This window comes from Pristiophorus japonicus, chromosome 4 (genome assembly GCF_044704955.1).
Source record: "Pristiophorus japonicus isolate sPriJap1 chromosome 4, sPriJap1.hap1, whole genome shotgun sequence".
Lineage (NCBI taxonomy): Eukaryota > Metazoa > Chordata > Chondrichthyes > Pristiophoridae > Pristiophorus > Pristiophorus japonicus.
The window spans coordinates 58,034,972-58,179,150 of record NC_091980.1 but is presented as its reverse complement, the minus strand read 5'-3'; the positions used below and the strand labels follow the sequence as shown (position 1 = coordinate 58,179,150).

Genomic DNA, 144,179 nt, shown 5'->3' with positions numbered 1-144,179 from the left:
TGCCGGTTGGAATTCACTCGGCTGCAGCAATATTCCAGAGGAATATGGAAAGTCGACTGAAGTTCATTCCCAGAACCGTCATGTAAAGTCCTTATTCAACAGCATGAAACCACACGAGGCACATTCCAGGGACAAGGCCACTCTGTGACCTTAACTCTTTATTACCGGACTCCAGAAGTGATGACCCTGCGTTGGACCTCCCTTTATATACCTGTGTGATCAGGCAAGGAGTGTCTCCCACAAGTTCACCCCCTGTGGTCAAGGTGTGCATCTGAGTTGAGTGTATACAGTAATACAGTGGTGTTACATTGTAGTTACAAACATGACATCACGTTCCCCCCCCCCTACACCAAAGTCTTACAAGGATCATAGGTTTAGTCTCTCAGGTGGTCTACGCTCCCTCATGGAGCGCCGCAGTTGGGGCTCTGGTTGTTGGACACTGATGTGAGTGTCTGTCACCTGTGGTGATTCCGGCCTGTCCGGGCTGACCTCAGGGACTATGCATTCTTCTGATTGCTCTTGTTGCACGTTCGCTGGCGGTAGTGTGTGCTCCATCTCATGGTCTTCTTCAGGTTCCTCCATGTCCATGCTGAACCTTTTTTTTACTTGGTCCAGATGCTTACGGCATATCTGGCCATTGTTGAGTTTTACCATGATGACCCTATTCCCCTCTTTGCCAATTATAGTACCCTCAAGCCATTTGGGCCCCATGCCGTGATTGAGGACGAATACAGGATCATTTATTTCTATACATCTCTCCCTTGAATTACGGTCTTGGTACTCGTTTTGTGACTTGTGCTTGCCCTCAACTATGTCAGTCAGGACTGGGTGGATGAGGGACAACCGAGTTTTGAGTGTCCGTTTCATGAGTAACTCTGCGGGCGGGACCCCCGTGAGCGAATGTGGGCGGGATCTATAGGCCAGCAGGAGGCGCGATAAGCGGCATTGTAGGGAGGGTCCTTGAATCCTGAGCATACCTTGCTGAGTGATTTGGACTGCCCGTTCCGCCTGGCCATTGGAGACCAGCTTGAACGGCGCAGTCCTGACGTGATTGATGCCATTGCCCGACATAAACTCCCAGAATTCATAGCTCGTGAAACACGGGCCATTATCACTAACCAGGATGTCTGGCAAGCCATGGGATGCAAAGATCACATGTAGGCTTTCCACGGTGGTGGATGACATGCATGAATTCAAGATGATGCACTCGATCCATTTCGAGTACGCATCTACTACAATGAGGAACATCTTCCCCATAGTCAGCGTGAATGCGTGACCATGGCTTAATGGGCCAGGGCCACAGGCTGAGCGGGGCCTCCCTGGGGGCATTACCCAGCTGGGCACAGGTCGTGCACCTGCGAACACAGTGTTCCAGGTCTGAATCAATTCCAGGCCGCCAAACGTGTGACCGGGCAATGGCCTTCATCATCACAATGCCTGGGTGCTCACTATGGAGTTCCCTGATGAATGCCTCCCTGCCCTTCTGGGGCATGACTACCTGGCTGACCCATAGTAGGCAGTCGGCTTGGATGGAGAACTCATCCATCCGCCTGTAAAACGGTCTGACCTCCTCAGGGCATGCTCCGTGTGTGGGCGCCCAATCCCCAGTTAGGACACATTTCTTAATCAAGGATAGGAGGGGATCTCCGTTTGTCCAGATTTTGATCTGGTGGACTGTGATGGGGGAGCCTGCGCTATCAAAGGCATCGACAGCCATGACCATCTCAGCGCTTTGCTCAGCTGTCCCCTCAGTGGTGGCCAGTGGGAGCCTGCTGAGCGCGTCAGCGCAGTTTTCAGTGCCGGGCCAGTGCCGGATGGAGTAGTCATAAGCAGCCAGCGTGAGAGCCCACCGCTGTATGCGAGCTGATGCGTTGGCATTGACAGCCTTGCTGTCTGACAACAGGGATGTGAGTGGATTGTGGTCCGTCTCTAATTCAAACTTCCTACCGAAGAGGTACTGATGCATTTTTTTTACACCATAGACACATGCGAGCACTTCCTTCTCGACCATCCCATATCCCCGTTCTGCTTGAGAGAGCGACCTGGAGGCATAAACCACAGGTTGTAGTTGACGCTCAACATTGCCCTGCTGCAACACGCACCCAACCCCAGAGAACGATGCATCACATGTCAGAAACAATTTTTTATAGGGGTCGTACAGGGTCAACAACTTGTTTGAACAAAGTAGGTTTCGTGCCCGATCAAAAGCCTGTTCCTGACAGTACCCCTAAAGCTAATCGCAACCCTTACGCAGGAGCACGTGTAGCGGCTCCAACAACGTGCTCAAGTTCAGCAGAAAGTTCCCGAAATAGTTCAACAGTCCCAGGAATGAACGCAGCTCCGATGTGTTGCAGGGCCTGAGTGCTCGTCGAATCGCCTCTGTTTTGGATTCGGTGGGCCGAATCCCATCTGCAGCAACCCTCCTGCCCAGAAACTCAACCTCAGGAGCTAAGAACATGCATTTAGACTTCTTGAGTCACAGGCCTACCCAGTCCAGTCGGCATAGCACCTCCTCCAGGTTGTGGAGGTGTTCCTCGGTGTCTCGACCCGTGATGAGGATGTCGTCATGGAATACGATCGTTCCCGGAATGGATTTAAGCAGGCTTTCCATGTTACGTTGAAAAATCGCGGCCGCTGATCGAATGCCAAAAGGGCACCTGTTATACGCAAACAGTCCCTTGTGCGTGGTGATAGTGGTCAGTGGTTTGGATTCGTCGGCCAGTTCCTGGGTCATATAGGCTGAAGTGAGGTCCAACTTGGTGAACAGCTTGTCGCCTGCCAGCATGGCGAAGAGGTCCTCCACTCTCGGGAGCGGGTATTGATCTTGTAGGGACACCCGATTGATGGTGACCTTGTCGTCGCCACAGATCCTGACAGAGCCATCCGCTTTTAGAACGGGAATGATGGGGCTCGCCCAGTCGCTGAATTCAACAGGCGAGATGATGCCCTCTCGTAACAGCCGGTCCAGTTCGCTCTCGATTTTCTCCCGTATTACAGATGGCACCGCTCTGGCTTTGTGGTGCACTGGCCTGGCATCCGGGGTGATGTGTATCACTACTTTAGTGCCTTTGAAAGTCCTGACGCCCGGTTGGAATAGTGACTCGAATTGTTGTAGGACTTGTGAGCACGAACTTCGCTCTACCGAAGATATTGAGTGAACATCTCCCCATTTCCAGTTCATCTCAGCGAACCAGCTCCTCCCCAACAGTGCGGGACCACTACCCGGGACAATCCAGAGTGGCAGCCGGTTCACTGACCCGTTGTGTCTGACAGCCATCATTGCACTGCCTAGCACCGGAATGATTTCTTTGGTGTAAGTCCGTAATTGTGTCTCAATACGTTCTAATTTGGGTCTACTGGCTTTGAGTGGCCATAGCTTCTCAAATTGCTGAACGCTCATGAGTGACTGGCTGGCCCCAGTGTCCAGCTCCATGCGTACTGGGATACCGTTCAACAAAACCCTCATCATCATTGGTGGCGTTTTGGTGTATGAACTGTGAATATTCGCCACATGGACCCGTTGAACCTCGGCATCCACCGATTTGCCCCAAAAGTCATCCGGCCTCACAGAGCCCCCTTCTGGTCCACCTGCCTTATATATTAGTCTGGTTGCAGGTTTTCTGCACATTCGAGCTAAATGGCCACTGAGAATGCAGTTTCTGCAGACAAACTGTTGGAATCTGCAAGATCTGGCTGAGTGTTTTCCCCCACACCTCCAGCATGAGTTAAAGTTTCCATTGTTGGGACAAAGGGACTATGGCCAGGAATTAGAACAGAAGAATTAGGAACAGGAGTGGGCCATCTAGCCCCTCGAGCCTGCTCCGCCATTCAACAAGATCATGGCTGATCTGGCCGTGGACTCAGCTCCACTTAGCCGCCCGCTCCCCGTAACCCTTAATTCCCTTATTGGTTAAAAATCTATCTATCTGTGACTTGAATACATTCAATGAGCTAGCCTCAACTGCTTCCTTGGCAGAGAATTCCACAGATTCACAACCCTCTGGGAGAAGAAATTCCTTCTCAACTCGGTTTTAAATTGGCTCCCCGTATTTTGAGGCTGTGCCCCCTAGTTCTAGTCTCCCTGACCAGTGGAAACAACCTCTCTGCCTCGATCTTGTCTATCCCTTTCATTATTTTAAATGTTTCTATAAGATCACCCCTCATCCTTCTGAACTCCAATGAGTAAAGACCCAGTCTACTCAATCTATCATCTCCAGAATCAGCCTAGTGAATCATCTCTGTACCCCCTCCAAAGCTAGTATATCCTTCCTTAAGTAAGGTGACCAAAACTGCATGCAGTACTCCAGGTACGGTCTCACCAATACCCTATACAGTTGCAGAAGGACCTCCCTGCTTTTGTATTCCATCCCTCTCGCAATGAAGGCCAACATTCCATTCTCCTTCCTGATTACCTGCTGCAACTGCAAACTAATTTTTTGGGATTCATGCACAAGGACCAAAAAGAGTTTCATGCACAAGGACCCCCAGGTCCCTCTGCACCGCAGCATGTTATAATTTCTCCACATTCAAATAATATTCCCTTTTACTGTTTTTTTTTCCAAGGTGGATGACCTCACACTTTCCCACATTGTATTCCATCTGCCAAACCTTAGCCCATTCGCTTAACCTATCTCAATCTCTTTGCAGCCTCTCTGTGTCCTCTACACAACCCGCTTTCCCACTAATCTTTGTGTCATCTGCAAATTTTGTTACACTACACTCTGTCCCCTCTTCCAGGTCATCTATGTATATTGTAAACAGTTGTGGACCCAGCACCGATCCCTGCGGCACACCACTAACCACCGATTTCCAACTCGAAAAGGACCCATTTATCCCGACTCTGCTTTCTGTTAGCCAGCCAATTCTCTATCCATGCTAATACATTTCCTCTGACTCCGCGTACCTTTATCTTCTGCAGTAACCTTTTGTGTGGCACCTTATCGAATGCCTTTTGAAAATCTAAATACACCACATCCATCGGTACACCTCTATCCACCATGCTCGTTATATCCTCAAAGAATTCCAGTAAATTAGTTAAACATGATTTTCCCTTCATGAATCCATGTTGCGTCTGCTTGATTGCACTATTCCTATCTAGATGTCCCGCTATTTCTTCCTTAATGATAGTTTCAAGCATTTTCCCCACTACAGATGTTAAACTAACCAGCCTATAGTTACCTGCCTTTTGTCTGCCCCCTTTTTAAACAGAGGCGTTGCATTAGCTGCTTTCCAATCCGCTGGTACCTCCCCAGAGTCCGGAGAATTTTGGTAGATTATAACGAATGCATCTGCTATAACTTCCGCCATCTCTTTTAATACTCTGGGATGCATTTCATCAGGACCAGGGGACTTGTCTACCTTGAGTCCCATTAGCCTGTCCAGCACTACCCCCCTAGTGATAGTGATTGTCTCAAGGTCCTCCCCTCCCACATTCCTGTGACCAGCAATTTTTGGCATGGTTTTTGTGTCTTCCACTGTGAAGACCGAAGCAAAATAATTGTTTAAGGTCTCAGCCATTTCCACATTTCCCATTATTAAATCCCCCTTCTCATCTTCTAAGGGACCAACATTTACTTTAGTCACTCTTTTCCGTTTTATATAAATGTAAAAGCTTTTACTATCCGTTTTTATGTTTTGCGCAAGTTTACCTTCGTAATCTATCTTTCCTTTCTTTATTGCTTTCTTAGTCATTCTTTCCTGTCGTTTAAAATTTTCCCAATCTTCTAGTTTCCCACTAACCTTGGCCACCTTATACGCATTGGTTTTTAATTTGATACTCTCCTTTATTTCCTTGGTTATCCACGGCTGGTTATCCCTTCTCTTACCGCCCTTTTTCACTGGAATATATTTTTGTTGAGCACTCTGAAAGAGCTCCTTAAAAGTCCTCCACTGTTCCTTAATTGTGCCACCGTTTAGTCTGTGTTTCCAGTCTACTTTAGCCAACTCTGCCCTCATTCCACTGTAGTCCCCTTTGTTTTAGCAAAGTACGCTCGTTTGAGACACTACTTCCTCACCCTCAATCTGTATTACAAATTCAACCATACTGTGATCACTCATTCCGAGAGGATCTTTTACTAGGAGATCGTTTATTATTCCTGTCTCATTACAAAGGACCAGATCTAAGATAGCTTGCTCCCTTGTAGGTTCTGTACCATACTGTTTTAAGAAACAATCCCGTATGCATTCTATGAATTCCTCCTCCAGGCTACCCCGTGCGATTTGATTTGACCAATCGATATGTAAGTTATAACCCCCATGATTACTGCCGTTCCTTTTTCACATGCCTCCATTATTCCCTTGATTATTGCCTGCCCCACCGTGAAGTTATTATTTGGGGGCCTATAAACTATGCCCACCAGTGACTTTTCCCCTTACTATCTCTAATCTCCACCCACAATGATTCAACATTTTGTTCATTCGAGCCAATATCGTCTCTCACAACTGCCCTGATATCATCCTTTATTAACAGAGCTACCCCACCTCCTTTCCCTTCTTCTCTATCTTTTCGAATCGTCAGATACCCCTGTATGTTTAATTCCCAGTCTTGGCCACCCTGCAACCACGTTTCTGTAGTGGCCACCAAATCATACCCATTTGTAATGATTTGTGCCGTCAACTCATTTACTTTATTTCGAAAGCTGCGTACGTTTAGGTAGAGTGTTTTAATACTAATTTTTAAACCATGATTTTTAGTTTTGACCCTTCCTGCAGCCCCTTTATATTCAGTGGCCCTTTTTGTTTTTTGCCTTGGGTTTCTCTGCCCTCCACTTTTACTCATCTCCTTTCTGTCTTTTGCTTTTGTCTCCTTTTTGTTTCCCTCTGTCTCTCTGCATTGGTTCCCATCCCCCTGCCATATTAGTTTAACTCCTCCCCAACAGCACTAGCAAACACTCCCCCTAGGACATTGGTTCCGGTCCTGCCTAGGTCCTTCTGCGCTGACTGTCCCTTTGACTGCTCTTAAGTATCCTATTAGTGGGTGTCAATGGCCCCATCCCGGGCCACATTGTCCACTGTGATGGCGTGAACGTCCATTCAGCCTGCCATTGTCTCTGTTGCGGTCCTGCTCTGGGGTCTATTGCTGCCTGGTAAATGTCGGACTGCCCCTGCCTGCCTGCGGGGCTCTTAGTAGCATTGATGGTGTTGACTCCCCGATCCATTGCCGCGTTAGAGGCAGAATTGTGCACGTAAATCATTCTCATCTCTTCCTCCCCTGCCATGAAAGTTTGAGCTAACAACGCTGCCACCTCCAAGGTCAAGTCCTTGGTCTCAATTAACTTGCAAAAAATTCCTGCTTGACCGATACCCTTGATAAAGAAGTCCCTAAGCATCTCCCCCCCCCTGCAGGCGTCTGTGAACTTACAGAGGCTGGCCAAACGTCGGAGGTCTGCTACAAAGTCCGGTATGCTCTGTCCTTCACGACGTTGGTGGGTGTAGAATCTGTGTTGAGCCATGTGTATGCTGCTCGCCGGTTTGAGGGGCTCCCCAATCAATCTGCTAAGCTCTTCAAAGGTTTTGTCCGATGGCATTTCGGGTGCCAGTAAGTCCTTCATGTGCGCATAAGTCTTTGGCCCGCAGCTGGTCAGGAGATGAGCCCTTCGCTTGTCGACCGCTGCATCCCCCAGCCAGTCTTTAGTAACGAAGCTTTGCTGAAGCCTCTCGACAAAATCGTCACAGTCTTCCCCAACACAGTACCGTTCCTTTGTGCTACCGGTGGCCATTCTCGTGGGTCGTGAATTCCCATTTCTCGTCGCCAATGTAAAGTCCTTCTTCTGCAGCATGAAACCATGTAAGGCACATTCCAGGGACAAGGCCACCCTGTGACCTTAACTCTTTATTACCAGACTCCAGGAGTGATGACCCTGCGTGGGACCTCCCTTTACATACCTGTGTGATCAGGTAAGGAGTGTCTCCCACAAGTTCACCCCCTGTGGTCAAGGTGTGCATCTGAGTTGAGTGTATATAGTAATACAGTGGTGTTACATTGTAGTTACAAACATTACACGTCTTGTTCCAAGATTACATCCTGATCACCGATCATGACTTGAAGGAACATCTGAACAACCTGGAAGAGGTTCTACTGCGTTTGGACAGAGTGGAACTCAGACTGAAACGCTCGAAGTGCATCTTCATGGCACCGGAGGTTGAAATCCTCGGGAGAAAAATCGCCGCTGGTGGCATCATACCTACTGACGTGAAAACCAAAGCCATCAAGAATGCACCCAAGCCGCAGAACGTGACGGAGCTGCATTCGTTCCTGGGTCTACTCAACTACTTTGCTAACTTCCTACCTTAATTGAGTACCTTACTTGAACCACTGAACATGCTATTAAGAAAAGGCAACAACTGGGTGTGGGGTGCATCGCAAGACAGAGCTTTCAAGAAAGCCACCAATCTGCTTTGCTTGAACAAGCTGCTGGTACATTATGACCCATGTAAACGTTTAGTTTTGGCCTGTGATGCATCGTCATATGGAATTGGTTGCGTGTTACAACAAGCCAATGAGTCGGGGAAACTTCATTCAGTCGCGTATGCTTCCAAAAGTTTGTCTAAAGCAGAAAGACCCTACAGTATGGTAGAAAAAGAAGCTTTAGCATGTGTACGGTGTTAAAAAGATGCATCAATACCTGTTCGGTCTGAGGTTTGAATTAGAGACCGATCACAAGCCGCTCATTTTGTTGTTTTCCGAAAGCAAAGGTATCAATACCAACGCTTCATCCCGCATCCAAAGGTGGGCGCTGACATTATCTGCCTATGATTATGTCATTCGCCACAGAGAATTGTGCCGATGCTTTGAGCCGGTTGCCGTTGCCCACACCAGAGGTGGAAACGCCACAACCGGCAGATTTAATTTTAATCATGGCTGCTTTTGAGAGTGAAGGTACCCCTGTCACGGCTCAACAAGTTAAGACCTGGACCAGTCAGGACCCAATATTATCAGTGGTAAAGGGTTGCATCCTCAAAGGGGATTCGTCTGCCATACCTAAGCAAATGTGTGAGGAGGCCAAACTGTACATTCATCGCAAGGACGAACTGTCTATTCAAGCAGATTGCATATTGTGGGGCAATCGAGTTGTAATGCCTAAGAAAGGGAGAGAGAAGTTTTTGCGTGAGCTACACAGCACATATCCTGGTATAGTGATGATGAAGGCCATCGCCAGATCCCACAAATGGTGGCCATGAATTGATTCTGAGTTGAAAGCATGCGTGCATCAGTGCAACATCTGCATGCAGCTCAGCAAAGCACCAGTGGAATCGCCACTGAGTCTGTGGTCATGGCCATCCAAACTTTGGTCCAGGATCCATGTAGATTTTGTAGGTCCCTTCCTGGACAAGATGTTTTTAGTGGTGGTGGATGCTTATTCGAAGTGGATAGAATGCATAATCACGGCAACCATAGAGAATCTCAATGCTATGTTCGCGACACATGATCTGCCCGACATAGTGGTGAGTGACAATGGGTCGTGCTTCGCCAGTTAGGAGTTCCAGGAGTTTGTAAAACACAATGGCATAAAACATGTAAGGTCAGCACCGTTCAAGCCTGCATCCAATGGGCAAGCAGAACGTGCAGTACAAATTATCAAGCAAAGCATGAGGAGAGTAACCCAAGGTCACTGCAGACCCGCTTGTCTTGCATACTGCTAAGTTACAGGACAAGATCCCACACACTCACAGGGGTCTCGCCTGCTGAACTCATGATGAAAAGAGGTCTTAAGACCAAGTTATCTCTTGTACACCCGGATTTAAGTAATCATGTTGAATACAGAAGATAGAGTCAACAAGGATACCATGATTGCGCAACTGTGTCACGCGAGATTTCTGTTAATGATCCTGTATATGTGTTGAATTATGGTCAGGATCCCAAATGAATCGCTGGTACGGTCATGGCCAAGGAGGGAAACAGAGTATTTGTTGTTAAGCTCAAAAATGGGCAAACTTGCAGGAAACACATGGATCAAACAAAGCTAAGGCACACAGACGAGCCAGAGCAGTTGGACGAAGTAACCGTCGACGACCAACCAACCTACCAGCAGCCTTCAGTGGACTCTAGGGTCATCAGTGAACCCGGAATTTCCATCACGGACTTGTTCAATAAAAATTGACTTGCAATTCCTGACATGGCCACTGCCACCCCCAACAAGTCAACCATCCAGCCACCAGCCACAACAGACTCTGCACATTCACCTAAGGCTGGAATCGAATTGAGACGGTCAACCTGGGAGCCTAAAGCACCGGACCATCTCAACCTGTGAAAGACTGTGATAAGATCTCCGAGGAGGGTATTGTCATGTATGTACATGCTGTTTGTAGCCATCAGATGGTGGCCACTGAGCAACATGCACATGGTGCTGCTCTGGTATAAAAGGCCAGCCTTTTTGAGAGTCAGGCACTTTGGCAGTAATAAAGCAGAAACAAGGTCGTACCTTGTTCAGTTAAACAGTATTCAGTTTGTACCTTTATTGCATACATAACACAAGAGCAGGTCAGAGGCTGGGTATTCTGTGGCGAGTGTCTCACTTATTCACTCCTCAAAGCCTTCCCACCATCTACAAGGCACAAGTCTTGGAATTCAGTGGTGTTCCCCAGGACTCGGTACTAGGACCACTGCTTTTCTTGATTATATAGTAATGAATTGGACTTGGGAGTACAGGGCACGCTTTCAAAATTTGCAGATGACACAAAACTTAGAAATATAGTCAACAGTGAGGAGGATAATGATAGACTTCAAGAAGACAGAGACAGACTGGCAAAATGGGCAGACACATGGCAGATGAAATTTAACGCAGAAAAGTGTGAAGTGATACATTTTGTAGGAACAATGAAGAGAGGCAATATAAACTAAGTGGTACAATCCTTAAGGGGGTTCATGAACAAAGAGACCTGGAGGTATATGTGCACAAATCGTTGAAGGTGGTTGGGTAGGTTGACAAAGCAGTTTTTAAAAAGCCTGTGGTATACTGGGCATAGAGTACAAAAGCAAGGAAGTTATGATGAACTTTATATAACCTGGTTCGGTCTGAACTGGAGTGGCCAATTCTGGGCACCGCACTTTCGGAGGATATGAAGGCCTTAGAGAAGGTGCAGAAAAAATTTACAAGAATCATTCCGGGGATGAGGGACTTCAGTTACGTGGATTGACTAGAGAAGCTGGAGTTGTTCTCCCCAGAGCAGAGAAGATTGAGAGGAAATTTGATAGAAGTATTCAAAATCATGAGGGATCTGGACAGAGTAGAAGGAGAGAAACTGTTTCTATTGGCGGAAGGGTTGGAACCAGAGGACACAGGTTTCAGGTGATTGGTGAAAAAACCGAAGCTGACATGAGATAAAACATTTTTTACACAGCGAGTGGTTAGGATCTGGAATGCACTGCCTGAAAGAGTGGTGGAGGCAGACTCGATCACTGCTTTCAAAAGGGAATTGGATAAGTATCTGATGGGGTAAAAAAATTGCAGAGCTATGGGGAAAGGTCAGAGGACTGGGACGAGCTGAAATGCTCTTGCAGAGAGCCAGTATTGGCTCGACGGGCCGAATGGCCTCCTTCTGTACTGTAAAAATGGGTTTGCAAATCGGCCCCATTGTACCTAAGAAGCACTTTATGACACCTTGCTACTTGGTAACGTGCTGCTTATGTATCATTCTTATCACTTTGCTCAGCTTAACATTTTGGTTACATACAGTCAAGTTACACAATGTTTCTTTCACTTACATTCCACGTAATTGATTACTTATAAATGGCTGTTAATCTAATGCAATTATGAGAAATCCAGTCTTATATTGCATTTTGTTTCAGTATAACTTCAAAGAAATTTGGATAATATTTCTGTGGGGCGCCTGTTTATTTGAGAGTTAATTTTCAGCTTTCCAGACAGCCTACCAGTAGAGATGTTTTGTGTTTAAGTTTGTGCCAACCAGTAGGGAAGCATGGTCAGCTTGTAGATTTTACATAGGATTAGACAGGATATACAACACAGAAATAGGCAATTCAGCCCAACCAGTCCATGCCGGTGTTTATGCTCCACTCGAGCCTCCTCCCGTCTTTCCTCATCTATTATCATATCATAGGCAGTCCCTCAAAACGAGGATGCCGAAAAGGGATGAGTTCACAGATGTTCCAGCGAAGGACCTAATATTCCAGATCCCGAACTACATCTTGAAGGGTGCAAGATGCCTGTGCGTGGATTTTTTTAACGTGTGGTAGCCGTTGCACACAAGCCACCACACGGGCTTGACAGAGCTAGGTCTTGGTCCAGTGGCAAGGATTAACCAAGACGACTGGAGACTAGCTCTGGTGCACTGTGTGGTCTGGCCCATGCTGCCCCTGGGCACTCGCCTCTCCTGGGCCCTGATCATATCCCTCTACGAACTCTTGCTGTTCCTTCGCCCCAACCTCGCCACTCCTCCTGTAACTGCCCGCACTGCAATCAGCCTTCGCCTTCCTGCAGCAGCACGCACTGCTCCCTGAAGTGGTATGCCGCCGCACGCTGCTCCCTCTAATGGCCCCGGCCTGCTGATGGTCTTGCAGGCCGGGACCGTGCTAAATCCCATCTAAATCCATTCCCTTCTCCCTCATATGCTTGTCTAGCCTCCCTTTAAATCTAGACTATTCACTTCAGCCACTCCCTGTGGTAGCGAGTTCCACATTCTCACCACTCTTCGGGTAAAGAGTTTTCTTCGGAATTCCCTATTGGATTTCTTAGTGACTATCTTATATTGATGGCCTCTAGTTATGCTCTTCCCCACAAGTGTAAACATTCTCTCTCTATCCACTCTATCTAAACCTTTCCTCATTTTAACGACTTCTATTAAGTCACTCCTCAGCCTTCTTTTTTCAAGAGAAAAGAGATCTAGCCTGTTCATCCTTTACCCTCGCATTTCTGGTGTTATCCTTGCAAACCTTCTCTGCACACTCTCTGGTGCCGCTATATCCTTTTTATAATATGGCGATCAGAACTGTACACAGTACTCTAAATGTGGTCTAACCAAGGTTCGATACAGGTTTAGCATAACTTCCCTACTTTTCAATTCTATACCTCTAGAAATAAACCTTTGTTGCTTGGTTTGCTTTTTGTATGGCTTTGCTAACCTGTGTCGCAACTTGTAGTGATTTGTAAGATCCCTTTGTTCCTCCACCCCACCCAGACTTGCACTTTCCAAGTAATAAATGACCTTCCTATTCTTCCCACCAAAATGTAATACCTCACATTTATCTGTGTTTGAACTTCATTTACCAATTTTATGCCCATTCTGCAAGTTTATCAATGTCCTCCTGTAATTTTTTGCAGTCCTCCTCTGTAGTGACAATTTAGAAATTGTGTTTTTGATTCCAAAGTATAAATCGTTAATAGGTGTGGCATGTTTCACAGTTTAAGAAATTAGCATTTGTTTTAAAGTCTATGGTTAGACAGAAAGTGAGTGTTGCTTATTATTTTATGTTTGGAGGAAAATAATGAAGTGTATGAGTCATTGTTTTACACTTTATAATCATTTATAATGTTCATTTGCATGTCTTATTTAAATAAAAGCATCTGTTATTTTCTATTCAGATTTCCTTTCAAAGAGAGAATAATCTTGTAGCAATTCATAGGCCCGAATTTGGTGAAGGCCCCTGCCCGCCCAAGTGCCGCCCAAAGGACCGCCGATGGCTGCCGAGGTACCTGACAGTACTTTGGGCGGGATTTTCATCAAAAAGGTCCTTCAAACGGCGGCAGGTGGCAAATGAGGGACTTATGCCACCAATCTGGGCGGCAGCCTGTGGGAGCTCCCAATCTTGGCGGCAAAGGCTCTTGCCACCCAAATACCGCCGAGGCTGCAAAGATAAAGCATCAAAAAACAAACATCGGAACACCTTCAGGGAACCCCATACAGGTAAGTCCCTGTAAAGAAAAAAATTCAAAAATGTTTACTCACTTTTTTTTTTAAGCTCTTCATGTCTACTGTCGGGACAGACCAGCCTCCTTGCAGCGGTCCAACCCCGTTCTAGCGCCGACTCCCGCCAACTCCCGCCTGCACCAATCTGGCATCTCGGCGAACAGGAGTCCACTTACGCCACTCAGCCGCCCGCTGACGTCAGTGAGCAGTTCCCGGCGGTTCTCCCCTCCCGCCCGCTCCAGACCAGATCGAAATTGGCACTGGGCGGAACACAAGGAGGAATGTCAGCGGCAGTGGGCGGTGAGTGCATCAATTTTGGGCCCAGTGATACTTTCCAGCATCTGGTGCACAGATTATGGGTTATCTATTGTGATCCTGGGCTCTAACTGTCATTTATCTACATCTTGGGTAGCTAAAGGCATTATCCAGATCATATGGGAAATTAACTTGATTGACGGGGATGGCTAGTACCTAGTGTAGAAACCCAACAACATGACACTGGCTTTTATTCATTTATCTTCCTGATTTTTGTGTACCTTTATGCTATGTTTTCAGAAATCCATGCTGCTGTGGGCTGTCTCAAAATATCTTAGAATCATAGTCTGTTTTAGTGCTATAACATTCTGTCATCCCATCAAGTCTATGCTGCTGTTTTTTTTCACTTGAACCAATTAATCCCACTCTCCTGCTTGATCCACCATACCCTATACTATCCAATTCCATTTTTAAATAATTTATGGACTTTGCCTCAACAAGGGATAGTGTCAGAGAAGTGCACATTATAACCACTCTCTGTGTAAAGAAATTTGTTCCAACTACCCTTTGATTTCATTTTGTGAATATGTTCAATTTGTTTCTCTCTCCAACCAGTGGAAACAATCCATTCCTATTTACCCATCAAACGGCTGGAAATTTGGTACTGCCCAGTTTGAAGCGTTATTCCTGGTGGGGCAGTAAATATGGTGCCCTCTAAAAGCTTGCGCCTTCTACTGAGAAATTTGTTTGAATCGCACCAAGAGGGAAAGGGGGCATTAAATCAGGCGTTCCACAACCCTCCTCTGGCACTGCAACTGAAAATCTCAGCGCTAAAATGGAATGCGAAATGCGCATGCTCTGAAGGCTGTGAAAGATCCTGGGCCCAGCCGACTCTTAAAAACGTGGCACGATAAGTATTCACATGTGCAGTTCCAACTGTGCACTCTGAGCAGAGCGGTAAAACGGAGGAGCAGGAAAAGTTGCCAGCGTGCACACCACTTCTCAGCCACAGGCGCTGAGACTTTGAAAGAGGCAATTGAAAGGAGGGGGCATGTCCTGCAGCTTCTAGGAGAAAGGAGGCCCGTCCCACGAGTTTTCCACAGATTTTGGAGGGAGGTGGTCCAGGACATTTCTGCAAGAAACACGGTCCCACAATCTGCGACATAATAATAACTTTTATTTATATAACGCATTTAACGTAGTAAAACAGTGTTACAAGACAAAACAGGTAAATTTGACACTGAACCACAAAAGAAGAAATTAAGGCAGATGACCAAAAGCTTGGTTAAAGAGGTAGGTTTTAAGGAGCGTCTTAAAGGAGAAAAGAGAGATAGAGAGGTGGAGAGGTTTAGGGAGGGAGTTCCAGAGCTCAAACAGCTGAAGGTATGGCCACCAATGGTTGAGCAGTTATAATGAGGAATGTTCAAGAGGCCAGAATTTGAGGAGCGCAGATATCTTGTGGGGTTGTGAGGCTGAAAAATATTACAGAGCTGGGGAGGGGCAAGACCATGGAGTGATTTATAAATAAGGATAAGAATTTTGAAATCGAGGCATTGTTTAACCGGGAGCCAATGTAGATCAGAAAGCACAGGGGTGATGGGTGATTGTAACTTGGTGTGAGTTAGTACATGGGCTGCTGAGTTTTGGATGACCTCAAGTTTACGTAGTGTGGAATGTGGGAGGCCGGCCAGGAGTGAGTTAGAGTAGTCAAATCTAGAGGTAACAAAGGCATGAATGAGGGTTTCAGCAGCAGAAGAGCTGAAGCAGGGGTGGAGGCAGGCAATGTTAGAGGTGAAAAAAGGCGGTTTTAGTTATGCTGTAGATATGTGGCTGGAAACTCCTTTCAGGGTCAAATATGAAACCTAGGTTGCGAAAAGTCTTTTTCACCCTCAGATTGATGTGAGGGAGAGGGATGGAGTCAGTGGTTAGGGAACACAGTTTGTGGCGGGGACCAAAGACAATGGCTTCGGTCTTCCCAATATTTAATTGGAGAAAATTTCTGCTCATCCAGTACTGGATGTCGGACAAATAATCTGACAATTTAGATACCAAGCAGGGGTCGGCAGAAGTGGTGGAGAGGTAGAGCTGGGTGTCATCAGCGTACATGTGGAAACTGACTCCGTGTTTTCGGATGATATCTCCAAGAGGCAGCATATAGATGAGAAATAAGAGGGGGCCAAGGACAAATCCTTAGAGGACACCAAACATAACGATGCACAAGTGGGAAGAGAAGCCGTTGCAGGAGATTTTCTGGCTATGATTAGATAAATAAGAATAGAACCAGGCAAGTGCAGTCCCACCTAGCTGGATGTTGGTGGAGAGGCGTTGGGAAGAGGATGGAGTGGTCAACTGTGCCAAAAGCTGCAGACAGGTCCAGAAGGACGAGGAGGGATAGTTTAGCTTTGTCACACTCACAAAGAATGTCATTTGTGACTTTGATGAGAGCCGTTTTGGTACTGTGGCAGGGACGGAAACCAGATTGAAGGGATTCAAACATTGAATTAATGGAAAGATGGTCTCGGAAATGTCGGAAGAAGTTCAATGACTTCACTAGGGTTGTCAGAGTGAATACCCTTTCCATTAATGCACCAATGCCATGATGTGAACCTCACTGTCCCATACAATGTAAAGTCTTTGAAGTTCCTGCCCCTTCTCTACGTGTTCCAAGCCATGATCTTGGTTGGTGAAGCCATGCCCTGCGCATGCAAGCGTCATACACCATCTTGTTCCCTACTCAGTCTCACTGCTCCTCGCACTACCTTTTCACTCTTGATATGTGTTTGCAAAATGCCAGCCTGATTCGTAATCCTAGTGGCTCTTGTCATATATGTATACTCTGTGTATATACTATGCTGGTACCACTAGAGGGTGCAACTGTGGGAGGCCCAGGCAGGAGCTGTATAAAAGGCTGGTCACCACGCGGCGAGCCCACTCTGCAGTTATAATAAAGAGACTAAGGTCACAGCAGTTCAAGCATAGCACTAGGCCTTGTGGAGTTATTCTACAGATAAGTAGAGACATATTAACTGGCGACGAGTACAGATCACCGATTTACATGTAGAGATGGCTGCCTTTGGTAGTTTAGAAAAGTTTACAGAGGGTGAAGCCTTTACTCGGATTTCGCTAGCCAGGTATCACTTCGACACACCGCTGCACCGAGGGCCAGGATTTAGCGGAATATGTCGCAGACCTACGAAGGCTTGCGAAACCATGCGAATTTGGCAACCTCCTCAACAATGTGTTGTGGGACGTTTTCGCGATGGGACGGGACATGAAGCGGACTATCACCTTAAGCCAGGCGTTCATGACCTCAACGTTGAGATTCAGAATCAAAACTCACTGGCAAGTACTGTGCAGAAAATAACTGTTGATCAAAGAATTAGTCCAACTCAGAGTCCACCAAGGAGTGTTTGTTAATGTGAATCGTTTAACATGCTGGTGATGCGGGGGTAACCATCGGGCCCATCTGTGTCGATTCAGACACTATGTGTGCAAAGGCTGCGGCCAAAAGGGCCACCCATAGCGAATGTGCAGAAGAACTGCGACTCAAAACATAACAGAGGAGTCGATAGGAGGTTTCCGATCCAGCAAGGATCACAAAGTACAAGCTAGAGAGGCGACTCAGCCTGAGGAAGCAGTGCACAAGGTGCACACCTTCACTACCAAAAGTCCCACCATGATGATGAAAGTCAAGATAAATGGCATTCCTGTTTCCATGGAGTTGGACACGGGGGCGAATCAGTCACTTTATGAGCCAGAAGGCATTTGAGAGGCTGTGGGGCAACAAAGAACAAAGACCCAAGCTGAGCCTGATTCAGACAAAGCTGCGAACTTACACCAAGGAACTGATCCCAGTTATCGGCAGTATGAACGTTAAAGTATCCTATGATGGAGAGATACACAAATTGCCACTGTGAGTTGTACCAGGCGACGGGCCACGCAGCTTGGCAGAAGCTGGACGGGGAAGATTCATTGGAACTGGGAAGACGTCAAAGCACTATCTTCAGTGGACGATGCTTCCTGTGCTCAAGTGCTGAGCAAGTTCCCATCCTTATTTGAACCAGGCATCGGCAACTTCACAGGCGCCAAAGTACAGATCCACTTGGTCCCCGAGGTACGGCCTGTTCATCACAAGGCTCGAGCGGTCCCTTACATGATGAGGAAGAAAGTGGAGATCGAATTAGACAGACTTCAACGCGAGGGAATCATATCACCAGTCAAATTCAATGAGTGGGCCAGCCCGATTGTTCTGGTACTAAAGAGCGATGGCACGGTCAGAATCTGCGGCAACTACAAGGTAACGATCAACCGAGTTTTATTACAGGACCAGTACCCGTTACCCAAAGCCAATGATCTCTTTGCAACATTAGCAGGGGGAAAGGCGTCCACCAAGCTAGATCTAACCTCCGCTTACATGACCCAGGAGCTGGCTGAGTCGTTGAAAAAATTAACGTGCATTAACACACACAAGGGACTATTTTTGTATCACAGGTGCCTGTTCAGGATCTGCTCGGCTGCAGTCACCTTCCAAAGGAACATGGAGAGTCTGTTGAAATCGGTTATATTGCAGGATGACATCCTAATCACTGGTCTCGACACCACCGAACACCTGCACAACCTGCAAGAGGTTTTAATCGACTAAACAGAGACAGACTCCGGCTGAAACGATCCAAGTGTGTCTTTCTGGCGCCAGAGGGTAGAATTCCTGGGGAGGAAGATTGCAGCAGACGGCATCAGGCCCACGGATTCGAAGACAGAGGCCATCCAGAATGCACCCAGACCATGAAATGTAACGGGGCTGCATTCATTCCTGGGACTCCTCAACTATTTCTATAATTTTCTTCCAGGGTTGAGCACCTTGCTCGAACCGTTGCACAAGTTGCTACGCAAGGGAGATGACTGGGTTTGGGGTCAAAATCAAGAGGCCAGAAACTTGCTGTGTTCGAACAAGTTGCTTGTATTGTATGACCCAGGTAAATAGCTAGTTTTAGCATGTGACGCGTCATCGTATGGTGTTGGGTGTGTTTTACAGCAAGCAAATGTAGCGGGCAAACTTCAACCAGTTGCATATGCGTCTAGAAGTCTATCCAAGGCCGAAAGAACCTACAGTATGGTTGAGAAGGAGGCTTTGGCCTGTGTCTATGGGGTAAAAAAAATGCACCACTATTTGTTCGGGTTCGAGTTAGAAACTGACCACAAGCCCCTAATCGCACTGTTTTCGGAAAGCAAAGGCATAAACACCAATGTTTAGTCGCAAATCCAAAGATGGGCACTAACACTGTCGGCCTACGATTATACGATCTGCCACAGGCCAGGCACTCAGAACTGCGCCGATGCCCTCAGCCGGCTACCGTTGCCCACCACCGGGGTGGAAATGGCGCAGCCCGCTGACTTGTGCCTAGTCATGGACGTCTTTGAAAGCGAAGGGTCACCCGTAACGGTCCGCCAGATCAGGATCTGGACCAACCAGGACCCTGTGTTATCTCTTGTATAAAGTTGCGTCCTCAATGGGGGCTGGTCAGCGGTCCCGAGAGAAATGCAAGACGAGATAAAGCCATTTCACTATCGTAAAGACGAAATGTCTATCCAATCGGATTGCCTCTTATGGGGCAACCACTTCGTCCTGCCAAAAAAAAGGCAGGGTAACCTTCATACGCGACCCACCCAGGCATAGTCATGATGAAGGCTATCGCCAGGTCCCATGTCTGGTGGCCCGGCATTGACTCAGACTTGGAGTCGTGCGTGCACCAGTGTAACACTTGCTCACAATGCCCCAGAGAGGCCCCACTCAGTCTGTGGTCCTGGCCCTCAAAACCATGGTCCAGGATCCACGTAGATTATGCGGATCCCCTTCTGGGAAAAATGTTCTGCGTTATAGTGGACGCCCACTCCAAGTGGATCGAATGAGTAATAATGGTATCCAGCACATCCACCGCCACCATTGAAAGCCTCAGGGCCATGTTAGCCACCCGTGGCTTGCCCGACATTCTGGTCAGCGACAATGGTCCATGTTTCACCAGCTCGGAATTCCATGAATTCATGACCCACAATGGCATCAGGCATGTTAGGTCTGCCCCACTCAAGCCCACAACCAATGGCCAAGCGGAACGGGCAGTCCAAACCATAAAGCAGAGTTTGAAACACGTCATGGAAGGCTCCTTACAAACCCGCCTATCCCGGGGGTGCTGATCAATTACAGGACACGACCACACTCGCTTACCGGGGTCCCCCCCTGCGGAGTTACTGATGAAACGTGCACTCAAAACCAGGCTCTCCTCAGTCCACCCTGACCTCAACGATCAGGTGGAAACCAGGCGTTATCGGCAAAACATGTATCATGATCGCGCGGCCGTATCACGCGACATCACTGTAAACGACCCGATGTTTGTGCTGAATCACGGTCATGGCTCCAAATGGGTCACTGGCACTGTTTTAGCTAAGGAGGGGAATAGAGTGTTTGTTGTCAAATTGCTTAATGGACCAACGTGTAGAAAACATTTGGACCAGACCAAATTGTGATTTACAGATAACCAGGAACTACCGTGAGAGGACCTTACCTTCAGTGATTCACTACACACACCCAATCAGCAACAGACCTAGCTGCCAACCATGAGGATGATTCTACCATCTCCAACAGTCCAGTCAGACCAACAGTGCTGCAAGACAGCAGTAGCCTGACCAACTCACCCATGCCAGCAGTGACACTCAGATGATCAACCAGGAAGCGCAGAGTTCTGGATCGCCTCAACCTGTAACTAACTCGTATCAAGGGGGAGGAATATTGTCATATATGTATACTCTGTGTATACACTATGCTGGTTCCATTTAGATGGTACAACTACAGGAGCAGTAAAAAAGGCTGGTCACCACGCGGTGAGGCCACTCTGCAGTTACAATAAAGAGACTAAGGTCACAGCAGTTCAAACACAGCACTAGACCTCGTGGAGTTATTCTACAGATAAGAAAATGTCTCACCTCATCCCACCATTCCCACATGCACTATGCACAGCCACGCAGATTCTAATGGGCATTTAAACACATCCAGATAGTAAGAGCTACTCTACTATGGACGGCACATGTACCACACGATGAGCTGCACACTCACTAACACCTTCTTTTTCTTATTGGCTCATAGTTGTCGAGAGCAGCAAGTGGGGAGCCTGATCTATAGGACCTCACTGAAGTTGAATAGCGAGTGCCGCCCTCCTGGGCACACCAGTTGACGAAGCAGAGCCCCCTGTGGATAGTGATGGTATGAGAATGGCGTTTGCGACTTATGTGAGGTCCATCACTCTTGATAGCAAATGGCCTAACCCCTTTACATAGAAATGTCCAATGCCACCTTCCTCTGACCGCCCTGCCCCCTCCCCTGCTGCTAACCACACTTCAGTTGCTTTGTGCTTACAGATGATGAGCCAGAAGCACGACAGCCTGCCCCTGATCCGTCAACATCAGCCGACGGGGGAGATGACTAGGGAGGGGACGACAGTTGGTTGACTGAGCGGGACACTCCATCAATCTCACTGAGTGGGGAAACCACATTGGTTGAAGGCCCTGAATTCTTGGAGTTTACAGAGTCTGAGGCTCCAGTGGCCTACAGCAAAGCAGCATGTAAGGGGAAGCTCGGAGGCCAGCACCGCGGAGGGTGAGTCGGCCCACAAGTCCTGCTGAGAGACAGGCAGACGTGGACCTGGACTTGGAGGCTATGTCCTGTGAGTCCATGCAAATGCACGGCGAGTTCATGGGTACATTGGAGAAGGTCCCACAGAGCATGGAGGAGGCCGCCTCAAACATTGCCTGTGCCTCTCAGGTGTCCACCAAGCCCATCCTTGCCTGCTTACAGAGGGAGATGGACTCAACGAGCAACAGTGGATTCCTGGGGGGGATAAATCATGCTATGGTTGACGTGGCAGCAGCTATTGCATCACAGACACTGATGTGATGCTATCAGTGATTGCTGACAAGAACTCGCAGACTGCTGCGTTTCAGGCTAAATGTGCTCTGAGTCAATCACAGAGTGATCCCATGCACACACTGACTGCTGCCATCCTCTCTGTGTTCCCCACAGTCGAACGAGGAAGTGGTGGTGCTGAAGCAGGCCAGCAATGTGTGCTCAAACACATTACCCCGGATGCTGAGGCTCCGCCCCGGGTGAGTGGCAGTGGGCTGCTAGAAATGGAAGGTGCTGTCCTTGCTCAAGATGACAGCATTCCGGCTCCCACCATTGCCACTCCACCTTTGCACCTGCCGCGGTCTATACCCGAGCCATCCCAGACTGTTGCCACCGATGTTGAGGAGGTGGAGTCTGCAGCCGGGCCTTCCAGGGCATCCTTCAATGCTGTCTGTACTGTCTCCCCCACAAACACAGTAGCCCTCAAGCAGACTTGCTGCAGAGGAAGTCTGACTGAAGACATTGGCCACCATGGACAGATGTCCTTATCGTGTAAATAATGGTTGTAAATATTTTGTTCTATTGATTGACACATCCTATTGTTATAAGTGTGTGTGCCTACTATGCCACATGGATGCTGTTGTGGGATGACTAATGGAAGGGGCCTTTGTCCAGACATTGTTTAAGTTCATTGTGTGATGGTCTTTCAATGGGACATTGTGTTTTTGTTTTTTACTTGCTGGTGAGGGATATTGTTGTTGTTTGAGGCAACTACGTTAGTGTCGTGATTAAAGTGCTATTTTGACCATTTTGCATTGGAGTCTTGTGTATGATTGCGGACTTTCACGGAGCTGTGCCATTATTGTAGCACATAGCGTGGTCAGTATTACTGCATCCCTCAGCTTCCCCTATTTAAGAGAACCAATGCATTATGAGCCGGTGATATATGGCTCTTGCACTGGCAGCATTGCCACGCTGCTGCTGCTCCTCCTGGTGTGGCTGGCCATTCAGGGCATCGCCAGGCTCCTGTTCCTCATCCTCCTCCTCCTGAGGTGGGGCTGCAATCTCCACTGGCAATGCCTGGCCCCTCATTATGGCCAAGTTGTGCAGCATGCAGCACACCACAATGAATTCCGAGATCTGTTGAGGGGAGTATTGAAGGCTGCATCCAGAGTGATCCAGGCATCGGAAACTCTATTGTCTGTTTGATGGTGTTGCAGGTGGCCGCATGGCTCTCATGAAGCGCTGCTCCGCTTGTTGCAGAGGGGGGCCATTAGCCAGGTGGCTAGGCCATATCCTGTGTCCCCGAGCAGCCAGCCCCTCCGTTCCCGTGGCGGCTGAAACAATCGTGGCACAGTGCTCTCACGCAGGATGAACGCATCATGTGCACTTCCAGTATAGCAAGCATTCACTGTGAAGATGCACTGCGTGTGGTCACACACCAGCTGCACATTCAGGGAATGGTATCCCTTTCTGTTTCGGAAGACCTTAGCATTCTGAAATGGTGCTCGCAAGGCCACATGTGTGCACTCAATGGCTCCTTGAACCCTCGGGAAGCCCGCAATCCTGCTAAACCCACATGCCCGCTCATTCTGGTGCTCTCTGCTCATTGGGAACGTTATGAAATCCATTCTGCGGGCATAGAGAACCTTTGTGACGTGACGAATGCAGCGATGTCCACTGATGCAGAATGGAAGGAGGCTGAGGCATAGAAAGCCAGTGCCACAGTGACCTTCACTGCGATGGGCAGCACATTCCTGGTGCTGATGTGAGGCTGCAGGTCTGCCTGTAGGAGATGGCATATCTCTGTCAGCATTTCCTTTCGGAAGCGCAGCCTTATCATAACAGCCCTTTCATCTTGACGCCGCCGAACAAGAGCATGGAGTAGGCGATGCTGGTGAACTAGTAATGCACCCATTAAATTATTTCACTCAAGTTGTAAAGACCCTGTAATGGCGGATCAATCTGCCGCTTTAAAGTCAGAGATTCACGCTGCATGTTCTGTGGAAACATTGCAATTAATGTGACCTCCAATTAATACTCCTCCCTCCCTTTAAATAGGCTGCAGATAGCACCAACGGAAGGTGGTACCGCCTGGTTTGTCGGACGTGATTAGGGGTGGACGCTAAATGAGGTGGCCGCACCTAATTTTGCGTGCGGGGCGTTGCTGAAACTACACAGCGAGGAGGTAGCGTTTTGCGCCACCGCAAAATCGGCACCAGATTTCTCCGCAAGGCGCTGCAAGCTGCATGGCCAGGCATTAAGCAATTTGAGATGCATTACCACCCCTCCAGGTCACGAACAGAATCACTACACAACCAAATTTCCAGCCCAAATTCTTTAAAAACTTATGTCAAAGCACCATAACTATGTGTCAGCTGTACCTCAGTTGTGGGATCCTTGCCTCTGAGTTCGAAAGTTGTGAGTTCACGTCTCACTCGAGAGACTTGAGCTCAAAAATTCTAGGCTGACACTCCAGTGCAATACTGAGGGAAGTGCTGTCTGTTGGATGAGACAGTAGTGATTATCTGCACGAACATTTTTGTGTCCTTCTGTGCATGCACACAGTTGGCCTCACCCCTTTTTGCACATGCGCACCCGATCTCCTTCTGCCCATGCGCGCTGTCACTGTGGTCCAGCCACGCATGCGCAGTACCCCACAGTTGCAGCTGCAGTGCAGCGTGGGCCATGCTGCGTTCAGATCCATGGGAAAAGATTATCCATGAGGAGAAGAGAGGATTTTATGGTGAGAGAGAGAGGGAATCGGAGAGCGAGAGGGTGTGAGGGAGCGGGGAGAGAGAGGGAATTGGAGGGAAAGAGGGTGGCAGAGAGTGGGAATCGGAGGAAGCGGGGAGATAGAAGGAATAAGAGGAATAGGGAATCGGAGGGGCAGAGAAGGGGGTAGGGAAGGACTCGGAGGGAGAGGGGAAGCGAGGCGGTAGAGTAGGATTCAGAGGGACTAGGAGGGGAAGAGAGGGCCTCGGCGAGAGAGAGCTAATCGGAGGGAGGGGGAGAGAGGAAATCAGAGGGGGGAGAGACAAGGAATCGGAGGGGGGGGAATGGGAGAGAGGGGGAATCGGAGGGAGAGAGAGAGAGAGGGAATCAGAGTGAGGAGAGAAAGGAATCGGAGGGACAGGGAATAGTGGGAACAGAGGGAATCAAAGAGATGGGGGAGAGAGGGGTAATTGGAGGGAGAGAGGGGGAGAAAGGTGGTCAGGAACTCATTTGCGGGGGTAAAGAGTATAGAGAACACAGTGGGGATGACAGAAGAACGTGATCCAGGTCCAAAGGCGCCGGTTTGAGAGCGAGCATGTGATACAGATGGTACAACGGATCACGTGTAAAATCCCTTTACTCCCTCTCCTCCCCCTACACCTGGTTGATTTCTCGGAAAGCTCGGTGCATGGGTGGCAAGTGACATGTTTGGACTGGACGAAATCCGGAAGTCATGACACTATCACTATTCACTATACCCAATAAACTTGTTCACAATCTGTGACCCATGCACAATGGCCATTCTATGAGGGGGGTTGGGGAGGTCAGGAACTTGTTGGGGGGAGAAGGTCATGAATTCGTGGGGGAGGAACATGAAGGGGGGAGAAAAATCAGGAACTCGGCACCTCGGGTAGGGGGAGAAAGTCAGGACCTTGGGTTGGGGGGGAGAGGAGAAGGACAGGAACACGGGAAGAGGGAGGTCAGGAACTTGGGCGGCGGAGAGTAGGTCAGGAACTTGGGGTGGTGGGGCAGGGTGAGTAGGTCAGGAACTTGGGGGGTGGGGCAGGGTGAGTAGGTCAGGAACTTGGGGGGGTGGGGCAGGGTGAGTAGTTCAGGGACTTCAGCGGGCAGAGGAGGTCAGGACAGTGGAAGAAGGTCAGGAACTTGGGTTGGGGGGAGGAGGTCAGAAACGTGGGTGGGGGGAGCAGGTCAGAAACTCAGGTGGGGAGTGGTCAGGAACTTGGGCGAGCTTAGAAGGTCACGGCCTCGGGAAGGGTGACTAGGTCAGGAACTTGGGCGGCGGGGGGGATTAAGTCGGGAGCTTTGGCGGGGGGTGAGTAGGTCGGGAAATTGGGAGTAGGTCGGGAAATTGGGCAGCGCGGGGGAGGTTAGGTCGGGAACTTTGGCGGGGGGAGAATGTCAGAAACTTGGCGGGGGGGAGGTCAGGAACTTGTGGGGGAAGAAAGTCAGGAACTTGAGTGGCAGGGGGAGGAATAGGTCAGAACTTGTGTGGGGTGGGGGGGGGGCAGGGTGAGTTGGTCAGGAACTTTGGCGGGGGGAGGAGGTCAGGAAGTTGGGCTTGGGGCAAAGGACAGGAACTTGGGTCGGGGGAAGGAGGTCAGAAACTCCGGCCTGAGTGGGAGGAGGGAGGTCATGCACTTGAGTGGGGGGAAAGTGCCAGAAATTTGGGGGGAGAAGGTCAGGAACATGGGAGTGGGGAGGTCATGAACCTGGGTGTGGGGGTCAGTGATTAGGTCAGGAACTTGGGCGGGTGGGGAGGACGTCAGGAGGTTGGGCAGGTGGGTGAGTAGGTCACTTGGGGGGAGCAGGGAGGGGAGGGGTTGGTAGGTCAGGAACTTGGATGGGGGAAGGAGGTCAGGAAATTGAACAGGGACAGGGAGGAGGTCAGGAACTTGAGCAGGGAAGGGGAGGAGGTCACAATCTTGGGCATGGAGGAGGAGGTCAGGAACTTGGGTGGTGTGGGAAGGAACTTGAAATAAAAACAGAATGCTGGAAATCTCAGTGGGTCAGGCAGCATCTGTGGAGAGAAAAACAAAGTTAACGTTATGGGTCGCCAACCCTTCGTCAGAACTGCTGAATATTCGAAAAGAGCTCATTCTGAAGCACTGAAAGGGGGATGGGAAGAAAGAACAAAAGGGAAGGTCTGTGATAGAGTGGAAGGCAGGAGAGATTAGAGAGACAAAAAGGATGATGGGCCGAATTGAAATGGTAATGACAGAAGTTAGAGAAAGGTTAAGCTGCCATTAGAGACAAAACATTAGAGCAGCTGCCATTAGAGACAAAGAGGAAAAAAAAGAGAAAAAAACATAAGATGGGGAGGGGGGCGAAGGGAGCAAAAGATGGCCAGAGGTTAAGCTCTGAAATTGTTGAACTCGCTGTTGTCCAGAAAGCTGTAAAGTGCCTAAATGAAAGATGAGGTGCTGCTCCTCGAGCTTGCGTTGAGCTTCATTGGAACAGTGCAGGAGTTCGAGGACGGAGATATCAGAGTGGAAGTGGAATGGAGAATTAAAGTGACAAGCGACCAGAAGCTCAGGGTCACACTTACGGACTGAACGGAAATGTTCAGCAAAGCAGTCACCCAATCTACGCTTGGTCTCCCCCAATGTAGAGGCGACCTCATCGTGAGCAGTGAATACAGTATACTAAATTGAAAGAAGTACAAATAAATTGCTGTTTCACCTGGAAGGAGTATTTGGGGCCCTGGATAGTGAGAAGGGAGGAGGTAAAAGGGCAGGTGCTTGCACAGAAAGGTGCTGTGGGAAGGGGAGGGAGTGCTGGGAGTGACTGGAATGGACCAGGGTGTCGCGGAGGGAGTGATTCCTTCGGAAGGGGCTGGAATTTGTTTGTGGTGGTGGGTGAACATCTTAACCTGTGAAGGTAAGCATTACAACAGTGACTACACTCCAAAAGTACTTCATTGGCTGTACAGCATTTTGAGACATCCGGTGGTAGTGGAAGGCGCTATGTAAATCTAAATCTTTCCTTTCCGCCTTTTCAAAATGAGCTCTGTTCTGCCTGGAGTAGGTAGTCAGAAAGGCTCAAATTATACTTTGCAAAGTAACTGATTACGTAGGAGAGAGGATCTAATTTCACATTCCAGAGAAACTGCTGGGTATGTCTTGTGTTCCAAGGGGACCAGTAACAATCAGGACTTCTCATCCAAGGGGACCTATCAGAGCTTTAGGAGTTGCAAATAAATACGTTCAACATTAAATCGAGGTCCCGTCTGCTCTCTCACGTAGGCATTAAATCCCATGGCACTATTTCAAGGAAGAGCAAAGGAGTTATCCCCGTTGACCTGCCCAATATTTATCCCTCAATCAAAACAGAGTATCTGTCATTACCACATTGCTGTGTATGGGCACATGCTGTGCACAAATTGGTTGCCGTGTTTCCTACACTTGATGACTACAGTGACTACACTTTAAAAGTACTTCATTGGCTGTAAAGCACTTTGGGATTTGCTGTATAAATGCAAGTCTTTCTTTAAATAAAGATGAAGTTTACTGATAAAAAATGTCTTGAATGTTGTGATTATGAATATTCAAAAGGAGTTTGATAAGGTGCCTAATTAGATGCTTGTTAAAATTAAGGCACATGGTTTTAAAGAGAATACGATAGCATAGATAAACAAATTGGTTGAAGGGCAGGCAATCAAAAATAGTCATTAATGAATGTTTTTTGGACTGAACGGATATGAACAGTGGTGTACTGGAAGAGGGTCAATGTTGGGATTATATATAATTATATTTATATTTTTATTTATAGATATTTATAGTTAGTCCTTTCCTGAACCTTTGCTTTCCTCTCGGTATGATTGTTCTTGATAAAATTATCCACAAATTCCTCCCCCTCCCTTATGTTTCAGAGTGTCTGTAACTCACACTCTAGCTAATGACTCTGAGCCAGGGTGACTCAAGGCAGAGACATTTCCTGCAGATGTGGGAATCCAGGAAAGTCTCGCTGTCCACGAACTCCCACAGACCGCAGTCCTGGCACATAGCCTACTATGTCTTTTTTATTTTCGTGTCTGTTGATAACCTGAATTAAAATTATGTAGACAGCTTTTGTGAAAAAAACAAATGACTTACTGTTTACTCACCCCCAGAGCAGCCCCTCCATGCTCGTCGCGATGATACTTTTTCAAATTTTCCCTTACATTAGTTTCACTGCCCGCTCTTTTAAAACTAAGCTTTATCTCTGCGCTGGTTCTGACATTACTCTGATGTCACTCATTCAGTTTCTGCTTTATTTCAGGTCTGCCTTTGTCCCTTTATCGCTCTAGCTACTTTATCCTAGAATCAACCAGGGAACAGGGACCAGGCTATTTTAGACCTTATATTGTGTAATGAGATGGAGTTAATTAGTAAAGGATCCTCGGCGAAGACTGATCATAATATGATAGAATTTTGAGAGTGAAATACTGAAATCCGAAACAAGAGTCTTAAGCTTAAATAAAGCCAATTACATAGTTATGAGGGGCGAATTGGCTAAGGTAGATTGGGAAATTAGATTTTTGGCTTGGAGATCGGACAGGCAAGTAGAGTTGAGGTCAAAGATCAGCCATGGTCATATTGAATGGCGGAGCAGGCTCGAGGGGCCATAAGGCCTACCCTTGCTCGTAATTCTTATGTCCTCTCTTACCACTTTATCCCACGTTCTGTTCTCGACATTTTATCCTAGGACCCGCTCTTGTTGCTTTATCCTAGGTCCTGCCCACGTTGCTTTATCCCAGGTCCTGCTCTTGCTGCTTTATCGCAGCTCTGCTGATATATTGTATAACATTTCTGTTTTTGTTAAAACAGCATCTGCCCAATTTTCACCCTCACTACTCGGGTGGTAAACTAGGATATAAAAATGGGAGAAGTTCTACAATGGATAGGTGGTCTGCTTGGTCAGATTATCACCCAGGTAGTGAAAGTGAAAATTTCATCGTATTATCCAATTTGTAACAGCAAAATCCATTTACATAGTTGTACACTGCAGCTCAGGAGCACACAACATTTAAAGATCATTTTGCATCTGTAACAAAGTGTGACATTTACACTGAGACACCATTTTTAACACAAGCAGATCTCCTATAGCATTGCTTATGGTAAATTAGATTATATGTATTTTATTATTACAAGCATATTACATGATGGGTTACATAAATAGATCAGATTTTTCTCTTGAATTATTCGATTTTTGTGCAGCACTGAGTGAGTAGGACAGAGACCTAAAAACCCAGAATCTGCCCTCCCCCACTCCCAACTAATTATTTCAACATCTGATTTTATGTCATCTCTTCCACCAGACAGTGTATGAAAATTTAAGTCTTTACATCATGGGCGAGAAATTTGACTTGCACTCAAAATGGGCACAAAGTTAGTGGGCTAACTGCTCCATGCGTCGGTCCATTTTGGTCCCTAGCCAAATTGGGCGTCAAGCCTCATTTAAATGCTGTGGGTGCCAAATAGACACCTAAGTGCAGCTCTCTGGTGGGGAAGGCGCGGAGATAACCAGAAGGTCAGACTATGAACTGGCAATTTGTTTTTTTTAAAGAACTTATAGTACTGAAATAAGATATAAAGTTATAAGAAACAAATTGTCAGTTTCCAGCTGAGGAGGTATAGGGGAATGAGTTGAAAAGGCACAACAGATGAGGGGAAAGGGGATGGTGTAGGGGAATGGAGGGGCTAGGGGGTTAGGAACATAAGATAGGAACAGTAGACGGCCATTTAGCCCCTCGACCCTGTTCTGCCATTCAATGAGATCATGGCTGATCTGCAACCTAACTCCATATACTCACCTTTGCGCATATCTCTTAATACCTTTGGTTAACGAAATGCTATCAATTTCAGATTTAAAATTAACAATTCACCCAGCATCATTTGTGGAAGAGAGTTTGAAACACTGGTTAGGCCACAGCTGGAGTACTGCTTGCAGTTCTGGTCACCACATTACAGGAAGGACATGGTTGCACTGGAGAGAGTACAGAAGAGATTTACGAGGATGTTGCCGGGAGTGGAGAATCTTAGCTATGTGGACAGGTTGGATAGGCTGGGTTTGTTTTCCTTGGAACAGAGGAGGCTGAGGAGAGACCGCATTGAAATGCATAAAATTGTGAGGGGCCTATATATAGTGGATAGAAAGGGCCTATTTCCCTTAGCAGAGGGGTCAACAACCAGGGGCCATTAATTTAAAGTAATTGGTAGAAGGTATGGAGGGGATTTGAGGGGAAATTTCTTCATGCAGAGGGTTGTGGGGGTCTGGAACTCATTGCCTGAAAGGGTGGTAGAGGCAGAAACCCACACCACATTTAAAAAGTGCTTGGATGTGCACTTGAAGTGCTGTGACCTGCAGGGTTTCGGACCTAGAGCTGGAAGGTGGGATTAGGCTGGATAGCCTCTTGTTGGTCGGCATGGATATGATGGGCCAAAATGGCCTCCTTCCGTGCTGTAAACGTCAATGATTCTCTGAAACATCTACCACCCTTTGCATGTAGAAGTGTTTCCTAATTTCACTCCTGAAAGGCCCGGCTCTAATTTACAGGCTATCTCTCCCTAGTCCTAGATTCCCCAACCAGCGGAAATAGTTTCTTTTTATCTACCATATCAGTTCTCCTTAATATCTTGAACACCTCAATCATACCACCTCTTAATCTTCTAAATTCCAAGGAATAAAACCCTAGTTTGTGTAATCTCTCCTCATAATTTAATCCTTGGAGTCCATTCTAGTAAATCTGTGCAGCACTTCCTCTAAGACCAATATATCTTCCTAGGTTGCGGTGCACAGAAGTGAACACAGTACTCCAGGTGTGGTCAAACCAAGGCTTTGTATAGCTGTAGCATAACTTCTAACTTGGGGTAGAGTATCAGTTTTGGAGAGGGAGCATGGGCTGAGATGAAGAGAGCAGCTGGATAAGGATAATAAAATATTGGGGAGGGGAAAGCAATGGGAGTTGAGGGCAAAGGATAGAGTGAGAAAGAGAAGAAATAGCATGGGCAAGTGAGAAGGAAGGATAGGGGTAGTTCAAAGGGGAGAGGAAGGTGTAGAGGAAGCGATGGTATAAGAGTGGTGAAAAGGTAAGGCATGATTTGGAAGAGGCAGCGGAGGCAATGGAAGCAAATGGGGAATGATGGACAAAGCAGATTACAGGGTCAAAAGGAGTGAGTAGGTGATGGGAATAGAAAGGGATAGGGAATAGGATGCGGTGTGAGGCTGCGGGACTTGATGTCAGGCAATGGGACTGGATGTTACCCATTTAATGTTGCTTTTTGTTACTACTCTGATGCCCTCGCCAGATAACTCCAACCTCAACCTACCAGCACGTGGCTTTGGCAGGGTTCCTCCTATGGCCATGCTCTACACCTTCCACTTGTAAATGTGCCCTACTGTTGTGTGTGGATCTCCACACCCACCAGTGGAGAAAATGCAGCTTGCAGTCTTTTTTTGTCTCTGTACCCTACCATAACCCGCTGTTAGAAATATGCCAGGTTAAGACTGTCTCTAGTCACGTTAATTATCAGGATTGACTGTAAACCAATCTGGTGGATATATTGTGTTTAATCAGAGTTTAAGATGGAAAATAACACATTGGTTATATAGCAAAAACATACAACCGTAACAGATAGTTAATACCCATCCCAATCGGACAAATGGCTGGCACACAAGAGCAATTCTTTGGCTTGCAGTCTCTCTGTCGAGAGCCTTCTTCAGTAAAGCATGGGATCATTCTTGAAGAGTGTTTCACCAGACCAACCTCTGGCTTTTCCCTCCACCATCTGTGCTAAACAGATCTCTAAGTGTTACTTTGATTCTCTTTTTAGGGGTGGACCTGACCCTGGATATTGATAAGACCTGTTGACCTATAGAGGTTCCCCATAGACCTCAATATCCAATAAGACTTCTAATTCTTTGCCTCGATTCTTGTTGCAAGAACCCGCCTTAAAGATGTCTTACGATTTTGGTCACATGACATAATTTATACCTTATCGAAGTCGCTTTTCTGTAGAATTCCTTTGATGTCTCTCTGTCTCTATTCTCAATGGGTACAATCACTACAAAGCCTTATCCCCCCAATCTTTGAACTTTGAAGCCAAACCAGAAAACTGCTCGATATCGCTTTTACGACAACATGTTTACGTTAACTCTTACAAACTTTTTTCAATTGTAAGCCTTTCTATACAAATTGTCTTAAAGATACATAAACAAGCTAAAGCTTTAACTTGAAAACCACAGATAATGGTTGTCATAGTGCAAAATACTATCACATCTCAGCAGAGTACCAAGACATTAGCATTTCTAAGCCTCTACTACCAGTCTCGGAGACATCTCGTCTCCCAGTTCAAAACAACGATTTAAAACACATCATACGTATCATAGAAACATAGAAAATAGGTGCAGGAGTAGGCCATTCGGCCCTTCCAGACTGCACGATCATTCAATATGATCAACTTTAGTATCCCATTCCTGTTTTCTCTCCATACCCCTTGATCCCTTTAGCCGTAAGGGCCACATCTAACTTCCTTTTAAATATATCTAACGACCTGGCCTCAACAACTTTCTGTGGTAGAGAATTTCACAGGTTCACAATTCTCTGAGTGAAGAAGTTTCTCCTCATCTCGGTCCTAAATGGCTTACCCCTTATCCTTAGACTGTGAACCCTGGTTCTGGACTTCCCCAACATCGGGAACATTCTTCCTGCATCTAACATGTCCGAACCCATCAGAATTGTATATGTTTCTATGAGATCCCCTCTCATTCTTCTAAATTCCAGTGACTATAAGACTAGTAGATCCAGTCTTTCTACATATGTCATTCCTGTCATCCCGGGAATCAGTCTGGTGAACCTCCGCTGCATTCCCTCAACAGCAAGAATGCTCTTCCTCAGATTCGGAGACCAAAACTGTACACAATATTCAAGGTGTGACCTCACCAAGGCCCTGTACAACTGCAGCAAGACCTCCCTGCTCCTATACTCAAATCCTCTCGCTATGAAGGCCAACATGCCATTTTCCTTCTTCACCGCCTGCTGTACCTGCATGCCAACTTTCAATGACTGATGTACCATGACATCCAGGTCTCGTTGCACCTCCCCTTTTCCTAATCTGTCACCATTCACTTAATATTCCGCCTTCCTGTTTTTGCCACCAAAGTGAATAACCTCACATTTATCTACATTATACTGCATCTGCCATACATTTGCCCACTCGCCTAACCTGTCCAAGTCACCCTGCAGCCTCTTAGCATCTTCCTCACAGCTCACACTGCCATCCATCTTCGTATCATCTGCAAACTTGGAGATATTACATTCAATTCCTTCGTCTAAATCATTAATGTATGTTGTAAATAGCTGGGGTCCCAGCACTGAACCTTGCGGTACCCCACTAGGCACTGCCTGCCATTTTGAAAAGGACCCGTTTATTCCTACCCTTCACTTCCTGTCTGCCAACCAGTTCTCTATCCATGTCAATACATTACCCCCAATACCATGTGGTTTAATTTTTCTCACTAATCTCTTGTGTGGGACCTTGCCAAAAGCCTTTTGAAGGTCCAAATACACCACATCCACTGGTTCTCCCATGTCTACTCTACTAGTTACATCCTCAAAAAATTCAAGAAGATTTGTCAAGCATGATTTCCCTTTCATAAATCCACGCTGACTTGGATCGATCCTGTCACTGCTTTCCAAATGCGCTGCTATTACATCTTTAAAAATTGATTCCAACATTTTCCCCACCACTGATGTGAGGCTAACCAGTCTATAATTACCTGTTTTCTCTCTCCCTCCTGTTTTAAAAAGTGGGGTTACATTAGCTACCCTCCAATCCATAGGAACTGATACAGAGTCTATAGAATGTTGGAAAATGACCACCAATGCATCCACTATTTCTAGAGCCACTTCCTTAAGTACTTTGGGATGCAGACTATCAGACCCTGGGGACTTATCGGCCCTCAATCCCATCAATTTCCCTAACACAATTTCCTGACTAATAAGGATTTCCTTCAGTTCCTCCTTCTTGCTAGACCCTCGGTCCCCTAGTATTTCTGGAAGATTATTTGTGTCTTCCTTAGTGAAGACAGAACCAAAGTATTTGTTCAAATTGATCTGCCATTGCTTTGTTCCCCATTATAAATTCACCTGAGTCTGATTGCAAGGGACCTATATTTGTCTTCACTAATCCTTTTCTCTTCACATATCTATTGAAGCTTTTGCAGTCAGTTTTTATGTTCCCTGCAAGCTTACTTTCATACTCTATTTTCCCCCTCCTAATTAAACCCTTTGTACTCCTCTGCTGAATTCTAACTTTCTTCCAGTCCTCAGGTTTGCTGCTTTTTCTGGCCAATTTATTTGCCTCGTCCTTGGATTTAACACTGTCGTTAATTTCCCTTGTTAGCCACGGTTGAGCCACCTTCCCCATTTTATTTTTACGCCAGACAGGGATGTACAATTGTTGAAGTTCATCCATGTGATTATTAAATGTCTGCCATTGCCTATCCACCATCAACCTTTTAAGTATTATTCACCAGTCTATCCTAGCCAATTCACATCTCATACCATCGAAGTTACCTTTCTTTAAGTTCAGGACCCTCTGAATTAACTGTGTCACTCTCCATCTTAATGAAGAATTCTACCATATTATGGTCACTCTTCCCCAAGGAGCCTCGCACAACAAGATTGCTAATTAATCCTCTCTCATTACACAACACCCAGTCTAGGATGGCCAGTTTTATACATTTTTACACATCCTTGATTTCTAACACCGCCACCTCCCACCCAAAAATAATGAAGAAAATGAAGAGAAGAAGCAGAAAAGATGAGGGAAGAGAGAATCAGCATTACAGAGTCATCGACCTGAAACATTAACACTTTTTTTCTCCACAGATGCTGCCTGATCTACTGAGATTTCCAGCATTTTCTATTTTTATTTCAGATTTCAGCATCTGCAGTATTTTGCTTTTGTATTGTTGTTACAGAGAGCTCGTTTGTGCTGATTTTAAAAAATTAATTCAAGGGATGCGGGCATCGCTGGTAAGGCCAGCATTTATTGCCCATCCCTAATTGCCCTTGAGAAGGTGATGGAGAGCCACCTTCTTCAACCACTGGATCTGTGTGGTGAAAGTACTCAGATAGTGCTGTTGTAGAGGGATAGCCAGGATTTTGACCCAGCGATGATGAAGGAATGGCGATAGACTTCCAAGACAGGAACGTATGTAACTTGGAGGGGAACCTGGAAGTGATGGTGTTCCCATGTGCCTGCTGCCCTTGTCCTTCCAGGTGGTAGAGGACACGGATTTGGGAGGTGCTGTCAAAGAAGCCTTGGCGAGTTGCTGCAGGGCATCTTGTAGATGGTACGCACTACGCTGGTGGTAGAGAGAGTGAATGTTTAAGGTGGTGGATGGGGTGTCAATCAAGCAGGCTATTTGTCCTGGATGGTGTCGAGCTTCTTGAGTGTTATTGGAGCTGCATCACTTCTGACTTGTGTCTTGTAGCTGGTGGAAAGGCTTTGGGGAGTCAGGAGATGAGACACTTGTGACCAATTCCATGGGAAATCCACTCGTGTTTTAAATAAACCATAAGGGTGTATGTGCATATATAAATGGCATTTTGTGATTTTTCGTTAAATTTGTGATATAACTGCACTGTATTTTAGTGTATATTTAAAAAATAATAGATGTTAGAATTAGAATGCAATAGTATCTATTTATAATAAAAACAGAAAATGCTGGAAATCTCAGCAGGTCTGGCAGCATCTGTGGAGAGGAAGCAGAGTTAACATTTCAGGTCGATGACCCTTCGTCAGAACTGGAACAAGCACTGAAGAGTGGGGTGGGGGGGGGGCGGGGGGAAAGAACGAAAGGGAAGGTCTGTGATAGGTTGGGAGAGAAGAGAGATTAGAGAGACAAAAGACAAATTCAAATGGTAATGTCAGGAGTAAGAAAAACATTCATCAAGATAGGGTGTGAATGATGGGATTATGACCAACTGCCATTAGAGACAAGGAGAAAAAAAGAAACAGGCTCTGAGGGGGCGGGGGGAAAGGGAGCCAATGATTGGCAGTGGTTACGCTCTGAAATTTTTAAACTCGATATTGAGTCCAGAAGTCTGTACAGTGCCTAAACGAAAAATGAGGTGCTGTTCCTTGAACGCGTGTGGTCAGGATCTATTGGCCAACAGGAGGCGTGATAAGCGGCTTTGTAGGGAACCCCCTTGGATTCTGAGCATCCCCTGTTTGATTATTTGCACTGCTCGTTCCGCGTGGCCGTTTGAGGCCAGCTTGAACAGTGCTGTTATGACATGGTTGATACCATTTCCTGCCATGAAGTCCTGGAACTCAATGCTTGTGAAGCACAGGCCATTGTTGCTGACCAAGATGTCCGGTAGACCATGGGCAGCGAACATTTCCCGTAGACTTTCTACCATGGCAGAGGATGTGCTTGAATTGAGAATGTCACACACGATCCATTTGGAGTAGTACTACAACCAAAAACATTTTTGCCATGAAAGGACCTGCGTAGTCCATATGGATGCGTGACCATGGCTTGGCGGGCCAGAACCAGGGCCTAAGGGGGGCTTCCCTGGGCGCATTGCCCAGCTGGGCACACGTGTTGCAATTGCGAACACAAAGTTCCAGGTCTGCATCTATCCCTGGCCACCAAACGTGTGACCTGCCAATTTCCTTCATCATGACAATGCCCGGGTGCTCATTGTGGAGTTCTCGGATGAACGCCTCTATGCCCATCTGCGGCATGACTACTCGGGAAATGAAAAATTAAAGCACATGGTATTGGGGGTAATGTATTGACTGGATAGAGAACTGGTTGACTGACAGGAAGCAGAGAGTCGGAGTCAACGGGTCCTTTTCAGAATGGCAGGCAGTGACCAGTGGGGTGTTGCAGGGTTCAGTGCTGGGACCCCACTATTTACAATATACATCAATGATTTAGATGAAGGAATTGAATGTAGTATCTCCAAGTTTGCAGATGACACTAAGCTGGGTGGCAGTGTGAGCTGTGAGGAGGATGCTAAGGGCTGCGGGGTGACTTGGACAGGTTAGGTGAGTGGGCAAATGCATGGCAGATGCAGTATAATGTGGATAAATGTGAGGTTATCCACTTTGGTGGCAAAAACAGGAAGACAGAATATTATCTGAATAGTGACAGATTAGGAAAAGGAGATACAACGAGACCTGGGTGTCATGGTATATCAGTCATTGAAGGTTGGCATGCAGGTACAGCAGGCGGTGAAGAAGGCAAATGGCATGTTGGCCTTCATAGCTAGAGGATTTGAGTATAGGAGCAGGGAGGTCTTACTACAGTTGTACAGAGCCTTGCTGAGGCCACACCTGAAATATTGTGTTCAGTTTTGTTCTCCTAATCTGAGGAAGGACTTTCTTGCTATTGAGGCAGTACAACGAAGGTTCACCAGACTGATTCCCAGGATGGCAGGACTGACATATGAGGAGAGACTGGATCAACTGGGCTTATATCCACTGGAGTTTAGAAGAATGAGGGGATCTCATAGAAACATTAAAATTCTGACGGGATTGGACAGGTTAGAGGCAGGAAGAATGTTTCCGTTGCTGGGGAGTTCCAGAATTAGGGATCACAGTCTAAGAATAAGGGGTAAGCCATTTAGGACCGAGATGAGGAGAAACTTCTTCACTCGGAGAGTGATTAACCTGTGGAATTTCCGACTGCAGAGAGTTGTTGAGGCCAGTTCTGTAAAGTCCTGTCCCCTCAGTACAGATTCACACGAGGCATGTAGTGAAGTCAAGGTCACTCTGGACCTGCACCTTTATTTCACAGCTCTGGAATGCTGCACTTGCCTGAGACCTGTCCTTATATACCAGTCTCTTGCAAGTGCACCCATGGTGGTAAGGTATGCTGGTGGTTACAGGTCATATCTTATTACAGTCATGTATAGCATGTTAGGATACAGTTATATATAATAATGTAAGATACATTACATCACCCTCCCCCAAGGTCTTATTGTCTTTTTGGTTCAGTCTCTCGGGTGGTCTACGCTCTCGCGTGGAGCGTCTGAGTTGTGGTTCAGTTGTTTTGCCTTGGTGTCTGTTTTTCTTTGGTTGTGGTTGCTGGTATCTCGCCTGGGCTGCTGTTTCGATTAGTGTGATTTTTGTTGACTCGCCTGGGCTGTCTGTTGGGATTGCCCTTTCCTCAGGTTGTTCCCTCTGTCTGTCCACCAGGTGTGGTGCAAGTTACACATTGTAGTCTGCCTCTGGTTCCGCAGTGTTGTTGGTAAATCTGCTTTTGACTTGGTCTACATGCCTCCGGCAGGTTTTGCCATTGTCCATTTGTACTACCAGTAGCCTGTTTCCTTCCTTGCCCGTTACTGTCCCTGCAAGCCATTTAGGACCCCTGCCATAGTTTAGTACAAACACTTTGTCCCCTATCTCATTCCATCTCCCCCTCGAATATTTGTCATGGTACTCAGTCAGCTTACAGCGCTTTGCCTCAACAATTTCGTTCATGTCTGGGAGGATTAATGAGAGCCTTGTTTTTAAAGTCCTTTTCATCAACAGTTGCGCGGGGGGGGATCCCATTCAATGAGTGCGTACGAGATCTGTATGCCACCAGCAGTCGCGACAAGCGACCCTGCAGCGTGGGACCTTGGATTTTAAGCATGCCTTGTTTAATGATTTGCACTGCTCTCTCCGCCTGGCCATTGGAGGCCGGCTTGAACGGTGCCGTCTTGACGTGATTTATGCCGTGGTCAATTATAAAGTCTTGGAATTCTGCGCTGGTGAAGCACGGACCATTGTCACTGACCAATATGTCAGGAATTCCGTGCATTGCAAACATCGTTGCGAGGCTCTCCACAGTGGTGGAGGTTGTGCTCGAGTTTAAAATGGTGCATTCGATCCACTTTGAAAATGCATGTACAACTACGAGGAACATTTTGCCCATGAATGGGTCGGCATAGTCTACGTGCACCTGCGACCACGGTTTGGTAGGCCAGGGCCAGGGGCTCAGTGGAGCCTCCCTGGGGGCATTGCTGAGTTGGGCACAAATGGTGCACCTTCGGAAGCAGAGCTCCAAGTCCGTGTCAATACCAGGCCACCGGACGTGGGATCTGGCTATGGCCTTCATGAGAACGATCCCCGGGTGCTCGCGGTGGAGCTCCCGGACAAATGTCTCTCTGCCTCGCAGAGGCATGACTACTCAGCTGCCCCACATCAGGCAGTCTGCTTGTAGTGATAGCTCATGCATGCGCCTGTGAAAGGGTTTGAATTCCTCGGGGCAGGCATCGCGAGCCTCTGCCCAGTCACCGGTTAGGACACATCTTTTTACTAAGGATAACGTGGGGTCGCTGGCCATCCAGGCTCTGATTTGGCGAGCCGTCATGGGCGAACTTGTGGACTCAAAGGCATTGATTGCCATGACTATCTCACAGTCCTGTTCGTCAGACCCTTCCGTGGTCGCCAGGGATAGCCTGCTGAGCGCATCGGCACAGTTGTCTGTGCCTGGTCTGTGCCTTATGGTATCGTCGTAGGACGCCAGCATGAGTGCCCACCGTTGAATTCGCGCCGAGGCGTTGCCGTTTATTGCCTTGCTCTCAGATAGGAGGGACGTGAGGGGCTTGTGGTTGATTTCTAATGCGAACTTGGCCCCGAAAAGGTATTGGTGCATCTTTTTGACACCATATACGCACGTGAGCGCCTCCTTCTCTACCATTCCGTACCCGCACTCCGCCCGCGAGGCATAAGCTATGGGTTGTAATTTGCCCACACTATTGACATGTTGCAAAACGCACCCGACCCCATACGCTGACGCATCACATGTGAGAACTAGCTTTTTACCTGAATCAAAGAAAGTCAAAACACTGTTGGAACACAGAGGTTGCGTGCCTTATTGAAGTCGCGTTCCTGGGCGTCCCCCCAAAACCAATCGCACCCCTTCCTGAGTAGCACCTGGAGAGGCTCCAGCAGCGTGCTAAAGTTCTGCATAAAGTTGCCAAAGTAATTGAGTAGCCCGAGAAAGGCGCGCAGTTCTGAGACATTCCGGGGCTTGGGTGCCAGGCGAATTGCTTCTGTTTTGGACTCTGTTGGGCAGATTCCATCAGCGGCAATCTTTCTGCCCAAAAATTCAACCTCGGGTACGAGAAACAGGCACTTGGATTTCTTGACTCGTAGGCCTACCCGATCCAACCGCTTTAGTACTTCCTCCAAATTATGGAGATGGGAGTCGGTGTCCCTGCCCGTGATAAGTATGTCGTCTTGAAATACAACCGTCCCCGGGATGGACTTGAGCAGACTCTCCATGTTGCGCTGGAATATGGCAGCTGCCAACCTGATGCCGAATGGGCATCGATTGTACATGAAAAGGCCTCGATGTGTGTTGATGGTGGTGAGTAGCTTGGTCAATTCTTGCGTCATATACGCAGATGTGAGGTCTAATTTTGGGAAAAGTTTACCTGCAGTCAATGTGGCAAATAAGTCCTCCGCTCTGGGCAGCGGGTACTGGTCCTGTCGGGAGACTCTGTTGATGGTAGATTTGTAGTCCCCACAGATTCGTACGGATCCATCAGACTTCATGACTGGGACAATGGGACTTGCCCAGTCGCTAAATTCCACAGGTGATATAATGCTTTCCCCCAGAAGCCTGTCTAGTTTGTGTTCAATCTTTTCCCTCATCACAAAGGGTACAGCTCTGGCCATGTGATGGACCGGTCTAGCATCCTGTGTGATGTAGATTTTGACTTTGGCCCCTTTGAAAGTGCCCACACCTGGCTGAAAGAGATGTTCAAATCGCTTTATAACTGTTGAGCAGGAGGTCCGTTCCTCTAATGACATGGCATGGACATCATCCCATTTCCAGTTTAGTTTTGCCAGCCAGCTTCTCCCCAGCAGTGCTGGGGGGTCTCCGGGGACAATCCACAGGGAAGTCGGTTCACTGTCCCTTTGTGTGTGACAGAGAGCATGGCGCTGCCGAGGACTGGTACGATTTCTTTGGTATAGGTCCTTAGTTTGGTGTCGACCCTTGTGAGTTTTGGTCTGTCTCTTTTATGCGGCCACAGTTATTCAAATTGTTGAGCGCCCATGAGAGATTGACTCGCTCCTGTACCAACTCCATGTTGACAGATATCCCGTTGAGTCGGACCCTCATCATTATAGGAGGCGTCCTGTTGTAGGAGCAGCGGCCATTGATCGTGTTGACCCGCTGTACATCGGTGTCCCGGGTACTGTCCCTGCCATCTTCTGGTCCGCTTTCCGACCCATCCGATTCGTATACCAGCCGAGCTGCCATATTTTTGCACATGCGGGCTAAATGCCCTGTATATTCACAATTTCTGAAAACAGCCTGCTGAAATCGACAGCCCCTTGCCGAGTGCTCACCCCCACACCTCCAACACAGACCTGTTCCATTGTTCAAAGTGTTCCCAAAGAATGAGCTGCGTCCGGCTGATCTCTCTTGAGCTTCTCTCAGTTTGTAGTTGTGGGTTGATGAGGTGTGAACGGTCGTTCCTGTGGCCCTTGATGGCTTCTGCCTGCTGTCGAGAGCCTGTTCTCCCGGTTTTGTCTGTGTGTGGGGATAGCAGCTTGTTTATTGCTGTGAACTTCTTGTTCCGATATTTCGTTAGTTGTCGTACCTGCATTGTAAATCAACCTCGTTTCTTCTTCCCCTACCAAGAATGTCTGTGCAACCAGTGTTGCTGCCTCTAAGGTCAGGTTCTTGGTCTCTATGAGCTTTCGGAATGTGCCTGCGTGGCCTATTCCTTCAATGAAAAAGTCTCTCAGCATTTCTCTCCTCAGTTCATCGGAGAACTCACATAAACTAGCCAACCTCCAAAGTTCCGCCACGCAGCGTCTGTAGATGTAGAACCTGTGTCTGGCCATGTGTAGGCTGCTCGCTGGCTTCAGGTGGTCTCTTACCAGTGTGCTCAATTCTTCAAACGACTTGCTTGCTGGTTTCTTGGGTGCCAGCAGATCCTTCATTAAAGCGTATGTTTTCGAGCCACAGCTGGTCAAGAGATGGGCTCTTCTCTTGTCTGCCTTATCGTCGCCTAACCAGTCTTTGGTTCCAAAGCTTTGCTGGAGCCTTTCTATAAAGTCCTCCCAATTGTCTCCCGCATTGTACTTTTCATCTGATCCGTTGTTCGCCATTCTGTGGATTCTGTAATCCCGTAACTCGTCGCCACTGTGAAGTCCTGTCCCCTCAGTACAGATTCACACGAGGCATGTAGTGAAGTCAAGGTCACTCTGGACCTGCACCTTTATTTCACAGCTCTGGAATGCTGCACTTGCCTGAGACCTGTCCTTATAACTCTTTTTGGAGTTCATCTGCAAAACAAAAAAACATTAAACGGTGCCACCCGACCTGGGTGACACTCCAGACATTTACAAGGCCCTTTTTTTTCCCCCTTTTTTTTTGTGTGTTTTTCTTTTTTTGGGTTTTTTTTTTGGGCACTAAAATCACAATTTTCCCCAGTGCCCCCTATAAAAGAGAAGGGGGACACTAAAAGCACCGGCAATTAAAACAAATTAAACTTAAAAACGTAAAAATCAAATTAAAATTTGGTTGCCGGGCGTGATGATGCACTCCAGTCCCTCCGGTGCCCACCTCTCGCGGAAGGCCGCGAGCGTACCGGTGGACACCGCGTGCTCCATCTCCAAGGACACCCTGGACCGGATGTAAGAGCGGAAGAGAGGCAGGCAGTCAGGTTGAACGACCCCCTCGACCGCCCGCTGCCTGGACCGGCTGATGGCACCCTTGGCCGTGCCTAGGAGCAGTCCTACGAGGAGGCCCTCGGACCTACCCGCTCCCCTCCGCACAGGGTGCCCAAAGATCAGGAGAGTGGGACTGAAGTGCAGCCAGAATTTCAGGAGCAGCCCCTTCAAATAATGGAACAGGGGCTGCAACCTTGTGCACTCAATAAAAACATGGAACACGGACTCCTCCAGACCGCAGAAATTGCAGGCGGCCTGGGAGTCCGTGAACCGGCTTAAAAATTTATTGCACGGCACTGCTCCGTGCACCACCCTCCAGGCCAAGTCCCCGATGAATAGTGGGAGGACCCCTGCGTAGAGTGCCCTCCATCGGGGACCCCCGCCTCCTCCGGACGGCAAGATGGTACGCCATGGCGTGTCCGGACGGCCGGCGAGGATGGCAAAGTTGAGGGTGTGCAGGAGCAGCCCGTACAGGAAACCCCTCCGCGCGGAACTGAAAGGCACGGAGGGGATTTCCCCGAGGCGGCTCAAGTTGTGAGGCGCCGGCCCCCGAGGGAGGTTCCGGGGTTTGGCGCCGATGAGGAATTCCGTCCGGACGGGGGTCAGTTCGGACGGGATCTCCCCACGTGCTTGAGCCTCCTCGATGCACCTAACGGAGTCAGGGCCCAGAGCTGTTTTTAGCGACTCGATGGCATCGGCCGCGTGGCGGACGTTGGCAGAATTTAGGCGCCGCGCCAGCGTGTCTGGCGCCATCCAGCCCGCTCCTCCGCCATCGAGCAGGTCCCTGACCCTGGTCACCTCACCAGCCATAGCCCTCTCTTCCGACCACCACATAAAACCTCGGCCGTGGAGGTACGGATTCCCGAGCAGCGGTTCCTGCAGGACAGCCGCCACTCCAGCCGGCGGAGAGCTGCGCTTGGTGGAGACTTTGTTCCAGACCCTGATGAGTTCCCTGTAAAAGACAGGCAGCTCCCGGAGGGCGGTCCTGGCACCCCCCAAGTTCACAAACAGGAGCTGCGTGTCATAATTGAGGTCGCGCTGCTGGCGGAAGAAATACCTCGCCAGAGCACACCACCTAGGAGGGGGCTCGACGTAAAGGTATCTCTGCAGGGTCTGAAGACGGAAAGTCGCGAGCTGGGCGCTGACGCACACCAACGACTGACCGCCCTCCTCACGCGGGAGACTCAAGACCGCAGCAGCGACCCAGTGCTTCCTGTTGTTCCAGAAGAAGTCCACCAGCTTCTTCTGTATCTTGGCGACAAACGCAGGGGGAGGGGTCAAAGTGACCAGCCGGTACCACAGCATTGCGGCCACCAGCTGGTTTATGACTAGCGCTCGACCCCTGTAGGACAGCACTCGGAGCAGTCCTGTCCAGCGCCCTAGGCGAGCGGCGACCTTGGCCTCCAGCTCCTGCCAGTTCGCCGGCCAGGCTCCCTCATCGGGGCTAAGGTAGACTCCCAGATAGAGGAGATGGGTCGTGCTCCAGGCAAAAGGCCTGAGCTCCTCCGGCAGGGAGTCCACCCGCCACTGACCCACCAGGAGTCCGGAACATTTCTCCCAGTTGATCCTGGCGGAGGACGCGGCCGAGTAAATCTCCTGGCACTCACGCATCCTCCGCAGGTCAGCGGGATCCTCTACCGCGAGGAGCACGTCATCGGCGTAAGCCGAGAGGACGACCTCCACGCCCGGCCCTTGCAGAGCCAGTCCCGTCAACCTCGTCCGCAAGAGGCGCAGGAAAGGCTCCACGCAAACGGCGTATAACTGGCCGGACATGGGGCATCCCTGGCGCACCCCTCTCCTAAAGCGAAGGGGCGCCGTCAAGGACCCGTTAACCTTAATCAGACACTCCGCGGCGGCGTACAAAAGTCGGATCCGGGCGACGAAATGCGTCCCGAACCCGAAAGCGCGCAGAGTTCCGAGCAGATAGTCGTGATCACCCTGTCGAACGCCTTCTCTTGGTCGAGGAATAGGAAGGCGACCGACAGACCAGCCTCCTGGGAACAATGGATGAGGTCCCGGACCAGATGGATGTTATCGTGGATTGTCCGGCCCGGGACCGTGTAGGACTGGTCGGGGTGGATCATGTGGTCCAGCACGGCACCAAGGCGAGCAGACATCGCCCTGGCGAAGATTTTGTAGTCCGTGCTGAGGAGGGAGACCGGGCGCCAGTTCTTAAGGAGGCGGAGATCGCCCTTCTTAGGCAGCAGGACGATGACTGCCCTGCGCCAAGAGAGGGGCATCTCCCCGGTCGCCAGACTTTCCCCCAGGACACGCGCGTAGTCGCCCCCCAGGACGTCCCCGAACGCCCTGTGGAACTCCACGGTCAGCCCGTCCAGCCCCGGGGATTTTCCCCTCGAGAGCCGGGCGAGGGCACCGGTCAGCTCCGCCAGGCTTAGCGGAGCTTCCAGATTTTCGGCGCCCTCCGGGCTGACCTTCGGCAGGTCCTCCCACAAAACTCTACGCGCTTCCTCGCTGGACGGATCCGGAGAGAACAGAGCCCCGTAATATTCACGGGCCCTGTTGTTGACGCCCTCCGGATCCGAGACGAGAGAGCCGTCATCGGCCAGCAGCGTCAAGAGCTGCTTACGGACACTCTGCCTTTTTTCCAGCGAGTAGAAGAAGGGGGAGCCGCGGTCCAGATCCCGCAGGAACCGGATCCGCGACCTCACGAACGCGCCTCGGGATCCGACGAGCTGCAGGTCCTTCAGCGCGCCTGTCCTTATATACCTGTCTCTTGCAAGTGGACCCCTGGTGGTAAGGTATGCTGGTGGTTGCAGGTCATATCTTATTACAGTCATGTATAGCATGTTAGGATACAGTTATATATAATAATGTAAGATACATGACAAGTTTGTTAGATATATTCAAAAGGGAGTTAGATATGGCCCAAGGGGTCAAGGGGTCTGGAGAGAAAGCAGGAATGGGGTACCGAGGTTGAATGATCAGCCATGATCTTATTGAATGGCGATGCAAGCTCGAAGGGCCGCATGGCCTGCTCCTGCATTTAATTTCTATGTTTCTGTGAGTCGAGCTTGGGTGCGGAGCTGTGCAGGAGGCGAGCCTGCGTGCACCACAGGCACTGGGAGGTGCAGGAGCCGAGCCTGCGTGCACCACAGGCACTGGGAGGGAGGGGGAGCGGTCCAGGGCCGCTGATTGACAGCTCGGCTGAAGCCGCGCCGCATTGTGGGCCAGCCTGACACTGCCCACTCGCAGTGGAGCTGCTGTTTCTGGAAAGGAGACATATTGTTACTGTGTCATTGTAAGTGATTGACATTGTTTCTGCACTTCATTTACTTGTAATCAACGCCAACCTGTCATCCTGATGCTGTGGTCCTGCGCGCTTTGTGCTTTAGATTGCAATGATTTGTTTTGGAATACCCGGGAGATGTACAGAGAGCTGTAATGCGAGGCCTTACGTTGTATGTTGCAGGCTGGACTGTCATCTTTAAGCAGTTAGACCCTGTTATTAGTGGCTGTTAAATATACATTTTTAATAAAATGCAAGCTTGCTTCACCTGCCGATTGCAGAGAGCTCGAGCGGCGAGCTTATGGTGTCCCCTTTGTACACGGAAATGCAGGTTAGTTTACCGACTGCTTAAGAAACGGATGTTTTTAATAGCTCTCGGTGCAAACCCGGAAATTACAAAGCAATTCCCGATTGATGCTTTAATGTTACAACCCGCGGCGCGTACATTGTGCAGCTCCTGATGCTCATGAATAAAATGCAAAGTGCAGAGTCCCTCGGACCAACACACTGCACCGCAATAAACCCATTCCAAATACTGGAATGGATCCGGCTGTAAATATTTTATTTTATCTGCAGGCATGGACCGATTGCCGCATTTACTGTAATAGACAGGAATGATCTTTTTTGGAAAGCTCGACGCGAAACTATGTTAAAAATACTGCAGCACGTTGTTGATTCGGTACAGCTTCACCTGTGTTTTAACCTGTGTATTACTCGCAATTTCAGCCTTAAATTAATTTAAAGTGATCTTTGTTTTTATGAATTGCTATTTTAGTGTCCTTGTGAATGTTATCATTTTGCTTTCCCAATTGCTGCTTTTAATTCTACAATCTGCATCGACTTTTAAGTACAAAATTGTTCCCGGAGTGGCCATGAAACCACATTCCCAGAGGCTGTTGTGTGGCCGTTACTTAGCAACAGGCGTGAAACTTGTTTCCATCTCTCAGAAAGGCTTTGAGTAAAACGCGGAAAATGGTGTAAATTTGATCCCACTCACATCCCTGCAATTACGGTGCAATCGTCATCTGTAACATGCAGAGAGCCGATTAAAACAATCCTAGCCCAGTCTCTCCTCACGTCAAACCTCGAGATGTTTTTGTTGGGTGGGTAGAGGAGAGTTTTGAACCACGAACCTGTCAAAATATGTCTAGGCGTTGTCTCCCACAGCAATCAGAAGCAACGAGTGTCGAAATCATTGGCAAATGTAAGAATATTGTACCTACAAATAATTGACAAGTCAGTGTACTGTAGTTGTATTCTGCTTTATTTAATTATCCGCCTATTGTCACTTGTCCCGTGGGATAGCTTCACTATTATCGTACCTGTCTGTCGCCGTTGATTTATGCCCTGGGCCATTTTTGTAAATTTCATATTGTTTCAGATTAATTGCACATCACGCAAGAAATAGTTGATGAGATGTCACTCTCGGTTCCCTCCCTCTTGAACCAATATGGCTCTTAAAATAAAACATTTTATTGATTGTTTTGAGGCCTATACGATTTTTTATTAAAGATACAGCATGCGTACAACATGCTAGATTGGTAGTGTGCAGCAACGCTGTTTGCCATGTTATTTGAACCCGTAGATTTTTGTTACAATATCTCCTGTTGATATAGTTGGTGGGGGTAGTTTTATTCCATTTAACTCCTCTTCCAATGTTTTGCCCTCGGGAGGAATGTGTTGGGTAGGTTGTAGCTTTATACAAGATTACAGAATGCTATGAGGATCAGGAGAACCCACTTACATGGCTTTAATTGATTTCCGCTAAACTTTCAACCGTCATGCGGTCATTGGGAACAAGCAGGAAGCTGTGGGAATTTTAGCCAGTATGTATACTGTACTTTCAAAATTTGTGTAAGGGTCGACAAAAGAATAGTGAGGCAAGGTTGCCCGCTACCACCTATTCTCTTTGATGTCTTCATTAATGATGTGCTGAGTGGCATTATAAGACTGGCCTGGACATTTTTGAAATAATTGCAATGCTCCTTTTTGCATATGAAATGATGTTGATAAACACAGTCAATGTGCTCTCCCAACCATTTTTAACATTGGGCGAATGATTGAGATAAGAGCTGGGTGCTGCCTGATATCCCCCTCCTCACTGCCCACTATTTCCTAGCTCGTGGATAATAAGCTGAATTATGGTGCTCATACTGCCACCCTGGCTGAGATCAACGAACTCAGCAGAGACCAGGCAATCCGAGTGTCAAAGCCACTGCTCTGCATTACCAAGTAGAGAAAGATGATATGACTGGCTTGTTGCTCACAGGTTTCATTCTTGTGTGAGGGAAATTTGTTATGGTGTCCATTCAAGTACAATGGATTGTTCTGCCAGTAATATTTCAACAGATTATTTTAAACAAAAGTTCAGACATAGCTTCCTCTAATGATACATTGGGATCCCTTTAAAAATGCACAAGCTATTTTTTATTTTAGGAGTGGGAGGGATTCTTCAGCACTCATGAAAATTAAATTTTGGCTAATTATTGTGAAAACTAAGCACCTGCTCCTGGATATTTTCCAGTTGTTTTTAGTTTTCTTAAATACTTGGGTTAGTGGATCTTGGTGTTATTCCTCCTTTGATTTTGACAACCAGTGCAGTGCTGAAACATGGATAGTGGAGTTAGGACACAATCAGATGGTAAACTGAGGTCCCCTTGGTTAACATCACTCTAATATATCCATTGTACTGTTAATGGATGTGCACAATGCTCAGAGAGACAGTTGTGAATGTAATCAAATGATTAAATATATAACTGTTTAATAAAACACTTCAAGTACATGTCTTTGGACAAAACTGGAGTACTGAAATGCAAGAGCCGTTTCTGCTTTAAAGAGTGGTCATTAAATTACAGATAACTGAAACCTTTTCAAATTCACAAATCTTTGAAAGAAAGAACTTGTACTTATATAGCACCTTATCACATCACGTACGATAGTCCACAGTGCTTCATGTGCCCAGGATACCCAAAGTGCTTCACATACAATGAATTACCTTGAAGTGCAGTTAATGCTGCTGTGTAAATGAAATCAACAGCTATTTTGGGCACAGCAAGGCCCCACAAACTGCAATAAGATGAATGATTGGTCAATATATTAATTGTGTTGTACCTGGGAGAAGCATTGACAAGGCTACTGGCAGATTTCACTACAGTTTGAATAGTGCTCTGTCAGAAGAGGCATCAATTTTACATTTCAAAGTGACAGAATCTCTGACAATGCAGAACTCCTTCAGTACTGCACTGTTTTTTTTAAATTACATTTTTTGATCTAGTGTTCATCAAAGTAAAGGATGTCAAAGCTGATGGAATGGCACACATTTTCACTTTGGGCAGCTAGTGTCAGCATCAAGCATGCCCAGGTCAGGAGCAACATAGATTAGATGCAGATCAAAGCTGCCCCTGTGTTGCCCCAGCAATGTGCCTTAACCCCAGACTGAAAGGAGCACCTCTTAATGCACCAATGTGACATTTCTATAATCCCAAATCAGTTATCTTTGTGGTCTCTCTGAATGAGACTTGTAGTATGGGTCTTATCGCTCTCACCTTTTTTGAACAATGGTGTAACATTTGCAGCCCTCTGACAGCACTCCATATCCAAGGACGATTGTTGCCAGAGCCTATGCTATTTCCAGCCTTACTTCGCTCAGCAGCCTAGGATGCATCCCATCGGGACTGGATGATTTTCTACTTTATGAAAATTCTACTTGAAAATTTGATGTGCCCACCAATAGACATTGCTGAAATTCTAGTGACAACTCTCAGGTCTTGTTGAGTCTCTTCCAGACTATTTCTTTAAATTTATCAGAAATGTTGGTATTAACTACAGGAAGGAGCGGTCAGTTAGAATATCAACAGATTCTACAGACCCAGTTTACATGAAGTCATTAGCTGCTTTTATATTGCTTTTGTCTATCAATATCCTCTACAATCCTATATTTCTCCATTACCAGGACCACCTACCTCCTGTCGCCCATTTCTGCTCCTGCCTCAGCTCATCTGCTGCTGGAACCCTCATCCATGCTTTTGTTACCTCCAGACTTGACTATTCCAATGCTCTCCTGGCCGGCCTCTCATCCTCCACCCTCCGTAAATGGCAGTTTATACAAAACTCTGCTGCCCATATCCTAACTTGCACCAAGTCCCATTCACCTATTACTGCTGTGCTCGCTGACCTGCATTGGCTCCAGGTTCAGCAAAGCATCGAATTTTAAATTCTCATCCTTGTGTTCAAATCTCTCAATGACCTCGCTCTTCCCTATCTCCTATCTCTAACCGCCGACAGCCCTGCAACCCTCCGTGAAATCTATGTTCCTCAAATTCTGCCCTCTGATTTCCTTCACCTCACCATTGGCGACCGTGCATTAAGCTGTTTAAGTGTTAAGCTCTGGAATTCTTCCCTAAACCACTTTGTCTCTCTACCTCTCCATCGTTAAGACGCTCTGTAAAACCTTCCTTTTTGACCAGTCCTAATATCTCCTTATGTGGCATGGTTTCAAATTGTGTTTGTTAATGCTCCTGTGAAGCACCTTGGGAAATTTTACTACTTTAAAGGCGCTATATAAATGCAATTTATTGTTGCAGCGTTAGTGCCGCTGATTCCCGATGATCAAGTTTTGTGCAGCCAGTGGCAACCCTATGTAAACCTAGAGGATATTGTAAGGCAGGTGGCCAGGAAACTGTTTCTGGGTCTTCTCAGCAGTTGGTTTAGTGAATCCTGCAAATTTATATTGTGATTGCCACCAGCTATACAAGATTTTAGCATGAGAGCAGTGGCAGTACAACACAACAAAAGCAGCTATAGTGCAGGCTGGCTTATTCTTGACTTGTTTTTCTTCTTTTGTAAGATGGATAGTCTTTATTCAGTTCTGTTGACAGAAAATGGTGGCTTGTGTTGTCATGTAAATCATGGAATTAAGTTGCTAAACTGACAGAGTTTGTTTATGCTGACATTAGTCAATGCATTTCTGGCTTCACAAATGAACCAGATGTTGGAAAATCACAGCTGAGTTCATTGTTTCTATTGATCAACAAGTTCCCTGGATGCTATCAGCTCTATATAAACAAGATAGCATAACTATGTGCCCCATTTGTGCTAAACAGCCTAAAGCTCAGTTAATAAATACACTTGACATTCTGCCGCTGAACCCTATATTCATACCTTTGTCGCCTCTATTGATCTCCTTGCTGGCCTTTCACCCTTCATCCTTCATAAATTTAGCTCATCCAATTTTGCTGCTGAATCATAATCAGATTACCCATCAACTCCATCCTTGTTTACTTTTGCTGGCTCCTGGTTCTCCAAAACCTCGGATTCAATATTCTTATCCTTGTGTTAAAGCCATTCATATTCTCACCCCTCTATATCTCTGCAACTTATCCAGCCCTACCACTCAGCCCAAACTTTGCACCCATCCCTCCCTTTCCCCACCATTATCACCTATGTTCCATTCTCTGAAATTACTTCCCTTTTTTCCCTTTTAAGGCCCTCCTGATCCTCTTTGGCGTGGTGTTCAATTTCTTCATGCCTTTCTGAGGTGCCTTGAGACATTTTTTTCTATTAAAGGTGCAACACAAATGCAACCAGTGTAGCAGTGCCCCTAGAGTCATCATCATCTCGTACTGCACTGTTGAACAACAAGTTTGTTTTGCAAGGCTTGACAAGAGCATATTTGCAGATTAAGGGCATTCCCTTGCTCTCCAGGCCTAATGAGTGAAATAGTTTATTTTTAAGAGGATTGGTTGTCATTTTAGTTTGATCTAACCAATCTGGCATTCACCCAGATTGATGCAGAAAAACTACTTGTTGCTGTTTTTGTTTTTTTCTCTTCCATTTTTCTCCCTTGCTGCTTCTAACCTTAAGTAGACAATGGGCCTGTTTTCTTGCCTAGCTTTTTAGTTCTGTAGTTTCTGTGTGGGGAAGTACCTAGAACCATGCTAAATATGTTAAACATATGTATCTGAAACAAAAACCAAATGTTCCCAAGTCTGAAAATTGAGTGTTACTGAGAAATGGCCAAAAACAAAGAAAACATAAAAATTGTTGCTATGGACTTTCCCTAACAGAGGTGACAGATCAGTGCTCCTGCTAAATTTTAAGCATGGATAGTGTAAGAATTGGTAAAAAAAAGTATCACTGAGGACAGCATCATATGGTGCAGTTGTACATAAATCTAAGTTTTGTTTTCATATCCGTTGCTAAGAAAGAAATTTACCATAGCAACCATTTATTTCATACACATTTATTGACATTTGTCAACCATATAATTAAAATAATAAAAGTAATATTACAGGTGCAGCGCCTAAAATCCAGAATCCTCAGGACCGAGGCCGTTCCGGACTTCCGATATCCAGGTTCGTGTAGTTCCATATTTCGGAACGACAGAAGCGCGTCCTGAGTCCGGAAATGCCTGGGCTCAGGTTCTGATATTTCCGGTTTTTCAACGTCATTTTGTAGTTCTTCTCTTCGCAGGCCTTGTAGTCCTCGCCTTTTCACAGTGCATGGTAAGCCTCCCTCTCTTGTTTTTGTACCTGTATGTTTTGTAAGGTAGTCTGATGCCCTGTATACCTGTACTTGAAAAGTTCTTAAAAGTTCTTCCAAACATTCCCTGTGTTAAAAGAGGCTTCTGCCCTGTTGTGTATTTTCACGATGTGAGCTTCCCAGTGCAGCGCAGCCTTGTAGTTCTCGCTTTTTCCCAACGCAGTACCTATACTTAACGTGAGCTTCCCGGCACAGCGCAGCCTTGTAGTTCTCGCTTTTTCCTAACGCAGTACCTATACTTAACGTGAGCTTCCCGGCACAGCGCAGCCTTGTAGTCCTCGCTTCTTCACAATGCATAGAAAGTATCCCTCTCTTGTTTTTGTACCTGTATGTTTTGTAAGGTAGTCTGATGCCCTGTACCTGTAGACTGTACAGTACAGTACTTGAATGCAAAGTTCGTAGGAATATCCCCTGGGTTAAAAGAGGCTTTTATTTTCACCATACTTAAATTGAGCTTCCCGGCCTGTATCTTTTGCTACCATCTTCAAATTTGAAAAGGAATGTACAGTACTCAAAGCATGAAGTATAATAAAGGTTTTTATTTGTAAAACAGTAAAGTTATGAACTATAAAACAGTAAATGAAGGCTTTTATTTGGTAAACAGAGTAAAAATAAAAAGTACAGATACAATTGGCTGGAGGTTGTGCTTGAAGTAGAGGGCTCAGCTATGATGTCTGGGACTGATGATGGGCCAGCAATAGGATTATCTAATGAGGAAATGGCTGGTGTAGTTGCACACTGTAGGTCTTGAGCCTTCTGATGCGATATCTTTTGAAAGATATTTAATATTGTTTGTTTAAATAATTTGGGCTTTTCTTTCACTAATTTTTCCCAAATTCTATAGACCTGCAGTATTTCTTCTTCACTTATGGAGCTTCGTTGCTCTAAGGCATTAATTAATTCTTGACAAAGTTTGATTGCTTTGTCAATGGGGCGCACTTTTTCAACTTGATCACAGGCATCATCATCCTCACTGCTTTCATCCTTTTCTTCTGGATGCAAAACCCTCTGCATGACTCCTTCATCTGTCACTGCATGCACAAAGGGAGCATCGTTGTCTATGTCCATGACTTCTGCCACATTGTCCTCATTCAATTCCTGTGCAGCTTCACAAGTCAGCCCACTTGCATAATCTAAAAGTTGAGCAATCATTGCTTTCTCCCAGGACACACGCAAGCCTTGAAAGTCCTGAGAGCATCATCAGCATCATCGTCAGCAAACATAGTTGATGGCCAGATGTTATGCCAAGCATTGACCGAGGTATCTGCAGTTACCAGGCTCCATGCATCCGCAGCTGCCCATATGGCATCCTTGATAGAGAAAGCTTTTGGGAATGCTTTTATTCCCATGTCCTGTGTTCACAGCATTAAGCAAACACCTCATAAACTCGTTTTGTATAGAGACACTTCATCGATTTCAAACTTCCTTGGTCCATTGGCTGTATCAGTGATATAACATTTGGAGGTAAGTAGATTCTATGGACATTATCCTTTACCAAAAGCTCAGCATCGGGATGTGCTGAGCAATTGTCTAGCAGCAAGTATATTTTGCAGTTTTCCTCAAGGCCAGCTTCCGTGCAATGAGCCTGAGGGACAAAACTCTTCTCAAACCAGTTGAAAAAGATTACCCTGGTTACCCATGCTTTCTTATTGGCATAATAATGTACGGGGAATACTCTCACGCCCTTGAAACATCTTGGATGCTGGCTTCTCCCAATGACCATAAGCTTCCACTTGTGTGTCCCAGCCACATTTGCAGCAGCAAGCACAATCAACCTATCTTTGGCATCTTTTACACCTGCTGGCTGCATTTCTTCTGCTGCTGCTAATGTCTTTCGTGCTACGTAGCACCAAAACAGTGCTGTCTCATCAGCATTGTATATTTGCTCAGGTGAAAGGTTTTATCAGCTGCCTCATGATCTGTTGAGGCTTTCTCATCACATACTTTCAGTTGTCTGATGCCATGACGCCTTTTAAATTTGGCTAGCCAACCAGAAGACTACACGCATGGAGTTTCAATCCCCAGTTGTGCATGGAATATTTTAGATTGTTGCACCCCATTGGGCCAGACAAAGGAACCTTTTCACTTCGCCTCTGTCGCCACCATTCCATCACTGCTCAATCCACATCATCACTTCTCGGCTTATGCATACTTTTTCTCTTATTCATTTCCTTATGAACATCACTTTCCGTATAAAACTTCATGAGCTGTTCTTTCTGTTTTCTGATATCATAAATGGTGGAGAGTTCCATACCATACTCCTCACTCTGAAGCACATCTATCTAATCTCTGGAGTAACTCCACTTTCTTGGCAATTGAAAGTGAACTATGTTTCCTCTTTCCTTTATCTGAACCCATTGGTGTATCTGTTGGCCTTTTTGACATGGTTGCAATGACACAACACAAATTCACAATCTTTACCTGTGCAAATCTTTAAATCGGGAAAAACACCATAGCGATTGAGTCAGGTTGGGTGGGGACTGATCATCGGTTGTAGGTGGGTCAACTGGGGTAGCCCTATAATGTTTAATGCCACTAATTTTTTTTTAAATGCTGAATTTAAAAGTGCATGTACAGTGCAGGTGCAGGTACACGTAGTATTTTTTATTACAGATACAGGTGTGCAAACTTAAAATCGCAATCTAGTCTGGTGAGGTCGGGTCAGCTCCGTTTGGAGTCATGGGGCGTAGTGATCTGATCACGCGATTGCTGCTTTGGGGAGCTGCAGTGTGTTGTGCAAAGTTTGATTGTGGCAGGGGACTTGTGTGCGGAGCTTGGTTGGTTCTGGCCGGAGACTTGCGACTGGAGCTTGGTTGGTTCTGGTAGGGACTTGTGTGCTGTGCAGAGTTGCTGCAGACCCAGGAGCAGCGGTGTGGTGACTGTGAAGACGTGGCCTGGAACAGGTAGGATTGGCGTTTTTATTTTTGCAATTTTTTCACTAGGATTTCACTTTTTGACTTTTCACTGGGCCCAGCTGGCGGCGGTAACGGTTTGGCAGATGTCTGGATTCCGGAACGTTTTGCGGATTCTGGACGACCCTGCCACGAATTGTCCCACAGTCCGGATTCCGGAACATTCCGGTTTCTGGAACTCCAGATTTTCGACGCTGCACCTGTATTGCTTTTTAAAAAAAAGATAGAAGTACCGAAGAAACAAAATAGATACGAAAAAAAGTTAGACGCTGAATAGGAATGCATATCTTTGAATCATCATCGGAATCAAGGGTATCCATTTCCTCAGTCCTCGAAGTCTTGGACAAAGGTGCAATATTCTCACAATCTACACACGAGCAGATGTTGGTTCAAGGTAGCTTGTTGAGAAGTCAAGAGCACCTTCCTTGTGCACACTGGGTCTTTGTGTATGGACATTGTGCAAGCTCCATTACACTTGCTGGTGCTAGAGGAAGTTTCATCCAGTCTGTGACAAGTACATCATCTTCAGGATCCATGCTAGTATCCATGTCTGTGTCGGTCTCACTTGTGCTTGTTTCTGAAAGCAAATCTCTGCCTCCTCAACAACTTCTTCTGTTGCAAGATCTTCTACAAAGACAAGATCACTCTCATTACTGTATGATAATCTGACACATTTTAGGAAAGGATAAGATTCCTGCATTCTATGTTTAAGATTATACGCTTTATAAGAAAAAGCATCGATACCCTCTTTCTCAAAAATGCATTTCTTAAACAGGGGACACAGTCTCAGGATAAGGGGGGAAGCCATTTAGGACTGAGATGAGGAGGAATTTCTTCACCCAGAGAGTGGTGAACCTGTGGAATTCTCTACCACAGAAAGTTGTTGAGGCCAATTCACTAAATATATTCAAAAAGGAGTTAGATGAAGTCCTTACTACTCGGGGGATCAAGGGGTATGGTGAGAAAGCAGGAATGGGGTACTGAAGTTGCATGTTCAGCCATGAACTCATTGAATGGCGGTGCAGGCTAGAAGGGCCGAATGGCCTACTCCTGCACCTATTTTCTATGTTTCTAAACTGGTCAGCTTTGTCATTCTAAGAACTTCACATTTTTTTCAATCCTGCCCTCTATCACTGTATCACAGAAGTGCCTATATCCTGTCTGGTGATAGAGGTTGCCTTCTGGAGGGTCTTCCTGCACCTTTCTGGTCAGAAATCTGGTAGCAGCTGTAATGTCTGTAAGCTTACAATGTTTGTAACGCCACACTGTGGATGTGGACGTATTGTGTACTACAACTGCACAGTTAATCATTAAACAGAACAGGCACCTTCCGGAGACTTCCGAGAGAGCTGCCTCCATGTTAGGAGCTGTGTGTGCTTGTGCTCTGTGAATATATCACAAATGGCGACTGAGATGGGATTTTTCGGATGATTTAAAAGCAAAAATTTTGTTGGTGAAGGATTCAGCCAGTCGACAAAGAGACTTTGGAATTTCTGTCTTTGAAAAAAGCTACAAAATCCGAGGTAAAATACACCACACGGTGTGAACAGCTATAGGTTAAAATGGCAGGTTTATTGGGACATTTGGGTGAATATAGACACGACCGGGAATGTTTTAAAGTGTATGTGGATCGGCTAGAAATGTATTTCACTGCAAATAACATAATCGAAGTTCCAGACAATGCAGTCCAGAATCAGGTTGTGTTGGAACGTAAGAGAGTGATCTTCTTATCGGAGGCAGGTCCGGCATTATACGAAACTCTTGTAAATCTGCTTGTGCCTGATGAGCCAAAGGACACAACGCTTAAAGAGATTTTAACGAAGCTGGAGCAGCACTATAACCCCAAACCGTTAGAAATTGCTGAAAGCTATCGTTTCGGGATTTGGAATCAAAAGGCTGATGAAAGTATCGGTGATTACATCCTAGCATTAAAAAAGCTATCGATGCACTGTAATTTTGGAAACTTTCAAAACCGAGCATTACTGGATCGTTTTGTTTGTGGGGTGAAAAATGATGCGATCAGAAGGAAGTTATTGACGACGGAAGACTTGACTTTTGAGATTGCTTGTCAGACAGCGAGGTCGATGAGCATGGCCGAACAATATTCCCGAGAATTAAATAATGATTACGGTTGTCAGTCAACCGAGGTAAATCACCTGCAGGTTCAAAGTAAAAATCGGGCATGGCTGAAAGTCTCAGAAACTGGAAATTCTACCAGAGCGTCGAAGTCATGCTATAGGTGCCTGGGACAACACATTGCTCAAAGTTGTCCATACGTGCAGGCAGAGTGTTTCTTCTGTAAAAAGACTGGGCATCTTGCGAAGGCATGCCGACTGAAGGGTAAATCAGCTTTCAAAGCTATGAGTCCAGCGTTCAAAGCTATGAGTAGAAATCCAGAGAGATTACTTAGTTTGGAAGAACAACAACAGGACGAGGAGATGTTAGAATTACACGTCATCAGGAGCACGAGGTTAACGGAAAGCGATTCAGAAAGCATCAAAATCCACATAGATGTTGAGGGATTCAAGATACCAATGGAAATTGACACGGGTGCATCCGTGAGTGTAGTACCGGAGTCACTGTACCTTGACAAATTGCGTGATTTCCAACTGGAGAAATCCAAGATAGAGCTGCGAGGCTACTCGGGAGAGAAAATTCCTGTAGTAGGTTTTATCACCGTACCGGTGAAGTATAAAGATCAATTTCAGAACTTGCCTCTAATAGTAATGAAAGGAGACAAGTCTGCCTTACCAGGAAGTAATTGGTTGAGCTCACTGAAGCTGGATTTGAGTAAGATTTTCTGTGTGGAAACGAGATTTTCATCAACGGATGAGGTTATCAAGCAGTATCCGAAGGTGTTCTGCGAAACGGGCAGTCCGATCCAAGGCTTCAAGGCAAGTGTCAGGGTACAGAAGGACGCTAGATCGGTTTACTACAAGTCACGTTCCGTACCATATGCACTCAAGGAGAAAGTTGAGCAAGAACTCAAAAGACTAGAGACTGAGAACATTATTTGTAAGATAGATCGATGTAATTGGGCTACACCCATTGTTGTGGTACCTAAGTCTGATGGTAAGGTAAGATTGTGTGGTGTTTATAAAGTAACCGTAAACCAGGTTCTAGAGGGTAATGTCCCCAATACATTGCCGAATATAGAAGATTTGTTCACAACACTGACAGGTGGTCAGATCTTCTCAAAACTGGATGTTACGAATGCCTCCTTACAGCTTGAACTAGATGAGGAGTCCAAGTCATGTTTGACTATAAATACTCATCTAGGCCTATATCAATTTAATAGGCTACCGTTTGGAGTGTCTTCTGCCCCTGCCATATTCCAAGGTAGTATGTTATTTGGATGACATACTAATTTTAGCACCAAATAGGCAAATTCATAATAACATATTGAATGAAGTCGTCAAACAGCGAGAGAAGCACAGAGTACGAGCGTCTGCTCATAAGTGTGAGTTATTTAAAAACTCAGTGGAGTACTTAGGGTACAGAGTAGACAAAGATGGTTTACATCCAACCATGGAAAAATTGGATGCAATTAGAAATGCACCCACTCCCAGGAATGTCACTGAACTTCGTTCATTCTTGGGTCTTTTGAACTATTATTGGAAGTTCCTACCAAATTTGGTTACAGTATTACATCCACCGAATGAACTTTTGAAAAAACAGGCCCATTGGAAGTGGTCAAAAGAATGCGATACAGCATTCAAGGAGTGTAAAAGCAAATTGGTAGAGAGCACCATGTTAGTTCACTATGACATATCTAAGGAAATTAAGCTCGCATGTGATGCCTCTCCGTATGGAGTTGGGGCTGTAATCTCTCATGTATTAAGTAGTGGGGAGGAGAGATCAATTGCTTTTGCTTCACGCACTCTCAGTGCCAGTGAGAGTAATTATGCGCAAATTAAAAGGGAAGCTTTGGCATTAATTTTTAGGGTCAAGAAGTTTCACAAATACTTGTATGGTCGTAAGTTTACCATCATTACGGACCATGAGCCCCTAACAGCAATCCTCCATCCAAAGTTCCCAGTTCCAACATTAGCTGCAGCCCAAATGCAGAGATGGGCTTTGATTTTGTCAGCATATACATATGATATTGAATACAGATGATCAGCTGATCACAGTAATGCTGATGCAATGTCTAGATTGCCTTCCCCATCAAAAGTTACACCCGATAGGGAAGAAGTGTTTTATTTTTCATACATGGATGAACTACCAGTCACAGCCGAAGAGATTGGTAGAGCAACCAAACGTGACCCAGTGATGTCAAAGGTGTATGAGTATATTGCAAATGGATGGCCAAACCAGGTAACAGACAAAGGTACACATCCATTCTTCATTCATAGGAATGAAATATCAGTCGATAAGGATTGTATCATGTGGGGTGCAAGAGTGGTTATATCAAATCAATTCAGGTCCAAGTTATTAGGAGACCTCTATGACCAACACCTGGGAATGTGCTTGACCAAGAGTTTTGCTCGCAGTTATTTATGGTGACCAGGTCTTGACAAAGATATAGAGTACATCGTGAGGCAGTGTACGATATGTCAATCGGTAAGCAAGCAACCACCACCAGTACCATTATAGCCATGGAAATGGCCTCCCAGGATGTGGCAAAGGCTACATATTGATTTTCTTGAGTTAGAAGGACAACAGTTGTTCATTGTGATTGATAGCCATTCGAAGTGGGTTGAGGTGTTTCCAATGTGGAAAATAACAAGAAGTAAAACATTGGACATTTTGCAAAAATTATTTTCTGTATTTGGCCTCCCTGAAGAAATTGTTTCGGATAATGAACCACAATTTCTTTCAGAAGAATTTGCACAATTCACGAGCAAAAATGGTGTGAAGCATACCAAGGTTCCACCATACCATCCTGCTTCGAATGGTGCAGCAGAGCGCACTGTACAAATTGTAAAACGTGCCCTCATAAAACAAATGTTAGATCCTAATCCAAGGAAACGACAAGTTGTCATTGGATCACAAATTGGCTAATTTTTTGATTACATATTGAAATACTTCTCATACAACTACCAACAGAGTTGTTCCTCAAACGACAGCCACGAACCAGATTCTCGTTGTTAAAGCCAAATTTGGCACAGTCCGTAGAAGAGACACAATTAAGACAGAAAGAGAATCATGATAAAGGTAGAGTAAAAGAGAGAAGTGTGAAATTAAACCAGAAGGTGAGAGTGAAGAACCATCACCATAAATGGTTAAAGTGTTTACCAGGAAGAATGGTGAAGATATGTGGTCCTCGCACATATTTGGTAAAGATGTTTGATAATGGACAGGTTAGGTTTGTTCATATTGATCATATTTTACCTACAGACATGGAAGGAGTTGAAGGTGGGAATGATTCAATTATTTCTGACTCATCAGATAGTTTTGATATACCAGTGGAAAATCCTAAATCCAATGTACTGGAAATAAATCCAGGAGAGAATCAGAATGAAAGTCTGAGTCTGAGTCAGGAAAACAAAGAGCCTAAAGTTAGAGTGAGTTCAAATGAAAATCAAGGAAATTCCGTGGAGGAAAACATTTCTTAGAATGAACCTCGAATGAGTTTAGATTCGACACCATGTTTGGAAGGTTCTGTTCGAAAGCGAAGGTATCCTCTTCGAAAAAGAAAACAAGTGGTGAAGTTAAATTTGTAAATATGGAAGAAAAATAAGTTTATATCCTGTGTTATGTAGAAACATGAAAGTTATGTATGATGTTTGTTATGATGGCTTCTTCATTAAGGAGGGAGAAGTGTAATGTCTGTAAGTCTATAATGTTTGCAGCACCACACTGTGGATGTGGACGTATTGTGTACTGCAACTGCAGAGTAATGATTAAACAGAACAGGCAGATTCCGGAGACTTCCGAGAGAGCTGCCTCCATGTTAGGAGCTGTGTGTGCTTGTGCTCTGTGAATATATCACAGCAGCTAAGATGATACCTTGCTTCAAGGGCAACAAGATATTGTCGACGGATATGCAACAGGATTGCCTCATCTTTGTGGGTTTCTGCTGCAAGGAGCAGCTTACCTGCAGTTTTAGTCTCACATTGTACCAGCCTCTCTCTCCGTCTCTTTCGGCTGTGTCTCTCCACAATGTTCTTGTCCTTCTTGCAGACAAGGCACTGCTTTGGAAGAAGATAGGAAGCTCTCGCAGGTATAACCTTGGGGTCTGTCGTCTTTGAGCAAAGCAGTCGAACCTTGGTGGCGGCTTCACTGCTCTCGTCTTTCTGTACTGGTTCTGCAATGGCTGCGAAGGAATGATAAAAATGGATATTCTAATCAGCAGCACTGACAATGACCCTCAGTCAAAAACCCTGTTTTTTGCTGTATTTGTACGTGTTTTGGCCAGAGTGAGAAGTTTCGAGTCAATCAGTCTACACAGAAATAAGTATACAGAGCTGAAGCAAGCCCACAAAATGGAATGTGTCAAACAGCATAACCATTGAACTGAGGGACAAAAGTTGGATATAAACATTTATAGGCTGACACATTTGTAGGAAATTCTGTAAAATCACGTATACTCACGTTCATAGTTCTGATTTTCCTTTTCTTGCTGCTTCTTGGCTCTGTCGATCTTGGATTTATCTGTGAAACGCATGTAGCACTGCCGATGATATCCAATCGAATGTGGGATTGTTGTGAGCCTTTCTGTTGCAATAACCAGCTCCAGATCTAAACATTCAATGGCATTCTCTGCAATTTTAGCTTCTCTAGTTCCAGTAAATTTCCACTGCTGAACACTTGTGAAAATTTTTATCCAGCTCGAGTCCGAAAAATAAACGATGTTACCTTTGGCTTCCACAACTACATGCATGCAGCACGCCATTAATTCGGTGCATGCAATCACTGACTCTAATCGATCTAGTACAGAGATCGTGATTGCTTGATTTCGCGGTACTGTCAAATACAGTGATTGGTCATTTAAGTAACTTGCAATTACGTCGTCACTCTGGGTTTTGAAAAAATTTCTGCCTGTTTTCTAATGAAAATTTTTGCGAAATTTTGAAGATGGGAATTTTGATTTTTGTGATAAGTGGTCCCTAAACTAATATTAGTGTCAATATGAAGTACTTCCTCAGAGGAGATTATGGAAAAGCATTTTTTTGAGACTTGGCCCACGGTCTAAAGATGGTGATTTTTGGTGAAGCCAGATGGGCCTGAACAGGGAATATAAATTGGTTCTTTAATTGTGGGAGGCATCTTTATTCAGAGTATTTATTTTATACTTTTAAAATCAATCCCATAACTTCAAATATGAAAAAATAGCCTTTTAACATAATTGGAAAAAAGCACAGTGAGAGGAAGTTCCTAGGTTTGATTCTTGGTCTGTGCTGAGTTAACTGATCTCAGCTGGGGTTACAGTTGTGTATTATAATAGGCCTCCTGGCTAGCAAGGATTCCCACTCCTGTTCACTATCCAGTGACCCTTTCTGGAAAGTCCATCCATGTGAGCAGTAGATTGAGGATAGCTTTGGCTTCGCTGTGATGCATTCCCTCCCTCCCTGCTTTAACTCAGGGCATCTGGGACCTTGGTGAACAACAGGACAAAAAATGTTTCTCCTTAACCAATGAGATTTAAGGATTGAGAAATAAACAGGAAGGACTGATAAGGAAGAACTAAAGTGGTTGAATTCAATGTCAAATCAGGTACAGAAAGACAGGGAAAGAAATATTGGATTAAGATAGAGAGAAAAAAATGGACAGAAAGGAAAAGTAAGAAAAAATGTTAACCTTTTAAAATTTGACATTTTTAAAATTTCCCAACAGCAATTCATAACCTGCAGAAATAAGATTCCACACTTTTAATTGTTCACCTGTGCAAGAGAGGTTGATTGGCAGTTATACAAGGGAGCAAGCTATCTTAGATCTGGTCCTGTGTAATGAGACAGGAATAATAAACGATCTCCTGGTAAAAGATCCTCTCGGAATGAGTGATCACAGTATGGTTGAATTTGTAATACAGATTGAGGGTGAGGAAGTAGTGTCTCAAACGAGTGTGCTATGCTTAAATAAAGGGGACTACAGTGGGATGAGAGCAGAGTTGGCTAAAGTAGACTGGGAACACAGACTAAACGAGGCACAATTGAGGAACAGTGGAGGACTTTTAAGGAGCTCTTTCAGAGTGCTCAACAAAAATATATTCCAGTGAAAAAGAAGGGCGGTAAGAGAAGGGATAACCAGCTGTGGATAACCAAGGAAATAAAGGAGAGTATCAAATTAAAAACCAATGCGTATAAGGTGGCCAAGGTTAGTGGGAAACTAGAAGATTGGGAAAATTTTAAACGACAGCAAAGAATGACTAAGAAAGCAATAAAGAAAGGAAAGATAGATTACGAAAGTAAACTTGCGCAAAACATAAAAACAGATAGTAAAAGCTTTTACCAATATATAAAATGGAAAATAGTAACTAAAGTAAATGTTGGTCCCTTAGAAGATGAGAAGGGGGATTTAATAATGGGAAATGTGGAAATGGCTGAGACCTTAAACAATTATTTTGCTTCAGTCTTCACAGTGGAAGACAAAAAAACCATGCCAAAAATTGCTGGTCACGGGAATGTGGGAAAGGAGGACCTTGAGACAATCACTATCACTAGGGAGGTAGTGCTGGACAGGCTAATGGATCTCAAGGTAGACAAGTCCCCTGGTCCTGATGAAATGCATCCCAGGGTATTAAAAGAGATGGCGGAAGTTATAGCAGATGCATTCGTTATAATCTACCAAAATTCTCTGGACTCTGGGGAGGTACCATCGGATTGGAAAGCAGCTAATGTAACGCCTCTGTTTAAAAAAGGGGGCAGACAAAAGGCAGGTAACTATAGGCCGGTTAGTTTAACATCTGTAGTGGGGAAAATGCTTGAAGCTATCATTAAGGAAGAAATATCGGGACATCTAGATAGGAATAGTGCAATCAAGCAGACGCAACATGGATTCATGAAGGGGAAATCATGTTTAACTAATTTACTGGAATTCTTTGAGGATATAACGAGCATGGTGGATAGAGGTGTACCGATGGATGTTGGGTATTTAGATTTCCAAAAGGCATTCGATAAGGTGCCACACAAAAGGTTACTGCAGAAGATAGAGGTACGCGGAGTCAGAGGAAATGTATTAGCATGGATCGAGAATTGGCTGGCGAACAGAAAGCAGAGAGTCGGGATAAATGGGTCCTTTTCGGGTTGGAAATCGGTGGTTAGTGGTGTGCCGCAGGGATCGGTGCTGGGACCACAACTGTTTACAATATACATAGATGACCTGGAAAAGGGGACATAATGCAACAAAATTTGCAGATGACACAAAGATTAGTGGGAAAGCGGGTTGTGTAGAGGACACAGAGAGGCTGCAAATAGATTTAGATAGGTTAAGGTAATGGGCTAAGGTTTGGCAGATGGAATACAATGTCGGAAACTGTGAGGTCATCCACCTTGGAAAAAAAAACAGTAAAAGGGAATATTATTTGAATGGGGAGAAATTACAACATGCTGCGGTGCAGAGGGACCTCGGGGTCCTTGTGCATGAAACTCTTTTGAGTTTACCTGTGAAAACATAAAACATGTATCCGTGCCACCCGACCTGGATGACACACACAAGACATTTACAAGGCCCTTTTTTTTTTGGTTTTTTTTTTTGTGGTTTTTTTTTTTTTGGGCACTAAAATCAAATTTTTCCTTTTTTCCAGTGCCCCCTATAAAAGGAGAGGGGGATACTAAAAGCACCGGCAATTAAAACAAATTAAACTTAAAAACGTAAAATCAAATTAAAATTTGGTTGCCGGGCGTGATGATGCACTCCAGTCCCTCCGGTGCCCACCTCTCGCGGAAGGCCGCGAGCGTACCGGTGGACACCGCGTGCTCCATCTCCAAGGACACCCTGGACCGGATGTAAGAGCGGAAGAGAGGCAGACAGTCAGGTTGAACGACCCCCTCGACCGCCCGCTGCCTGGACCGGCTGATGGCACCCTTGGCCGTGCCCAGGAGCAGTCCTACGAGGAGGCCTTCGGACCTACCCGCTCCCCTCCGCACAGGGTGCCCAAAGATCAGGAGAGTGGGACTGAAGTGCAGCCAGAATTTCAGGAGCAGCCCCTTCAAATAGTGGCCCTTGTGCATGAATCCCAAAAAGTTAGTTTTCAGGTGCAGCAGGTAATCAGGAAGGCGAATGGAATGTTGGCCTTCATTGCGAGAGGGATGGAGTACAAAAGCAGGGAGGTCCCACTACAACTGTACAGGGTATTGGTGAGGCCACACCTGGAGTACTGCGTGCAGTTTTGGTCACCTTACTTAAGGAAGGATATACTGGCTTTGGAGGGGGTAGAGACGATTCACTCGACTGATTCCGAAGATGAGGGGGTTACCTTATGATGATAGATTGAGTAGACTGGGGCTTTACTCGTTGGAGTTCAGAAGGATGAGGGGTGATCTTATAGAAACATTTAAAATAATGAAAGGGATAGACAAGATAGAGGCAGAGAGGTTGTTTCCACTGGTTGGGGAGACTAGAACTAGGGAGCACAGCCTCAAAATACGGGGGAGCCAATTTAAAACCGAGTTGAGAAGGAATTTCTTCTCCCAAAGGGTTGTGACTCTGTGGAATTCTCTGCCCAGGGAAGCAGTTGAGGCTAGCTCATTGAATGTATTCAAATCACAGATAGATAGATTTTTAACCAATAAGCGAATTAAGGGTTACGGGGAGAGGGCGGGTAAGTGGAGCCGAGTCCATGGCCAGATCAGCCATGATCTTGTTGAATGGCGGAGCAGGCTCGAGGGGCTAGATGGCCTACTCCTGTTCCTAATTCTTATGTTCTTATTTTATGTTCTTATGTATCACATCGTTAAAAGGGTGCTTATGCTGTTAAATACTAGATTTAACTTTCTGTGGCGAGTTTAACGGGCAATGAATGTGCAAATGCAGCAACTTCATGAAACTCACGGGGAGGTTAAGGGCAAGGTTCTGTTTGTGTCAATATAACGGCAAATCGGCCAACAACTTGTGAGGTGTCTCAATTAATGGGGTATCTCTTCCTCACCACAAGTTGCTGGCCGATTTACACATCATTAACTACGTGCGTCATTCAGAGGCTGTTATTTTTTTCCCAGCAAAATCTGGGCTATTAATTTGTAGAGAAACAGCAGTCAATTTAGGAAGAAAGAACATCGTAATTTTTTCCCAACATATCCTCTGTGATGTGACTAGCTGAGTTTGAGCTTACAAAGATTTGGACTTTCTAACTCTACTGTTGTTTAAATGCAGAAAAAAATGGAAGGCCTGGTTGGAAGTTTTCCCTATTTCATCCAATTCCATCTGGTCACGTTGCTTAAAATGGTGAATGTGTAGTAAGAGGGATGCAATAATCCATTTTCTTATTTTTTTAAAAAGTTGGAACATCAGTTTAAAACAGGAAGGGCTTGTGGGGTTTTTTTTTGGACATGGATGTTCTTTGGTGGCTTTTCAGTTGCACAGGAAAGATTAGTTGGCTACCAAGCTTAGTTTGCTTGGCTGACAGAACTTGAAACTAAATTCTTGGGTACGTTAATTAACATTAAACAAAATGAAACCTTTATTTAACATCTGACAGCAACATGTAGATTTGGGTTACAGGTTGTTCACGTTTCATTCCACTGACTTGAATCAAATTTTGACTACAGTGTTTTGTTTTGTTTAGGTGTAGGTCTTTGTGCTCATCATGTCCAGCAGAGGTGGAAAGAAGAAATCGACCAAGATTTCACGGTCTGCAAAAGCCGGGGTTATTTTCCCTGTTGGAAGAATGTTGCGTTACATAAAGAAGGGTCACCCTAAATACAGAATTGGTGTTGGTGCTCCAGTGTACATGGCTGCAGTTCTGGAGTATCTGACTGGTGAGTCAAAAATTCTTCAAGACTTATGAAAGAACAAGTGCTAAATCAGGGTTTTATTCCAACATTTCACGGAGACCAAAAACAATGTATAACAATTTTACATATTTGGCCAAATTTCAGCATAGGCAATATGATTTATGTGCAGGTTCTGTGTGCAGAACGCCAACTTGTGTACAATGTCAAGGAATTATGTGCAGCAGTAATAATTTTTTTTTCATCTTTTCCTTTTATGGTTTGATCATTAGATTTTTGTTGTAGCATTCTCAAAGTCTTAACTATCATTTTTCTTTGTTAAGTAGTTACACTTGCTCAGCATCAGAAAACTCACTTCAACAGCATTCCTCCGATCACTTCATTGATCTGCTGCCTAGATACAAATGATCACTTTGTTAAAGCTGCTTTTAATCTGGTTATAATACTCTCATCTGGAGGGAGGAGAGCATGCCGGGAGATCCCAGAGATGCAATGATCATGACCATCTTTGAAAAAGGGAACTACAGAGGAACCTCCCTGCTATCAGCCACGGGGAAATTCGTCGCTAGAGTCTTCCTCAAACTTCTTCTTCCTGTGGCCGAGGAGCTCCTCCCGGAGTCGCAGTTGGGCACAATGGACATGATTTTTGCAGCGCAACAGCTGCAGGAAAAATGCAGGGAACAGCGCCAACCCTTATATATGGCCTTCTTCGAACTTACAAAGGCCTTTGACACTGTCAACCACAAGGGTCTATGGAGCATCCTCCTCCGTTTCTCATGCCCCCATAAGTACATCACCATCCTCCACCTGCTCCACGACGACATGCAGGCTGTGATCCTTACCAACGGATCCATCACAGACCCAATCCACGTCCGGACCGGGGTCAAGCAGGGCTGTATCATTGCCCCAACCCTCTTCTCAATCTTCCTCACTGCCATGCTCCACCTCACAGTCGACAAGCTCCCCGCTGGAGTGGAACTAAACTACAGAACCAGTGGGAATCTGTTCAGTCTTCACTGTCTCCAGGCCAGATCCAAGACCACCCCAACCTCTGTCATCGAGCTACAGTATGCGGACGACGCCTGCGTCTGCGCACACACAGAGGCTGAACTCCGGGACATATTCGACATATTTACTGAGGCGTACGAAAGCATAGGCCTTACGCTAAACATCAGTAAGACAAAGGTCCTCCACCAGCCTGTCCTCGCCGCACAGCACTGCCCCCCCCCAGTCATCAAGATCCACGGCGCGGCCCTGGATAACGTGGACCACTTCCCTTATTTCAGGAGCCTCCTATCACCAAGAGCAGGCATTGACGCCGAGATCCAACACCGCCTCCAGTGTGCCAGCGCAGCCTTCGACCGCCTGAGGAAAAGAGTGTTTGAAGACCAGGCCCTCAAAACTGTCACCAAGCTCATGGTCTATAGGGCTGTAGTAATACCCGCCATCCTGTATGGCTCAGAAATATGGACCATGTACAGCAGACACCTCAAGTCGCTGGAGAAATACCACCAACGATGTCTCTGCAAGATCCTACAAATCCCCTGGGAGGACAGACGCACCAACATTAGCGTCCTCGTCCAGGCCAACATCCCCAGCATTGAAGCACTGACCACACTTGATCAGCTCCGCTGGGCAGGCCACATAGTTCGCATGCCAGACACGAGACTCCCAAAGCAAGCGCCTCTACTCGGAATTCCTTCACGGCAAACGAGCCAAAGGTGGGCAGCGGAAATGTTACAAGGACACCCTCAAAGCCTCCCTGAAAAAGTGCAACATCCCCACTGACACCTGGGAGTCCCTGGCCAAAGACTGCCCTAAGTGGAAGAAGTGCATCCAGGAGGGCGCTGAGTTCCTCGAGTCTAGTCACTGAGAGCATGCAGAAATCAAGCACAGGCAGCAGAGTGTGCGGCAAACCAGACCCACCCACCCCTTCCCTCAACGACTATCTGTCCCACCTATGACAGAGACTGTGGTTCTCGTATTGGACTATACAGCCACCTAAGGACTCATGTTAAGAGTGGAAGCAAGTCTTCCTCGATTCCGAGGAACTGCCTATGATGATGAATGCTGCCACTGCTGCTACGGTCACTCACTGTTAAAGGAGACACGGAGCTACTGGTGTCAGCGAATCTGTCTCAGCCAAGAATATTTATCCTGTTGCTAAAATATGGTGGAACTGTATAGCCCAATCTCATTGCTGATGTTTAGAGTTTACAATCTAGTTTTTTATGGACCTTCTTTTAAACTTAAAATTGAGCACTGTTCATCCAAGGTTATTTTTAGGGTAAAAAGAACACACGAGTGCGAGACTAGGACCCCCACCAGCTCGCCCTTGAAAAGTGAGCATTTTCACTTCAAGGGTACACCTAATCTGAATGTGGCTGATAGTTTGAAATGATATGTGGTTGTTTCAGGTAGGTACTGCAGTCGGCTTCTAACTCCAGATATAGTCTAACTCTGCACCTTAAATAGTGCATGGACAGATATGTTCCTATGGGCAAATTAAGTGTAATTCATTGGGCACTATTTTTGTGAAAAAATGTTTTTGTAGGATGGGAAAGGAGCTCAAAAAGTCACACTTTTTTCTTGTCTCAACAATGTCTCATACAAGTTACACTGTGTTTCAATATGGATTAACAATGCAGTTGCATTACATGTTAAATAAAAAGGTTCATGGAGTAGATCTTGACTTAGTGCGATAGTTTAAATTGGGTGATAACGTGTTGGCAAACTTTTTTTGCATCTCTCCCTATTTTTAACTCCATTGACTTCGCCCGTTTTACACTATTGCACAAAGTCAAGATCTACCTTAATTATTTAAGATTAAAAATTTCCCAAACACTTTCTCATGAATATTAGATCCCTTCAGAACTGAGCAAACAAAACAACTCCCCTTTCTCCTCATCTCCAGCTTTTTATTTATCTCCTTTACTTTCTAAACTACCCACTGGCTATTTCCTGCAATCCTTTTAATATATTGTCACTCACACTCTCATTCTCCTTCACCATCTCTCGCTCTCTCACACACATACACACGCCACTCATTCTCACACATATTAAGGAGAGCTTTAAGCAGAAGTCACTGAGTGGATGATGACTGGGTACAACAGGCATTTAGTTGGGAGTATGTGCATTGACAAAGCAATTGATTTTGCTATATTGTAGATGATAAACAGAAGTTTGGATTCTTTATTTTATTTTTTTTTCCTTTAAGAAAGGTTACAGTTTATTTATTGCATAAATATAGATATATTTTGTAGATTCTAACACAGTCAGCATGTACACATTAATGTAAAGATAATTGAGTGTTATAATGAGCAATTCAGGTAATTACTTCTCACTAAGTGAGATGCATGCACTATATATGAGTCGTCTAGTTGCTGATGCCCATGGATGCCAGCTTTCCTTTGTTTTAGATTCTACATACAGAGCAAGCTGATTCTATTGACTATGATAACTAAAACAAACTGATTCTCTTTCAGCTGAAATTTTGGAATTGGCCGGTAATGCTGCTAGAGACAACAAGAAGGGAAGAGTTACTCCCAGGCACATCTTACTGGCTATTGCAAATGATGAAGAACTGAACCAGGTATGTCATACACTGAAGACTGTTGAGGTTTTCTATAGTTTTTCTCATCAAGTGTGAAAAAAGTTATTAAAATGAGTCTGTTTTTGGTGCATTAACTGAGGTAGCTGAGGGGACAGAGCGAAGGAGGCAAGTGAGCCCAGTTCTTGGCACTAAACAAATGATGTAGATGAGATCTACTGAACAGATGTACTCAATGGTCTGTAGGAGGTGGAAACAGAGACCTGATTGGTTGAATTTGGATTTACCAAGAAAACCTGAAATTGACATGTTAAATGTTGGAAAAGGCCCCTGCAACCTTCGAAGTGTCTTTTCTTTGTCATGGTAAGGTCTTCTGCGGCAGAGACTCTCTACTTCACTCCTTGCCTTTTAAAACCTTCTTAAAACCCAATGTATTAACCACACTTCCAGTTGCTGCTCATAACTCTCCAACTTTAGCTTGGCATCTATTCCTTTTTTATATATAATATTTCCCCTCTTTAAAATGCTTTGAAATGTTTTTAATATTTATTTTTGTTATCCTGACAGTCTGCCCTGTTTGTATCATTCCTGTGGTGTCCAGTTAGTATATCATTCATCCTTTGAATAGTTGGACACTTGGTTTGATCGGATCATTTTAATATTTCATGGAAATATGTATCAAAATGGTTTAATGTAAAAGTGGAATCATACCTCTAATTCTTAGCCTCTCCCTACAGCTGCTGAAAGGTGTCACTATTGCTAGTGGAGGTGTCTTACCTAACATTCATCCAGAACTATTGTCTAAGAAACGAGGATCCAAAGGAAAGCTCGAAGCCATCATCACCCCACCTCCAGCAAAGAAAGCAAAGTCCTCACAATCTACGAAGAAAACTGGAGGAAAAAGAGGCAAAAAGGGGGCAGGAAAAGGAGGGGCTAAGGTACAACTCATAAAACACACCTTTTTAACACTGATTTTCTGAAATTTTGTGCCATGTAAAATAACCTGTTTTCCCCCAATAATATAATCTCTTTGTTCAACTAAAACAGTGATGATTACTTGACATACAGAGGTAAACTTTGTGCTGTGACATGTAAAATTACTTGGCATTTAAAAAAAATTCATATTCTTGTACAGGATCTTATTTTAGTGTCACCTGCAAACTTCTTAATCATAACCCCAACATTTAAGTCCAATTCATTGATATATACCACAAAAAGCAAGGGACCCAGCGCTGAGCTCTGCAGAACGCCACTGGATACAGCCTTCCAGTCATAAAAACACCCATCAACTATTACCCTTTGCTTCCTGCCTCCGAGCCAATTTTGGATCCAATTTGGCACTTTGCCCTGAATCCCATGGGCTTTAGTGACTAGTCTGCTATGTGGGTCCTTATCAAAAGCTTTGCTAAAATCAATATACACTGCATCATGCGCACTGCCCTCATCAACCCTCTTGGTTACCTCCTTGAAAAATTCAATTAAGTTAGTCAGACACAACCTTTCCCTAACAAATCCATGCTGATTAATTCATGTCTTTTCAAATGAAGATTTATTCTGTCCCTCAGGATTTTATCCAATAATTTTCCCACCACCGAGGTTAGGCTGACTGACCTGTAATTACTCGGACTATCCCTTTCTCCCTTTTTAAACAAAGCTACAACATTAGTCGTCCTCCAGTCCTCTGGCACTACACCTGTAGCCAGAGAGGATTGGAAAATGATGGTCAGAGCCTCCGCTATTTCCTCTTTTGCTTCTCTTAACCCCCTGGGATACGTTTCATCCAGGGCTGTGGATTTATCCACTTTCAAAGCTGCTAAGCCCCTTTATACTGCCTCTCTCACGATGTTTATCTCGTCTAATATTTCATAGAAACATAGAAAATAGGTGCAGGAGTAGGCCATTCGGCCCTTCGAGCCTGCACCACCATTCAATAAGATCATTGCTGATCCTTCACCTCAGTACCCCATTCCTGCTTTCTCTCCATATCCCTTGATCTCTTTAGCCGTAAGGGCAAAATCTAACTCCCTCTTGAATATATCCAATGAACTGGCATCAACAACTCTCTGCGGTAGGGAATTCCACAGGTTAACAACTCTCTGAGTGAAGAAGTTTTTCCTTATCTCAGTCCTAAATGGCTTACCCCTTATCCTTAGACTGTGTTCCCTGGTTTTGGACTTCCCCAACATCGGAAACATTCTTTCTGCATCTAACCTGTCCAGTCCTGTCAGAATTTTATATGTTTCTATGAGATCCCTTCTCATCCTTCTAAACTCCAGTGAATACAGGCCAGTCGATCCAGTCTCTCCTCATGTCAGTCCAGCCATCCCGGGAATCAGTCTGTAGAACCTTCGCTGCACTCCCTCAATCGCAAGAATGTCCTTCCTCAGATTAGGAGACCAAAACTGAACACAATATTCCAGGTGAGGCCTCACCAAGGCCCTGTACAACTGCAGTAAGACTTCCCTGCTCCTATACTCAAATCCCCTAGCTATGAAGACCAACATACCATTTGCCTTCTTCACCGCCTGCTGTACCTGCATGCCAACTTTCAATGACTGATGCAGCATGACACCCAGGTCTCGTTGCACCTCCAGTTTTCCTAATCTGCCGCATTCAGGTAATATTCTGCCTTTGTGTTTTTGTCCCCAAGTGGATAACCTCACATTTATCCACATTGTACTGCATTTGCCATGCATTTGCTCACTCAACTAACCTGCCCAAGTCACCCTGCAGCCTATTAGCATCCTCCTCACAGCTCACACCGCCACCCAGTTTAGTGTCATCTGCAAATTTGGAGCTATTACACTCAATTCCTTCATCTAAATCATTAATGTATATTTTAAATAGCTGGGGTCCCAGCACTGAGCCCTGCGGCACTCCACTAGTCACTGCTTGCTATTCTGAAAAGGACCCGTTTATCCCGACTCTCTGCTTCCTGTCTGCCAACCAGTTCTCTATCCACGTCAGTACATTACCCCCAATACCATGTGCTTTAATTTTGCACACCAATCTCTTGTGTGGCACCTTGTCAAAAGCCTTTTGAAAGTCCAAATACACCACATCCACTGGTTCTCCCCTGTCCACTCTACTAGTTACATCCTCAAAAAATTCCAAAAGATTTTTCAAGCATGATTTCCCTTTCATAAATCCATGCTGACTTGGACCGATCCTGTCACTGCTTTCCAAATGCGCTGCTATTTCATCTTTATTAATTGATTCCAACATTTTCCCTGCTACTGATGTCAGGCTAACCCATCTATAATTACCTTTTTCTCTCTCCCTTTTTAAAAAAGTGCTGTTACATTAGCTACCCTCCAGTCCATAGGGACTGATCCAGAGTCGATAGACTGTTGGAAAATGATCACCAATGCATCCACTATTTCTAGGGCCACTTCCTTAAGTACTCTCGGATGCAAACTATCAGGTCCTGGGGATTTATCGGCCTTCAATCCCAACAATTTCCCTGACACAATTTCCTGCCTAATAAGGATATCCTTCAGTTCCTCCTTCTCCCTAGACCCTTGGTTCCCTAGTACTTCCGGAAGGCTATTTGTGCCTTCCTTCGTGAAGACAGAACCAAAGTATTTGTTCAACTAGTCTGCCATTTCTTTGTTCCCCATTATAAATTCACCTGAATCTGACTGCAAGGGACCGTTTGTCTTCATTAAAATTTTTCTCTTCACATAGCTATAGAAGCTTTTGCAGTTAGTTTCAATGTTCCCAGCAAGCTTCCTCTCATACTCTTTTTTTCCCCCTCCTAATTAAACACTTTGTCCTCCTCTGCTGAATTCTAAATTTTTCCCAGTCCTCAGGTTTGCTGCTTTTTCTGGCCAATTTATAAGCCTCTTCCTTGGATTTAATACTATCCTTAATTTCCCTTGTTAGCCACGGTTGAGCCACCTTCCCCATTTTAATTTTACTCCAAACAGGAATGTATAATTGTTGAAGCTCATCCATGTGATCCTTAAATGTTTGCCATTGCCTATCCAAAGTCAACCCTTTAAGTTTCATTATCTAGTCTATTCTAGCCAATTCACGTCTCATACCATCAAAGTTACCTTTCCTTAAGTTCAGGACCCTAGTCTCTGAATTAACTGTGTTACTCTCCATCTTAATAAAGAATTCTACCATATTATGGTCACTCTTCCACAAGGGGCCTCGCACAACAAGATTGCTAATTAGTCCTTTCTCATTACACATCACCCAGTGTCTAGAAAACCATCCCTAATACTCTCCAGGAAATCCTCCTCTACCGTATTGCTACCAGTTTGGTTAGTCCAATCTATATGTTGATTAAAGTCGCCCATGATAACAGTCCTCCCCCCTCATTGTAAAGTCTGCATCGCTTCTCTTGTGAAAACAAATGCAAAGTATTCGTTAAGAATCCTACCCACTTCTTCTGCCTCCACACAGAGATTTCCTTTATGGTCTCTAATAGGCCCCACTCTTTCTCTAGTTATCCTTTTGCTCTTAACGTATTTATAAAATATCTTTGGGTTTTCCCTGATTTTACTTGCCAACATTCTTCCATGCTCTCTCTTTGCTTTCCTGATATCTTTTTTAATTGCACCCTTGTACTTCTTATATTCCTCGAGAGTTTCTCTTACCTTGTATGTCCTTTAGCATCCAGGGGGCTCTAGATTTGTTAGCCCCAACCATTTTTTTGGAACATACTTGCTCTGCACCCTCAGGATCTCCTCCTTGAATGTCTCCCACTGCTCTGACACCGATTTACCATCAAGTAGCCGTTTCCAGTTCACTTTGGCCAAATCCCATCTCAGCTCAACAAAATTGGCTTTACCCCAATTGAGAACTTTTATTCCTGGTCTCCCTTTGTCCTTTTCCATAACTACCCTAAATCTTACTGAATTATGATCACTAACACCAAAATGCTCTCCCACTAATAGCTCTTCCACCTGCCCCTCTTCATTCCCCAAAACCAAGTCCAGAACCGCCCCCTCCCTTGTTGGACTTGTTACATACTGGCTAAAGAAGTTCTCCTGAATGCATTTTAGGAATTCTGCACCCTCTGTATCATTCTTACTACCCTTTTCCCAGTTAATATTAGGGTTGTTGAAATCTCCACTATTACAGATCTATAGTTTTTGCACTTTGCAGCAATTTGCCCATGCAGGGCATCAGCACCCGACTACATTGCTGCCTGGGAGGCCAGGGATGGCCTCACCATGGCTACCTTTACTTCACTTCACGCCGTACACCCCAACTGCCACATGATGTGCCAGGTTGGCAGCACCCCACACCAGCTCCATAAATCATCCCTGCAGTGCCAAAGCCATTCCTTTCACACTCATCACCATTGTGGGGGGTACCCTTATGTCTGACCATTCATCACAAAGCCACTTCCAAAGTTGCACAAAATTCTATCCAAGAACACAAAGTGTTCAAAATAAAGATTTCAATGTTTGACAACACATTAGCAAAGTCTACAGTAACATTGACGAAAACACCCAAGTGCCTACCCTTGCAAATTGTTAGTTGGTATGATTGGTCAATGATTAGGGTGAGTGTGAGGGGTGCCTAGTGAGATGGGGAAATGACAATGTAGATAGAGAGAGGGATAGGTGGAGGTGCAGGTCAGTTGGTGTGAATAAGGATGTGCAGGAGTCGGGTAGGGAATGCAGAGTGATGGAGATGTGATGAGTGGCACAGCAGGTTGAACTTGAGTGTTGCTTTGCAGTAACATTTTGTCATCTACTGAGATCATTGAAAGGCTTATGCCACTGCAGTCAGGTCCTCCTGATGACATCCCTGCTTGTACCCTCCTGTGCAATGTGTACCCAGACTGTTGGTGACCTGGAGAGGTATCCTCCATCCATTGGAATGGAAAGGAACCTGCCTGCGTGCTGTGACTACTTCCATATGGAGGGAGTCATGGGAGAGCCTGGGTGCAGCCATGCACCTTTGTGCAGTGCTTGTCAGTGTTCGCAGTAGCTCAATGCTGCAAAAGACTGAAAAAAGTTGGCCATGGTCCCTTTTAAGGAAATCGGATGATGACGCATTATCAGATGACGACATCAGACTGGCTTCCTGTTAATTGACCGGGAACCCCACCGTATGGGCTTAACAAGCCCCATCAATGGAAGATTGCTGTCAGAGGGCAACTGCAGCTGGGAGTGCGTTCCCTACACACCACCGCTGCCACCTGTACCTAACTCGCCCTTTGGGTGAAATTGCAGCCTTAGTTGCAGAATAGATGGGCTGAATTTGTGAAACAATAACATGTTCAAGGACCTTTTGAGAAAAAGGAGTGGTTAGAGATAGGGCAGTCGTTTGCAAGAATAGAAGGTTTAGGAGAGTTTTTTTGAGAGGGCGAATGATGTTCAAGTTATTTACCAGCTTTATTTTAACGCTGAGATGTGTTGTGTTCTTGAAACGCATCAACAGTATGTATTATTCTTTATATCATACAGTTGAAGGTTTTGTGGCAATTTTACACAATTGTGCCAATTTTTTCATTGTGTATGCCAATTGCTAGTGACAGTAATTTATAGTAGTTTCCCCCAATCAATGAAGTGCCTTTAAACGATGTGATGTGAATTTCAGATTTTGGATTTTATTTTGTTGCACATTTCTATATAGCAGACCTGTGGAAATATTGGAGGGCAACTGCAGACCTCTTGGATAAATTGGAGTGCAATAGCAATCCGCCCCATTGTATATTGGAAGGGAATAGGAGACTCCCCTGCATATTGGAAGAGAATAGCATACCCTTGCATATATTATCATGGAGTTTCATATCTCTCCCCATGTACATATATTGGAGTGAAAAAACAGGAAAAAGCAGGAAACTATAAACCAGTTAGCCTAACATCTGTCGTTGGGAAAATGCTGGAGTCAATCATTAAGGAAGCAGTAGTAGGACATTTGGAAAAACATAGTGCAGTCAAGCAGAGTCAGCATGGATTTATGAAAGGGAAATCATATTTAACAAATTTGCTGGAATTCTTTGAGGATGTAACAGGTAGGATGAATAAGGGGGAACCAGTGGATGTGGTATATTTGGATTTCCAGAAGGCATTCGATGAGGTGCCAGATAAAAGGTTACTGCACAAGATAAGAGCTCACGGAGTTGTGGTAATATATTAGCATGATTAGAGGATTGGCTAACGAACAGAAAACAGAGAGTCGGGATAAATGGGTCATTTTCCGGTTGGCAAATGGTAACTAGTGGGGTGCCACAGGGATTGGTGCTGGGTCCTCAACTATTTACAATCTATATTAATTATTTGAAGGGACCGAGCGTAATGTAGCCAAGTTCGCTGATAGCACAAAGATGGGTGGGAAAGCAAGTTGTGAGGAGGACACAAAGAATCTGCAAAGGAATATAGACAGGCTTAGTGAATGAGCAAACATTTGGCAGATGGAGTATAATGTAGGAAAGTGTGAGGTTATCTATCCACTTTGATGGAAAAATAAAAAAGCAGATTATTATTTAAATGGAGAGAGATTACAAAATGCTGCAGTACAGAGGGACCTGGGTGGTCCTTGTGCATGAAACACAAAAAGTTATTATGCAGGTACAGCAGATAATCAGGAAGGCAAATGGAATGTTGGCCTTTATTGCAAGGGGGATATAGAGTATAAAAGCAGGGAATTCCTGCTACAACTGTACAGGGTATTGGCGAGACCACACTTGGAGTACTGCGTACATATTTGGTCTCCTTATTTAAGGAGGGATATACTTGCATTGGACGCAGTTCAGAGAAGGTTCACTCGGTTGTTTCCTGAGATGAGGGGGTTGACTTATGAAGAAAGTTTGAGGAGGTTGGGCCTATACTCATTGGAGTTTAGAAGAATGAGAGGTGATCTTACTGAAACATATAAGATACTGAGGGGACTCGACAAGGTAAATGCAGAGAGGATGTTTCCACTTGTGGGGGAATCTAGAACTAGAGGGGATAGTTTAAGAATAAGGGGTCGCCCATTTAGAACTGAGATGAGCAGGAATTTCTTCTCTCAGAGAGTCGTACATCTGTGGAATTCTCTGCCCCAGAGAGCTGTGGAAGTTGGGTCATTGAATATATTTAAGGTGGACATAGACAGATTTTTGAATGATAAGGGAGTGAAGTGTTATGGGGAGCGGGCAGGGAAGTGGAGCTGAGCATAAGATCAGATCAGCCATGATATTAAATGGCGGAGCTGGCTCGAGGGGCCAAACGGCCTACTCCTGCTCCTATTTCTTATGTTCTTATATTCTAACAAACCTGTTTATATTAGGAGATAGGATGTCCTTTCCCCTATTTGTATTTCAAGGGAATAGTCGGCCCCATGTATATTGGAGGCAAGTAGCAGACCCTGTGTATATTGTAGGTGTGGAGCCAACACCTGCATATATTGGAGGTAAATAGCAGATCTCCGGTGCAGGCAGCGAAGGGTGACGTCAGCAAGGTCCAGGTCGGTGATTGGAGCATGGGCAGAAACAGCAGGAGCAGCGAGAGACTGCTCTGTGGAGGGAAGTGATCGGGGCTCAGGAAAGGTGTGAGTTCGGGGCCAGGAGCCCAGGGGAAGCACGGGTCAGCCCACACTGCGATATGTGTGTGCACTAGATCCATGCAGCAGAGCAGGTCTCCAGTCGTCTTGGTTAACCCTTGCCGCTGGACCAAGACCTAGCTCTATCAAGCCCGTGTGGTGGCTGGTATGCAATGGCCACCACACGTTAAAAAAATCCAAGCACAGGCATCTTTCACTCTTCACAATGTAGTTCAGGACCTGGAATATTAGGTCCTTCATTGAAACACCTGTGAACTCATCCTTTTTTGGCGTGGAAGCAAGTCATCCTCGTTCGAGGGACTGTCTATGATGATGATGCTTATATTGGGGGTGGGGGGCAGCAGGCACCCTCCCTGTATACTGAAGGGAAATAGAATATATGTATCGTGTATGTTGGAGATGGATAACAGACCTAATGATTATGTGTGTTGGAAGAGAATAACAAGTCCCTGGAAATGTATCTTATCACAGATTGTTAGTGCAGTGATAAATTTGTGTATCCATTCATACAAACAGTGAAACAAGCAGAAAACCTGACTGTCACACAGCACATAGCCAGTACTCTGAATTTTAGTGGCCAAGCTGGGATTTTTGAGATTGAAGTAATTCTCTGGGTATATAATTCTCTGGAGAGCACCAGTTCCCACTGTCACAGGACAGAGAGTGGAGAGCACCAGTTCCCACTGTCACAGGACAGAGAGTGGAGAGCACCAGTTCCCACTGTCACAGGACAGAGAGTGGAGAGCACCAGTTCCCACTGTCACAGGACAGAGAGTGGAGAGCACCAGTTCCCACTGTCACAGGACAGAGAGTGGAGAGCACCAGTTCCCACTGTCACAGGACAGAGAGTGGAGAGCACCAGTTCCCACTGTCACAGGACAGAGAGTGGAGAGCACCAGTTCCAACTGTCACAGGACAGAGGGCCCAAGTTTCCACATGATTTGCGCCTGATTTTTAGGAGCAACTGGTGGAGAACGGACTATCTTAGAAATCGCAATTCTCCACATTTTTTTTTCTGCAGTTCTAGTCAGGTAGAACAGTTCCATTTTGGAACAGAATTTTTTCTTCAAAAGGGGGTGTGTCCGGCCACTGACGCCTGATTTGAAAGTTTCCACAGTGAAAACGTATCCAAACTAACTTAGAATGGAGCAAGTGAAGATTTTTGTAGAACTGAAAAAACCTTGTCTACACATTAAAAAATCAGGCGCAGGTTACAAATTAGGCGTCCAGAACGAGGGGGGGGGGAGGGGGGGGAAGGGAAGTCATTAAATTCTATAATAAATCCTTATTTATACTTATACAAATAAATCCAACCTGAATAAAAATTTATAAGCAAAGAAAAGATTAAATAAACCATCTTCCTACCTGTGTGAAAGTGCTTCAGCCAGGGAGAATGCTGCGGGGGGGGGGAAAGGAGGCAACCGTTCGTTCCCGCGGGTGGGGGAGAGGAGGGAAACGGCTGCCTCAACTTTCTGAGGCTTCCTGCAGCCTTCTCACTGCTGCAAGAAGCCTCAGTGCTGATGGCAATGTGCTTTTATTAAAAACATTTCAAAAATTAAACAGCTACAAAGAACTACAAAAATGGCCGAGTGCCAATGTTTCCTTCACACTGCACGTGCGTGAACGCTCCAACGCGCACGCGCAGCGTTGCTGGCAGGAAAAAAACTAATTTAAATGGTACCCGCCCCCTCCCACTTACAAAATCGGCGCGAGTGTAGGCTCCGCCCCCCTGGGCGCCGCGCCAAGCAGACATGGAGCTGCAGGACGCTCCAGAATCGCGCGTTTTTTTTCCGGCGCCCTTTTCGGCGCGAAAAACGAGCGCCCAGCTCGGAGGGGCGCCCGTTTTTTATCGTGTGGAAACTTGGGCCCAGAAAGTGGAGAGCACCAGTTCCAACTGTCACAGGAGCATCCAGTCGTGCCTCGGTAACTGCCCCCAAAGGAAGTGGAGTGTGGGAAATTGCACTCCGCTTCCATTGAGGGGTGGTAAGGCCAATTCTGCGGCGGGAGCAGGACGTCCACACTGGGGGCTAAAATTCCCGGCCCCAGAAGGTTACCACCCCCAAGATGGGAGCCTGTGCGGGGAGGCAGAGGGAAGTTGAGGGGAGACGGGGGCGCGGGATGGAGGGGAGAGTGGTGGAGGTAGGGGGCGGAGAAGCCCGGGGCGGGGGACGGAAGGGGCCACATTGCAGCGGAGGTCTGGGGGGGAGCGAAGTGTGTTGGAGGGGCGAGCCTGGGGGCTCTGTGCCTCGGTGCGGGGAGTGTTCACAATGGGGTGGACGGGTTGACTGCGCAGATGGCGATTGGTGGATGTGGTGTGGTTGATGTCGCGGGGGCGTGGCTCCGGGGCTGGGGGCTCGACATCCAGGGGTGTTTGGCATTTGGGAAGGATTCTGACGGGATGGGGCGGGTTGGGTGCGGGGGGGGAGTGTTCCTGGTGTTGGGTGGGTCCGGAGCCGGGCGGGGGGGCATGCTCTTGGGATGGGGGGTGGGCTGTTTGGGGCTGGGATTGGGAGAGACTTCTTCACTCGGGGAGTTGTTGGCCTGTGGGGTTCCCTGCCGCGGAGAATTGTTGATGCCAGTTCATTGGATGTGTTCGGGAGGGAGTTGGATGTGGTCCTTGTGGCTGGGGGGATGGGGGGGGAGGTGCTGGGGTGGGTGATCAGCCATGATCTTGTTGAATGGCGGTGCAGGCGCGAAGGGCCGAATGGCCTACTCCTGCACCTATTTTCTATGTATGAAACACGCAGCTCTGATATAAAGTGTAAAGGAATATTTTCTCACTACAGAAGAAGCAAACAGAAGTCAGCAAAGCAGCGTCTGCAGACAGCACTACCGAGGGAAATCCTGGGGATACGTTTACCATTCTCTCCACCAAAAGTCTCTTTCTTGGACAAAAGGTACTGATACTCAGTAACATGAAATGGGAGTGTTCTGAGTGAACTTAGACATTCCTGTCTTCTTATTCATGTATTTAATAGGTGTTGGCATGGTGTTACAAACTAAGTTAAATGCTTAAATACCACTTCCCCTAACAACATGCTACAGTCGTGTTTGTCATGCGAATATATTGTGAAACCTCTAGTACACATTAAAACTTATGGCCAATTTAAAAATAAAGTTAAGAACATTTATCTACTTTCAGTTTCTTTTCCCATTTATTTTTTTGGCATATTTGGAATGCTGTATATCCATCCATCAATAATATTCATTGACCACTACTTGCATGGTCTGAGGAGTTATATTTGTTAAGCATCACTTATAGCCCAAGAATGATCATTGTGGAGACTTGTAGCTGAAGGAAAGTGGCTGTTGAACTGCAGCTGGTTTGAAAATGTCTGAACAGCAGTTGTACTGGTTCGCTCATTTTCACTCCCCTTCCTCTGACTGTACATGTAGTGTACAGTGTTTCAAAAGACGAGTCTTTATGTGAGAAAATAATTTAGCGAAAAAAAAATCTTCCAGGAGATATACTTCCTCTATCCCTGAAATTTTGAAAATTGCATTCTAAGAGCTTTTAATGATCTTAAGTAAGGGTGCATCTATTACTTAATCCTGTGAGGGTGCATAGGATCATAGACTGATACAGCACTGAATGAGGCCATTCAGCCCATCGTGCCTATGCAGGCTCTTTGGTATTCGTCCCACTCCCCTGTTCTTTCCCCATAGCCCTGTAAATTGTGTCCTGTCAAGTATTTATCCAAAGTTACTACTGAATCTGGTTCCACCATCCTCTTGTATCAATTAATCCTGTGAAATTGATACCAAACATTATTTAAAATTTTCTGAAACATAATTAGTAGATTATTGGTAACGGTATCACTGTTAGTTGCTATTATACCACCAGCAATCGTAATGAAGTGATCCCATCCCTTTAAACAGAAAAAAATGACCTTAGACCAGACTTCTTAAGGCCATTTGCCATATTTCTTCCTCTCCCTAAACATTCGTTGATTTTATTTTTTCACTGTCTAAATTACTGAGTGTGGGAGTGATACACAGACATCATTGCAAAATTCTGCCTCCTCAAAATATGAGGAAAACCCTTGTTAGTGTTTAGGTAAGTGAAGATGTTGACTGCATCAGTCAGACTGCAGTTTTTAATTGTAAACAAATAGCAGCAGTCTGGCCGTCTGGTCGATACTTTTTATCAGGACAGATTTGAAAGAATTTCGAAAATAAGTGTTGTTTTATTCCACTTGGGGAAATGAATTGGACTGGTTGTTGTGTTTAGCAACATTATTAGCTTGTTCTTTATGAATACATTTATATACCACTACACTTAGCAACCAGAGCAATTCTTCCCAAAGTTGCAGCATTGTTCCTATTGATGATGGCTGAGATGGTTCTGACATTTCAGAATACTTCCCTGCTCCACCTTTCCTGGCATGTGTACATGATCTATTGACTGTGGAATCTCACAGAACCACCCTGCACAGAAAAAGACAATTTTCTCTCATTGTGTTTGTGATAGCTCTTTGCTAGAGCACTTCAAAACTAGTTTCGCTATTCCGCATTCTTTCCATAGCTCTGTATCTTCCTCTTTTTAAAATATTTATTATATTTTCCCTTTGGCAAAGTATTCTTTGCTCCAACAACCTGTTGCATAGAGACATTTTTTATCGTGCCAGCACTCTTGTCTCTGAGTGAGAAAGTCATGGGTTCAAGCCCCACTCCAGAGGCTTGAGCATATAAGCTAGGCTGACACTTCAGTGCAGTACTGAGGAAGTGCTGCACTCTCATTTGAATAAGTGCTTAAACTGAGGCCCTGTCAGTACGCAGACATAAAAGATGCAACAGCAGGGGGGAGTTAGCTGGTGTTCGAGGAGAACTTCCCTGCTTTTAAAAAAATGGTGATACGGCATCTTTTACATCTACTATCCCTCACATATTCCTCAACCACCACTTAAACACATTATCTGGTCATTTATCTCATTGCTGTTTGTGTGACCTTGCCTTCTGCAAATTGACTTCCCGTTTTCCTTCAGTATAGCAGTGACTGTAATTGAAAAAATCCTTTATTGGTTGTGAAGTGCTTGGAATATCCTGAGGTTGTGAAAGGCACTATATAAATGCAAGTTCTTTCTTCTTCCTTACCTCTATCCACACTTTTATTAGTGATAGTTTTAAATTGATGGCTCCTCTCTACTAACTCTGCAACCAAAGAACACTGGGCTAGAAATTGTATAGCACCCTGTTTGGGACGATAACTCTTCAGGGAGCGCAAAGGTATCGCCGGGAGGTAAAGATTTGATTCTGCCGGGAACTTCTGCTTTAGCACTCCAAGAGGGAAGTGGAGCATCAAAACAAGTACTACCACTTCCCTTAGAGTGCTAAAGGGGATGAGAGAGGCATCTCTTTCGTGTTTACAGACTCCTTCCCTCCATTAAAGGGAAGGGCCACTGCTGTGTTGAAAGAATCTTCAAACTGTGTCTGGTGGGGGATGGCACTTGTGCTAGCAGCTCCAAGCGCTCTGAGAGTGCAGGGCTGAGAAATCGCGGAGGCAAAAGAAATCAGGAGGCACCACAATGGGGACATAAATAAATTTTGCCCTACCTTACCACCCTCCCTCTCCACTTGGCCACAAAACTGGCAGTCAGTCCATATCCCACCATTAGACTCCCAGAAATTTTAATTAGCGCTCCCCAAGTGGCCAGCCAAGGTGACAACGCCTCCTGCAGCTGCAGTTGTTGACTCCTGGCGATGCTGCAGGGGGCAGAAGTGAATATTACATCCGGGGCAGTAACTGGGCACTGCGCACTGGATGATGTTACGATCTACGGGGCGCAAGAGATCGAGGCAGTAAGTCTTAGCACCAGCGCACAACCACCACGAAAATTTGCAGGTGATGGTGATTTTGCCGCGCCCAGTCAGTAACCCCTTAGCACCCGTTACCACCCCCTGCAGGCGCTAACGAGAAATGCAAACCAGGCCAATTTCTCACCCAGTGTCGACTCTTTCAATTTTTAAAAGCATCAATTTAATCTAACCTTCTCCACTTCATTAGAAATAGTTTCAGCAATCTCAGATTCTTCCTCAGAACAAGTTTCCCATCCTCGGTGTCATCTGGTAAATTACTCATGCAGGGAACTAATAATAAAACATTCAACCACTGGCGATAGCACTGAGGGCCTGTTCTTTGATCTAGGAATAGGAATTTGAGGTTTTACTACTGATCAGTTAAGCACAGTGCAGTGAATTGAATTGGCACCATAGAAAAATTGTAATCATAGTTCGATTTTGTTAGACTCTTCAAAAGAGCTTTACTGAATTAGTAAAATGTATTAAAATACTGAGGGGATGAGTTTTTACAGGGCTTCTCCTATTCTTTCACTGTATCCATTTTTCTGGGGTTCCGAGGCTCTCCCACTAAAGTTATGATAGACGCGTGGCAGAGCCCCCATGGAAATTCACCCCCTGAATGTTTAAAATGAGCTTGTGGAATGGTCACTCTCTGAAATAATTCCTTAAATGTTTGTGATTATTTTTGTTGATTTTCTTAATAATCTTGAGTCACTGGTTAGTATAGTAATTTAATATACATTTAGGCCTCCACTGTTTTTAAAATATTGAGGTCCAGGACTGGCTACGGCTCAGCTGTCTTAAAAGCAAACGGCCTGATCACTCAGTGATTCTCTGGTAAACATTTGTAGAATTATTTTTTTGCTAATCATTTTTTGAAATGAATGTTCCTCTGTGGAGACCTTATTCCTCCACCTCAGCTATTTTCTCGCAACTTACTTCCTCTTCTCTTGAATGCTGTCGTATGGTCCAGTGAGTGCTGGCAGCCCTTTACTTTATCCAAGGAGCCACTCTCAATGCATGAGTCTAGATACTGAGTGTCAGTGGCCTGACAATGAGAAAATCACAGCCATGTCTAATCTTATCCTCATCTGATGTTCACGAACACAGATTTCCAACAGTGATTAGATGCACGAACAGTAGCTGATATCCTCTCCCTACCCTCCAGAACATTTGGGACACAGAGGCCAATTGTAGAATGTATAGGAGTACTGATGATCTGCCCCATGGATTGATGAGGTATGAGCTGACGCTCCATAATCTCCCTTATGCTGATTCTCTGAATTAGACCCTGATGACCTGGGGGAACACTAAACAAAGACCTGGTAACATCCCTTATGGAAGTATGAAAAGATATTTAGATAATTGTCCCAGGGACATGCTTCTGGGTAATGCTGTCCCCGTGAACTGGGTAAGGCCGCACACATGGCCTGCCAACTTTAACAAAAAAAAATTGATGTATTTGTTCATACAAATTGCTTTAAATGATCAAGACAAACAATAATGAAGAGTTGAGTAGAATTACATAACAATTACTTCACATAATTAGGTCTTTTGGCCCAATCAATGTGTGTCGGTGTTTATTCTCTACATGAGCAGCAGTCTTAATCCCATGTATCTAGCCTGTTCCCAAATCCATTTATTCCCCTTTTCATTCAATCACCTATTCTTAAATGTTGACTTGATTTCTATTTCAATCACTAACTCTGGTAGTGCATTCCACAGCCTCAAAACTCTCTATATAATTTTTTTTTCTCCAGTTCTCTGTTCTAAACCTCTTGCATTTAATCTTGTATCTAATCCCCTCATTCTGGACTCTCATCCACTGGAAACAATTTATTTTTAACTACTTTTCCCCATCCCTTCTCAATTTTAATCACCACATTTTAACCAGATCACCGCATAATCTCCTCTGTTCTAACAAAAACAGTCCCAATGTGTCAAGTCTTTTTTCGTGTTTGTAGCTCCTCATACCAAGCAGCATCTTAGTGAATCTGTGTGGTATGCTCTTTATTGCCTCAACATCCCTCCTATAGTGTGGAGCCTAAAACTGCACACAGTACTCCAATTATGGTCTTACTAAGGTTTTATATAGATTCACCATTACATCTTGACTTTTACAATCTATACCTTTTGCCAAAAAACCCCAGTATTCCATTAGCTTTTTCTTTGGCCTTATCTACTTGCTATTTTTAAAGTCTTGAGAACCGGAAGCCCCCAAATTCCTTTGCTCTTTCACATCACCCAAACTATTCCCATTCAAAGTGCAACCTCACACTTACTGACATTAAATTCTATCTGCCATATTTTGGTAATTCCACCATTTTATTAATATCCCCATTGCAGCTTTCTTTCATCCTCAGAATTATTTATTGTGCCTCTTATTTTAGTGTTGTCTGCAAATTTGCACACCCATTCCTCTGCTATATCCAAATCATTGATGTAACACAGTGAACAGAGGTGGTCCCAGAATAGAACCCTGTGCAATACTGTTATCTTACCACTTTGAGAAAGTGCCTTTAACTCCTAATCTCAGTTTCCTCTCTTCGAGCCAGTTTTAATCCAATTAGCTTCCCTTCCTTTAATTCCATACCCCTTAATCTTCTCCAGTAGTCTCTTATATGGTAATGGCATCCATCATTTAAAAAATTGCCTCCGCCCATGCAGTTCAACTGAAAGTAAGATACTTCTTTGGGCAGATTTATTTTTTAACAACAAACAGCAAAATATTTCAATCTTTAGCACCAAAAAGGAGAGTTAATCATATTTCAATTACAATAATTACTGCAGATGTACAGTGAAAGGTTTACTGACGTAAAAGACAACACGCTTAGGACTGAGACTTTGAAAAAGGTATTGATTTGGCAGCTGCTTATATAATGCCTGTCCCTACTCCTTTTGTAAATTACTGAGATATGCAGTTTGGTTAGCGACTGCACAATGGGCACATTAGTTCTCCTATTGACACAAGGCTAGGTTTTTCGATCGCACAAGCTGACTGTAGCCCACTTATTTTAATAAGTTACCATTGGTGCTGTGAGCTAAAAGCCTAGATGTACCAGCTTTAATTCTATAAAATGCAAAGGGAGTACTGTGCTTTAAAAAAACAAACTTTTTTTATTTGAGTGTGTGAACCTTTTTTTATTTCCAGGCCATGTATTTCATGTGGCTGAGAAATTGGGCAGGCAAACTATTTCTGGTCCCCACAAGTGCTGCTCTGCACCAGAGCTAGAAGCCTCCAATGGATGCTCTACTCACCATTCTTCTCTCATTTCCCTCCTCCTATGGTCAGAGGTTAAAGTCACCTCAGGTGATAAGTGGGGAGTATTAAAGTACCCGCCATAAATATATTAGTAGTAATACTGCTCCCATGTTCTTTTCTGTAGATTACATTTTTCCTCCAGCTTTTGTGCTTGGCTTTTCATTTATATACACCAACATTACTGCATCAAGACATCATAAATATAACAAGAAAATGGTTTCTATAATATTCCGTGTTTTAACTCATGTGCGTACACAATTTTATATTTATTACATAATCCTAGCTCAAGTTGCTTCTCCTTTCACAGTCCTTCGCTCCTTGTTGTTTTTCTTTTCCAACTCTGTTTTTCTCTATGTTTCTTTTCTCCCTCTTCTGCAGTTTGCTTCAATGCATCCCACACACTCTGCTCCCCACAATTGTTTTTATATGCAATATTCTACTTACATCTTGCATAACTCCTGTCTGATTGTTCTAGTTGCTTGCCACATATTCGCCATTCTATCCTGCCTCCATAAACAACTCTTTCTGCTGTTCTCGATATAAGGGATAGGTTTTGTATGGCAGCGGAGGCTAGGATTGCCCCACTTCCTATTGTCTTTCTCTGACTCTCCTAATGAGATCAGGACCAGCAGACACTCATGGAGGCAGATCATATGGAAGAGGATCATAGGGTTGAAAGATAGCATAAGGGCAGATTGAAGTGCAAAATCATGGGAGGGAGCCGTATTTGATGGTCTGCATAGGGATACAAAATATGATAATTGTTTCATAAAACTGCAATAATCATCCAGTGTTAGTTAATGATACACCCTTGGATGTTGTACCAGAGCAACACTGCTGAGATCAGGAATTCAGGGAAGGGGGATTATCAAATCCACATACTGCCTCTTCATAACAGCCACGAGTTGGGCGTCTTTTGCACGTTGCATACTGTGCTGTGTTGTCATGCATTCAGAAAAAGTTCCTTTTCCGCAAGACTATTCCATCGTAACCAAACTTGCCACTTTCAAAAGTAACTTAAATTTTAATGGAATTTTAAAATGTTGCTGTTTAACCAAAATTACCTGCACATTAGTATACGCCAAATAGTGAAGACTTGTAAAGGCTGAAGATGACTGGGAAGCATAGAATTAAATCCTCAAATTAGGCTATAGATTTCAATGGCACTGTGCAGACCAGAGATCCCAGGTTCAAAACAAGCTGCAGGAGGGCAAACACCTCTCATGGAACGGTACCACAGTACCGGAGCAAATGTCTTCAGGAATGGAGGATAATGGGAGAAAATTAAAAAGAGAAATTAAAATAAAAAGCTGTTTTTGTTGCATAACGAAAGTTCTGTGTTCCCACAGAGCTTGCTGTCCTTTATCCTTTGCTTCTGTGATTTGTTTTTGTTCCCTTTGTTTTTCCCTTCTACCCTGTTACTTTTGTATCAATGCTTTTCCTTGCAGTTGCACCTCATTCACAGTGAACTCAGTAACATAGCGAGCTTCGAGGTGGAGGCCATTATCAATCCTACCAGTGCTGACATTGAGCTAAAAGATGACCTAGGTAAATGAAATGTGACTTTGCAGGTAACGTTGACTGAGAGCATTATGGAATTTAAAATGCATAGCAGATTCTGGATGCTGAATGTGATGGTAATTTTTATTTAGTTCTCACTGGGAGATTTTTGAATGTTGACAGTGAGTACTTTTCCATAATTCAACCCAGTTCACCGTTACCTGTCCTTGTGGGTGGGCTGCACCATGCTTTGAAAAATCCTTCACATGGTGCAAAGCAAAGTATTTCAAAACATTAACAAAAGTCTTTTCAAAACATGAAATTAATGGAAATGTTCCTGAAAGACTGCTGCCCTACATCATTAAAGAGGCACTGGCTTCACCAAAAAGTGTTTAGCTGACCTTTTTGCTTTGGAGACATAGAACAGCCTTATGTCTTTGATATCATAATGCCATCATTGCATATTTCAATAACAATGAGTTCCAACATGAATTTTGTTGTTGTCATATCTTTGTTTGTAAAGAAATGAATGCAAAGGTTTTGCAAAGCACTTTTTCAAGAAGACAAGCCTACTTTTAAAATAATTTTCAAAATATAAGCATGACAGATTGACACAAACACAAAAAGCACACATTATTTGTAGTGGTATTTTTGCAAACCAATTTTAAGTTTGGTCACTACCCTATACAGAGCCCTATGTTTGCCTCCATTGTTTGATTGGGATGAGAGATTTTAAAAAGTAACTTTGCTTGACCTGGGGTGTAAGGATTTTTGAAAAATGGTTTCAAAGATTTAAAAATAAAACGTGAAAATGTGTTGATAATGGGTAGGAGCAGGGGAAGCAGATCCAGGCTTTGAGACCAGTGTTGGGTCTGAATTAATTTGAAGGTCATTTCAGCTGATCATCAAATTAAGTTTTCAGCCTGAAATGTCTCTGATTTGCTTGCTCTATACAGATTTAAATGGATGTTGGTTGCAGGGGTCCCCTCTGGAAGACTGCTGATGTTCCAGTCTTGTCAGTTTTCTTTCTAGCATGGTTGATGTTCTGTATGTTTGTTTGCCTGTTATAGTTACAAGTTGTGCAGGCTGACATTGCAACAATTGACAGTGATGTTGTCGTTCACCCTACGAACTCTGACCTCTACACTGGTGGGGAAGTAGGTAATGAAAACTTCTGTGCAGTGAGTGCATGTTAATCAGTGGCAAACTCCGTTCTGCTTGGCTATTTAGATCGGTAGTTCCTGTTTCCAGCAATATGTTGAGTTTAGCTAATTGAAATGTCTGGTGCAGTCCCACAATTTTTATTTCTTTAAAAGTAGATTTTATTCTCCTTTTGGCAGTGATGAGATTGTTAATGAGTGGGGAAACTGTTCTGCTGAACCTTGAGTCTGGGCTTCAATTCAGCTTAGGCTGCTGGAAGGAAAGTCTCCCCTTTCTGCTGGCTCTAAAAGCCCAGCATGACATGACTTTGGGCAATTTTAACCCATTTACTAGTGGTAATGAGCCATAATGCGAAGCTACCTAGAATTCCAGACCAATTACCTATTTTCCACTTTTAAGCAGACCATTGGTTTGCTTTATTTTGATATTGGAATGCCTCATTTAAATTAGACAAATTAATCTTATTAGGAGCAGACCTTGAGTTTCCTGTTCCACAATTGTATTGCTGGAAGGATGAAATGACCTATCAACTGAATCAAAAACTAACATTTCTTTTTAATTTTAAACTAATGCACTGGTAAAGATATTATTTGTTATTGTTTCCACTGAGGTGCTAGGCCCCAGAAGAAGCCCAGATAGCATCTTTACACTAATTGCACTGTGGATGTGGTTTATAGTCGGCAGTATAGCTAATGGTGGTGCATAGTGACCATAACAAAATTGAAAAAAAAGTGTGTCTGAAATTTAATCCTGCTGGATATACTCATTGATTTTTTTGTGCCCAAAGTGAAATGTCAGTTTGATGAGCACTAAAGGAATATTTCTACTTTTTGCACACATTGTCAGCATCAAATACTTCTAGGCCAGATATAGCATGGGCTAAATACGGAGTGTATACCCTGCTCGAACAATGTCATTTCACCTTAACCTCAGAAGAGCATCCTTTAGACACCAGCATGGCAATTCCACCAGCTGACATCTCTGAGAGTGCTAATTTACTGCCAGATTGGGGAATAAAAGTTTAATGCTATTTGCAATCCTTGGAACTTTAAAAAAAATATAGGGGGCGATGTTGACAAGGCATACATTGCGCAGTCCCAGAAAAGGTGGTGATGGTCCTTCTTGAACCACTGAAATCCTGGTGATGATGGCATTCCCACAATAATCTGGGGGGGGGGGCGGGGTGTGGTGGGGGGCAGGGAAGAACACATCCAGGACTTTGACCCAGAGGCGATGAAGGAACAGCGATATATCAGGATGGTTGTGACTTATAGGTGACGGTGTTTCCATGATGTTATTGCTATTGTCCTTCATAGTAGTAGAGGGTGCAGGGTTGGGAGGTGTGGTCAAAGTAAGCTTGGTGAGTTTCTGCAGTGCATCTTGTAGAGTATACATACTGCAGCTACATTGTGCCAGTGGTGGAGGAGGTGGATATTGAATCCAGAGCAGGGTGCCAATTAAATGGGCTGTTTTTATCCTGGATGGGGTTGAACTTCTTGAGTTTTGTTGTGGCTGCACCTATGGTGAATATTCTATCACACTCGTGACTTAGATGATTGTAGATGATAGAGTGGCTGTATGAGATCAGAAGGTGAGCCATTCGTCGCAGAGCATCCAGCCTCTGCTCTGCTCTTGTAACCACAGTATTGATATAACTGGTCAGTTGTGACCTCCAAGATGTTGACAGTGATGGCGCTATTGAAGGTCATGGAGAGGTGGTTGGGATGTTTTTGATGGAGATGGACTTTGCTTGGCACTTATGTGGCACTAATGTTTCCTGCCACTTATCATTCTGCTATAGGCTGGGATAGTCTGCTTCAATATTGAAGGAGTTATAAATGAAGTTGAATACTGAAATCATCAGCCCCATTCCTGACCTTATGATAGAGGGAAGATCATTGATGATGCAGCTGAAGATGGTTAGACCAAGGATGCAGTCCTGAGGAACTTGTGGACACATATCCTGTGACTGTGATAATTGGCCTCTGATAACCATGTCCATCTCCCTGTGTAGCGGGTATGACTCCAGCAACTGGAGAGTTTCCCTCTTCCTCTCCATTAACTGGCATTCATTTTGCTTTTCCATTAACTGGATTGAGACTGCCCAAATTTCTTTCATATAATGTTGTTAACAGCTGGCAGACATTCTGGGTTGGACTTTCTCTTGACTTTCAGAAGTGCATGGACAATATTTATTTTTCTACAATTTACTCTTTTCCACTTCTGAAGCTGCTGTTTTATGTCCACGACATAATTCCATGGTAATTGGCAGCTCCCGAGGACTTTGCCTAAGTGGCAATTCACATGTTCGTTTTCCAACATGGAGTCTTTGAATAATAATCAGGAAAGAAAATCCCATATCATTTCTCCCACCCTCTGCATCCCTCAGGAGCAGAATGGTTTTGGAATTACACAGAATTGCTATTCTGAAAGGATCCATAGAATTTTTCCACAAGTATTGATCCACCTGCCCATCAGGGATAATGTAGAGACATTCCAGTGACACTTTTGTGTGTGTGCCTGATTCATTTCCTAAAAGGCTGCTAAAGAAGGAAGCTGGAAGAATAAAACAGTGATGGTCTGTGCAAACATCAAGTGACCAGAAATTGTTGTTGTGTCTTGGAATTTTTCCTGAACCAGATAACATATCCCTTTTGCTCCTATTTTTTTCCTGTACAGACTTCATTTCAACTTGGTTTTAGTTGTGTCTTGTCTTTTTGGGTAAGATTCCTTCAGTTTTGAGATATTTTCTCCTTTTTCTTGTTCGGATTTTCTAGCTGCAGCAGAGAGAACAAGTGGGCAGATGACCCATTCCCAGTCCTGTGGAAATAGATGCTAGGAGATTCATGAGCAACTCTGAGATTTTTTTTCCCTTTGATGTATTATTTCCCTCCCTCCTTCTATGGATGTGCCTGGTGTCTGTTTTGATATTTCCCCACAACTACAAGGAAAAGATCAGAAATTCAGCATGTGAAGAATTCTGTACATGATCTTGAATGCTACCTTGACAGAGCAAGTTGAGACTTTAGTATATTGTGCCACATTTTTAAGTGCTTGCAATATAGAGCTTGCACTCGAAATATCTCCTAAACTCATTGGAAAATCGCAGTGTAATTTTTTTAATCCACAATTACGAAGAACTTGTTCAATTAGAATTTTTGATAGACAATCGGACAACTTTCAGAGAACTCTGCAGGCACAAATTGTCAGAGGAGGAGGATGCTGAAATCATCCCTCTTGTCTTCCCGCTAACATTGCAGAACCACAAATGTTTTTAAAATAAGATCCTGTACATATAAGCAGAATGTCATTTGGTGATACATCTCATTAAAAGGTGATAGATCTCATTAAAAGGTGATAGATCTCATTAAAAGGAAATTCCTATTTCATTTGACAAATATATTAATTAAATGTGGTCACACTGCAAAACTGTTTGTAATTTGCTTTCTCCGTTTCAACAAACAAGCAAATAATATAAACTTCTGAGCACCTCAAACATATTCCTAATAACTGCACAGGGCTCATGGTAACGCATCTTTTAATACTATTTGTTTCTTTCCTAGTGAAACATAATTTAAATCTTTCTTTCTGTTAAAATGTGCAGCTTTTTTAAAGTTTCAATTATTCCAAATATAAACATTAGTTTTGACTTAATGGAAGATAACACTGTTACTTCTTTGCCTCTTGACTCAACAGTATGAGGTGCTCAGAGGGTTACTGTCAGCACTTAGTAAAGATGAGCTAGTGGCTGTGCTTTGTTATTTGAGATGCTGCATATTATAGTTAAAATAAATCCCAATGAATGTAGAAACTTTGAATTACAATAGCAAGTGGGTTCCTTATTAAAACTCCGTGAAAGGTTCTGAATCTGCTACTGATGTTGCATCATCCTCACCATAGCAATCTCCTCACTGGATGATGTCACAAGCTGAATGTGTGGAACACAAGCAAGAACCAGCCCATGAAATCATCAGTCCATTTGGATGAAAGGGATCATAAATGCAATAAAATTAAAAATATATTCCATATTTGCAAATTTGCGAAGGGGGGTTTGTTACTAGTTTAAATTGTAAAAGTTTCCCACCATTAGGTTAGAGAGCAACGCCGTTTGAATTTGTTTTGGCTGCTACTTTTGGAATAAACTCCATTGAATATTGAGATTTGTTGTGATGAAAGAGTGTGGAACTTGAATGGTGGTTATATTTTTATTTTACACAGGGTTGTCATGACTTGCTTACAGCATTAAACTGGATTTTGAAGAATTCTGATGTTTTCCCAGTCCCCCATATTCAATCTGCTGGTTTTGTGTAGTAGCCCACTGCAGTAAGTCATATTCTACTGAGGTGAAATTAATTTTATGTTGTACCCCATTCCCATAATTCTCATATTTCCATGTCCCAGAGACAGGATGCACATCTGCCTGCCTTACTGCTAAACACAAGGCGGATGTGAATCATCTTGGCTTGTGCTGATTTGCAGCATATTCGCATTTCAGCTGCTGTATGATCAGAGTACGCTACAATCCCTCTTGATGCAGCAATGCTAAAAATTAACTGAAGTACCCAGCAGATAAGTACAGGGTTGATGGTACATGTGTTTCAATCATAGTCCAGTTCACAGTCTGATCTGTCAGCAGTCACCCACTGATGCAGGTCTTGTTCGTCAAAAAGGTACTTCAAGCCACTTTCGAGCCACCATTATATCCAGATAGCATGCATCTACTTATTGTACAATTATCGCAGAGGCCACGTTACTATTGAGGCCAGAGTTAGTTGTTCTTGACATTAAAAATAGGACTAAATTGTAATCTACCAGTAAGGTTAATAACTGCATTAATTCAGTAAGCCAAATGCACTTATCACTCGGAGCTAATCCACAGCACCATTTCAATTTTTTTTTTTTTGGAGTGCTGTTTTGAGGGTTAGTTTTAATATTAGCATGTAGGGAGGGGCATATTGCAAACTCTGTTTGCTGCAAATGATTCCAGCTGGCAGCAAAGATAATAAAAGTTAGCATAATAGCACAAGATGTTTGTGGTTGCAGTTGTGATCAATTCTCCAAAATAGGTCTCCAGGCTTATCATGGAAAGCAAAGATAACCTCCGGCTCCTTTTCTCCACTACCAACTATCTCCTTAAACCCATCTTTCCTACCCCCTCCAGAAGTGCAAGGAACTTGTAGACTTCTTTGTCACTATGTTTGAGACCAGTTGTTCAGCTGCCTCTGCTGCATTCCCCCCTTTCCCACCAAGCTAAACCTTTCCCATGAATCCTGCTGCCCGAGATCAAAGCCATCATCTTTGGCAACCCACCATAATCTCCACGCCTTTGCCACTGATTCCATCACCCTCCCTGGCCACTGTCTCAGTTTGAACCAGACTGTTCGTAACTATATAGCCGAGAACTGAGCTTCCGATCCCATATCCTCTCCACCACATAGATCATCTACTTCCATCTCCGTAACATGGCCTGTCTCCACCCTTGCCTCAGTCTATTTGCTGCCAAAACCCTCATACATTCCTTTGGCACATCCAGACTACTCTCATGCTCTCCTGGCTGGCCTCCCATTTCTAACCTCCATAAGCATCAGCTTATCTAAACTGTTGGACTGTATCCTATCCCGCACCAAGTTCCATTCACACATCACCCTTGTGCTTGCTGACCTAGATTGGTCCTCCAGTATCACAAATTTAAATTGTTGTTCTTATTTTCAAATCCTCTCGTGGCCTTGCCCCTCCCTATCTCTGTAACCTTCTCCAGCCGTACAACCATCTGATTACTCTGCGCTCCTCCAACTCTATTCCCTTGTGCGTCCCGCACTCCTTTTACATAGAAACATAAAAAATATGTGCAGGAGCAGGCCATTCGGCCCTTCGAGCCTGCACCGCCATTCAATATGATCATGGCTGATCATGCAATCTCAGTACCCCTGCCTTCTCTCCATACCCCCTGATCCCTTTAGTCGTAAGGGCCACATCTAACTTCCTTTTGAATATGTTCAACGAACTGGACTCAACAACTTTCTGTGGCAGAGAATTCCACAGGTTCATAACTCTCTGAGTGAAAAAGTTTCTCCTCATCTCGGTCCTATATGGCTTACCCTTTATCTTTAGACTGTGACCTCAGGTTCTGGACTTCCCCAACATCGGGAACATTCTTCCTGCATCTAACCTGTCCAGTCCCATCAGAACTTTATAAGTTTCTATGAGATCCCCTTTCATTCTTCTAAATTCCAGTGACTATAAGCCCAGCCGATCCAGTCTTTCCTCAAATGTCAGTCCTGCCATCCCAGGAATCAGTCTGGTGAACCTTCGCTGCACTCCCTCAATAGCAAGCATGTCTGTTAGATCTCTTAATTTCCAATGAAATACGAACTCCGATTGTAGTTTTAATGTCACTTTATTTTGGCCGCAATAACAAGCTCTTGGCTTTAAGCCAGGTCTTTGTCCTTCTGAGACCACATGTTCAAAATGGCTGTATTTATACCGGGTTCAATTTACAGAAAAGAACTCGTCTTCTTTGACCTTATTGGCTCAATTAATAGTCTTTTAACCTTTTAATTGGCTCACTACCCAAGGTCCTAAAATGTCAAGTTGATTGATGACTTAATGCAACATGCTCCCACTCATGTAGCATCTCTGACTTGGTGTCTGTGAATTTTCACAGCCTGTCTAAATGCAGCTTGTTTGAATTCTCTATCAATGTCCTTCCTCAGATTATGAGACCAAAACTGCACACAATACTCAAGGTGTGGCCTCACCAAAGCCCTGTACAATTGCAGTAAGACCTCCCTGCTCCTATACTCAAATCCCCTCGCTATGAAGACCAGCATGCCATTTGCTTTCTTTACTGCCTGCTGTACCTGCATGCCTACCTTCAATGACTGATGTACCATGACACCCAGGTCTCGTTGCACCTCCCCTTTTATTAATCTGTCATCATTCAGATAATAATCTGCCTTCCTGTTTTTGCCACCAAAGTGGATAACGTCACATTTATCCACATTATACTGCATCTGCCATGCATTTGCCCATTCACCTAACCTGTCCAAGTTCCCCTGCAGCCTCTTAGCATCCTCCTCGCAGCTCGCACTGCCACCGAGCTTAGTGTCATCTGCAAACTTGGAGATATTACATTCAATTCCTTCGTCTAAATCCTCCTCCCAGCACTGAACCCTGCGGCACCCCACTAGTCACCGCCAGCCGGTCTGAAAAGGACCCGTTTATTCCCACTCTTTGCTTCCTGTCTGCCAACCAATTCTCTATCCATGTCAATACATTACCCCAAATACCATGTGCCTTAATTTTGCACACTATTCTTTTGTGTGGGACCTTGTCAAAAGCCTTTTGAAAGTTCAAATGCACCACATCCACTGGTTCTCCCTTATCCAGTCTACTAGTTACATCCTCAAAAAACTCTAGAAGATTTGTCAAGCATGATTTCCCTTTCATAAATCCATGCTGACTTGGACCGATCCTGTCACTGCTTTCCAAATGCGCTGCTATTACATCTTTAATAATCGATTCCAGCATTTTCCCCACTACTGATGTCAGGTTAACCGGTCTATAATTCCCTGTTTTCTCTCTCCCACCTTTGGCAGTTGTGCCGGCAGTTGTCTAGACCATAATCTCTGGCATTCCCTCCCTAAATCTCTCTGCTCCTCCACCTCCCTCTCCTCATTTAAGTCCCTCCTTAAAATCTGTCCCTTTGACCAAGCTTTCAGTCATACCATCGGAGTAATTTTTTTGTCTGATTGCACTTCTATGAAGGGCCCTGGGACAGTTTTCTATGTTAAAGGTGCTATATAAATGCAAGTTGTTGTACATTATAAGAATAATTAACAATCCAACTGAAGCTTTCCTAGTGCTGCATCCTATTAAAAAAAACATTATAATTAAATTCTATGTTTAGTTGTGGAGTTTGGAGTTACTTTAACATTAATTGAGTTTGGTATTGAGGATGATATAATAGATTGCGCTCATCTGAGTTTGGAATTCTGGCATATTGTTGGGATACTGTCGAGGAAGCTTAACACTGTATCTAACCCATGCTGTACCTGGCTTGGGAGTGCTTGATACCAGTACTAGGTAACATAGTGAATAGGTGTTTCCCAATACGGGCATGCCTGGCTTTAATAAGCACAGAATTTTCCCAATGTTATTTTGCAGAAGACAGTAAAGTTGGTGCTGTGATATAAAAGATGTGGGAGATGATTGTTAACCTACACTGAAGCGTAAAACCAATATTGCAGGTCGGGTGCCTGTTATAGAAACCACCCGATTTTCCCTTTCTTTCAAATGAAAGGAAATTCATCCAATTTCTATAAGGGGCACCTGACTCTCAATGCCTGCTTTGCGCTTCAGCGGAAAGTTTAAAAATTACCCATCTGGACATTTCAAAATTGAGTCTATTGAAGGAGCAGCACAATCCGTAACATCTGAACTGACTCAGTGTAGAGTATCCTCTGCACATCTCTCTAGTGGAAGCAACTTTCTATATAAAATGGTTGCTCACTAAAAAGTTGATCAAATGCTGCAGATTGCGGTGATTCTATCTATTGCAGCAGTTCCTGGAGAATAAATTTTTTAGAATATTTTTGTGAGGTTCCTGAAATTTGAAGTTATTTTCAGTTAAATTTAAATTCAGACAAAAGTAACTGACAAGGAATAAATTGCTCATGTAGATCAGTTTGTTTACTGATGAATTATAAATTGACATGAATTAGAATTCAAGTTAAAGGAATACCTGGGTACAAGATCCTATGCTAGGCTAATCTTCAGTACTAATCTGTAAAATACACTTTATATCATTTAAGAACTCCATTATGTACAATTTTAAAAGAAAATTGAATCTCAACTGCAAGAAATGTTTGAAGGTGAAGATTGCAAATGGATCATCACATGTTGATCGGATGGTCAGTCACCATGGAATGATTTGGTTTTTTTCCTTCCTCAATTTAAAAAAAATGTCATACTGGGGTATTTTTTTTCTACAGATGAGTAGTCAAGGATGTCAATTGACTTGGAGTCAGCCTTTAAAAACTATGATGTGACGTATTAACTTAAATATTTATTTTATATTATCCACTAGTCCCTCAGTGTAAGATACTGATGCACCACAACTTCTGATCTATGGCTTACTGTCTGATAAATTTGTATAAAATACACCCGCTCTGACATGCCCTAACCGGCTTTCCAGAAGGTTCTCATTAGCTCACAAACTAGTGCATATTGTTTTTTTTCTCAAATCATTACAACCCTTACAGTGCACAACAATACAGTGTTTGCTCTTGTGTTTTTGCTCCAATACCACAGTTGTAAATTCTAACTTCAACTTTTAGGAAATGCTTTGGAGAAGAAGGGCGGCAAGGAGTTTACAGAGGCTGTTAATGATCTGCGCAAGAAGAATGGTCCCTTGGATATAGCAGGAGGTACAATCATTCGATGCTCTTTGTAGGAGAGGCACAAAAAAAAGTACATTTTTTATTTTTAAATTTAAAAAAACACGCATAGAGTACAAATACACTATGTATAAGGAATGCACCATTGCTATCTGGTATATTCAAGGCAAAAAAAAAAGCGACTGATCTGTGATGGGTGGTGCCATTTTGTGGGGATTGCGATAACTGAATAATCTTTTACAGCATCAAAATAATGAAACTGCATGTTTCTGGGCTTAGATGGAGCTAGCATTTGTAAAGTCCATTTTCTTCTGGTTACCAACATCTTTCTAATTAACTTAAAGAAAATACTCTTGTGTGCTTAAAAGACATGAGTTGTATTCTATGAAAGCCAAAGATTTCGTGAGAGGTTGGTCAGGTGGCATACTACCAGACGTACATAAAAAATAGGAGCAGGAGTAGGCCATTTGGCCCCTCGAGCCTGTTCCGCCATTCAATAAGATCATGGTTGATCTGATCTTGGCCTCAACTCCACTTTCCTGTTCGCTCCCCATAACCTCCTCTTAACAAAGCTCATGCTAGTCCGAACTGACTGCTTGGAATGTGCAGGAGAAGCCAAGTGATAACTCCTCCAATTTTCTGACCCTACTTGGCAGGTGCACTGTAAGGAAATGTGGGGATTGAGATGTCAATGATGTGGTGAATCACAGGTGTGATCAGATATTCTGCCATCCAAATACTACATGTTTGTACTGCAGTAGGATGTACTACTTAGCCACAAAAATATTAATATCCTCTTCAATTAATTACAATTTGTTAGCAGACTTAATGGACTGGTATGTAGTTTACATCATTTTGTGCTTTATCTCTTCTTCAGTTCCAAGTATGCAACAGTCACATAAATGTGTGCCAAATCAAAATAGCAAATTATTCAAAGGTGTATTTTTGGAGGGTCAGCCTCAATTTCCCCCTTTCTTCAAGCTGCTAATACAGCACTGGCAGCCCGCTAGTATCTTGCCGAAGTGACCTTTCTTCAAATGTGAACATTGGTAGTGAATTTGGCAAGCTATTTGACTGCTAGGGCATCATGGATGAGCCAAGTCCTGCTCTTACCCAACATCCATGCATGTATACATTCTGGCATGATTACTGGACAGTGGCCAGGAGCTTCAAGCTTGGCTAACTTTTATTATATATATTAACTTTTATTACCGCCCCCCCCCCTTCTAACATAAAGGCCTTGAGGTCATTTACAATATCCCCACTGCTGCCTGACAGAAATCAGCTAACTCCAAACACATAAAGGCTTAAATCTGGAACCTTCTGGTCTCTGTTTGAGAACCATCCACTAGGGTTAGTCCCTGCAGTTTTTCTTTAATAGGTCTGGGAAAGTAAGAATTGCTTGCGTTTCTACTGACTGATAAGGATTACATAGGATATATGCTCAACCAGTCCATGCCGGCATTTATCTCCACTCGAGCCTCCTCCCATCTTTCCTCATCTAAATCTATCAGCATAACCCTCTATTGCCTTCTCCCTCATATGCTTGTCTAGCCTCCCCTTGAATGCATTTATGCCATTCACTTCAACCACTCCCTGTGGTAGTGAGTTCCACATTCTCACCACTCTTTGGGTAAAGAAGTTTCTTCTGAATTCTCCATTGGATTTCTCGGTGACTATCTTTTTTGATGGCCTCTAATTATACTCTTTCCCACAAGTGGAAACATTCGCTCTGTAACCACTCTTATCAAAACCTTCCATAATTTTAAAGACCCCTATAAGGTCATCCTTGAGCCTTTTTCAAGAGAAAAGTGACCCAACCTGTTTATCCTTTCCTGATATGTATACTCTCGCATTTCTGGTATCATTTCTGGTATTTGGCACCCTCCAAGTAATAAGTGACCTCCCTATTCTTCCTACCAAAATGTAACACCTCACATTATCTGTGTTGAACTTCATTTACCAAAGATATGCTCATTGTGCAAGTTTATTAATGTCCTCCTGTAATCTGTTGCAGTCCTCCTCAGTATTGACTATCCCCCCCCCCCCCCACCCCAATTTATCATCCGCAAATTTAGAAATTGTATTTTTGATCCCAAAGTCTAAATTGTTAATGTAAATTGTGAACAGCTGTGGTCCCAGTACTGATCCTTGTGGAACACCACTACCCACAGTTTGCCACTGTGAATAGCTACCCTTTACTCCTGGTCTCTGCTTTCTGTCTTAAAGCCAGCTAGCTATCCATTCTGCTACTTGTACCCTGATGCTGTATTCTCTGACGTTGTTTATCCGTCTATTATGGGATACCTTACCGAGGGCCTTTTGAAAATCTACATAAATTACATCTACTGCATTACCATTGTTTACTCTCTCTGTTACCTCTTCAAAAATTCAATAAGGTTGGTCAAGCAAGACTTTCCCTTTTGAAATCTATATCTGACTATTCATTATTATATTTTTGGTTTCTAGATGTTCTATTTTCTCCTTTAGCAGGGATTCCATTATTTTTTTCTACCACCGGTATTAAGCTGACTATAAGTCTATAATTCCCAGGATTTGATCTACCCTCTTCTTAAATATAGATATTAGGTTAACTATCCGCCAGTCCTCTGGCACTACACCTTTTACTAACGAATTATTAATTATGTGTAGTAATGCCTCTACTATCTCTTCCCTAGATTCTTTTAAGATGGATGCAATCCATCTGGACCAATGGTTTTCTCCTCTTTGAGTTTGCTTAGTTTATTTTTTAAATGCACTTATCTCATTACTAATCTCGTCATCCAATGTCATGTCCACCTCTTTTATCTCCCTGGTAAATACTGAAGCGAAATAATTATTTAATATTTCTGCCATCTCTCTATCGTTACCTGTGATATTATCCTGTCTATCCCTTAATAGCCCTATTCCCATCCCAACTTTCATTTTTATTGATGTGCCTGTAAAATATTTTACTATTTTGTTTTATGTTTCTTGATAATTTAATTCCATCTTTGCTTTCCTAATTGTTTTCTTTTTATTTTTCTCCTAATGTCTTCGTAGTCTGCCTTATCATGCACTCCCCAGCTGTCTATATACTTAATGTATGCCTCTTTCCTAACCCTCAATTTTATCCCTTTTTATGGTTTTAGTCATCCATGGAGGCTCATTAGTGTTTCATTTGTTCTTTCCTTTTAGTGGAATATATTTTTCCTGCACTCTGTTGAACACCGTTTTAAATGTTTCCCATTGCTGTGTTACATCGTGGTTTGCCAATATTGTTACCCATTTTATTTTCCCAAGTTCTATTCTCAGCCCCTCAAAATCAGCTTTTCTCCAATCTATTAACCCGCTTTTCATCATACTTGTGGCTTTCTCAATTATCATCGTAAAGCGTATTAATTATGGTCACTATTGCCTAGATGTTCCCCTACTTTTACTTCTCCTATCTGCTCTGGTTCATTCCCCATTACTAGATCCAATAGCGAATCCTCCCTTTTTACATATTGGTTTAGAAAGGAGTCCATTGTGGGGAGTGGGCAGGGAAGTGGTGTTGAGTCCATGATCAGATCAGCCATGATCTTATTAAATGGCGGAGTAGGCTCGAGGGGCCAGGTGGCCTACTCCTGCTCCTATTTCTTATGGAGAAACTCCATTCCCTCATCCCCTTTACCTACTCTTCTGTCCAATTAATATCGGGATAGTTGAAATCCCCCATGATTATTATTCTATTTTTTTTACTCATTTCCCTAATTTGCCTGCATATTTCTTCCTCTACTTCCCTTCCACTATTAGGTTGTCTGTTCCTCTACCTCCCTTCCACTATTAGGTGGTCTGTAGACTACACCTATTAATGTGATTGATCCTTTATTATCTTTTATCTCTAACCATATGTAGTAATATGTCTTGCTGATAGCTGCATCACCATTTTCTACTGCACTTATGTTATCCCTAATAAGTACAGTACTCCACCTCCCCCCTTTCCCTCTCTATCTTTTCTAAATATGTTATACTCTGCAATGTTTTATTCCCAGTCCTGATTTTTCTGCAGCCATGTTTCAGTAATTCCTACTATGTCTGATTCCTCGCAATACATGGTTGACTCCAGCTCCCCTGTTTTATTATGGACACTGTGCATTGCTGTACAATTTAATTAATTTTTAATTGGATTTCCTCTCATTTTATGTTTAACCATCTTTTTAGACTCCTATTCTATAATTCTATTCCCTTGCTATCAATATCCTCCCTTACTTTATTCTTTCTTATACTCTCTTTTTCTGTTTTGTTTATATTTAGGCTGGTTACGTTTCTTGTAGATTCCTCCTCCCATCTTACTAGTTTTAAGCCTTTGGCACCTCCCTGTTTACCCTTTCTGCTAGGACATGTGTGCTGTCCTGGTTTAGGTGGAGCACGTCCCATCGGTATCGTTCCTTCCTGTCCCAGAACTGGTGCTAGTTTCCCATGTAAAGGAACCCCTCTTTCCCACACCAAAGAGAATGTACTGATTTGATTAAGGGTGTAGCATCTCTGTTTAAACATATTCCATGATTCTTCTTTGCTAGCTGTGCTCAGTTCGGGCCATGGGCTGCCAGCCAAGTTTGTTATCCATTGCAATAGCCCTGGATGGGGGTCAGACAAGTGTGAGGAGCTCCTGGAGAAAACAGTGAAGAACTGTCTTGCACTGGCAGATGAGAAGAAGCTGAAATCTATTGCCTTTCCTTCAATTGGCAGTGGCAGGTATGGAACTTTACTCACACTGTGGAATGCAAAGCTGTAAAATTTTAAAAGATGAATTATTTTAAGTTGAATCAAGTTTGTAATAAGTGCTATTGATGTATCTATATATATGGGGCACGAAATTGCCCTCTGCCCAAAACGGTGGTTGAGGTGGTCTCTTGAGCAAAATTCTGCTATTTGGCTTTTTTCAGGCGGACTGGAAGTCACTCATAATGGGGGCGCAAGTGGGGCGGTGAGTACACTAGAGGGGCGGAAGTTAGGGTGATGCAGAGCGGGCGCCGCTGATGTTATCACGGCGCCGCGTCACCATGGCTCTCCCCTTCACTTACAGGGGAGAACCTGCGTGATTTCTAAAAGTTCGGTCCACTGGGCTACCAGGGAGGGTTTCAGCCACGCTAGTAGGCGGGCACCCAAGTGAGGGTGCCAGGCTGCCAGTTAGCGGCCCGGCCGATCCCGTGGGTATAATTGTCGGGTCGCCATAGCAGTCGACCGACAAAAAAAAACATGGCGGCAGCAGCAGTGCGTTCTCCCCTTTAATGGGAGCCCCACCGCTATTGCAGAAGGCCACAGCCTCACTGCACCATCGGGAAAAAGCAGGTTTCGACACCGTCCGGCAGGAGGAAGATTTTCATAGCGGAATTTTGCCATCGGTGGGGGGGGCTGGGAACATCAGTGGCGCGCACTGTGATTACGCACTCAGCACGGATTGGCAGCAGCGGAGCAGTTGGTGGGGAGTGGGTCACCGCTGGGATGCCGCAGGGGCGGAATTGTGATAATGGTGGCCATTATACGAAAAGTCGGTGGCCATCGCACTCCGCAACTTGGCCACCATTTCCGGTGTTAAGAGGCTTAAGGAAAGGGGCAATTTCAGCTCCGTGGTGTTTATATTTTTTGTAATAGGCTGTCAAGCAATGCTAAACTCTATATATCTATTTGTTATTAATATAATAAGAATGGTACACGTGCATGCATTTCCCGTCCATCATGACACAATTACAGGCTTATTTATTTGAACCAAATTTTTTTCAATGCATTGACCATGCAAATTTCTTATAGCAATCTTTTGGGTAAAAAATGTACTGAGAAACTCCCTCCAAACAGAAGTACGTTATTAACCAGAAGTCAGAATATCTGTAGCCTGTGACTTAAAAAATAATCTTCACAATCACACTGAAAAAAACAAAAAAGACAGCCAACATGCAGCCAAAAGAGCAATTAAACTCTGACTGACCTTATTCTGTTTAGTTCCTTCATTCGACAGTGATTGAATTGAGGTTCTGTTTACTTAGCAATAATAGAGCTTCAGGCTTAAAGAAACACATCAGTTTAAATACAGATTAACACAACAGCAGATTAATACATTGTGCATGGTATCATGTTCCTGTCTTCATAAAGCAGTGTACCCTCCTACATACCTTTGAATTATTCTTGATTATGGTTCCTGTACCTTCTTTGAGCAGGCCATTACACAGTGATATAATTCCCTTCAAATTAAATAGAACAGGCTTGCAGGCTCTATCCTACAGTGCAATCCTCCATGTAACTTTTCGTCTACTAACCATTTACAGTGGAAGAATTAAATCTCTTTCTCCATATCTAGTACTTTATTGTCTCACTAGGTCATGCATCTCTTGTAGCAGAGTGGCCAGGAAGTTGCCTGCTCCAAGATCTTCATTAATACTATTGTTCAGATGGCCACGAGAAGATGCACAATGGTGACCATGAACCATGACACGCCTTCTGGTTTGTCCTCCCTATAGCGAAGTAGTATGTGTTAAGGAACTCTGTGGAGCAGGAAAGTGGAAACTGTATCATTCCACTCCATGGTCCGATACATTTGTGCACCAACTACGCAAATTACCATAGCACTAAAACTTGTTTTTGAAATTGTATTTACAAGAATTGCATTTGTATTATTCTGTAAATGCACAATATCAAGGGGGTGAAATTGGACTTTGGCGGTAACACAAGACAGGCGATAGCAAATCGACAGCAATTTTCCCGCTAAGGTGCGTGGCTGCGCAGTAATCTGAAAGGTCCCGTGCAGGCTGCTCACCGGCCTTTGCATTGTAAATACTGCGCATGCGCAGAATTTTAAAACGACATGCCTATTAAAAGAAACAGGCCGCATAGAACAAAATGCAGCGAACAGGGAACAGGGAACACTTTACAGCACACTCGATTTTTATTTTCTGTTGATTTCAATGGAAAAGAAAATAGGTCAGGGTGTGAAAACGGGCTGTTGATTCGCTAGTGTCCATATTGTGCTACCGCCAAAACCAAATTTCACCCCACCTCCCCCACTTTCGTAACTCACTGAACCCTGCACTGTAAGTGGAAAACTCTACTGTGAAATTGTGCAGTCATATCTACTGACACTGGTTGACCTAACAAATTATGCCATGCACTTCTGAAGCTCATATGCTCGGTAGCTAGACAGAAAGAAGGATGAAATACTTTGATTTTGCACAGATTTTTTTTTAGATACACTGGATAGTTTTCTAGAGTTGGTTGATACTGACGGTTTATACTGACACTTAAAAAAAAAAGTAGATAAATATCCACTAGAAATCATCAAACTTCTGTTCGGGGGAGGCCATTTTCCCATTGTGTCTGTGCTGGTGCTAGCTTTTTAACTGGAGCTACACTAATCCCATTTCACTGCCCTTTCCTCATATCATTTGATACCTGTTCTTTTCAAATGCTCACACAATTCTTTTCAAACTAATGTTGAAGTCTTTGCATCACAAGCCACTTGCGGTAAAACATCTCGGGGCCGAAATTGCCCCTTTGAGAAAAACCCATTTGCGCCTCCCGGCTAACGGGCTACTGAAGAGTTTTTGCCCGGGTGCGGCGGCCAGGGCACCCTCCCCCCCCTCCCCGGAATTGCTACCGGGGGCTCGGTGGGCGAAAAGAGCTTTGCACCGCGATTAGTGGCGCAAGCAAGCACGGCACTGATGTCATCGCCATGCGCTGTGACCCCTTATGCGCCCCATGGGGGAAATTGCCTTGCTGGACGTGAGGTTGGCATGGGGCGATGCCACCAACAGCTTCGCACGGCGAGAATCTATGGTGGTTGGGGCGCCCCAGTCACCCTTCATGGGGAGGTGGTAGCACTGCCATCGCCATCTTTTCTGTGTCGGCCGACATTTTAGTCGGCCCGACAATGGCGGCCGCTGGTGTGGTCAGTCCACCAACATGCAGACCGGCACCCCCTCTTGGGTGCCAGCCCACTGGCCTGGCCAACACCCTTCCTGGTGGCCCAGTGGGTGCCACTTAAGAGGCTGCAGATTTCGCAGCGGCCCTCCCCTTTAAAAGAAGGGGAGGGATGGTGTGACACGGCACACCAGCGCCACACTGATGTGCTATGCACGCCGCTGATAGTCGCGCCCCGTTACCGCCCCACACATCTTGCTCTAAGACCCCAATCCTGCGCGATTTGGCAGCCCATCTTGCCAGGCATTAAATTTTCGTTTAATTCAAATTATGCACCCCAAACCCAACGCGGTGCAATTTCGGCCCCCCTCCCGCCCCTTTGTTTTAGTAACCCTCTGTGCGTATATAATTCTTCTAGCTGATCCTTTGTTCTTTAATGATCATCATGAGTCTGTCTTCTGTCCCCCATTCCCAAGAAATAAGTCAAAAATGTTTTTCACGAGTTACCCTTGAGTAGTCATCAAAACCTCTGTTCGATCCCTCTTAATTTCCTCTGCTTTAATGAAAAAGGCCCAATTTTTCAAGCGTTCCCTTTTCATGGTTGTTGGATGGCCAGAGCTCTACACAACACTCTGACTGTAGTCAACTAAATGTACTGTACAAATTCAACATGACTTCCTTGTTTTCTAATCTACGCTTCTATGTATAATACCCAGAATAGCACTTGCCTTTTTATGGTCTTTTCTACTTGCATCTCCACTTTTTAAAATATCTACATATCTGCACCCCTACATCTCTTGCTTCCTCCACTCTCTTAGGAATCTTACCTTTTACTGTAATCTACTTTTCATTGTTGCTTTTTCCCAAAATATACTGTTTCTGCATTGAATTGCATCTGTCACTATCTGCCCACTCCACTAACATGTCCATGACCTCCTGCAATCTTCTCTATTCTTCCTTGCAGTTTGCATATCCTCAAATTTGGTATCTTCAGCAAACTTCAATGTAATTGCTCTTGTGCCTATGCCCAAGTCATGTACATCAGTAGAAATAGGATTGACGATTTGATTCAAATATTCTGCAGAACACAATGATTTAAGCACTTCTCGATGTGCCATTCTTAAGATGAATAATGAGGTTGGGTTAACACCCTGGAATTTCACCTGATTGCACAGAGATATGAGTTTTATGCTGGAGGTTTATCCATAGTTGGTTGCCTCCTGTGGATTATGTGAAGACTATGATGAGGCAAATTGTCCATGGGTTGTGCAAGGAACTGTCTTGATGGCTTGAATACCAATCCATATTCAATGCTTTCATGTGTACCTATTCACAATTGTACAGTGCTAACCAATTGTTCATTCATCAACAGAAATGGGTTTCCCAAGCAGAGTGCTGCACAGCTGATCCTGAAGGCCATTTCCAGCTACTTTGTTTCTACAATGTCATCCTCAATCAAAACTGTCTACTTTGTTCTTTTTGATAGTGAAAGTATAGGGATTTATGTCCAGGAAATGGCAAAACTGGACACTAATTAGAGATGTCGACTCCATGTGAAGAGTTCCTTGACATTGTGACGCACACCACTTTTTTTGTAAAGTTATTAAAGCAGCAAAGGGCAGGCAATTCAAAGGAATCTTTTATTTAGCATTTGTTTCTCAATTTTACAATGGCACTGACATTCAGCTTGAAAATGGATTATGCACTGTTATCAGAAAGTCACTAGAATTCATTGTAATTTAGTATATATTTTGTAGTTTTTAGTTTGCATCAGAAAAATACAGATTGCTCGTAGTCTGATGTTGCCAATCTGGACATTTTTAAATCTTAACTGGGAGAGGGGAGAGGTACATTTTGTAACTCTGTTGTGGTACATTGATGTGCGCCAAGTAATCCTTTGAAAACACATGGTGCTATAAAACTGTATTTTGTTTACATTACATCTAATCACCACAAATGGTTGTCAAGAGTTATGATACAATGGAGTTTGCCATTTGTTTATTAAATTGTTGGACTGTGGTGGCACATCTGTCTTTTATATATGTGTGGTGGTGTCTTTTGATTTTGTTTAAAATTATTTTAAAATTTTGTGGAAAATTGCACAGATATGCCCTGTCCAAAAAAAGCAGGACAAATCCAATCCTGCCAATTACCTTCCCATCAGTCTGCTCTCAATTATGGAAGCTGTTGTCGACAGTGCTATCAAGCAACACTTACTCACCAATAACCTGCTCACCAATGCCCAGTTTGGGTTCCTCCAGGACCATTCAGCTCCAGACTGCATTACAGCCTTGGTCCAAACATGGACAAAAGAGCTGAATTCAAGAGGTGAGGTGAGGTGAGAGTGACTGCCCTTGACATCAAGGCAGCATTTGACCGAGTGTGGCATCAAGGAGCCCAAGTAAAATTGAAGCCAGTGGCAATCAAGGGAAATCTCTTCACTGGCTAGAATTATACCTCGCACAAAGGAAGATGATTGTGGTTGTTGGAGGACAATCGGCCCAGCCCAAGGACATCACTACATGAGTTACTTGGGGCAAAGTCCTAGGCCCAACCATCTTCATCTGCTTCATCAATGACCTTCCCTCCATCATAAGGGCAGAAGTGGGGATGTTTGCTGATGATTGCACAGTGTTCAGTTCCATTTGCAACTCCTCAGATAATGAAGCAGTCGGTGCCCGCATGCAGCAAGACCTGGACAACATTCAGGCTTGTGCTGATAAGTGGCAACTAACATTTGCGCCACACAAGTGGCAGGCAATGACGAACTCCAACAAGAGAAAGTCTAACCACCTCCTCTTGACATTCAGTGGCATTACCATCATCGAATTCCCTACCATCTAGCGGGGGGGGAATCACTATTAAAGAAAGAAAGACTTGCATTTATATAGTGCCTTCTGACCACCAGACATCCCAAAGTGCTTTACAGCCAATGAATTACTTTTTGAAGTGTAGTCACTGTTGTAAAGTAGGAAACGCGGTAGACAATTTGCACACAACAAGCTCCCACAAACAGCAATGTGATCATGACCAGATAATCTGCTTTTGTTATGTTGATTGAGGGATAAATATTGGCCAAGACTCCAGGGATAACTCCCCTGCTCTTCTTTGAAATAATGCTTCGAAATGGGATCTTTTGCATCCAGCTGAGATACAGACGGGCCCTCGGTTCAACATCTCATCCAAAAGACAGCACCTCTGACCGTGCAGTACTTCCACAGCACTGCACTGGAGTGTCAGCCTAGATTTTTGTGTTCAAGTCTCTGCGAGTGGCTCAGAGGCGAGAGTGCTATCCACTGAGCCACAACTGACACCACGAACCAGAAACTTAACTAGACTAGCCACATACATACTGTGGCTACAAAAGTAGGTCAGATGCTAGGTATTCTGCAGTAGGTGACTCAACTTCTGACTCCCCAAAGCCTTTCCACCATCGACAAGGCACAAGTCTGGAGTGTGATGGATTATTCTCCACTTGCCTGGATGAGTGAAGCTCCACCAACACTCCAGGAGCTCAACACCATCCAGGACAAAGCAGCCCACTTGATTGGCACCCCATCCACCTCCTTAAACATTCACTCCCTCCACCACCGGCGCACCGTGGCTGCAGTGTGTACCATCTACAAGATGCTCTGCAGCAACTCACCAAGGCTTCTTTGACTGCACCTCCCAAACCCGTGACCTCTTCCACCTAGAAGGACGGGCAGCAGGCACATGGGAACACCACCTCCTCCAAGTTCCCTCTAAGTCACACACCATCCTGACTTGGAAATATATTGCCATAGCTTCATCATCGTTGGTACAAAAGCCTGGAACTCCCTCCCTAACAGCGCTGTGGAAGTACCTTCACCACATGGACTACAGCGGTTCAAGAAGGCAGCTCACTACTATCTTCTCGATGTCAATTATGAATGGACAATAAATGCTGGCTTTGCCAGCGACGCCCACAACCCGTGGATTAATATTTTTTTTTAATTACTAGTTAATGTACAACACAAGGAGAAAGTGTATGTTTTGAAACAAGAGCATCATCATGCATAGCCATTCTTATACCTATTGAAAATGCTATTGGAAGCTCATGCCTCTCAACTTGCAAACTTGAAAATCCGGGACACTTTGGCCTTGAATTTCCTTGATGTCACTTACACCATAGTTAGGCTTTTTTTTACTGTACTTTTTTTTGCTGTACTTGTGCTGCTATACTCCAGCAGAGGGACCTACACGCAAGTTTCCTGGGGTAAGTTAATTTAAATATTCTTGGTGTAACTTGAGTGTGGAAACTGTGTGAGTTGCTGATACCCAATGTCCACCACTCCAGAACACTGTCCGACAGCAAGGTAAACAATTTCCACCAAATCACTTGACTGCATCTCTCACCCAGAGCAACAGTCCAGATTGGTACCATCATGCCCTCCTAGTTGCCAGAAGTTCCCGCAGGGCAGCAAGTAGAAGAAACATGACTGACTTCTGATGAAGGCCTCCAAGCCCTCCTCCATGGAGGTACAAGAAAAGAACCTCACTCCTGGGTCTGTCTTTCACCAAGCCAGATATCATCATCAGTTGTCCTACCTGCAGAGAACAGACACAGGTTTGGCACTAACTCCCTCACTCCCAGGACTGATCAAGTGCAGAAAGAAGTGAAAGCACTTCACGAGGGCTGGTAAGGATAGCATATCACCATATTCTCTCTTTCAACCCTGGAAACCACCACACTCTACACCCCTTAAAGCAACTCACACTACTAACCCGGCACACTCTCTGGGTAAGGTCACCTACAACTCTCCTAATGCACACAAACTGCCTTGCACAACTTCAAGACACCTTGCTCCACTCAAACATCCTCACATCTCTATATATTTCTCACTTCACCTCTCCTATCACAATTGCCACACACACCTCAACTGACATCCTGATCTTCACTCCGACAACATTCTATCCCATCATCTTGCAATAAAATAATTGTTTACTCTGATATGCACTGTGCACATATCACATGATTTTTATTTATGAACATTACAGTAAATCAGGAACTAGATCATTCAATCGGTTTGAATTTCTTTCCATAGGTAAGAATTCATGACAAGGTTCTGTTGGGCCTCAGAAATCTGCTTTGGTGTTATGCAGTAGGATGCGTAGATGAAGGCAAGACTGAGTTGCTGTCATTGCAATCAATGAAGACGTCCTACAGAATCTGCCCGCTGATGTCCCTTGCAGCAGCGAGTGAGAATATGACCTAGTTTGTATTATAGACGAGCTGGTTGACCTGGGAATGGAACCTCTTCCGATTCACTTATGTCAGTGGCTGCTTGGTTGGCATCTTCAGTGCCAAATCATGGCACCCTGCATTCTGGGAAAAGCAGCTATCCTGCAGAAGACCCTAGCTCTGTGCCTCTGCTGGTTAAGAGTGATGTCTAAGTTGGTGAACTCAGCTGTTTCATAAAAGAGGGCATCTCTCATCTGTACGATGCAAGCCCTGACAGCCCCCCAAGTTAATGTTACACTGAATCTGCCAGAACCTGGAAGGATCTGCTGCTGTAAAAGTTGAAGACTGCTGTCATTTTAATTACCATGGACTAAGGAGTTATGGAAGTGGAACGAGTCTGCAGATCTTTGTGATGAAATTGGCCGAGCTGGCCAATGGTGACCTAGGAGAGACACAGCTCCTCGCAGAGGTCCTCTTAGGACAGGTGAGGTTTGTACACGCATGGTGGGCAATACCCAGTGGGCTTCTGCCCTCTGTCATGCTGCCTGATTCTCCTGGCCTGGGCATGCTGATGCTGCACATTTACCTCCATTATGATGGTGTAAAAGAAAGAAAGACTTGGATTTATATAGCGTCTTCATGACCACCAGACATCTCAAAGTGCTTTACAGCCAATGAAGTACTTTTGGAGTGTAGTCACTGTTGTAATGTGGGAAACGTGGCAGCCGCTTTGCACACAAGCAAGCTCCCACAAATAGCAATGTGATAATGACCAGATAATCTTTTTTTAATGTTGATTGGAGGATAAATATTGGCCAGAACACCAGGGATAACTCACCCTGCTCTTTTTCAAAATAGTGCCATAAGATCTTTTACATCCACCTGAAAAGGCAGACAGGACCTCGATTTAATGTCTCATCCGAAACATGGCATCTCCGATGGGAATGTAGAAAATTCACAATAGTTTTACTAAACTAAGAGAAAATTCTATTCTTGTCATAATTTTGAGTTTGGATCAGCAGTGCTACTGAGTTCTCAATAGGAGAATGAGACTAGCCTTTTCAGAGCCTATCAGGAATATAAACCAACCACTCCTTTAAGTATCCTTATCACTGTAAAATGAAAATTAAAAGCAACTAAAACCATTTGTCTCAATGCAAATACGAGCTCAAAAATAAGATTACAATGAAATTTTACAATTGGAGGAAGACTTACTCTTGGCAGCACGTTTAATGACATGGTAAATTCAGTAAAAAAACATATTTACAATTTAGCTACACACAGTGACCACAGCAATTCTTCTCCATGTACATTATTATGTGTGATCAGTGTAAAATACTTAATGACACCATTGTGATTGGAATTCACTCTTAATAATTGTATACTATTGGTGTGGTGTGTTGAAGATTCCTTTTGGTTTTAAAAAAAATGCTCCAAAAACTGGCAACCACCTACTTTCTAAAATGTAGCATAATTGCTGCAAGATTTGGGATTTTAGGCTTTTCTGTTTTGGGGGCAAAAACTGAGGCGGGGCGGGAAAGTTGCCGGCCGGGAATAGGTTGCGCTTTAGTCAGGAATTTTTGCCATCTGGGCCCTGTGCCAGGGTGTGCAGCATGAAGGGAGGCGTTGTAAAACTTTCGAGGCGCAAAAATGGGAAGCTCGCAAACGAAAGTGCCGGGCCGTGAGCGCTCCGAGAGCGGCCTGGCGGGGTGCAGGGGAAAACCTTTAAAAAAAAACACAATAACATTCACAAAACATTGCCCACACCACCCCAACACAAAGCGCAAACAAAATTAAAAGAACAAACACTTTACAGCAATCTGGTTTCCCAGGCGGTTATTGCGAGGTATGATTCCAGGCATGCACATCGGGTTCGAGTCAAAACATGGACGGTGTCACAACGAGAGGCATTGCACATCCAGTGCAGCTCCCGACCAGAGGATCACGACTGGATGCACGAGACCTCGCCGCCCCATTTCAAGCAGCTCCTGGGCGAAACCCGGAGTGCAAAGGACTGAAAAATCCAGCCCTAGTATTAGTGCTGAATGTTAAATTTAGCAAGTAGATTTCACAACGAGTACGTCTTTCTTCTGCTTGCAACCTCACCATTTCATATACATAAGACGTCTGGAATTTAGCATTTATTTCTGCAACTTAATGGAGTATATAATTACATGTATATACCTAGGTGAGATTGCAGAGTTTATTCCCAAGGAGAAAGCCGCCATCCCTTATCCGAAGTCAATCTGAGTGTGGGTTTGGGGGTGGGGGAAGTCAGGGCTCCCAAAAGTGTTTTCCGACAAGAGTGAAAAAAATCTACAGTAAAATGAAATGCAGGTGTCCGTGAGTAAAAAAGTTACTGGAAATCTGTAATCAGTACATGAGGTTGGTTCCCTCTTCAGTTCATCAACTACTCACTTACATTTGTGTCAATTGACAGGAGGAATTTAAAGTAATTAATATCAGTAGATAAATAATACTGGAGAAATTAATGAGACTAAAAGCCGACAAGTCCCCTGGACCTGATGGCCTAGAGTTCTAAAAGAAGTGGCTGCAGAGATAGTGGATGCATTGGTTGTGATCTTCCTAGATTCTAGAATGGTCCCAGTAGATTGGAAGGTAGCAAATGTAACTCCACTATTCAAGAAAGGAAGGAGAGAGAAAATGGAACTAAAGACCAGTTAGCCTGACATCAGTCATCAGGAAAATGCTGGAATCCATTATTAAGAAAGTGGTGTAGGGCACTTAGAACATCAAAATATGATTACGTAAAGTCAACATGGTTTTAACGAAAGGAAAATCGTGTTTGAAAAATGTATTTGAAAAATGTATTAGAGTTTTTTGAAGATATAACTAGCAGGGTAGTTAAAGGGAAAACAGTGAATGTAGTATATTTGGTTTTCCAAAAGCCATTCGATAAGGTGCCAGATAAGAGCTCATGGGGTTGGGGATAATATATTAGCATACTTCGAGGATTGGTTAACAGACAGAAAACAGAGAGTAGGGATAAACAGATCATTTCCCGGTTGGCAGGCTGTAACTTGTGGGGTACCTCAAGGATCAGTGCTTGGGCCTCAGCTATTTACAATCTATATTAATGACTTAGATGAAAGGACTGAGTGCAATGTATCCAAACTTTCTGACTATACAAAGCTAGGTGGGAAAGCAAGCTGTGAGGAGGACAGAAAGAGCCTGAAAAGGGATTAAGTGAGGTTAAGTGAGTGGGCAATAAGGTGGCAGATGAAGTATAATGTGCGAATGAGAGGTTATTCACTTTGATAGGAAGAATAGAAAAAGAGAATATTTTTAAAACGTGAGAAACTATTACATGTTGGTGTTCAGAGAGATTTAGGTGTCCACTTACAGAAAACACAGGAAGTTAATGTTATATATGTGGACTTGTATTTACTCTGTACAGCCACCAGAGGGTGCATTCCCTGGAGTCCCAAGGAATCCCATAATTCCTTGGGAGCACAGGTATTTAAGAAGGCTTCACAGGTTGGAGAGGTACTCTGGAGACCTGCAATAAAAGACGAAGGTCACACTTTACGTGAGCTCACAGTGTTCAGTCTGACTCCTTCTCCATACACAACAACTGGCGACGAGATACAGATAGCGAACCCAAAGATACAGAGAACAGTGGGCATCCTGGAGAGATGATTGGGAAACTTTTGTGGAGCGACTCGACCAATACTTCATGGCCAATGAGCTAGATGTGGAAGAGAGCCCTGCCAAACGTAGAGTGATCCTCCTTACCGTCTGTGGGGCACCAACGTATGGCCTCATGAATCTGCTCACTCCAACAAAACCCACGGAGAAATCGTACAACGATTTGTGCACACTGGTTCCAGAGCATTTGAACCCGAAGGAAAGCATTCTGATGGCGAGGTACTGGTTCCACACCTACAAAAGGTTTGAAGGCCAGGAAGTGGCGAGTTATGTCGCTGAGCTGAGACGCCTTGCAGGACATTGCGAATTTGAAGGACATTTGGAGCACATGCTCAGAGACTTTTTCATACTTGGCATTGGCCACGAAACCATAGTTCGCAAGCTTTTGACTGTAGAGATCCCAACCTTGAGTAAAGCCATAGTGATAGCCCAGGCGTTCATTGCCACCATTGAAAGCCTGCGGGTCATGTTTGCCACACACGGCTTACCCGATGTCCTGGTGAGTGACAACAGGCAATGTTTTACCAATGCTGAGTTAAAAGAATTCATGACCTGTAACGGGATCAAACATGTCACATCTGCCCCGTTTAAACCAGCGTCCAATGGTCAGGCAGAGAGAGCAGTGCAAACCATCAAGCAAGGCTTGAAGAATGTAACTGATAGCTCACTGCAGACTCGCCTATCCCGAGTCCTGCTTAGCTACTGCATGAGACCATACTCACTCACTGGGATCCCACCTGCTGAACTGCTCATGAAAAGAGTACTTAAGACAAGGCTCTCATTAGTTCACCCTGATCTACATGAACATGAAGCAGGTGGCTTCAACAAAGTGCATACCATGATAGCGCAGATATGTCACGCGAGATTGAAATCAATGATCCTATATTTGTATTAAATTATGGACAAGGTCCCAAGTGGCTTCCTGGCACTGTCATGGCCAAAGAGGGGAGCAGGGTGTTTCGGGTCAAACTTTCAAATGGACTCATTCACCAGAAATACTTGGACCAAATCAAACTCAGATTCACGGACTACCCTGAGCAACCCACCTTGGACCCTACCTTTTTTGATCCCCCAACACACACACCAGTGGCAACCGACACCACGATTGACCACGAAGCAGAACCCATCATCCACAGCAGCTCTGCAGGGCCCAATACACCAGGCAGCCCAGCAAGGCCAGCTGCACAGCAGCCCAGCACGGGCCCAACAAATGATTCAACAACATCAGCTTTCACACCGAGATGATCAACCAGGGCAAGAAGGGCCCCAGATCGACCCACATTGTAAATAGTTACACTATTGACTTTGGGGGGGGAATGTTGTCATTTTTGTGGACTTGTATTTACTCTGTACAGCCACCAGAGGGCTCATTCCCTGAAGTCCCAAGGGATCCCATAATCCCTTGGGAGCACAGGTATTTAAGAAGGCTTTGCAGGTTGGAGAGGTACTCTGGAGACCTGCAATAAAAGACAAAGGTCACACTTTACTTTGAGCTCACAGTGTTCATTCTGACTCTTTCTCCATGCAGGTTCAGCAAGCAAATAGGAAGGCAAATTGCATGTTGGCCTTTATTGCAAGGTGGTTGGAGTACAATAGTAAGGAAGTCTTACGACAATTGTATTAACTGACCAGTGGTTTACAGAGGATGGAGGCTCACCTCTGCCAATGGCGACTCTGGCCAAAAGTGCAAAAGACTGTCACCTCGACATTTCACCTCAACACCCATCAAGCAAACAAAGCTTTGAAAGTCTTCTTTTGCGGCACAAAGGTAAACCATACCAAAAAACCTTTCTATTTAGGAGTCACGCTTGATCGCACCCTGTCATATAGACAACATCTCCACAACCTTGGGAAGAAAGTAAAGAGTAGGGTCAACTTGATCCACATGGGGAGCAGACACTCAAACCCTCTGTATGACAGCACTCGCCCTGGTGTACTCTGCAGCGGAGTAGTGTTCTCCGGCACGGCTATCAAGTCCGCATGTCAAATTCGTTGATGTACAACTGAATTCTACTATGAGAATTATCACTGGTACGCTTTTATCGACACCAACACCAACACCAACAATGGCTGCCCATACTGGCAAACATCACACCACCACACCTATGCTGTGACTATGCAGTCTCCAGAGAATACAACCACTACACCAGCAAAGACTTGAACAACCTACCACCAACCCATCTCAAATCTTAAGGCCGTTTTGACCCATCGACGAAGCCCTTCAGCAATCTCCACTCAGCCTTGATGATCGTGGGAAAAATGCCTGGAAGAACTGTGACATGTGGAATGGATTCTTTATAGAGGACCCCACAGTACAACCTGTCGGATCAAACCTTCCTTGCAAACAGTGGACAACCATCAATCACCTCAGAACTGGTCATGGTAGATGCTGCCACCTTCTCCATAGGTGGAAAATTAAAGCATCCCCATCATGTAACTGTGGAGCTCCTCGTCAGACCCTGGAGCACATTGTTGAGCACTACCATGGGAGGAAGTTTGCAGGCAGTCTGCAGGATATCCACGCTGTTACCTGAAGCTTTGGCCTGGATATACAACTTGGATATTGATGATTGATTTGCTTTGCTACTACCATATGAAAGTAGAAGAAGACTACAATTGTACAGGGCTTTTGGTGAGACCACACCTGGAGTACTGTGCAGTTTTGGTCTCCTCGTCTAAGAAACGACAGGCAACTCTCGACTATCCGCACACAGATGCAACGGGAAACTGTTGTAACGGCATTTAAAAATCCGTGTGTGTGACGTCACTTTGAAACTCCGATGTTCCTTTCGAATGTTGCCTGTTGAGCCTTGCTTTTAAGTGCTCTGCCTTGCCTCAGCTCCCGCTGCTGCTCGCACACAGGTCCACTGCCTCTCATAATTCATTAAAATGCCATGAACAGTTACAGGAAGTAATCAACAAGCCTAATGGTCTTTAGATCTAGAGGACTAGAATTCAAGGATTAGAAGATATGCTACAGCTATTGGTTAGAGCACCCCTGCAGTACTGTAAGCATTAACTGTAATGTCAACTCGTTCTAACAGAGAAATCGTTTACCCGGCATAGCCAATCCCCGAGGGACCCGGATAATTGAGAGTTGCCTGTACATGCCTTCGAGGCGGTACAACAAGGGTTCACTAGATTGATTCCTGGGATGAGAGTTGTTCTATATGAAGAGATTGAGTAGGTTGGGCTTTTACTCTCTGGAGCTCAAAAGAATCAGAGTGATCTCATTGAAGCATAAGATTCTGAGTGGGATTGACAGGGTAGATGCTGAGAGATTGTTTCCTCTGGCTGGAGATTCTAGAACTAGGGGGCTTAATCTGATAAGGAGTTGCCCATTTAAGACTGAGATGAGGAGGAATTTCTACACTCAGAGGGTTATGAATCTTTGGAATTCGCTACCCCAAAGGGCTGTGGATGCTGAGTCATTGAGTATATTAAAGGCTGAGATAGAATTTTGGACTCTAGGGGAATCAAGGGATATGGGGATTGGGCAGGAAAGTGGAATTGAGGTCGAAGATCAGCCAAGATCTTATTAAATGGCAGAGCAGGCTCGAAGGGTCTACTCCTGCTCCTAATTCTTATGTTCTTATCATGTAGTAGATGTAATATATTTGGATTTTCAAAAGGCATTCGATTAGGTACCACATAGTAGACACATGACTAAGGTCAGAGCATGTGGAGTCAGGGGATATTTAGCAGAATGGATAGTAAACTGGCTACAAAGCAGAAAACAGAGAGTAGGGGTTAAGGGTAGATACTTAAGTCTGACGAAAGGTGGGAAGTGGTGTTCCACAGGAACATGTAAATTGTTCCAGCTGAATGATTGGACACGGGAATTGGAAGTACGGTTTCAAAATTTGCGGACAACACCAAATTGGGAGGTATAGTTAACACAAAGGAAGGATGTGACAAAATACAATTACGTTAATAAACTTACAGAATGGCGTGTAAATGTCAAATGAATTTCAATATAGATAAGTGTGAGGTGGTGCATTTTGGTAGGAAGAATAAAGAGGTCATATATTGCTTAGAGAGGAGTAAAGGGATCTAGGGGTACAGATACACAAATCGTTAAAAAGTAGCGACACAGTTTAATAAGGCCATAAAAATAGCAAACCAAGCACTGGGGTTCATTTCTCAAGGGATAGAATTGAAAAGAGAAGTTATATTAAACTTGTATGGAACCTTAATTGGACTATACTGTGAACTGTTCTGGATTCCATATTATGAAAAGGATATAGAGGCACTTAAGAAGGTGCAAAAAGATTCACAAAGGTGATACCAGAACTGACCGAATATACTTATCTCTAGTAAAGAGAAGGCAGAGGATGATTTGATAGAGATCTTTATGATAATGAAAGGGTTTGATAGGGTAGAAGTGGAGAAAATATTTCCACTTGGGAGTCCAAAAATAGTCATGAGTAAATCCAATAAGGAATTCAGGAGAAAAGAGTGGTAAGAATGTGTAACATGCTACCACAAGGAATAGTTGAGGCAAATAGCATCGATGCATTTAAGGGGAAGCTAGATAAGCACCTGAGGAAGAAAGGAATAGAAGGACATGCTGATAGGGTTGGATGAAGAGGAGTGGGAGGAGGCTCATGTGGAGCATAAACACTGGCAGAGACCAGTTGGACCAAATGGCCTGTTTTTGTGCTGTAGACTCGATATAAGATACTACTGTTGTCAGAAATTGCTGTCAAGCCTGCACACAAGTGCCCCTTTACAAATTTATGTATAACTGCTCTCGGCCATTCTCAATTGATATGACTTTCATACTAAGTATATCATACACAGGACCACATTTGCTTAATATAGAATTTTTTGACCTGTAACATTTTTAAAGAAAGCTTCATTGTTCAATTATGTGGATGTCCTTAAGCCCCACATACAATAGGCAAAGTAAATTATGCAGAAAGAGAGATGAAATGAACACTTGATCTTTTAAGAAGTTTTTGAGATACAACTCACACTGTCTTTTATGTGTCTTTTTCAAACACCCTTAATACTGGCATAAGTTATGTGCCACTTCATGACTAGGGCTGGCATGGTTACATTTGTTATGTGAAGTCAAAGATGAATTTCACACATACAGTAATGCTATACAGATGCTCAAAGGAATTGGCAGCTGTTAGGCTTTTCAGAGCCGAGTAGCCTAGATAGCATTGGAGAATTCAGCCTCTAGAGACAATCAAACCAATTATGGGAGAAATCTTTGGCCATTACACAGGCTGGCAATAGATTTGAAGATCAGTTTTCTAGGACGCCACCTCTGGCTCAGTCTAAGTCAGTATAGACAATTCTATCATTGTTGAGCGATCTGGTGATAGTATCCAATTCCTATATGGCCAAATGTAGCTGCTCTGCAACAGCTACCAATGATTGTCTCTTTACCCAATCACCCCATCACATGTTTCAGGAATTCTAGCTAAGAGCTAATGTATTTAACGTGACATATTAAATGAGGTAACCAGTTTTCTATGAGAAGGTGCCACACCACCAGAAAACCAGGTGCATTCTGCTCTTACTGGTTTGGAGCTCCAAGAGAACTAGCGAGCATAGCTCATCCTTCTTGAACACATTTCTAAAGAGAGAGAAAATCAAGATGGTCTCCCTTAGCCCACCAGCAGCAATTTTTATTTTTTTAAATTCGTAGCCAATCGTTCCAATTCTTTGTCAAATCACAAACGCCAGAGGTCACCTTGCACATGCCAAGGATCACTCTGCGCCAATGCTCTTAGCCAAAAGGCCTAGAGCCACTGCACCGTTCCTGGAAGTACTGCAATACCAGGTTCGTGCCATGGAGGTGGATGGGTCAAGCCACCCCACACACCTCTGTGGAGGTGGATGGGTCAAGCCACCCCACCCACCTCCTGTTTCCAAAAAAGCAAGCATATACCTTCCTGACCAGGGAGAAACCACCCGAATGCTATACATTGTGCCAACAGGAAAATCCAAATCACGAACGTCAGATCAATGATATTTTCCTGGCCCAGTTATCCCTATTGTGCTGTTACATCACAGTGTGACTATATAAGACTATGTTTCTGATATTCTCTTTATAAAGATTCATCTTAGACATTGCATCTGAATTTTGAAAATAATACAATTGAATTCACCTGTGCCCCATAAGAATATTAATAACGCACAGATTTTTCAACGGAAGTATTTAGCGGAATAAATGAAGAAGCCAGGCTGGGAATGCCTCAGGCTTTTCTACACTTAGAAATAGGAATGATCAACTTGATTTTTTAAAGTAAAAATGAGAATAACAAATGATGGGAAAGGTGTATAACAGGAAAATAAATACTGCTTTTATTTGCCCTCTGTTGCCGATATTGCAGTAACAATCGGCTTTGTGCTGCTACTGGTTTGGAACTCCAAGAGACCTAGCAAGCATATCTCATCCTTCACTTTAGAAACTTGAACACATTCCTACGATTTTGTTTAAAAAAACATGGGTCGATATTCTGCCAGTGTTTGTGCTAACTGAATGCTGATCAAACTAGTTTTTGATGAAAGTTGTCAGCTGACCACACATGAGCTGCAATTAAACTCTGTCGACGGATGGACCGTACCTACGGAAGGGGTGGGAAGAGCAGAGCGACCAACTCACCCAGTAAGTAGATGAATATTCTGCAGATAATCTTTAATAATGCATTTAAAGTTGGTCTTTTTGAAAAGCTCCACTCAGCAACAGATTCTTCTGGCTGTTGCCAATTCAGATTCGTCCTGCTGTGAGCCTCTAAATGCAAGAATCTTGTAGTACATCAACATTTCACCAGGTGGCACTAAAATTCCATCGCTGCCAAAACAGCACTTTTTTGTGAGTTAACTGCAGACATTTATAAATAAATAAATTATCATCAATAACAAAAATATGCCACAGATTATACATGATGGAATTCTGGAAGGGAAGGTAGAAAAAGCTGGTTCGAAAATTTGGATTGATTGTTATATCGCATTAAAGTCTAGGGGCTGGATTTTAGGCTTTTATGTTTTCGAGGCGATAATGGCGAGGGGACGGGAAAGTTTTGTGTCTTAGTTGTTAAATTTGGGCATCTGGGCCCTGCGTCAGGGGGGCGTAGTGCTCAGGGAGGCGTTATACACCTCTCTTGGCGCTAGGATGGGAAACTCCCAAGCTAAACAGCCAGCCAGGGAGTGCTCCGAGAGAGGCCTGGTGGGGGTGGGGGAAACCTAAACAACACCACAAAAACATTCCCAGAACATTGCCCACACCACCGCAACACAAATCACAAAAAAATTAAAGAAAAAACAATCACACTTACTTTTGGAGTCCATTACTTTCCTCTCCGCTGCCGGGATCGTTGGACCGCTCTGATTTCCCAGGCGGTTATTGCGGGCGCACTTCCAGGCGGACGGGTCGGGCAAGACTCAAAAATAAGGCCGATGTCGCAACCAGTGGTGTTGCACACTGGGCACAGCTTTTCCGGGCGGTGCTGTTCAGCGCCGTCGCAAAAGTGACCGGAGGATCGCTGCAGGGCGCTGAAGACCTCACTGCCGCCTTTCACGCCGCTCCAGGGCGAAACCCGGAGCACAAAGAACCGGAAAATCCAGCCCAATAAGTGAAGTGCACATGGTATAGTTTATTCACCATCGCCTCCACAATTTTTTAGATTATAGGACTAGAATTTTGCCGACTTTGCGACCGGGTTTTCGCCGCGATTTGACCCTCCGTGGCAAAAACCCAGTTGGCAGGATCTCCGGGCACCTTTTTGCGGCGGTGTTTCCATGTACCCCCGGAGAGAGGTGTGCCGACATGAAACGACGTGCAATGCCACCACCGTTGTACTTTCGGCACTCCCCACCACACACAGAATACTGACAAGTCCAACTTGTCGGTGTAGCTCTGCCAACAGCGAAGACCTGCAGAAAAGGAAAGTTAAAGTTTTTATATTTGAATTCATTTTCAGCGATTTAGTAGATAAGGGTTCTATGAATGTTTATTGAATGTTTTTTGCAATTTTGGGGTGGTTTTTCCCCCTCCCAAGGTCTCTCTTGCAGCGCTACCAACTTCGGAATAAAGTTGCCGAAACTCGCGGTTTGCACCACGAATCCTCGTGCAACGCCAACTTTACAGAAGTAAAGGCCAAAATTTAGGCCTAAAAACGGTAGCGCAGCACAAACGGTAATTTTGGCATAAAGCTCCCGTTTTTGCCGACAAACAAAATTCTAACCCTCTGTAACTATCAAAATAATATAATGTGCTTTTATTGATCTTTTTACAAAAAAAATATTGTAATTCACAAATGCATTCTTAATGTAACTCCATATCTATATTATTAAAACTCTTCTGTTTGTAGGTCTGTAATATTCTGTGTTTTTTATGACTCTCTAATGTTGCTCAATGGTCCATGCTAACTGCAATGCACATCAGTGCTAATCAAATCCTAATATTGATTATTACTAAGCATGTTAAACTACTCAACAATCAGGTCACCAGTGCGAAAAAAATCAATGGGAATGAATTTCCAGGTGGTCTACTGCTCGTCCGTTGTAACTTTACCCGAAGAGCAATGGAAATCGCCGAAAATCAGCATAAATACAATTTTTGTGGCGTTTCGGCAGCTCTTCCGATGAAGTTACAGCAGACGAGTGGGAGAACCCTGCCTAAATTCATCCTCCAAGTGTTTTTGGCTGCCATGATATTTCTGTGTTCCCCCATCCATCAATCCTCCACCCTGAGCCTTTTACCCACTTTACCCATCCTCTGATACTCTCTATGCTAAAGCTGGAGTCAGACATGCAGAAGTGAAGTGACATCAAACAAGGGGAGAGTTATGCAAACGGAGGAAGTAAGAAAAAGATTCATAGTTTAACATAGAGATACAGAGACAACAAAAAGAAAATGTAAGTCAAATTGAAAGAGAAATGAACAGCGAGACAGAAGGAATGAATGTCAGATCAAGTAAGACAGAAAAAATTAGAGTGAGGGATAAGAAAAGAGACAGTTATAGAGAGAGGCATCATTTAAAAATTGTTTTGTCTATGAGCAACAGCATGGCAGATCAACAATTTTTTGTTGAAAACAATTAAATTGCATACCATACGAATGTTTAGGGCGTTAATAGACCATTCGGCTCGATACACAAAATTGACGAGAAAAACAAAATAGTTTAAATTTGGATCTAAATATCATCCATAATTCTGACACAGAAGCACCATAGAATGGTTATAGCACGGAAGAAGACCATTCGGCCCATGCTGGTTCTCAGCTAGTCCCACTCCCCTGCCATTTCCCTGAAGCCCTGCAATATTTATCCTTCAGATACTTATTCAATTCCCTTTTGAAAGATAAGATTGAGTCTGCCTCCACCACCCTTTCAGGAAGTGCGTTCCAGATCCCAACTATTCGCTGCGAAAAAAAGTTATTTTTCCAGTCACCTTAAATTGAATTTTTACTGGGCTCTTCATTAGAAAATATAGTAAAAGTTAACACCACTTCTGTTCTGGCCTAGCATAGCTCCCCCGTTTCCTGTAGGTGAGCGACATGGTCCCTGACGTCAGCCACCTGAGTGGGCTGATAGAAGGTTCTTAGCAGTCACTTCCCCTCTCACTGTCCTACCTGGCTATGGACAAGCAGCTGGCCTTTCCTTAACATCCCTCCACAGCAATGCAACTGTGATGGAGTAATGAGTGGAATGGGAAGGGAGGGGGGGTTGAAGGCATCACTCCATTCCATGGCATCTGAAATTTTGCCATCCTTCACTGTCAACTGGTTTCTAGTCACATTAATAGGACAAATTGCAAACCTGGAAATCGTGCTGTACTTGTAACCTAGAGCATTTTGAAATTGAGAATTTATTTTAATTGAAATTTGAGATTTTAGCTTTGTATTTTTTTTGTCTTTTGCTGAATTTTGTTCTCATCCCATTTTCTCGTTTTTGTTCCTTCTGTATCAGGTCAGGTGAGGCATGGGTTAGATATTGTCTAAAGCTCCCTCTTGATTGCCACAACAATTTACCCCCACTCCAAATGCAGTAGAGCATCTTCTGCTGCACTGGGGTGTCATTACCATTTTAAGTAAAATTGGAAATGTAAGGGGCAGTAACCCGCTCGGGGCGGGGCTCTCAAAAAGGGTCAATTATCAGTACTCCCAATGCCATTTTTGTGTCAGTCAGCACTGCCACCACAAACCATGGGCGGTATAGGTCAGGAAGTGGTCATTACACCACTATTTCACTATTTAAAGAGATCCCTAGCTGCAGTTAAGGAAATCTGGAAACTGGTCTGGCCCTCATTTGTTCTTTACACTCAAGAGTTTTGGGCCTTATAGACTTCCATAAGTTCATCTCCTTGCTGCTGTGTTTGCTCATAACATTTTGCTGCCACTGAAATCTGCTGCTTTGTTTATCCGCCCCCACCGCTGCCATCCCCCCCGCGCCCAATGTTTTGAGGTTCGAGCCACCCCCTTTAAGGGGCTCTGCAGGCCCATGAGGAAAATCTGCCCCATTGGATTTCTCACCCTCCCAAATGGTGAGCAGCTTACAAGCAGCTTGATTAGCACTGGCAGCTCACCTGTTCAACTTTAATGAGGCCGACCACCAAAATCAATTGGGCTTCCTGCTCTCACTGGGTGGCTGAAGTGCTTTCCATGCCTACTGCCTGCCTGATATGTGCTCCACATCATAATCATCCACAATAATTTTGAATCAAAGGAAATGTCCTTTAGGAATTTAGCATTTGATATGAAGACATTGCGGCTAAATTTATAGTCAGAGGCTTCCTGCGGGCGGATGCCTCCGATCAGCATAAACTCTACGCACTTACCTTCTGCCTTGGGATCCACAGAGACTTGCGCTCCTGGGCCTCTGCGTAGTGGCCCACGTATCTCAGGGGTGCATGCAGTTCACAAGTTCCCATGAGATCACATAGGCTGGCCCAACCAATGGAAGAAGGGGGATTGCCGTTCATGATTATGGGGATTCCGTATGTATGGAATTCCCATAAGCAAGAATGGGGTTCACGTAAAAAATACATTTAACATAACAAATAAATCAATAAAAAATATATATTTAAAATTAATTAAAATACAATATAATTAAACATTTAAAACAAAAAACTATTTTTTTGAAAATTAATTTAAATGTTTTAAAGCGGCTACAAATAACTTTACCTTATTCTACGTGTATTTTAATGTTTAAATTAATTAAAATAAATTATTTGTATGTTTTACCAAGCGTAAGAGTTTCACGGGCATTCGCTAGGCAGAAGTTGGGCAAATAGCCCAACTCTCCACCTGCGGAGGCCTTTTTCCCAGGGATGCGTGCGATCTGTCAAGAGAATTCTTGAGAGATGGCAAGTTCTGGGTTTTAGCGCATGTGCAGTGCATGCCTAAACCCAGAACTTGTGTGGCCCCTATGGATGTGTGCAAATTATAGCCCATTAGTTTCTATTAAATGTTGTGTTCAAGATTCCTGTAAAATTACCTTGAATTTATATGACATATTCTACAGTAAACAAAATACAGATCTTTTTGAAATTTTGTTACATCTTATAAGATCCATTAGAATTTTTACAGAACAGCAAGAATTTTTGGTTAGGTCTTGTTCTTTAGAGATAAAGTAATCCTCATCTAACAAAATCATCTTTCCCTGGAAACCATCTTTGTTATTAATGTAGTGATAAGACTTCATTTTTATTTTTGACAAATGTATAACTAATGTTGGCACAATGAGAGGGCATTAGATATAGGCAGGACATTTTATACTTGTGTAATAATCATTCCTACAATTTATTGACCAAACCATTTGACAGAAACTCTTGGGGAAAAATAATCATACATTAGTGATTGTTTCAAAAGAAATGAAAGTATGTTCATATTTTCTGTTTTTAAATTTAGATCTTTTCATATATTTATATATGAAATAATAAATACAATGTGCCATTGTTTCAAATTCTCTTGCAAGCTTCGCCTAAATAAATCATTTCACGTTCCTGGGAAAATGCAATTGATGCTGGACAAGGGACTCCGACCATGTTAAGGTGAATTTCTGACATCAAAAATAACACTGTCGGTCTGCACATAATTTTAGTGATATTGCTTTACAATATTTGGACTTGTTGAGTTTATCTGTATTTTTATACATCTGGATTTGAACAGAGAGGTGGGAGCTAACATGCTGATATTTGTTACCTTTTGAAAACAGAGAGTTGGGTTAAACGGATCATATTCCGGTTGGCAAACAATAACTAGTGGGGTGCGACAGGGATCGGTCCTAGGGCCTCAACTATTTACAATCTATATTCATGACTTGGATGAAGGGACCGAGTGTAATGTAGCCAAGTTTGCTGATGATACAAAAATGGGTGGGAAAGCAAATTGTGAGGACACAAACAATCTGCAAAGGGATATAGACAGGCTAAGTGAGTGGGTAAAAATTTGACAGATGGAGTACAATGTGGGAAAATGTGAGGTTATCCACTTTGGCAGAAAAAATAGAACAACAAATTATAATTTAAATAGAGAACAATTGCAAAGTGCTACAGTGCAGAGGGGCCTGGGGGTCCTTGTGCATGAAACACAAAAAGTTAGTATGCAGATACAGCAAGTAATCAGGAAGGCAAATGGAATGTTGGCTTTTATTGCAAGGGGGATAGAGTATAAAAACAGAAGTCCTGCTACAACTGTACAGGGTATTGGTGAGGCCACACCTAGAGTACTGCATACAGTTTTGGTCTCCGTATTTAAGGAAGGATATTCATACATTGGAGGCAGTTCAGAGAAGGTTCACTAGGTTGATTCCGGAGATGGGCCTATACTCATTTAAGTTCAGAAGAATAAGAGGTGATCTTATCGAAACATATAAGATAATGAGGGGCTCGACAAGGTGGATGCAGAGTGGATATTTCCACTCATAGGGGAAACTAAAACTAGGGGGCATAGTCTCAGAAAAAGGGGCCGCCCATTTAAAACAGAGATGAGGAGAAATTTCTTCCCTCAGAGGGTTGTAAATTTGTGGAATTCTCTGCCCCAGAAAGCTGTGGAGGCTGGGTCACTTAATATAATTAAGAAAGAGATAGACAGATTTTTGAACGATAAGGGAATAAAGGGTTATGGGGAGCGGGCAGGGAAGTGGAGCTGACCCCATGATCAGATCAGCCATGATCTTATTAAATGGCGGAGCAGGCTCGAGTGGTCAAATGGCGTACCCCTGCTCCTATTTCTTATGTTCTTGTAAGAGCTGGATGAATATCTGGTTAGGATTGAGATTGAGAGTTATAAAAAAAGAAATCAAATATTGTAGGGAGTATAATTGTTTCTGAGGTATTTGATCCATGTAAAGGAAGGCAACCAACCAATGTAAATAATATAAGATATATATATAAGGTTACAGAGTTTTGTCTTGATCTACCTTGCCAAACATTTCCACAGGCAATTAAATGGGTCGCGCAGAGTCAATGACAGAATTTATGATATAAAGCTAGTGTTTGACTAGCCAAAGAATGCACCACCTCACCTATGAGAATGACACAGCCCAGTATTGGGTCAAGACATTTGGAGACAGCAGCCTAGAAATTCAACCGTATCGTGCCCATTCTCCGGGCAATAAACAATGTCCTAAGCCTCCAATATGGTAGGCAGGAAGCAAGCAGCATTCCCAGCTGGCAGTACACCACCTTCCATATGTTGGTTGCGCTGGCATCAGGAGCACACATCAGAAACATTCAATGGTAGAAATAATTTATTTACGCTATGGTTCTGCTCTTCTCGTAGGACCCGTTCTCGATTTTTGAGCATTGCAACGCTTCACTCACCACATGCTGAACTTGCACAGCACGACCTTGCTGTAAGCGGCAGAAAGGCCCCCGTATTTACCTGAATGGAGATCCAAGAGGAGCAGGAGTGATCCTCCTGATTCCACATTATAGGAATATAGGCTGCACCCCTCCTTCGATCCGAGGCCCAATCGGAACACTTGCTAGTGATCCTCCCCCAGCCCAAGGCCCAATCCCCAATCCTCAATCCCCCCCGCCCCCCCCCAGCTACTGATACCCCTGGCTGGGGCCTGATTGTTCCCTCTGCCTGCGATATCTCCCTGGCCAGAAATCTCGCTCCCGACAATCATTCATCCCCCTTCCTCATTTACCCAAGGGCCGGATCTATCATCGCAAGGGCATGATCTTCAAAACCCTTCACTGGGCGAGCTGCCTCTGCCTCTCTGCAGCTCGCCTGTTTCATGGAAATGAGGCCCAACGCCCAATATCGGGGGTGCCTGAGGCCTCACCATTCACGTGCAGGGACTATGAGCTGCGCATGCCAAAATATGCGCCCGCCGGAATATCTAGGCCAGTGTTAACAACACATTCTTGAATGTTTCAGGTATTCTTAATAAAATGGCCCCAATGTCCCACTGCCTGGCTGACCTCAGCCAGTATGTTTCCTGATGTGTTTCAGAATTGCTGTCTGAGTAAGTGTTTTCTCTGTGGTACCGTGTATAGGCTTGAAATCCCATATCAGATATGTAACCAGTTGGGAGTGCAATCATTTTCTTCTGTGTAGTGTGCCTCTAATTACAGTACATATAATTTGATGATATTTTGACATCATACGCAGCTGATTATTTATGCTATTAACTTTAATTCACCTGTGACTGACTGAAGCAATGATGGAGGTTGGCACAAGTCCATTGCTCAGCTTCAATTCTGCACTGAAAAGGAATTTAGCAAATTTGGGTTCAACTTAGCAATCATCAGTTTGACTTTTTGAACTTGCAACAAATTCACCCGCAGCCAAAGTTTGTTCCATCATTCAAGCTTGCCCACCTACATTGAAGTCTGCTTTGTTGTCTGGAAGAAATTGTACTGTGGGAAACAATTATTATGGTTTGGGGGCAGTGATCAACATTAATATTAATGCGCCTGAATAATCATAACTACTTATTATAGAATTAAGGCAAGTTCAGGTAAATGTATACTGATCTTGCAATGGTTTTGGTGCCATAAGATTGCCTTGGAAACCAGAAAAACAGAACCTGTGTCAGATTTCAGCTCTTGTCCATGACAATTGCTGGCACTGAGCATGTATCAAGTATCACAGCTGTGGGTCCTCCTAACAATTAGTGATTTACATCTCCTGCTGCAGGCAGGTACCAGTACGTATATTACAGTTGATGTTGAAGTTCAGTCAGGGGTCATCTGTTGTTTATGATTTGCTATATCTCTTATATTTTTCCATGTTTACTGAAATAAAATTAAATTATTCATCATTCTGCCTCAGGATCTTCCATATCTAGCATTTATGGATTTCAATACAATCTGTGAAAAAGAGTGAAAAAAATTGGGCTTCATGAGCTGTGTCCCTATTCTGTGCAGTCCACATGCATGCAATGAAAACATCAACTATGTAGGTATGCGACCTAGAACTAATGAAAACGTCTTACTTTGAAAATTCTTTTCTGCTTTCCATAATAATTTTCCGCTCTTTTGCGCTCCGTTTTTCGCCCCGGAACGGCGGCAATGGCGATGGTGAGATCCTCTGGGCGGGCGTTCAGCCTCCAGCACCCCGTGGGAGTTTTTGGGGGCCGAATTTGCAGCGGCACAGAGCAGTACCGCCCGGTAGAGCTGCGCCGGTATGCAACGCCCCTGGTTGCGACACCGGTGCACTTTTTGTTTCCCGCCCGACTCATACGCCCCGCAGCGCGCCCCGGAGTAACCGTCTGGGAAAACAGGCGGTCCAACCTATCCTGACTGCAGAGAGGTAAGTAATGCAGTCCTAAGGAAAGTGTGATTGGTTTAAAAACATTTTTTTTTGCGATTTACATTGTGGTGGCATGTGCTATGTATTGGGGATGTTTCTGTGGGGTTTCTTTCAGGTTTTTAAAAATCTCCCCAGGCGTCTCTCAGAGCGCTCCCAGCCCGGCGCTTTAGCTCAGGAATTTCCCATGCTTACACCCTAAATGAGGTGTAACACCTCCTTTAGCGCTCCACCCGAGACTCATGGCCCAGCTTCCCAATTTTGATGACTGAGGCGCAAACTATTCCCGGGCGCAAACTTTACCACCCTGCCACCATTACCACTCCGAAATCATCAAATCCGAAAATCCAGCCCAGAATTATAACACAGTAATATCAATTCTCAGACACATTCTCCCGGTATATGTACCCTATAATACTTCTCTCAATAAAGCTCAGTTGAAAGAAAGGATTTAAATTTATAAAGAGCCTTATCATGTCCTCAGGACAAGCCAAAGCATTTTTATAACTAATGCTTTACTTTTGAAATGCTATAACTATTGTTATGTCAACAAACACAGCAGTCAAGGTCCCACAAACAGCAAATAAATTTAAGACCAGATAATCTGCTTTTGGTATTGTTGGTTGAAGGTGGAATCCTCAGGCCAACATCCCCAGCATCGAAGCACTGACCACACTCAACCAGCCCCGTTGGGCGGGTCACATCGTCTGCATGCCCGACACGAGACTTCAGAAGCAAGCGCTCTACTCAGAACTCCTACACGGCAAACGAGCCCCAGATGGGCAGAGGAAACATTTCAAGGATACCCTCAAAGTCTCCTTGATAAAGTGTAACATCCCCACTGACATCTAGGAATCGCTGACCCAAGACCGCCAAAAGTGGAGGAAGAGCATTCGGGAGCATGCTGAGCACCTTGTCGCCGAGAGCATGCAGAAATCAAGCGCAGATAGCGGAAGGAACATGCGGCAAACCAGACTCCCCACCCACCCTTTCCTTCAACCACTGTCTGCCCCACCTGTGACAGAGACTGTCATTCCCACAGTCACCTGAGAACTCACTTTTAGAATGGAAGCAAGTCTGCCTCGATTTCAAGAGACTGCCTATGATAATGATGATGTTGGCCAGGAAATTAGGAGAACTCGCTGTTCTACTTTGCATAGTGTCAGGAGATCATTTATATCCACCTGATTAGGCAGATAGATCCTCAGTTTAATGTCTCATCTGAAAGATTGCACCTCCAACAATGCAGCACTCCCTTAGTATGCCATTTGTGAGGAAATGCCAGAGTTCCAATTATGTCGTTTGGTCATCTTAGAATGCCGAAAAGTTTAGGATGGCATAAATGATACAAGGAGCTCCAAAAATAAACCCAATCTTCCTGGCACTCGACTTCTGAGGGAAAATGATCTTCTACATAATTAACTGAAAAGGGGCACTAGATGGTTAGAGTCCTATTCTTTCACTCCTGGGACCCGAATTTGAAACCAGATCAGGGTGACTGTCTCCTCTCTATTGGCTGCAAAGATTAACGTTTAGGTAAACTCAGGATTACCATCTATGGCTACCTAGAGTAAATATATCCATACTTTCAAATTCCCTCAAGTACCCAGTCAGCAGGGTGGATAGGATTGAAAGTTGTCAAATCTTGTTAAATATATTAAGATACCTTTAGCCCTGTGGATTGCTTTATCGATTGTATTAATGCATTTGCAGCCTTGCAAGTCTGTTTTAACAGGAAGAATAGCATTAGGAGATTCTTGTTTTTACATGGCAAGACTACTGACCATTATCCATAACCTCTATAGGTTAAAATACTTATCTTCATATGTGTCCTTTCAAATTTTTGTGCTAAAGGGCTTGTTGGTTTAATGGCATTTTCTTATTCCTAAATATTATATTCATTATATACTACCCAATAAGAGAACATTGGCGAATCATATTTTTCAACATCATCTAGAATAGTAGATTAATCCTTCCAGTGTTCCACAAAGAATTCCCTTTACTACCATGGTGTCAGAAATTCCCTTGACAGAATGAAGAGTACATTCAATAATCAGAAAGGGCACGTCATGATGATAGATTGACACTACATCAATCTTTTGATTTACTATTCAGAAAGTGCTCGTGGCTATTGAGGCAAATCATTTAACAAATAAATGGATGGTATGATAGGGTCACAGTTGGTTACATTGTGGTTGAAGCTTTCCTCATTTGTATCTATCTTGTGAGTGCATAATATTTTAGTGAATTTGATCGCAAACAAGAGATCCAAGTTGCCTTTTCAACATCCTCATCATATGCAGTCCCTCGGATTCGAGGAAGATTTGCTTCCACTTTTAAAATGAGTCCTTAGGTGGCTGAACAGTCCAATATGAGAACCACAGTCCCTGTCACAGGTGGGACAGATAGTCGTTGAGGGTAAGGGAGGGTGGGACAGTTTTGCCGCACGCTCTTTCCGCTGCCTGTGCTTGATTTCTGCACGCTCTCGGCGATGAGACTCGAGGTGCTCAGCGCCCTCCCGGATGCACTTCCTCCACTTAGGGCAATCTTTGGCCAAGGACTCCCAGATGTCAGTGAGGATGTTGCACTTTATCAGGGAGGCTTTGAGGGTGTGCTTGTAATGTTTTCTCTGCCCACCTTTGGCTCATTTGCCGTGAAGGAGTTCCGAGTAGAAGGTTTGCTTTGGGAGTCTCGTGTCTGGCATGCGGACAATGTGGCCTGCCCAGCAGCCTGCCCTAACTGCATATTTAGATATTCAAATATTTAAAGAAAAATAGATCTTCATACAATTAGAAAAACAACAGGAGTAATTTTCACCTCACTGCCTAGGTATTAATTTGGCAGACCTGTTGTCACCACCCTGTTATAGTTCCTGCCTGATTTTCATCCATTGATTTCAATGGGATGAAAATCAGGTGGGCTCTTGAATGGGGTCCACCAGATTACTGCCCAGGTGACGATGATGAAAATTACCCCCAACATAAGAACATCAGAACATAACAAATAAGAACAGGAGTAGGCCATTTGGCCCCTCGAGCCTGCTCCGCCATTCAGTACGATCATGGCTGATCCGATCATGGACTCAGGTCCACCTCCCTGCCCGTTCCCCATAACCCCTTATTCCCTTATTGTTTAAGAAATTGTCTATTTCTGTCTTAAATTTATTCAATGTCCCAGCTTCCACACATCCACAACCCTCTGAGAAAAGAAATTTTTCCTCATCTCAGGTTTAAATGGACGGCCCTTTATTCTAAGATTTGCCCTCTAGTTCTAGCCTCCCCTATCAGTGGAAACATTATCTCTGCATCCACCTTGTCAAGCCCCCTCATAATCTCATACATTTCGATAAGATCATCTCTCATTCTTCTGAATTCCAATGAGTGGAGGTCCAACATACTCAACCTTTCCTCATAAAAACCCCTTCATCCCGGAATCAATCTTGTGAACCTTCTCTGAACTGCCTCCAAAGCGAGTATATCCTTTCGTAAATATGGAAACAAAAACTGCACATAGTATTCCAGGTGTGGCCTCACCAATAACCTGTATAACTGTAGCAAGACTCCCCTGCTTTTATACTCCATCCCCTTTGCGATAAAGGCCAAGATTCCATCTTGGAGTATTCTGCATTACAGTACTACAAATGGGATCACAACATATGGGTGTAACATCACTGCAAAGACAACAGGGTTTTCCTCTTCTTACTAACATTTTTTTCTGATTTAGCAAGTTCTGAAAAAGCTGATAAACTTCTGGAAGATTAACACTTTTGTGAAAAGCAATCTCAGATTTAAATATCGCAGCTAGAATTAGATAATTGCAGAATAGAATTTACTACTTAGCTGTGTAGTGCTACATATATATTTATTCATCATTGCTTTCTGCCCAAGTACCCCAGTTTTGGAGTCTTTGCATAGAAAATGCAAAATAAATGTGAGAAAACTGTTATTCTTCATAGTAACTCCTGTGCCTTGGTGCCTTTCACACAGACATGACCCATCCAACATCATCTCCTTTGTTGTTAATACCTTGTTATTTAGCTCAGCAGTTCTTAGAATTGACAACGCCCTCATGAGTGAGGTTTATTAGAGGTAAAGCGTCTATTCATAGGCGAGCACAAGCAATGTCTGTCTAAAAAGTGCAGAGGAACAGAAGTTACAAATTGTCTGTGGATGGAGCCTTTTTTAGAGTATAAAACTAAATTGGGTAACATCTATTATAATAATCCCAATGGTATTATTTTTTCTCCCTTCTCCTCAAGTTGTCGATCAAAAAAGCACCGATTCGCGATTTTCATGCCAAATGGACAGAATCACCGAATTTGATTACCAAAACACCACTAAAAATCCTGGTAAATTCTTCAATCTCACGTAATAAAAACAGAATTTAACTTATTCTGTGGCAAAAAAACTAGTGAGCCTAACTTGAAAGGGGCAGAATCAAAGATTGCAATACCCAAAACATTGGTAAAAATCTAGAGTCCCATGTAATTAAAAGTGAATTTAAAATATTCAGCCACTGTGAAACATTCGCCCTTGTGATGATTAATGCTAGAATACAGTTTCATAGGTTCCAGCACCTCTGCACTCCCTCACCCAAGTGACCATTATTCATGTGTGAGGTTTGACAGTGAGTGTCATTAGGCTATTGTACCTGGTGGGGTATCTCAGCCGAGTCTAATCCTTTCTTCACACACTTTGCGATAGAGTCATTGAGTATCAGATAAGAGCAAAACCTTGCCTGTTTTCCCCCCCTTCCTCACAATAGGTGCTGGGTTCAATCGTGGAGCACCTAGTACTCACCTAGTACTAACCCAGTAGCTAACTCAACACAGATGATAAATCAAACCTGTAATGTTCAGTATCATGCCAGATGGTGCATTGAAGAATCCATGATCTCACAGTTGTTACTTTAGATTTTATTGAATGAATAATATATGATAAGCAATACTGTATGACACACACAGAGCATCCCAGTATAAATTGAATACAATGGTTTACTTATTGCAGCAAACCGTAACATAAAACCAAGTATTTTCTTTTGGTTATAAAGTCATGTTTATCACAGATTTTTTAATCAACAGATTTCAATAAAAAGTTAATAAAGCTGTTTGCTTGTTCTTTATTGCCAGCAACTACAGCTTTCCTTTTCAGACTCCATGGTCTTGAAAGTAACAGAAAATGCTGCACTGTTTCATAATCAAACCATTATTATCCATCAACTTGCAGCACATATGAATGTAGCTCTTAAATGTGGCAAATCAAATTAAGCTACAAATAAATCATGTCTCTGAAGAGATGAAGGCACAACAGAGTAGCTAAAAACTTCTCACAACTTAATCATTTTTATGTGGAAAATCCATCGATACAGGGCCTCAGCCGTCTAAGCTGTTTCATAGAAATGGAACTAAATTTAAAACATGAGTTCTTTTGTTGTTCCACTTAACAGATACTTCTTCCAGAAACCTTATTTTTGTCTCCATTTTAAATTTGGCTTTGTTAAACAACTCACATTGTATCTCTATAAAAGCTTCCCTCTGGGGCAGAGTTCTGGTTAATATGTTTGACATAAAATACAAAATTAATGCGCAATACAGATACCATCAAGGTAATTTTCCAACTTCACATTTGCAGTGGGGAGTCTAATCTGCCGAAAACACATATTGGAAATTCAAGCGCACAACACATGATTTTCTGACCATTTTCTTTTTTTAAATGTGCACAAATTGTAATATATTGTGAACTGATATTTACTGAGCCCAATTCTTTCAGCACCACTTGTGTCGTTCTCATTCCTAATCGAACAGATATAAAAAATAGGCAGGAATTTATGACTTGATGAAGTGATGATTTTCATTTATATAGAACATCTTTAAGCACAAGCATTATCTTGAATGTATATATTTACAAAGGGCTGATTCACAATTTGAATTAAGAATTTAAGTAGAACTTTGCCTTGGTATTAAAGATGACAGTCAGCTGATTTTGCATCTTGATGAATAAAATCAGACTCTGAATGTAAATAACAGATACATAAAATGCTAGAGGCAAAAGGACACATTATAAGATAACTCCACATGGGCTAGAAATTCGGGTTTTAGCGATTTTGCCCGTTTTTTGGCGATAATCGCACTAAATTATTTTTTACCACCGGGATACTGTTATCGCCGGACCTAGCAAAATGTACCAAATGGTGACTAGCGATAGCAATAGCGATAAATCCGGTGCTGCACAACAGAATTTGTGTGCTGGAGCCGAAATTTGCGATCGAAAAATAACTGGACCTTCTGCGCATGCACAAATTAATTAAAAAACATTTTTTTTTGGGAGTTCCATTTTTATTCTTCTTCCCGCGCTTCTGGTCAACTGTCAGGGAGCGCCCATGCATGTGCAGTACACCCAGGGCTGAATCAGCCATTTTCAGATACAGGCACGCTGGAAGGAGATGGAAGCAGGCAGAGAGTGAAAAAAATCAGTAATGAGGCAAACGAGGGCCTCACCACAGCTGTGGAGAGGAGATGGAGAGATTTAAATAGGAGGGGTACAAGTAAACCCCTCCCAATGGTTCTTAGGCATCCTTGGACCAGCATTTCTGAGGCAATGTCTTTCATGGACGATATCAGAAGGACCCACACCCAGTGCTGCAAGAGGTTCAATGACCATTGCAGGGTTGTCAGAGTAGGTAATATGTTTATTGATACACTCCTTCATTGCTTAAATTATAAATCTGACACATGTTGGTATAGGAAGGCTTAGTGTTGCAACTTATTTGCCATGAATGATCATTACACATTATTAAGACTGCTTTCTGAGATCTTAAAAGATGTTTCTGCACTTCATGAACCATGTGCAACTTTCAGGGCCATTAAACAGAGGACTGTATTAAATTCAAACAGTATGGTATAAGTGCTTTGATGGCTATCTGTGTGTGCCACAAGAGCAGAAGGGACCTTTGGTAACTATTCCCATTATCGTCTTTGCTGGGAAAGATATCCCACAACCACCGGGAGCAGCGATGGACAGGCGGCGGTCAGTTATCGCCGGCCTCTACAGACCTGGAGGCGAGAGTGGCAGGTCTGATCCGTGCTTCAGGAAGGTCAACTACCTGTGGGGGTGCTGAGCCCCCATTTGAAACTGAGGGTAAGTCCTGCAAAATCCCCATGCTGGGTTGGGGCAATGTGATGTAGTGTATGTGGACTAGGGTTGGGGCAATGTGATGTAGTGTCTGTGGACTAGGGTTGGGGCAATGTGATGTAGTGTCTGTGGACTAGGGTTGGGGCAATGTGATGTAGTGGCTGAGGACTAGGGTTCAGGCAATGTGATACAGTGTCTCTCAACTACATATAATGCAGTAGCAGCGGCCCTTCAAATGAGCCTGTGCTATGTGACCTTACTCATGTCACCCTGCCCCATCCCCTGCTGCTAACCACTCATCTGTTGTTTTCTATTTCCAGATGAGGAGTTGCATGTGCCACATCCTCGAATGGAAGCCTCCACCTCAGTCCGTCATGTGGGGGTGCAGGAGGGGGACGAGAGTGACACCAAAGATGAGGAACCTCCACGGGAGGAGGAAAGTGATCAACCTATTCTGGCGAGGGTGAGGGTGGGGGGCCCGATGCACTCAACACAAGAGATTAGTGTGCAAAGTTAAAGCACATGGTATTGGGGTTAATGTACTGATGTGGGTCGAAAACTGGTTGGCAGACAGGAAGCAAAGAGTGGGAATAAACGGGTCCTTTTCAGGATGGCAGGCAGTGACTAGTGGGGTACCGCAAGGTTCAGTGCTGAGACCCCAGCTATTTACAATATACATTAATGATTTAGACGAAGGAATTGAATGTAATAACACCATGTTTGCAGATGACACTAAGCTGGGTGGCAGAGTGAGCTGCGAGGAGGATGCTAAGAGGCTGCAGGGTGATTTGGACAGGTTAGGTGAGTGGGCAATACATGACAGATGCAGTATAATGTAGATAAATGTGAGGTTATCCACTTTGGTGGTAAAAACAGGAAGGCAGATTATTATCTGAATGGTGACAGATTAAAAAAAGGGGAGGTACAACGAGACCTGGGTATCATGGTACATCAGTCATTGAAAGTTGGCATACAGGTACAGCAGGCGGTGAAGAAGGCAAATGGCATGTTGGCATTCATAGCGATAGGATTTGAGTATAGGAGCAGGGAGGTCGTACTACAGTTGTACAGGGCCCTGGTGAGGCCACACCTTGAATATTGTATACAGTCTTGGTCTCCTAATCTGAGGAAGGACATTCTTGCTATTGAGGGAGTGCAGCAAAGGTTCATTAGGCTGATTCCCGGAATGACAGGACTGACATATGAAGAAAGCCTGGATCGACTAGGCTTATATTCACTGGAATTTAGAAGAATGAGAGGGGATCTCATTGAAACATGTAAAATTCTGATGGGATTGACCAGGTTAGATGCAGGATGTTCCTGATGTTGGGGAAGTCCAGAACCAGGGCTCACAGTCTAAGGATAAGGGGTAAGCCATTTAGGACCGAGATGAGGAGAAACTTCTTCACTGAGAGAGCTGTGAGCATGTGGAATTCTCTACCACAGAAAGTTATTGAGGCCAGTTCGTTAGATATATTCAAAACGGATTTAGATGTGGCCCTTATAGCTAAAGGGATCAAGGGGTATGGAGAGAAAGCAGGAATGGGGTACTGAAGTGCATGATCAGCCATGATCATATTGAATGGCGATGCAGGCTCGAAGCGCCGAATGGCCTACTCCTGCACCTATTTTCTATGTTTCTATGTAACACCTCTTTTTACTACGACTATTAGCTCGTCCAAGGAAGAAACATTCTCAGGCTTTGAGCCATCCGAGGCCCCGGGTACAAGTGACGTGCAGCAACGTGCCCCCAGGGTTGAATCCCGTGTGCCGTCTCTCCGGAAGGTGAGTTGACAAAGCCAGTCCACTGACTGACAGACAGACGCACACCTGGATATGGTAGGACTATCCAGGGAGAGCGTCCGGCTCACCCGTCAGCTTCTAGTGGAATTGGGTAGGATTCCCGCAAGCATTGCCACACTATCCACGAACATGATGGAGGACGGGTCGCAGATTGTTGGTACGAGCCACAAAACCACTGAGGCTGTCAATGCCCATGTGCAGTTGATGGTCTCGATCCTTGACACTGCAGTCCCCAGTGTCACTGTTATGTTTAGAATAACTCCACAAGACTGTATATCTTAAGCTCAAACTGTTGTGACCTTGGTCTCTTTATTGTAACTCCAGAGTGAGGAGGCAACATGGTAGATTGCCTTTTATAGCTGCTTGCCCAGGGTATGCAGGTGACCCTTGGGTCTCCCACAGGTGCGCCCCCTGGTTGCAAGTCTTACACATTGGTAATATTTACATACATAACATCATTCCCCCCCAAAGTGTTCAGTACAAGTTATTTACAAATTGAGGCGATCCGGGGCTCTGCGTTCCCGGATTGATCATCTGAGTTGAAGTCTTGGCATGGGTAAGTCGATCGGATCATTGCTGCGTTGCGGTGTGGCTGGTCTGATCGGACTGTCGGGCATGGTGGGTTCATCCTTGTGGTTGACCGCGAGGTCGATTGCTGGTTGGGTGTGTGAGTGCATCAATGATGGTAAAGTCCTCTTCAAACTGTTCTTGGTTGTAAGTGAACCGCAGTTTGGTCTGATCCAAGTGCTTTCTGCACATTTGTCCATTCAAAAGTTTGACAACAAACACTCTATTCCCCTCCATGGCTAAAACAGTGCCAGCAACCCATTTTGGACCATGACCATAATTAAGAACAAACACAGGGTCATTAACTTCAATGGCGCGTGATACAGCCGCGCGATCATGGTACATGTTATGCTGGTGACGCCGCGTTTCTACATGATCATTGAGATCCGGGTGGACTAAGGAGAGCATGGATTTGAGTGCTCTCTTTCATTAGCAATTCTGCAGGAGGGACCCCAGTAAGCAAGTGGGGTCGCGTCCGGTAGCTGAGTAGAATCCGAGATAGCCGGGTCTGCAGGGAGCCGTCCATCACGCGTTTTAAGCTCTGCCTGATGGTTTAGACTGCCCGTTCCGCTTGACCATTGGATGCGGGATTAAACGGCGCAGACCTGACATGCTTGATGTCATTGCGGGTCATGAACTCGTTGAATTCCGAGCTGGTGAAGCATGGTCGATTGTCACTAACAAGGACGTCGGGCAAACAATGGGTGGCGAACATGGCCCGGAGGCTTTCAATGGTGGCATTTGACGTACATGACGACATTATTGTACATTCAATCCATTTAGAGTAAGCGTCCACTGCTACTAGGAACATCTTTCCTAGAAAGGGACCAGCGAAATCTACATGGACCCTTGACCACAGACTCAGTGGGGCATCCCTTGGTGCATTGCTCAACTGTGAGCAAGTGTTGCATTGGTGTACGCATGACTCCAATTCCGAATCAATGCAGGGCCACCAAACGTGCGACCTGGCGATAGCCTTTATCATGACTATGCCTGGGTGGATACTGTGAAGGTCGCATATAAATGTTTCCCTGCCTTTTTTTGGCAAAATTACATGAAGAGGAGGCAGTCC

The 144,179-nt window shown here is 44.3% G+C and overlaps 1 protein-coding gene across 8 annotated transcripts; it reads left to right on the top strand.

The window, feature by feature from the left end:
• The first annotated feature begins 46,616 nt into the window (after positions 1 to 46,616).
• macroh2a1 (macroH2A.1 histone) lies at positions 46,617 to 111,049 on the top strand. Of its 8 annotated transcripts, none has more exons than XM_070878232.1 (9): positions 46,617 to 46,684; positions 67,793 to 67,985; positions 71,444 to 71,550; positions 72,246 to 72,446; positions 82,806 to 82,916; positions 91,651 to 91,741; positions 101,080 to 101,169; positions 105,681 to 105,855; positions 110,384 to 111,049. In XM_070878232.1, the coding sequence occupies exons 2-9, from the start codon at positions 67,814 to 67,816 to the stop codon at positions 110,547 to 110,549; spliced, it is 1,113 nt and encodes a 370-aa protein (XP_070734333.1). In that variant the 5' UTR covers positions 46,617 to 46,684; positions 67,793 to 67,813; the 3' UTR covers positions 110,550 to 111,049. The 8 variants fall into 8 exon arrangements, with proteins under 8 accessions (XP_070734333.1, XP_070734327.1, XP_070734334.1 ...); XM_070878226.1 differs by lacking the exon at positions 91,651 to 91,741 and adding an exon at positions 90,529 to 90,628; XM_070878230.1 differs by lacking the exons at positions 46,617 to 46,684; positions 91,651 to 91,741 and adding exons at positions 46,940 to 47,003; positions 90,529 to 90,628.
• Positions 111,050 to 144,179: the final 33,130 nt, after the last annotated feature.

What these genes read in the sequence shown, in the direction of transcription:
- macroh2a1 (XM_070878226.1), top strand. Translation starts at nt 67,814, where the DNA reads ATGTCCAGCAGAGGTGGAAAGAAGAAATCGACCAAGATTTCACGGTCT. An exon ending in ATGATGAAGAACTGAACCAG is followed by an intron (nt 71,551 to 72,245) that starts GTATGTCATACA and finishes CTCTCCCTACAG; the next exon opens with CTGCTGAAAGGTGTCACTAT. An exon ending in GTCTCTTTCTTGGACAAAAG is followed by an intron (nt 82,917 to 90,528) that starts GTACTGATACTC and finishes TTTTCCTTGCAG; the next exon opens with TTGCACCTCATTCACAGTGA.